General features: G+C 42.4%; 6 protein-coding genes across 12 annotated transcripts in view; 3 read left to right on the top strand and 3 right to left on the bottom strand.

Annotated features, from left to right (window-relative positions):
* The window catches only part of igsf8 (immunoglobulin superfamily, member 8), a 12,841-nt gene extending 12,577 nt beyond the window's left edge, over positions 1 to 264 (bottom strand). Inside the window, exon 1 of one of the 2 annotated variants that reach the window (XM_083771550.1) lies at positions 124 to 264. The gene's annotated coding sequence lies outside the window, so the exon portion shown is untranslated. The remainder of the gene's footprint in view (positions 1 to 123) is intronic. The other variant, XM_083771549.1, reaches the window with a different exon arrangement.
* A 28,012-nt stretch (positions 265 to 28,276) lies between these two features.
* sp7 (Sp7 transcription factor) lies at positions 28,277 to 32,932 on the top strand. 3 transcript variants are annotated; one of them, XM_083771559.1, is made up of 2 exons: positions 28,277 to 28,435; positions 30,219 to 32,932. In XM_083771559.1, the coding sequence occupies exons 1-2, from the start codon at positions 28,400 to 28,402 to the stop codon at positions 31,554 to 31,556; spliced, it is 1,374 nt and encodes a 457-aa protein (XP_083627685.1). In that variant the 5' UTR covers positions 28,277 to 28,399; the 3' UTR covers positions 31,557 to 32,932. The 3 variants fall into 3 exon arrangements, with proteins under 3 accessions (XP_083627685.1, XP_083627686.1, XP_083627687.1); XM_083771560.1 differs by having other exon boundaries at positions 28,327 to 28,435; positions 30,223 to 32,932; XM_083771561.1 differs by having other exon boundaries at positions 28,341 to 28,420.
* An 11,813-nt stretch (positions 32,933 to 44,745) lies between these two features.
* On the top strand, positions 44,746 to 52,488 carry tarbp2 (TAR (HIV) RNA binding protein 2). Its single transcript, XM_083771827.1, has 7 exons — positions 44,746 to 44,936; positions 45,601 to 45,915; positions 47,224 to 47,290; positions 47,527 to 47,644; positions 47,801 to 47,928; positions 49,029 to 49,224; positions 50,332 to 52,488. The coding sequence occupies exons 1-7, from the start codon at positions 44,887 to 44,889 to the stop codon at positions 50,487 to 50,489; spliced, it is 1,032 nt and encodes a 343-aa protein (XP_083627953.1). The 5' UTR covers positions 44,746 to 44,886; the 3' UTR covers positions 50,490 to 52,488.
* A 131-nt stretch (positions 52,489 to 52,619) lies between these two features.
* On the bottom strand, positions 52,620 to 66,881 carry tespa1 (thymocyte expressed, positive selection associated 1). The gene is made up of 12 exons (XM_083771826.1): positions 66,637 to 66,881; positions 64,800 to 64,962; positions 63,983 to 64,025; positions 60,868 to 60,908; positions 60,460 to 60,501; positions 59,838 to 59,877; positions 59,077 to 59,139; positions 57,295 to 57,384; positions 56,671 to 56,879; positions 53,962 to 55,193; positions 53,558 to 53,630; positions 52,620 to 52,803 (listed from the first exon to the last, which is right to left on the bottom strand). The coding sequence occupies exons 2-12, from the start codon at positions 64,933 to 64,935 to the stop codon at positions 52,712 to 52,714; spliced, it is 2,061 nt and encodes a 686-aa protein (XP_083627952.1). The 5' UTR covers positions 64,936 to 64,962; positions 66,637 to 66,881; the 3' UTR covers positions 52,620 to 52,711.
* A 2,678-nt stretch (positions 66,882 to 69,559) lies between these two features.
* sp1 (sp1 transcription factor) lies at positions 69,560 to 85,320 on the top strand. 4 transcript variants are annotated; one of them, XM_083771489.1, is made up of 6 exons: positions 69,560 to 69,638; positions 70,263 to 70,339; positions 71,269 to 72,619; positions 73,514 to 73,655; positions 74,934 to 75,124; positions 83,001 to 85,320. In XM_083771489.1, exons 1-6 carry the CDS (start codon positions 69,629 to 69,631, stop codon positions 83,285 to 83,287), a joined length of 2,058 nt encoding a protein of 685 aa, XP_083627615.1. In that variant the 5' UTR covers positions 69,560 to 69,628; the 3' UTR covers positions 83,288 to 85,320. The 4 variants fall into 4 exon arrangements, with proteins under 4 accessions (XP_083627615.1, XP_083627617.1, XP_083627616.1 ...); XM_083771491.1 differs by having other exon boundaries at positions 69,627 to 69,765; XM_083771490.1 differs by lacking the exon at positions 69,560 to 69,638 and adding an exon at positions 69,643 to 69,768.
* A 147-nt stretch (positions 85,321 to 85,467) lies between these two features.
* On the bottom strand, positions 85,468 to 90,479 carry LOC310862982 (cell division cycle-associated protein 7-like; the record flags this gene model as incomplete). The annotated part of the gene is made up of 8 exons (XM_083771104.1): positions 85,468 to 85,510; positions 85,706 to 85,842; positions 86,827 to 86,976; positions 87,488 to 87,631; positions 88,047 to 88,187; positions 88,654 to 88,746; positions 88,980 to 89,508; positions 90,370 to 90,479. 8 exons carry the CDS (start codon positions 90,477 to 90,479, stop codon positions 85,468 to 85,470), a joined length of 1,347 nt encoding a protein of 448 aa, XP_083627230.1.
* Between the last annotated feature and the right edge of the window lie 27,845 nt (positions 90,480 to 118,324).

The following is a 118,324-nucleotide window of genomic DNA, read 5'->3' as shown; positions in this document are numbered from 1 at the left end:
TAAGATTTGTGTCCTATAAATGGCGCGAGCTCTAGCGCCATAGGCTAACGTGAAATAATGTAGCGTATAATTATTATTATTAAGAGCGCTAACCTTACATATGTTACATGTTAGGATCCTTACCCTCGTCGTGCATCGCTGCGTCCGTGTCAAGTAGAACTAATACATAATTTAATGAGGATCGTGCAAACTAATGTCAGGACTATATATCCACCTTAAAAGACAGTGCATGCTGTCTGTGTAGTGTGTATGTCCAGCATCACACACAGAGGGGGGTGTGGGTGTGGTGGGGGGGGGGTAACACAGGGAGGAGTCTGTATGTAAAACAGATACGTGAGAAAAGAAAACAAATGATAGCCATTGGTCAAGGAAACGTGGATATTGGTCAAGGAAACGTGGATGACATTTTGAACCAATAACAATGGCGTGCGATGAGAAAGGAGTTTTCCATCATCAAACACGGAGCGGCGCCAGAATGTAGGCCATCATCTGTCTGCTCTGAAACAACATTAGTGCACTCACTGCCCTGTCTGTCCCACTCTGGATTTACATAATAGAAAAACGCGTTTGTATGGAGTGTGAGAATCTGTGGGGCTTTTTGTCACTTGTCTAAAAAGGTCTGTTACATTTTGGATGTTTTCAGAATAAGAGTATTAATTAAACTTGCCCAAACTGAACTTATTTTTTATTTATCATTATCATTCATAACCTTTATTAAAATGTACAACAGAGTAAAAAGTACTTGCACAGTGCAAATGCACATTGTAGAAATTAGTGTTGAGCACTAATTTGTGCTCAAGGCATGCACCGGTGCAGTTGGCAGCAGTAATTCGCAGACCGCGCCTAAAGGGATATCCTCCGTCATCCCCGGCCCAGCCAACGCTCTCAACGAGTACAGTACAGTACCGTTGCTGATGATGTCACTGTTGAGAGACAGAAACTGGTGAGTCATATAAATATGGCCTGACATATCGTTTCACTTAATTATTCAACTGAATCGCCACAACATGTTTTTATTCGCGTGGCTAGCGATTCAGGGCTGCAGCCAGGCTAGCATACTGCACCGTCCTCAAGCCCCTTTGGGAGGCTCCCTGGACTCAATGCAAAATCAGAGTCGAGGTTAATTGTCAGATCACAGGCATGAGGTTTGCAGATGTAGAAGTGGTGAAAGTGAAGTGTGAAGTTTGTGAACCATGTTGATGCAGTAGAGTGAGTATAGGCTATAGCCTACGGATACAGGCTGTGTGTATGTTTGTCTGCTGTTGCTAGTGAGTTGACAGGGTACAGTGTATCTGTGTATTGTACAATGTACAGTATGTGGCCCTTGGTCAGCTCACTTTCTACCTTACTTACTAACTTATACTCAAACTTATGGTATCTCTCTCACCTGCTCACAGGTACACAAGCAGGGTGATGACCCCCAGACCCAGCTTGCCCTAAATCCCTGACCACTGCACTACACCAAAATTCTGTGTGCAGTAGCCTTCTAAACATCAAGGCTGAGTGAGAAGATGGCAGCCAGGAGAATGAGGCTGGTCGGTTGCCATTGATACTGGGAGGAGAGCAGATGTACAGTATGGAGGATGGAGATCATCATCATGAACTAGAGAGAGAGCCGGAGGCTCAAGGTAGCAACTTAGTTTTCTTGCTTCTTTGCTGCTGATGCTGCTTGTGTTGTATGCTATGTGTATGATTCAAGCTGGTGTACTAGTACTGTCATTTTGGGACCCAATGACTGGGTTTCAGTGAAACATTTCTGCCGTTTCTGCCACTGGAATTGAATGCTGAATCTGATGTGAATCTACAGTTTGTATATTGTGTTGTATCTGCTGTTGAAGGTATGTGAGTTGTAACAGGGAACAGTATGTGTATGTGGCTCTTGATCGCTTCAAGAATCCTATGAGTGAATTTGCTATTTCCTTTTGTTTCGAGCTAGAGGTTTTGGGCTTTGACATAGATGGCCACAGCCATCAATTCCAAATGTTAATTTGTGTGTTGTGTTGTGTTGTGGTTGCTGAGGTTCGTTGTGAGTCATTGTGAGAGGGTGGCTGACTGGCTGTATTGTGGCATGTTGGCAAAGAATCTCTCTCTCTCTCTCTCTCTTCTCTCTCTCTCTCTCTCTCTCTATCTCTCTCTCTTCTCTCCTCTCTCTCTCTCTCTCTCTCTCTCTCTCCCCCAACAGTGAATATCAGTGAATAATTGTGACTTGTCATTGATCTTTGACTGGCCTAGTTTCTGTTGCCCCAGTGATTGATTTGCAACTGTTGTTCTGGCCTCTCATTTAATTCACAGGCAGATGTGTTGATGTATGGAGTCCCCTCAGTGTGGGGGAGACCTTAGACCCCAGCACTGCACAGAACATGTTCTTCTAAGTTTACAAACTTAGAACACGTCATTGACATTCCAACTGACCCAGTGAGATGGAAAATGCAGCTTACGTGAGTGAAGTTAGTTGAATAGAGTTACAAGCTTTGTGTGACTGATGCAGTGAAAAGAATAATAACAAATTACAACAATAAAACAAAGCCGTCCATCTCATCTTTAAGCTGAGATGAAAAGAAAACTTAACTAGTATAAATCAATACGATGTAAATCGTTTGCCAGCCAAGTCAATGGACTTTAATGTTATTTAGCTCACTAAATGACGACGTAAGACGTCATGTGGCCGATATAAATACAGTGGGCACCCCTCACTTCACACAAGTGGGATTTTTAGAGGATTTAGATAGAGGACTTGGGGTGTTTGGTCAATTAAATAGTTTGATGCATTCAAATGTGGCTGTATCCAACAAACATGTTGTGCCTTTGAAAACTATAGATATGTTTTTTGTCCAGAGCTCTCATGTATATGTGTGATAGTGTGATTAGTGAGTAACAAGGATGGGGGGAAAAAGGAAAACTAATCTCAACCCATGTTATGGTGCATGAATCCCCACCACTATTATGCCATGTGAGTCTATGATGGACCCACCAACACAATAATGGTGGGTCCCCAGGTTGCTCTTAGTCAGGATGGTGGTCCCTGGGGTCAAAATCAGTGAAAACCCCTGTTCATTGAAACTGAAGATCGGATGTGATAAAATAAAATATACTGATCCCTATTCTCTGTACATTAACTGTACAATCCTGTGTTTCTCACTTGCTGTTGATGAAATTCCACACATGGATCAAGTTATGTCTTATCCTATCCTATCCTATCCTATCTTATCTTATCTTATCTTATCTTATCTTTGAGAAATATTCGCCCTGAAGAGTCATGTAGTATCATGAGAACATTAAGCAGGTTATATACTGTAAGAACCACAAGATGGCGACATAAACCTGTTCTAAATCTCAAGAGCCTCACCCTGATCATCTGAAGAACTAAAATTACAGCAGCAGCTCAGCTATACAAACTAATAAACATTGAGTCTAAAATTCTGAATGACATTTGTATTCTGTTATCGCCAATTATCCTAAAAATATACACAACATTTGACGAGATGTAAAACATGAACTTAGCTGTATTGTACAAAACAATCCTTGGCTATGCCTCCATAATCCCTTTATTCTTGAATCCTAATTCAACCATATCAGAGACTGCCACAAAACCATGATAATGTTTATGAGCTGACAGTGATATAACACAGTGATAAAACCTCAGCCAGTGGCCTGCAAAAAAATATTATGCTACTCTCTCTCTCTCTCTCTCTCTCTCTCTCTCTCTCTGCCCTTATCTCTATCCGTCTACCGTATAAATTATGTCCATCCGTCCGTGCATCTGTCTGTCTATCTATCTGCCTCTCTGTCTCCCTCGCACACTCTTCCCTCTATATATTTATATCAACTTTTTATTATTATTATTTATGATTTATTTTTCACTTTTTTAAGGTAATTAGTTATTGTGGTGGCAGTCCACCTCAGTACCCTCCCCTCCTCTCCTCTCCTCTCCTCTCCTCTCCTCTCCTCTCCTCTCCTCTCCTCTCCTCTCCTCTCCTCTCCTCTCCTCTCCTCTCCTCTCCTCTCCTCTCTCACCTCTCCTCTCCTCTCCTCTCCTCTCCTCTCCTCTCCTCTCCTCCCTGATGATGACTTCACAATGTGTCTCGTCGGGGAGAGAGAGAGGAGAAGGGGAAGTCATTAGAGTATTCTGGGGCTAACAAGGCGACTAGCAGGATATGCCGACATCAGCAGCAGCAGCAACACTGAGGGATGGAAGGCACACATGCAGAGCAAACTTCCTCAGCCCTTTGGCTACCTACTGTGTATTGCAATATTTACAGTAAGAGACTGGGACAGATATGTCATTCTGTGTCTGGCTGGGCCAGTGGAGCTGTTGGTCGAGCTGTATGTCAATTTCGTCACTCTTGAGAGCCGAGTATACAGTATTTAACCAAATGGACCCGTATTTATTTATTATTTCAATTTTAACTCTGAAAGTATACTATGTAAACAAATGGACCCTCCACATTTGTCTTCGTATACTCTCAGAGCTGCAGTAAATTAACGCTCAGGACTTTAATATGTATTTATGTGAATTTCAAATAAAATATATAACTTTTATGGCAGCATCTCAAGGATTCAGCAGCAACATGGCTGTACTTTTTCTTTTCTATTACAGTCAAGTACCCCCGTCCCCGTCCATTCATATCATCTCATCTCCTTCTTTGTCCAATCACTCCCACTCTGTCTCTCACTAAACTGCTACAGACTAAACTGTAACCTGCTACTCAAAGACAGACTGTCTCTAATTACTTTAGTCACTACGGTAGCATACGCCCCCTCAACGCAGGGGCCGACACAGCTGTGTGCACTGTGTGTGGTAATGGCTATACTGTGCATACAGAACACACGCATGCTGCATGCTTAAACACAGCCAAATATATATATATTACGTTTGTTTACTAAGTTAAAGTGCGTTGTTCCGATTGTAATAATTGTGTTATAACATGGGTCTCTCCATCTCCCCAGCTGTTTAGTAAACAGAAAATGAACGTTCAGCCTATAGGATACAAGTTGATCCACTGAGGAGGAGAGACTCACAAAGTCCACAAGATCAGTTTCAATATTTATTTTCAAAACTTCCGATTGCACTTGTTAATCATGTATCTTGCATAAGTTATCTCTCCTGTTTGGATAAAAGTGCCAAAGTGGTATACCATCCTGAAAAATGTGTATTGACTATTTTCCATTTACTAAATGGCTCTTATACTGAACAAACACTCAACTTAAAACGGTAACTGCAGGATAACTCACCCCTTTTCCAACGTTGATCAAAATAACAATTCTTCTACATTCTCTAATTGTGTAGACTTCTTGTACATTAAGTATTGCAGATTGAGAGTGTAAAATGAAACCAAATGGACCCATTTGGTTTCATTTTAGGGTCTATAAGGGTCCATTTGGTTACCAACTCTGCAACATTTAGCTGCATGGGACCACCTGGAACCCCCTCAAGGACCACTGGCGGTCCTAGGTCCACTGGTTGAGAACCACTGCCTTAAACAGATCGTTTTCAAGTTTTTAATATATCAACATGGCAGTAGACAAATGCTTGCTTTTATGCAAATGCTGTTTATTATTATTGGAACAATGACAAATACTGTCCAGTGGTAACTAAAATTCTCATCCACAGTAGATTACTTTTGTCCTGTCGAGATCCATACAGAATGTATCCATTGTTTGAATATAGCTACATCTATTCTTATACATGGAAAAAGGGGTGAGTTATCGAGTATTCCTTAAAACAGTTAAAAGTATCCACCCCATTTAAATCGGAAAGTGTTAAACATGCAAGTTTTACACTTTCAGATTAATGTCAACACTCCTGGTGTTGCTGTGCAGTACTGGCGTGAGTATGTGAGTATGTATTTCCAAGGCCATAATATACAGACAAACCTCCTCGTTCTTTTCTGGTTCTGTCTGTATGTCCCTCTTGCTCTCATTTTCTGCTCACCGCATTTCCCATCCCAACCCCTCATATCTGCATATAGAGAACCACTCTGACTCTGGGCAAACTGCTTCTTTGGTTCCGCTCTCATGTAGAGACACACACGCGTGAGCAACACGCACGCACGCACACTAATGCCTGTTCATACACTGTACCAAACTTGCACACACTCACACATGGATTCACACACATAATCATGCATGTACTCCCTGTCTCTCTCTCGCTCTCTCTCTCTCACACACACACACACACACACACACACACACGCACGCACACACACACACGCACACACGCACACGCACACACAAATACACACACATTTGGGCGCCATTCCTGGGTACTTCTGCGCTCTCAGCCGCGGATGGGTTTTATTTTTTATCACCACAGTATGGCGTCTTGGTCTGGGTGCCACAGGGGACACATTGAACCATAAATGATGGAGGGATCACTGCTAGACAAAACACAGAGAAGGAACAGGGATTTCAACACGTACAACTAATGACTACTGCTGACAGGATATTAATATTCAGAGGGCTTTTGGTTTTATAGATTTCCTCTTTCTATTACCGTATGCATCAACAATGTGTAGCTAAAGCATCTGACCGCATCGTTAGGCTTTTATTGGTCACTGTCTTGGACGGCATTGTGTGTGAGGCAAATCAGTACAACAATTTTGGGACAAAATAGCTGTTTCTTATAGAAAGGTATTATAAACTGTAGAACACTTTGGGACAGCTTTGAGCGCATATACTGTATAGAAGAAGATACTCTGTGTGTGCGTGCGGGCGTGCGTGCGTGCGTGCAAGCGAGCGAGAAAACAGAAGTCATGGCATGGACATGTAAAGTCATGGCTTGAATGGACACATTTATACATAGAACAGAATTATTCATATTCCACAAACTAATTATTTGGTTTCTTGGTTACAATACGATATGATATTACATATTACAATGTATAAGGATCCGTGCCATGAGGGACCCCCAGAAGAGAAGGTTTCTGCGTGTGCGCACACATTTGTGTGTGTGTGTGTGTGTGTGTGTGTGTGTGTGTGTGTGTGTGTGTGTGTGTGTGTGTGTGTGTGTGTGTGTGTGTGTGTGTGCGTGCGTGGTCCTGCATGGTAGCCATGCAAGTGGGAGGTGTTAGAAGTGGTGGTCTCCCATGGTGGTAATTGGTCTGGACTGGTGGATAGTTTTAGCTGGCTGCCACAGACGGATAGACAAATAGACAACCAGAGGAGCAATTACGTGGACATGGACACTGGAGGAATAAATGAGAGGAGAGCAAGAGCAGTGGTGGAAAAAGTACTCACATGTTTTACTTAAAGTAAAAGTATCAATAGGCCTACTGCAATGTAAGGTATCAAAAGTACAAAAGTAAAAGTAGGCTACTGAAGTATGTCACGGCCATTTCACAAGGTTTCAAATGTATAAAATGTCAAAAGATCTTTGGAAAATAGCAGATCTACAAGCTGTGTTACATTGCTATTTTCAAATGGCCGAAATGTATATAGAGCTCAAGTGGTTAATGTATGTTTTGTAATAAAATCTACAAGGTAACTAGTAGCAGTAACTAAAGTTTTCAAATAGTTGTAGTGGAGAAAAGTATAACATTTTGTCTCTGAGATGTAGTGGAGTACAGTAGAAGTAAAAGTACTGAAAGTTTGAAGTACGCCAAGTAAAGAATACCTCAAAATTGTACTTAAGCACAGTACGTGAGTAAATGTACTTTACACCAGCGGATAGGAGAGGAGAGGAGAGGTCTGTAGGGTTGTGCAGAGAGGGGAATTGGAAACACATGGAGTGGTCTGACTGCTGGTCTTCCCCGTGCACTGAGGGCTTCACCCTATGATTCCACAAGGCAGCATCCAGACAACCACACACAACAAAGGCCCCGAGATGGATCAGATATGGTGTGAGGCTGAGTGTTGTTAACTATAAGGTGATGATACTTGAGCAGTGACTTGCGGCAATTTGGCTATACTGTCTGTAGCTGGGCTGCCGACTGGTAAAAGATGGTCAAAACCAATGTGGACGAAACGTTGGAGAGTAAAAGGGACATAGAGTACGATTTAATAATAGCAGGCGGAATTACCCGCTGAAGTAACTTCAAAAACGGTGTCCTGTGTTTCATAGTGGGTCCATTTAGGTCACAAGAGTGAGAAAGAGAAAGAGATTTTGATCATTTATCCATTTGTAACTCAGAGTGTGCAAATAAGGGGTCCATTTGGTTACATGTATGTGTACACTATCATAAAAATGAACAGGATTTCACAGTGTGGATTGAGTGTGAGTGCTCCAACTGCTCCAACTGCTTCCTACATTTGAAATCCAGTGCAGTTTGAGTTGTAGTTTGAGATCCAAAATTCCAAATGTATAGGAGTGTTTGCATCTTCATGCAAACAGTTGAAGGTTCAGGCCAGTGCCAGTAAGAAAAGAAGAAATAATAATAATAATAATAATATTATATATATATTTGTTAATATCTAAATAACCATGGTTACAGGAGAAAATAAGTTATTCGCCACCCTGGTCAACACAGTTCACAGAGCACGACCTGTTTGAACAATCAGATTATCTGGATCCTGCAGACAGTCTGACACCAAATTGTATAATCCCACATAATACAGTGGCTCCGAAAATAAAGTATTTTTCGCTGTGTTCATATAGATAGACAGAGGATGTTAGTGTCTCTCATCACCATAAGTAAACAGAACAGAGGGCCACACTTGTCAAAACGTATTCTTCACTTCATACATTTTTATGAGCAGTGAAATGTTTGTGTGCATTTGAATTCAGACATATGCGTACTAGTTGCCACACAAGCAACATGCGTGCAACACACAAACACTTCACGGCGCATGACACACATCTAGTTTTTCCTGACAGAGACGTACGCATGCACGTATGTTATAATTAGTGCACGTAAACAACAAACATACAGGAAATTTGATATGCGTGCATATTGCATGCATGTGTCTCGCGACGGCTCGTGCATTATGTGGTCTTTAGTTGTAACTTGTGTGTGTGTGTGTGTGTGTGTGTGTGTGTGTGTGTGTGTGTGTGTGTGTGCGTGCGTGCGTGTGTGTGCGTGTGCACGAGTGTGTGGCCAGTGTGTGCCTGCATGCATGCGTGCAGAGAGAGAGAGAGCGAGAGAGAGAGAGAGAGAGAGAGAGAGAGAGGGGTCCACAGCGGAGGGAGTCTATGTATCATCAGTGCGGTGGTGCTGGCGGGGTTGGGGGTGGAGGAGGACTGACACAGAGAGACAGACGCCAGCTTGGGTTTGGAAGCAAGCCTGTGTGGAGGGACTGTGGCTGACGGAGTGCGGAGGGAGAGGAGTAGGAGGAGGAGTAGGAGGAGGAGGAGGGGGGGGGGGGGGGGCTGAGGAGAGGGAGGCAAGGGAAGGGAAGGACGGACAGATGGAGAGATGGGGAGGGAGGGAGAGAGAGATGGGGGGGGGGGGTTGAGCAGGGGGAGAAAAAGGGGAAGTCAGTGTACCGGAGCACTGTTTCCAGTGGGTCGGGACCCGTTTGTGGGTCACGGACCAATTTCTATGGGTCACGACACAAGTAAGAAAATCACAGTTTCTTGTCAAAAATATAATAAATATATATTTAAAAATAACCCTTTTAATAAAAAAATATAATATAATTGTATACAGCTTAAACAGTAAGTAAGTATACTGAAAATAGCAGATCTACAAGTTCGCAATGCGGTGCGAATTGAGCGATGTGTTGTGCGCTTGTTCTGCTATTTTCAATAGTTTGGGTCCCGGGCAAACGTCTAATCTCTCTTTTGAGTCTCGACCTCAAAAGTTTGGGAACCACTATAGTGGCCTACTGGAGTGTGTATGAGAGGGAGCGAGGGAGAGAGAAGATGTGGAAGAATACATGAAGGGAATGAGAGAGATGGCCGGCCGGGGGACGGGGGGACGGATGCATAAACAGTCAGAGCGATAGCCTGTGGGTCTGTGGAAGGAGGACAGATAAGGGCACTTTATAGAGTGCATGGTGAAGGAGAAGGCCCAAGAGGAAGAGAGAGGTAGGCCGTGTGTGTATGTGTGTAACCCTGTCGTATAGAGCTTATTGCTGGAGGGATGCCGGAGTTGGAGCCGAGTTTGGGGTTGGTGGGGTGGAAGAGAGGGGTGGGGGCTCATTGGTGGGGGCTCATTAAGCAGTGCGAGATTGGAGCCCCAGTGGCTTTGCCTGCACTCAACCACACACGTCCCTTTGATGAGGGCTGGATCCTCCAGCTCAATCAGTCCCACATGAGGGAGGAGAGGAGAGGAGAGGAGAGGAGAGGAGAGGAGAGGAGAGGAGAGGAGAGGAGAGGAGAGGAGAGGAGAGGAGAGGAGAGGAGAGGAGAGGAGAGGAGAGGAGAGGAGAGGAGAGGAGAGGAGAGGAGAGGAGAGGAGAGGAGAGGAGAGGAGAGGAGAGGAGAGGAGAGAGAGACACATTGGACATGGGGAGGAATAAAGAAAATAAGTGAAAGTCGAGGACAGGAGGATAAAAACACAAATTTACGTTTTGTTGTGTGAGTCAGTGACAGTGTGGGTGATAAAGCAAACATATAAAATTGTATAAAAAAGTATAATTTGGGATAACATTAAGGGAGGAGGACAGTCCAGAAGGAGGGACAGGCCAGAGAGTAGGAAGAAAAGCAATAAAGGAAGTAAATGTCAAAGCATGGCTAAGCTCCGCTGGCTCACATGCACAAAGAGCCAACTGAGATCTGTTTGGGGACTTTTCCTCCTTAAAAAACAAACTGCACTGGCGTGGAATAGTTTTCATAATAAATAATGCAGGAAAAAATAACACCATTGAACTGGATAGAGGACAGGAGTCAGTGTGTGAGAGTGCAGGTATTCACATGAAGAACACACTGATGTTTGTGACTATGCATATATTTGCATCTCCATCAGCACCAGTATATAAATGTGGAATAAATTGTGCATCTCTCTGTGGGTGAGAGCTTGAGTCTGTCTGTCTGTCTGTCTGTCTGTCTGTCTGTCTGTCTGTCTGTCTGTCTGTCTGTCTGTCTGTCTGTCTGTCTGTGCATGCTTGCACGTGTTTCTCTGTGTGTGTGTGTGTGTGTGTGTGTGTGTGTGTGTGTGTGTGTGTGTGTGTGTGTGTGTGTGCGCGTGCATGCGTGTGTGTGTGTGTGTGTGTGTGTGTCTGATGTGCATATTCATAATGTGTTCATGTTATGAATCATAAGTTGTGTTAAGTGTTTGGGTCCATGTCTTGTGTAGAGTGGATTGTCTGTTTGTTTGTGGGGGTTCTGCTGTGCCTGCACATGTGTGTCTTTCTGTGCCTGTAAATGTACATGCACGCACACACGTGTGTGTGTGTGTGTGTGTGTGTGTGTGTGTGTGTGTGTGTGTGTGTTGGGGGGGGGGGGGGGGGCGTGCGTGTGTGTGTGTATGTGTGTGGCATATCGTGTGACTGGCGTGTGGCATGGCGTCATGGTGCTGGGTGAATGTGGCAGCGTTTAGTGGTTCTCCTGAAGCTCAGCTCAGGGCTCTCCCCCCCCCCCCCCCCCACCTCCCTCTCTCCGCATCTCTGCCCCCCCCCCCCCCACCTCCTTCTCTCCGCATCTCACTCTTTCTCTCTCTCTGTCTGCATCTCTCCTTTCTCTCTCCCTCCATAGTGTCTCTCTCTCAACACCACATCAGCACCAGTGGGCCTAACATCATTACTGCATTACTTTGACTGTACCCGGGCATGGATTAAGCTTGCCATCCCATCTGAAGGGAGGGGAGGTGAGAGGAGGGGGGGAGGGGGTCTTAATTCCCTTCCCTTTCTTAAATGTTAGTGTTCTGCAGGAACCAATTAATTGCTGCTCCCGTCATAATTCAGCGCCATAATTAGTAAGCATTTAAGTACAATCAAAACAGCTCCGTCTCACTGCTCCACTGTTGGGTATTAGCTGTGCTTCCAGAGGAAGTAAACATTGACTCTACCAAATGAAAGGTTATTAACACTGGCACAATGTGAACGCCTCACCCCAGGAACACAGCTAATGTCTGAACGCCTCACTCCAGGAACACAGCTAATGTCTGAACGCCTCACCCCAGGAACACAGCTAATGTCTGAATGCCTCACTCCAGGAACACAGCTAATGTCTGAACGCCTCACCCCAGGAACACAGCTAATGTCTGAACGCCTCACCCCAGGAACACAGCTAATGTCTGAACGCCTCACCCCAGGAACACAGCTAATGTCTGAACGCCTCACCCCAGGAACACAGCTAATGTCTGAACGCCTCACTCCAGGAACACAGCTAATGTCTGAATGCCTCACCCCAGGAACACAGCTAATGTCTGAACGCCTCACCCCAGGAACACAGCTAATGTCTGAACGCCTCACTCCAGGAACACAGCTAATGTCTGAACGCCTCACCCTAGGAACACAGCTAATGTCAGAGATAAACAGCGCATTTAGCACCAGAGTGAAGCCAAAGGACATTCGTTCACTCGCACAGATGACATGAAATAATTATGTGCAACATTGACAGAAAAGATTCACCCGAAATGATTAAAGATATACCATAATATAGTAAAGTGAATCAGACACACTGTCCTCAGTCTGCGGAGGCAGAAGTTGTGTATATGTAGGCTATAGCCAAAAAAGGGTGATTTATATACCTATTTTATTTGCACGCCAGTGTTGCACACTGAAAATAGCCGATCTACAAGCACACAAGTGACACATACTGAAAATAGCACCATATAGCGCTTACAACTTGTTGCACTGCAGTGCTTTGTGAGCTTGTAGATCTACTACTGTGCGACACACAGCGCATAACTTAAGTATTTAATCAGGCATAACCGTGTCTATGGACCGTTTATTGCTTAATTTATAACCTACTCTGTCATGGGGTGGCGGCGTCGTGTGCCAAAAAGATGGCAGATCTACAAGCTCACACTGTATAGCAGGACGACGTATAAATCAGGCTTAAAGAGTAAGATGTTATCTGTATGATAAGCCAGAGACTTGCCTGTAACCCTATATACCTCCCCGTCCAATCCCCTCTACCACTTGGCAGACGCGCAGCTCTGAGGTCGCTTTATTGGTTTCTCTAATTGGTGCCAGTTTCCATTTTCATTTCCAAAAATTACAGCGGTGTACCGTTCTGCTCGCTCTGCGCGCATCCGCACTCTCCATGAGGGGGATGGGAAGAGAGAGAGAGAGAGAGAGAGATGGGGGGGGGGGTGATATGGAGGGAGATGAGAGATGCTTTGCTTTGGAGACTCGTGCAGCTGCATGTCGCCTCTGTCTGTACAAAGCCAAAACTGTTACTTTTCAGGAGACGGAGAAAATGATAATGTCCCAAATGGATCCAACTGTATAGTATTTAGTCACAAGCTCTTGTTAATACGTTGTTTACTACTAATACTTTAATACTTGTTTTTACGTTGCCTCAATATTAATAAGACACGCTTGACCACTTATTTACAGATTTTAAAACAAATAGGTTGTGGATCGGCTATTCTTGGCACCATTGTATGACACTACTGTAGTATGACAATGTATATGGCATTCATTTAAAACACTAAAAATCACACTTGCGTGCAGTGAAGGGTGTCTGGTAAATGTATAAGTGCTCGAAAACAAACATTAAAAAGTCCATATGGCTGTCCTCGGTTTAAAGTGCTCTAAACAAACATTACAAAGTCCATAGACTTTGACTGCCCTCTGTTTGTTTAAAGTGCTCCAAACAAACATTAAAAAGTCCATAGACTTGGCTGCCATATGGCGTGACTTCAAAAGCCAGACGTTGGAACGACAACAACACATATTTTGAGATGTGGAGATGCAAGGTTTCTCCCCCCGACAGCGACGAAGTGTAAAAAGGTTGCAGCAGCATCCCCAAGATGGCCGTGTTTGTGCTCCGTCCTGTTTATGTGTGTATAATGACTCAGCGGTGATTGGCCAAGTTGATGTGGTCGGCAGGGGAGGCAGAGGGAACACTTTACTGTAAGTGCATCAATGGAAAAGAACCTCTCTCTCTCTGAGGGAGGGGGAGAGGCTGGGGGTGGTGCGGGGGGGCTGTGCAGAGAAGAAGAGAAGAGCGCAGCGTTCCTCCAATTGTAGGAGTAAATTGCAGAAAAATACACAAAAACTCACCACAGAGGAGCACAAAAGCCACCGTGACGCTGGAGCAGGAGCTGGGGGAAAAAAATGAATACTTCAACTTTGGATAAACACACGTGCACGGGCTGCAGAGGAGAGTAAACAGAGAAAATAATATTTTGGCTGGGGCAATCGCAACAAGCAAAGGGACAGGGAGAGCATTGCACAATTGAGTGCGTGTGTGCGTGCGTGGCATGTGTCTGTGTGACTGTGTGTGTGTGTGTATGTGTGAGTGTGAGTCCAATGTGAACTGCGATGAACCACTGTTTTACAGTAACTTGTTCCTCTCCATTTATGTCTATTATCCTACTGTATTATGTATACAGTAGGCCTTCATCAGAGGGCAGACTTGTGTAAAGCCAGTGAGTGTCCTTTTGTGTGTGTGTGCGTGTGTGTGTGTGTGTGTGTGTGTGTGTGTGTTCGTGCGTGCATGTGTGCATGTGTGCGTGCGTGCGTGCGTGCGCACTTTTATCTTTTCCAACCATGTTGTACTTCTGTAATTTACTTTAGTAACGCCCTTTGTAACCATCTTTCAGCGAGCACTATACAGATAAAGTTATTGTTATTATTATTACTGCAGTCTCTGTGCGGGGATACCTCACTCATAATTTCATCATGTTTCACATTGATTACATTAAACAACAGATTAGTACAGAAACGGAGCGGCCTGTGGCGGCTGCTTTGTTACCAACCATCAATCACATAATTATTCATCATTCAGCCACTCCCAGTAATCCATCTCTCTTTTTCTGTCTGTCTGTCTGACACACACACACACACACACACACACACACACACACACACACACACAAAACCACTGGGAGGGGCAGAGTGAGGAACGATACGTTGCCCCTGCTACACCCTTTTTTTTACTCTCCCGAACCATTATTCAGTGGCTCTTCCTTGTAAATGTGATAATTACATGCTTGGCCATTCACAGAACAGCAGCATTATACAAACAGAGCTGCCGCTGTTTATTCTCCCCTAATTCCCACCGAAGTCGTTATGTCCTCATAACACATTGTTATTCCATTAAACCAATGTTTTTGTACCATTACGTGATTTCCTGCTAAAGTTTGTGTGACCATTATGTATATCCCCCTGGATGCATAGGAGTGACATTACATGAATGTGGCCTTAAAAACTAAAAGTGCACATACGCCACCACAGTATGTGATCGTACATCGGTAAGCAAGCAAGCGTGTAAATGTATGTTTTTGTGTGTCTACACAAATCCTGTGTGTAAGCACGTTTGTATGTTTGTTGTGTGTATAAATGTGATGTAATCTTTACATACACTTTACATACACACACACACCTAACATTGTAAAGTTGGTGTGTGTGTGTGTGTGTGTGTGTGTGTGTGTGTGTGTGTGTGTGTGTGTGTGTGCGTGTGTACGTGCGTGCGTGCGGCCGTGTGCACGTGCTCGTGTGCATGTATGTGCACACGTTTGCGTGTGTCACTGTCAATGCCTGTGTATTGGCAGGCCCAAGCGCCATTGTGCAGCGTGCGACCACAACCCCCACCCTGCCCCCAACCCCCCCCCCCCCCTATACCCGCCACAACAAAGAGCAATTAAACGCCGCTGCCTTTGCCAGCTGAGGAGACGACCGCCAGCCACACTTCCACAAACAGGCAGATCTGTTTAAAACCAAAGGGGAGAAGCAATAAAAGCCAACCTACTGAGCGTCCCCCCTAACGCCGCCCCACCTCAGCCCACACCCCATACACCCCTTTCCACTTGATTCAAAACAGGAGGTGACTGACTGGCTTCACCCTATCAGTCACTATCAACACTCAGTCCACATTACCGTCAGTCTTTCCGCAACCCCACCGGCAGGCTTTGTCAAGCTTTGCCGCGATGATGTATTAAGCTGATTTAAGCCTGACTTTTGCTCAAATGATATGCTCCATTGTACGATGCCTATTGAGCGCTGAAAATAACCGATCTATACAAGGTTATTTGTATGAGTCTATTTGTATGTAGCTTGTCACAGCAGAACATAACTGATCTACAAGCTCCCAACACGCCAGGGATGTGACACGTTGTGATCTTGTAGGTCTGCTACTGATGGCATGCGACACCCTCGTACGATGGAGCATAACTTTGCATTACTTTGGTATACGATGGTATTGCATGTCGAGCATAATAGCCAATATACAAGCGCAGATATATCTGCTCACTACTACGATCAAGGTTTTATATCTGCTGGTTTCAGCATGCGACACCATGTCGGCGAATAAAGCAGGCATTACATACACACACAAGTTGTAAAGGAACAGAGAGTGCACTTAAACATCAAAGTGATGAGCAACCTGCTAATTAGCTGATCAAAGCTCAATATCTTTCTACTTGATTGAAGATGGTGAGACGCTATGTGCCAGGGTGGAATGCACTCATGTACAATACATCATCGTGTCATATCTTCACTCAACTGTTTTGGTATTACAGGGATATCGCAAACGTGAAAGAGATACGGGCACAGATGGACAGAGTTGAACGTCCCTCAGGGTTTTGTTATGCGATCCGCCAATGACAGGCTAGGCCTCTACAGGATGTTTGGGATGTATACGTACAAGGAAGTGCCCTAGCTGTGTTTGTTTGACCTGTCAAGGAGCCTTTCAAGGATTAAAGCCTTGCCTTCGCCACATTCAAACACTGGAAACGAACGGTGGCATAGCTCTGTGCACCCAGTTCTTTTGCTTTCTTTCATTCGTTGGCATCAGCTATACAATGTGCATATTGTATGTTTTCATGCAGAAAGCTATCCTGTTTTATCTTTCTTTATTTAAGTAATTAACATCTACATATTTCCCCAATGCGTATAAAGTTTCATGACTCCAATACTAAGCCAAAACCAGTATAAATTCTGTGTTCTTTAAAACTTTGGATTTCAAGACAGCATTTTAGTAGTACCATTTTCAACCAGTGGTCCGGGGACCTTGAGGAGGTTCCAGGTGGTCCCCAGATAAATGATGGAGAGTTGGTAACCAAATGGACCCTGGATTTCTAACTCTTGGGAGTGTAACATGAAACCAAATGGACCCGTACGGGTCCATTTGGTTTCATTTTACACTCTCAAGAGTTATATTATTGTTAAACATCTGCATTACTTAATTTACAAGAAGTCTACATAATTACTAGAGAATGTAGAAGAATTGTTATTTTGATCGTTTGCCAACAGCATGGAATTGTGTGTCAACGTCCATGATAACAAAATATTCTTTAGTTTTGGGTGTGAGAGTCTTAATTAATCTCATCAAACGATGGTCCGTGGCTCAAACGCCCAATAAATGATGTTTGAAAAATCACTGCACTAAAGTACACTGCTCGTTCAGTTCTTTGATGTCTCATTCCTCTGTGGCCCCAGCAGGGGGCGGAGAGTTTAGGAACCTGCCATGGAGCCTGAAATGCAGCCTGAATCCTGGTCGCGGCCTATACAAGGCCAGCCCTCCCTTAGCCCGGCTCGGCCTGGGTTCAGCGTGGGCCGCATCGCGGTGTCTCTGGTCAGGCAGCCTGGAGCCCTTGGGCGCTGGCAAGGGGCGCGGGCGTCCGGGAGGGGCCCCCTCAAAAGCCATCTACGAGGGGCCACACCCACATGGCCATTACGGTGGAGGCTGTTCTGGGCTCCTCTCGAGGCCGCCCGCCTGCCATTTTTAGAGCAGCAACAGAGTAGACCACATGCTGTGGCTTCAAGCAAGTGGGGGGAAGGAAGGGTTTTCTTCTTTATTTTCAGTCAAAGCGCCATGAGCTTTGGGAGAATTTCTACACTTGCATTCCGATATACGAAGTCAGTCTAGAAAAATGGTATACGGCATATTACCGGTAGTTGGAATTCTTAAAAGTAATAGGTGAACATATTTTCTTTTCTCACTATACGTGATTAAATTGTTTTGCCACCACTTTGTTCGAAGGCAGGTGACTGCAGCAACTGTAAAGAATTCACTGACAAGAAATAAAATTCCTATCAGTCAATAAGTGGAATCCATCTGTTTAAAAAAATATATATATATCAGTCTTATATCTTGCAGCTTAGATTCAACATTTCTAGTTTCTAGTTAATTCAGTTCTACACATTCACAGTGTTTTTCAGCAGAGCGTGTGGGTGAAGCGTTGGGTGGTCCGAAAGAGAGAGAACCTGAGTTTCCTCTAGCACACATATGGTGCGGCTTGGCCTTTTTTGTTTTGTTTTAGGGGTTTTAGGTTATAAGTAATAAAGTTGCCTTTAGGTAGAACATGCTTATTTTATCTACCTATAATGTCATTCTATTTCTGAATTGTATAACCTTCCCACCACTCTCTGTCTCAAGGTTTTCACTGGCTGCTCAAAGTCTTTTTCCAGCTTCACCCCTCATGCAAACTCAAGCTCAGCTTCTATTATCCAGTATTTCAGCAGCTTGTTCTAGTCTTAACCACTTAAACCCTATATACTTATAGTTGACCTTGGTCTCCCAGGGGTCAATACTTGGCCCCCTCCTTTTTTCCCTCTGCACCAAATCTCTTTAACACGTCACATTGCGTCATGTCGTGAGCTTGTAGCCTTTTACATCTGCAATTTTTGGCTAATGTTCGCCTATTTTGGCTAAATGTTCACCTAATTATGACATGCTGAGAGTATGGATGCTAGGGTTCATATGGGTAAACCTGGTCTGGTCTTAATCTCTCTCTCGCTCTTCATCCTTCTCTCTCTCTCTCTCTCTCTCCTTGTCCTTCTTCATCTCTCTTTCTTCTCGATCACTATCTCCAGGAAGTCTCCACATCAGTCTCTTCCTCCAAGAGAGGAAATACAAGTCAGGAACCACTCACTCCTCCTGTTCAACACAATCACTCAGACATCTGATACCGCCGGTCACCCTCCACCAACATAGAGATGAACGCACACTTCTGACCTGCTTGAAGATATTATCCCTCCTGCGGAGCAATAAGTCTCTCATAAATAAACGACAGTTCCAATCCCCCAAAACCACATCGTTATGGCAGCAGGACATCAGATGTAAAACTTTGAACAATCCCCTGTTAGGGAGCTGGAAAGATGGAGACTTTGTCCTGTGAATTGGAGACCACAGAGCTGAGCGGTGCTGTGCTGGAGCTCATGAAAGGGGCGAAAAGTTCTATACAGACAGAAACCAACCACAGCTATATATGATGCGAAGTGTTACAGGCCCTAGCGTCGTGACATGTTCTCTTTCTCGAATACATTAAGTAAAGGTTTGAGTAAGACATGAAAAAATAAACAGTATTATTCTAATAAGTAATCAAGACTGCTGTGGTTTCAATGAAGGCCCAAACTACTTATCCTACTCAAGAGTCTCCCCATCTTCGTACGGACACACTTGGCAACGGGAGCACATTGGCAGAGAAAGCCCCAAGCTGTACGGATCCATTGACTATAACAACTTTTAACAAGGCACTCGGGGCAATTTCATGCTCTGAGGGTTTCATATGCTGTGGAAACCTGTATCAGACATGATTTCTAAATTTCATTCCTCAAAATGACAAAGTCACTTTTTATGGAGGATATGCATGGCAACCAAACTCAAAATGCTGATTGCTTCAGTGAAATGCGCAAATCCGGAGGGAGGGGGGGTGACCAAACCAAGCAGAACGGAAGTTATTTCCAGGGGCGAGGGGACCCAAGATGGCTGCCATGGTGGCACACAGAACACATGGAACAGATCACACAACGCATGGAGTCGGATTTGACCGTACCAAATAAAGTAACCAAAAAAAGAAAACCTCAATTAACTCCCCTAAAAACCCCTCCCCTCCTTTTGGCAGGGCTCCGCCAGGTTGTAATGAGCTCCTGCCCAAACCTCAGAACCAGCTGTGGGGGTCTGGGGGGCATCAGCTAAATATGTATGATCCACGGGGGGAGAGGAGAAGGTGGGCTGTCCCCCCGTCCCCCCCATCTGACATGGGGGCCTTCTTAGAATCCAATAATAGGGTCAACATGAAAGATCAAGTGGCAGCTAATTGCTCAAAGGGATTAAAGTGATAATGACTCAGATGAAAGAATCCAATGCTTCCTCACTAAGCATGTGTGAGCAAACACACACACACACACACACACACACACACACACACACGAGCACACAGCAACATATGTGCACACACACTGACAGTTACGCAGCTGCATATGCATATGCATACTCACACACGCACATGCACACACTGTTTGGCACACATTGGCACTGAGTCAATGCCGACCCCCTTGACTCAACCACTCTTGGCTCAATCAAATGAAACAGGTCTTTTTATTGTGGTATTTCACTGTGCGTTCTATATGGCTGCACATGTGGCCTACAATGTTGAATATTCTTTACAAAGTGACAAGCTAGGAGGAGTGCCATGTGTTTTAGACATCATCATACAATGTAGCCCAATTTGGTAACATTTGGCCCTGGCTTGTGAAATTCTATTATTTTCAATGGTTGTGAAATAATTCACATTTGAACCAACATCACGATATTTTATCACCAGAAGTAAAGAAAGAAGAAGAAGAAGAAGAAGAAGGAGGCAAAGGAAAATAAAGTAACAGCCAGAACATTCTCATATTAGTCATTTTGTAAACACTAGAGTGACCCTCACATCTAGAGTTCGGGTGTCTGCCTGTACCTACGTATTTTGGACACATTGTCAAACACTTTCAAACTTTCACATTTTGTCAATTTTAATCTTCAAAAGTATCACAAATAACAGATTGACAAGCTCACAGTACATGGCTAAGTGGTTGAAATCATAGATACCTGTGTTGTTCTTATATTGAGGACCAATTAATTAAGCATGCAATATTGCTGTACTGAAAATATTTGTAATTCTCAGAGAACCTGCCATGTCCCAACAAAACGCTTGTCATTTATCTCACAGATCATACATAAAAAGATATTGAAATAAAACCATCATTGCACCATCCTGGGCAATTATATGCATGACGCCTGTATGGGCCATTAGGCAGCCACAGGTCTCCTAGCCAGACAGGCAGATTACAGGCCGGCTCTCAGCTTGTATACACCGAGAAGGCGTTGGACGAAGTTTTGTTTGGGGGTGGACGGACTTCTGAGTTTCTAGAACTGATACTTGCATGTAATAAACGGCATAATAAACAACCGATTAAGCATGTTGCGCAACATACGGTAGTTTGCTAGCTAGTATAATACATATGAGAAAAATAAAATAAATAAATATTCTTGATTCTCATCAGTTCCATAGTTAAGTATTTCCCTGTGTGTCTGGTCCCTGATTATGTCACAGAAAGATTAAACTGGACCATCTTAGACCTTTGGAGGTCGGAGGTCGGCTAAGGCCTCCTTCATGTACAATATTGTATCACGGTTGAACATGAAAGTATAATTAGGCTTAACTAAAAGTGTCCCATGCTTATAGACAGACATAACATATCCCATACATATCCAAATGTATGAATGAATGGACCATTGTAAAGCGCTTTGAGTAAGCATGTAGTGTATAGAAAAGCGTTATCCATTATTATAGAATTAAATAAACACAATTTTCGTCATGTTTATATTAGCATTTACACTACAAAATCGAACCATTCGGTTCTCAGGATCCATATTGTAATGATGTGGCTCCACTGTGGATCTCAGATTTCATGTGACCAGCCTATGATGTCATCTATGATACACAACTCCAAATTTTGGGCAAGGTTTCAGCCCGATCAGAGCCCCACTGACTACCATTATGAAATTAAAGTTAAATATTTCAGTATATAAAACACAAAATGAGGCACTAAAGTTAGCCTACTGACAATGTGTATAATTAAGTTTGCCGCTGATCGGTCCAACGGTTTGCGAGATTTTAGTTCCAGACAATCACACAAAGACACAAAGACTTCCAGGTTTACCTCTTATAGACAACTAGCCTAGTTATGACATAAAAACGTGGCAGACCAGTCTTGTCATGCAGTATGTGAATTGGAAAAAGAAATGTCATCACAGCAGAGTTCATTTAACACAAATGGAACAAAATGGACCCGTTAAGAGTCCATTTGCTTCCATCTGTACACTCTGAGAGCATAGGGTGAGTATTAATCCTATTGCTATTCTCTGACTACCAACATGTCTGCTAGATGACGATGTTCTGTCCTGTCCACTGGTTGAAATGCTGCATGTTGGTGGTTGAATTACTCAAAGCCACCGACATGCCCCAAACTAGAGACAGACCCTCTGACTGTAGCCAGTCAGGTCATTTTATTACCCGCATGTTGTCACTTCTCATGCCAAAGTTAAAATGAACCAAATGAGTCACGAACGATGTGTTGCCATAATCACCAGCATCAACAGAAATACAGATTAACATGGGCATATTATATTATATGATCCATATCTCTATCTCTCTGTTTCTCTCTCTATTCTACTCTCGCTCTCTCTCTACTCCCCCACTCTTCTTGCTCGCTCATTTTCCGTTGACAAGCGCTCTGAATCTTTGACCACACAGCCTGGAAAAATAGCACGGAGTCATGCTGCAAGGCAAGTCTATCCCTGACCCTGATTCCCTCTCACCACATTTCCATCACCAGTGAAGTAAAACACATCTAATCATTTCAATTTTCCCCCTCCGTCGCAGTATTATTAACATTGTTAATTTTCTGAGGGTTGTAGCCCAGAGAGGAATGTGAAGGGAAATGCATTATGGGGAGATATTCCATTGATCCTTCATTATACACACTCACTCTGACTTGGCTGCTGCAACGTCTTAATGATACTGAAAGACCAATTTAAAACCAATGCAGAAAACAGAAAGCCATTTCATTCACCCCCGAATGAAAGATGCATTTAAAACCAATAAGCATGCAGCGTATGTGCAAGAATTGTAACCATCTAAGGATTAGCAATTTCCACATATTTGCTACACTGCCTCTGTGTTCAATTCACCACTGAGAGGAACTGTTTGCAAAATACAACAATAGACATAATGATGGGCAAACTGGCGGCCTCCTTACTGAATACAGTACCACTAGGGAAGTCTGCCCCACACCAAGCAACCCACCAGACAATGGGATATGATCATTCCTTATTTTCCATGGCAATATTAACTCAGGCCCCCCATGATTCATCACCACATTTGCCCAAAATGCTACGCCAAGTGGTCAAAGCTTTACGAGGTAAACCAAAGAGGCTCTAACAATATAAACTCTGTCCACAGCAAAGAAACGTCTTGCACGACTTTGATTTTATAGCAATCTGAGACTAATGTAACAACAGCTCTTGACAATTGTGAGTCTGGAAAATATTGTTGATGAATAAAGCATGTCACCTGCACCTTAAATATTGGCCAATGGCCATGGTACTCTAGAATAATAAATACCATTTCTTCTTACGCCTTGGATGGCAATTGGATGATTTGAGGCATTTTGTTCCAAAAATGTGTTTTGCAAAAATCCACCTGTTGGTGGCGCTATAACAGGCCAATGTGAAAAGGGTGGGATATATTCCTCAGCCTAGTAGGAAAGTCTGTGAAAGATTTCACGTAAATTGCACGCTGCGTTCATGATTTGAGGCTTTTTGTTCAAAACGAGCCAATCCTGCAAACTTTGAAAGCCAATGTTAGCCAATTAGGATGGAATATGAAATATCAGACAGATCCGGCTTGAACACATGACTATAGAGCGTCACGATTTGCGGGATTTTTGGACAGAATCTGGAGGAGTAATATCAACAAATGTGTTTTTCAAAAGTCGGCCTCCTGGTGGCGCTATAACAGGCCGTTCTGGAAAATTTGGGGCAGAGGTTCATCGTTGGCATCCAGGGAGTGTGTGTGCAAAATTTGGCATCGGCTGTAAACAGACGGACGGACGGGGACACACACACACACGGACGGACGGAGTGCAAAACATACTCTCTCCCCATGCCTTCGGCCTGTTGGAGACAATAAAAGTTTAAAAAAAATAAGAAAATAAATGTTTATTTACTAATGTAAGATTACAATTAGTATATGGGAGTACTTTCAGGGGCCCTTGGAGTTGTAGGGGGCATCCAGAGAGTGTGATACTGTAGAATTCAATAAGACTGGATCAGTATCACAACTCATCAAATGCTTCAAGAATGTTTTGCAGCACCCATGAGCCCAACAGACCCCAAGATAAAGACATTAGATGAAATTGATTATGATGTAGCAATCAGAGTGCTCCAAAGTAAGTAGGCGTTTTGTTTTAAATACACCATCTTGAAGTAAACAAACACTGGTACTGTGCTGTTTGGGTGTGTTCTTCTATAAAAGAAAACTCCTAATAGTTACATTCAACTCTTTTCTAGATTTTGCTAACACATGTTCAGTTTAGTAAGATATTGTGATGACAGTACATGCCAATAATCTCCACATACATTTTATGTACTTAAAATAATAATAATAAAATAAAATAAACATCTACCAAACCATCATCTTCATACTGTACATGTTACTGCCTGTCTTCCATTTAAATGACAATTTGGAAGAATACCGATTTCACAACCCAATCAGCTTGGGAAAAGGAATGGGTATGGATGTGCAAGCATCCGGTGTCAGACCCCACTCAACAGGTCACTGGCACTGGCACCACTGCCACCAAAATGTGGAATGCCCTACCAACAGTCATTAAGACATGTGAATCCCTTGACTCCTTCAAAACCGCTCTCAAAGGGCACCTACGGATGGCTGCAATTCGAAACTGGCCTCTGTAAAATCTGAATCCCCCCCCACCCCCCCACCCCATTTTCCCTCACTGTATATTGTATCTTTTCCCTTTTTTGCTTCCCATATGATGAATTTAGCTACATAGAAATGTCTATTTGTATGTCTCTAAATGTTTGTATGTCTTTAAATGTTTTGATGAATTGAACAATGTGGACCCTGTTGTAAACAAGTGTAATGCTTAATTGGGTCGTCCACTCACAGTTGACAGTCTTTGTATTGAGTTTGTGCTTAAAATGTACTGTAAATTCTACAAACTGTTAATAAATATTTCAATCAATCAATCAAAAACCAACCTCCCAAGGAGACAGTGGTCAACCCTCAACAGATTTAGGACCGCTCACGGCTCACGCCACTGCAGCCCCTTCTTGGCCAGACTTCCTAACTGGGTCAGCAGCCCAATTAAAGCCCACTGTGTGCTTTTGAAGAGGAGCAAACAATGGCACACATCATTCAGGTTTACACTCTGAAAAACTAAGGACGAATGGTCATCCCCCATACATACAGCAGACCAGGAGGCAACTGCTCAGCTCAAGGACTTTTCACTCGCTAAATAAATTGATGATTTATACTTTGACATACAAATTAAGCATTAACTCCATTCATTCATCCAATCCATCACAATCTGACATATGGGAGGTAAAGGTCCATATGAACTGGCACATACAGTAATCTGCTCTGTAGAGCTTAATTATGCCCACCCACCGCCCCAATCAGTCTTATTTCTACCATACCTACCCAAAACTCCCAAACCCCAAAGGACAGAAAATAGCAAATAGAGGAGAGAAAGCTTTTTGAAGGGGCTGTTAAGCGCTTAACACAATCTCTAATTATAGATCTCACCCGCGTTCTTTTGAAGACAACTGTAAATGGGAACATGCCAAGGATTTAGATTACTAAAACTCATATAAAACTAGGAGAACCAGCCCATGTGGACCATTTAGTGTCACTTACACTAGTACAGGAGCTTTTACTTCCCCTATCATTTTACTTTAATGTAAAACATGGAGCATTAATAAACGCTGAGAAGAAAAGGAAATCTTAACTTAAAGGCGTCCACCACTAAGAGAGCCTGTGCCAAATGAGAGGGGAAGGAAATGCCTCAGAATGTGTCAAGAACTTGCCACGTATGACAGATATACCGTATACTCGTGTGGATGAGAATGAGGACTCTGGCACTTCATGTTCAACAAGATATATTATTGTATAGCTCTGGTTAAGAGATATTTTATGTGTTTCAAGTGTTCATAAATACCTCTACAGGTATAAATACTGTATATTATATATTTTAATAAAGCTGCTTCAATTATATATTATTTACACAGTACATGTGTTCATTTAACTGTGTAAAAGAGAGTGTTACGTAAAAATCCACCCGCTCTAAAAATGTAACCTACAAATGAACTAAGGGCCTATTTGGGTCAATCTTTACACTCAGAGTTATGGAGGATTTTACTGTGTGAGGAAATAAGCATGTAATGTATATCTGTAAATCTTAACATCAGGTATATCAATACATTGACTGATTAACTGAGCTGTCAATTTCTTGCAGTGAGTCATCTCATCGGTGACACATTGCCCTCGGTCTGAGGTGAAGCTTATACAGCTGTGACTGTGAGTACAGTGCAGTCCCGTAGGAGTGTGCGAGAGTGTCAACTATGTGCATGTAGCAGTCTTTGTTCTTCCACTCACACCCCTTTGGAATAAGAAAATAAAGCGATGAAGGTCAGGCGGAGAGCAGACTGCCAAATATAGTCTCTGTGTTCATGTGAGGGCCAGACTCCATGCCGAACGACAAGCCTGACTCTGACCATGCCCTGTAATTGAGGAGAAAATAAGGACAGAAATTATATGTTTATTTTTGACAACAATTTTAATCTTCTCTGCTCTCCTACTGAAAAAGAGACGCCCACAAAAGGCTGAGAATCAATCTCACAGAAGAATGTAGGCTGAAGGGGGTTCTGTTCTCCCTGATTCAATAAATAAAATGTATCAGATATGCCTAATAAATCAGATTCAAACTTCAAAGTCTAAATTAATAGCAAACATTGAGAGATGATACAGCTTAATTTCAGATAAAAAACAACCAGTTGCCCTATGGGCAGTAATTTGACTGTTATGAAGAAACTGCATTGCAGAAAATATACAGCAGACACAGCAATATTGAGAGTTATTGCAAGTCTGTTTTGGATCTTGAGTTAAAGGTTCATCTATAGTGCATTATCAACACATATGTGATTATTCCAGCTATCTATGGTAGTCTACATTATCGACAGACGACAGATATATACTGTATGTTTATTTAGTGTTTCACATAAGAAATAAAATGATTTTGTGAGCCCCACTTCATGCATGGAGAAATGTAAGTCTGGTCCACGTCTGCAAATTTCGAGTCGTATATCAAAGGCTGTATAATTGCAGGAGTTCAATTAACAGTGTCATATAGTGGAAGTATCAACAATATTATTGATGAAAAAGACCAAGATTAATTCCAAACAGCTCATAAAACTGACCTATTTACAGACATTTGACATGAGAGAAAAGAAGAAAAAACAGGAACATTCCAATTACAACTTTAATTTTAGTTTGACCCCACATTCATGAGCGCACTAAGATGTGTTGGTAGTTGTATTTGATATGTTGTTAGTTATACTTATATTTAACATTTTTGAGGTAGGCTATTTTCAAAAACTATTAGTTTTCATTGTTCATTTGCCATTTCCTTCATGGAGGAAACAATCTTGCAACTTCCCCCTGTATATAACCCATTTTAATTCATTTTATTTGATGTGATAATCTTTTCTTTATTTTATTTAATGACTTGGTCCTTTCATTCTTCGCTTGTCTCTGTAGTTCAGTCTTTTTAACCATCAGTTAATGTCTGAAAAGGCAGTTAACTGCATTTAAGAATATTGAAAACAGAGAGCGGGTTGAAACCAGAACAATAAAATCTCAAATGAAAACCACAGACTCAGGCAGCTTAATTTCCTGATTTATGTGGCGTACTTGCTTTTTTAGTTTTTTCCGTCTTTTGGAGGAAAACGCAGAGCTCTCCGTTTTATCACTAGCAATTTTATTTAGGCAGTAAGCCTATAACTTCAAGGGCATTTGAGGGGATACTGCAGGTTTGAGGACTAAGTTATAGGTAGTCTAGGCCTCACACCCAGGCAGATTTAATGAGAAGCGGAAACACTAACATAATCCGATATCCCCTTATACATCATCATCAAAACGACGATAAATGTCGAGCTCTTAATCACACCAGTGGAATGGTGCCAAACTGGCATTCGTGAATTCACTGGGCACTGCCAGTGAAGCTGAAATGATGGCCAAAATGGTGATTGATGAGGAATCCATTCATACAACATAATCTTGAGCAAACGATCCGACTCCTTCAACTCGGGGGAGGTGGTGGGATGTCCTCTTTCTTTCACCCACCAATCTCCATCCATTCGCCTCCCTCTCTCAATTTTTATTGCCTCTTAGGGAATCTTCAAAGAGCCCCTACCCTATAATTAGGGGGCGGGATCCCCGTCTCTCAAAACACTTCCCCGCGCTCCTACCCAAGTAAGTTCTTCCAAAGTGTCTCGGGACTGAGTGCTGCGCTGCGTCTCCACTTCCCTCAGTTTCATTTAGGATTTTGTTTCTCAGGGATGGCTGCATCTATTCTGGAGGTAGGGAATATATTTGTAAGTATCTATTTTTTTTACATCTCAAACATTCTTCTGTGACACGATTGTGTTGTTGTTATTGAATTAACTAAAGTTTGTTTCGCTGTTGTAATGCGGCGTTATATTAGCCTATGCGTTTTGGAATGTGCATTTTAATGTGCCACTGCCTGCTGCGTAGCCTATGGAATGATTTAAAATCATTATCTATAGGCATGATTATGAGAAATGCTTTATGGTTCGCGTGATGCGTAGCCTATTTAAATCTACCGACATGTAGGCTAAACAGTTTAGAATACTCGGAGTCTGTTCAGTTTACAATACATGAATTGAACTTACCACTGTTTCGCACAGACATCTCGGGTGCAGCTGAGCTAACAGGTTGCCTCCCTCCAAAGCCTAATGTCCACAGGTTAGAGGTTAGCCTACACTTTGGAGTGCACTATTAGCCATCCATTCGATTCCGTAGGAGTCCACACTACAGCACGCATTGCCACTGTGGTCGCGACTCGCTATACATCGTTAGCTATCTCTCAGACTTTGATTAAACGTAATTAACCAGCTTATAGGAGTTACAACAACAGGAGACAGGCCGAGTTGACCTCGGGCGCTTACTACCTTTGCTTTATTGTAAATTCCACGCGCCTCCGGCCAGCCGGCTGCAGGTAATTGAGGCTGTTCAGCACAGCGCAGGTCATCTGCCCATGTGACCTGCATGGGAACTTTATGGTTCTGTGCCTTTGTCTCAACCTGAAGCCATCTTCGCACAAGAGGCTGCCTGTGTATACTTTTAGAACATAAATGTCACAGTGTCAGAGATTGATAGGCCAAATATAATGGCCTATTGCCTCAAAGGTAAAGCGTTAAAATAGATATGCCTAATACATAGCATTTATCTTCCTGGTCAAACTTAGGCCTACGTTTTTCATATAAAGAAACACATTTCTATATTTACTCAAAAGCATCCATCTGCATACAACTGAACTCCTGAACAGGCTACCAATTAGAGGAGACCGTCAGTTGTGTGGATGTTTACAAGATATAAAACATCCCGTAATTTGACCAACATGGTGACTGACAGAAATACTTTAACATCAAGATCGTTGTGAGGGGGAAAAAGAATAAGACAATGGCTAGACAGTTATAACACAGTGTGCCATTGTGGCAGGGCATAAACTTAGCATGCCGAACTATCTGCAATGCCATGGTGACCACCAGCAACAAAACATGTCTGGCAAGCTGTAGCCTAGTATATCTGACACAATTGCTGATGCTGTGAGCAGCTTGTGTGTTACAATACACAATCCTTTGACGCTGGATGGATGCAGTCACATGTTGTCCCAAACATGCAGGCTGTATGGGATAGTTTAAAATATATATTTTTAAGCGAAAAAAGCAGATCTACAACATGTAGCTCTTTAACAAAATGTAAAATTAGCTATTTTTGCTATTCGTCCCATTGAGCTTAAGTGGTTAAGCAAACACTGGAATCTCGATCTGCAAAAAGTGAGTACAAACAATAGACGGCGGTTTCAATGAAATAGAATCCCATGCAGATTCCTCCTCTGCTGAGCGGAGCAGAACTTCTCACAAGCGTAAACACACACAGCTCTAAATTGCCCTGACCACTTAGAAAATGGAGAGAGCAGGAGAAAAAAGCCGGCGGTGGCAGTGAGACATACGTTTTTTATTAGAGTTGACACTGACAGCAGCGGCGGCGGCGGCAACCAGGAGCCATTTCCTGCAGACGGTCTAATGTTCTCTCTCTCCTCCTCCCCCCCCCCCCACCCCCCCACCCCCCCAGGAAGAAGCGCGCTATGGCTCCAGTCCTCTGGCTATGTTGACGGCTACCTGTAACAAGTTTGGCAGCACTAGCCCCGTCAGGGATTCAGCCACACCTGGAAAAACCGGCAGCACCACTCCAGCCAAGAAGCCTTCTTACGCCATGACCTCTGAACTTCAGTCCGCCAAGAACGGGCGGACCGCCGACGGCCTGACAGACTCCTACAGCGGCTCCTTCACCACAGCAGGAGGAGGAGGCGGCGGAGGGGGGCTCCTCACCCCCACCGGAACCCCCCCTCCTTCCTCCGGATGCTACACCTCCGAGTACAACCCTTTCTCTCACTCCTTCCAGACCTCCGTCTCCCAGGACCCTTCTCTGCTGGTGTCCAAGGCCCACGCCACGGCTGACTGCCTTACTAGCGTCTACACTTCCCTGGACATGACACACCCGTATGGCTCCTGGTACAAGGCTGGTATCCACCCTGGTATCACCGCTGCCCCCGTCAACTCCACATCATCATGGTGGGACGTGCACCCCAACTCCAACTGGCTGTCGGCAACACAGTCCCAGGCAGACGGGGGTCTTCAGGCCTCCCTTCAGCCTGTCGTCTCCCAGGCCTCACTCAGCCCCCAGCTGTCCAGCTACGGCACCGACTTCACCCCCCTAAACCCGGCCCCTTACCCCTCCGTGGGCCTGGGCTCCTCCTCCCATCTCCTCCAGCCCTCACAGCACATGCTGCCTCAGGATATGTACAAGCCCAAGCCTGTGACCGGCGGCGGGCTGATAGAGAGCCCTATGGGCTTGAAACCTGCAAGGGGATCCGGGGGTTACGGCGGGACCCCTACCAGGTCTTCCTGTGACTGCCCCAACTGCCAGGAGCTGGAGCGCCTGGGGGCTTCGGCCGCGTCCCTGAGGAAGAAGCCGGTGCACAGCTGCCACATCCCCGGGTGCGGGAAGGTTTACGGCAAGGCCTCCCACCTCAAAGCCCACCTGCGCTGGCATACCGGCGAGCGGCCCTTCGTCTGCAACTGGCTGTTCTGCGGGAAGCGCTTCACCCGGTCGGACGAGCTGGAGCGGCACGTGCGCACGCACACGCGGGAGAAGAAGTTCACCTGCCTGCTGTGCAACAAGCGTTTCACGCGCAGCGACCACCTCTCCAAGCATCAGAAGACCCACTCGGAGGCCGCGCTGCAGGCGAAGGGTGTGGCTGTAGAGGGCGAGGGGGACCCCAGGAACGAGGAGACCGCAGACCTTAACAACGCCGCCGTGCCCTCTAATTCTGACCCGATCACCAACGGAGACGAGAAGACTGGCACAACTAACGGCGTGGAGAACAACAGTGGACTGTTGGAGATCTGACTGCAGGCATTGACCTGATGTGTTGCCATATAGGGTTTGCTGTGGGGATACGTTCACCCTGTAAAATGAAGTACAAGAGACAATATTTGGTTTTGACTTCCAGAGGGAGCAAAAAGGACAACATTTGAGATAACCTTTATAATTACTAACTGAGCATGTTGCAGGTAGCAATCAGTTTACAATCTGTGGGCCACACATGCACACGAGTGTTAACTTTTCAAACTTGCAAGCATACACAAGTGCATGCTCGTATACATGCATGCATGCATGCATGCATTCAAGCAAGCACAGACAGACAGACAGACACGTGCGTGTGTGCACACACACACACACACACACATACAAACATGCTGAAAAGTAAACACTCTTGCATACATACAGTATAGCACACATATAGCAGGCTACACACATTTTTCTGCATTTCAAATGAGACAAACCACTGGGGAAATTTAATCTGCAGAGGCAGGAGGAAAGAGCTCTGAAGCCGCAAGAGGAAAGTAGGTTTAAAAGCAAAGAGTTATGGTTAGTATGATGGAGTAGACGGAGCATTGCATGATTTGAGAAAATTCTGATTTACAACTGTACTTTTTACCATTATTCTTGTCAATGAACAGTCTTGAAAACTGTTTCTTTTTGCAAAGAATTTTAAGTTACGTGTTTTTGCTTTACCCTTTTGTGCCTGTTTGCTTCTTCCTATGTCTAATTTAATTTCATATTTACATAAAATAATTAATTTATGTCTTAAATTATACACATGAAGATTATCTTACTTCACACAGGAAATATTACCTGAAAAAACTGCAAGATAGTCGAAGCTGGCCATAAATAATTCATTAAATTAAGACTTTGTTTAATCTATTTATTGATTATACGTTGAAGTTGGTGCTATAGTTTTTGGAGATTTATTTATAGAGCTTGAAGTTAGATGTGTCTGTAAACTATTTCTATATAACCTTTTAATTGTGAATTTTCCACACCTGGCAAAGTAATGGTTAATAAGGGCTTCTCTTATTTTGTACATACTAAACATTTCCAAAGATTGAGATGTTGTTAGGTGTGTTATTTTTCTACTTTCTTTGGTGTGTATTCTATTTTTAGAAGCCTGTATAATGCTCAACAATGAAGGGAAGATAGCAATAATTGCAGCAAATAAGTGTTGTTTCGTTTTATAAGAGAGATCACAGATAATTAAAACGTGGTATGTTGCTGTTCTTGTTTAATCTCAACTGTTTTGCTGGATGTGAAATGCGTGTACAACAAACTGTAAATAGTGATAAAGCATGAACTTGGTAAAGATGGATTTGATGTTTGAGTGTCATCAGTGGAATCAACCATTTGTGGTCTTTTTAGAACATTATATCCACAGTCAGGTGTTATTTTATCCTCTTATTGTACACACAGATCTGCCAAGGCCTTTTTCCATTATACGCCTGCTTGTAGGTGAAGTACCTTGGCCGGATGTTAGCGCCAGCATAGGCAGGCTAGGGTTAATTTGGTTAATATCTGAGGCCCGAGAGATAATCTTTTACACAAGAGAGCAGTTCCACTCGAAGACGCCACAGAAAATCTAAAGCAGTTGTTTCACCACTCCCAACCACTCGACACTCACTCACTCACTCCCTCACTCACTCACTCACTCACTCACTCACTCTTCTTCATATCTCACTGCATTTCCACCTCATATGGCCAGCCAAATACCTTCATTATCTTTTGCGGCACAAACAAAGCCATCCGCTGAGGTGAACTCTTGGTTCCACACAATGACCCCTTTCAGAGAGCCACTGTAGTTACACTCCAGACAATTACTCCGCTCTCCAGCTTGAGAGGGGTAATTATTGCGACCGATGCTCCAGCAGAGTCAGTGGAGGAGAGAAGAGGGGATTAGGTGAGGGGAGAAGCGCTTGTATTGTTTATTGAGGGAGGCGGTCAAACAAAGGGTCCCAATTAAGGCAAGATACTGGACAAAAGACCTGGTGTACTAATAAGCAGAGGAGACGCTGAGCTGTGGCCAGGAGGCAGACTTTACATTCTGACAGAAGGGCTCTTCTTTGAAGTTAACTTAGCTTTTGCATGTAGTATACATTATGTTTATGAGTTTGAATCCAAACAGGTGCAACACTGTTTAGTTTACTGTTTAGAATATAGTACAAATTACCATAATATTTATACTGTCGAGTCGGTTTCTATGGGTGTGTGTGTGGGGAGGATGCATATTGTAATGGAGATGTTGTACTATAAGAGGACCAGACTAAGAACAATATTAAATTACTGAGGAATCTAAAAGACTGTTCACTTTAGTATGGTAACCTTACTTCAATAATTAAGAGGCATACCCACCCAGGATGTTATTTGGTGAAACATCCTATACATGGTGTAGTGTGACTAATAATTTGTATCATTATATTTCTAATACCAATTCTACCTATATTTAACCACTTAAACTTATATATTTAGTGAAAAATGTAAAGGTTTCCAAAAATGTAGACATTTCTTTTTAAATGCACCTACCATGTAATGCCCAAGATAGGCATGCCAGGTTGAAAGTGATAAAAAAAATATATCTACAGTATAAAGAGTGAGGGAGAGAGAAAGAGAGATTCCCCTTAGAAGCACTGACATCACGGTAGACCTGTACTTCATGGAACCCCCCTAGAGCTACTGCCTCTCCTGTCGTAACATTTACACTTCCCAGGCTGCATGGTTCCAATTTAGGGCTTCTAATGAGCTGTAGTTGAGGTCAATTTATATAAAACGTCCCGGGGCCGACTCTGTCATCATGGACTGACATGTTTACGGTAGTCTGAAGTGGGCGCGCGGTCGAGTCCACAACATAAAAGGCAAACGGGGGGAATGGGGTATGGCTAGGGCGTGTCAGGCTTGTGAGTGAGGGTGGGGGGTAAAGGGACGGTCAGTGGCTTTTAAAACCTCTCCTGCTACTGGTATTTTGCTGCCCATTTTATGCCTGCCTCAGTCGTGGTGTAACCTTAACTTTATTTTTACTTTTTTATTTAGAAAGCCAGGAAACATTAAGTGTTGCTTCAAATAAGGTCATATAAAGATAAATATACATACTGTGACACATAGGAGCAAAACCAGAATCTGGACAATCGGTTCCATATGGTTTGACCACTCGCGTCCAACATTTAGAGACTGGGAAAATGGGACGTGTGCTTGACTTGAAGAAGACGATAGTCTAAACATCACTGTCGTGTCAGCCCTACAATAAATGTGCAGACTGACTGTAATGAGTGTCTTACTTTAGGTATATACAGTATTTTGTAATTACCCAGGTGAAAATATGTTTTGCCTTGTTGCTTGATTAGAAATTACAGAAATGTTTGCGCATGCCCTGCATGTACAGTACAACGCAGAGCTGTTGAAGGCCCGGATAAGGAAGGTAATTCCAAAAGCAAGCTGTTAAATCCATCACACAGCCCATTTCCACACCAACAAACACAGGCTATATTACAAAACGTTCAATCAAGAACTGTTTGGTTTAAGCCCCGCTAACACTTGATGAGAAACACAAACTTATGCTTTTCGTTAACAAATGACCTCAGAGGTTATGAACTTGCTGAGACACTCAGATCTGGCTCCACATCGGCCCGGCGCTCTCAAAGGCCACAAAATGAGAGAGAGAGAGAGAGAGAGAGATCTAGATGAGAGAGAGGCACACATCGGGATGTGTTAGAACAAACACTAATGAATATCCTTTTTCCTACCATTATCTGCTCCTAAACGAACCACCACAATGGAGCGGTCTGTCACGGCCACAGGCATGGGTGCCTTCTTCCCCACAACCCTGAGGTGAAATAGGACTGAAGGGAAGGCTTTAAAGGCAGGACAAAGGCACAGGTGTCCGCAGGTGTGACTGGGGCTCTGTGGCCGGGTGGGGGAAGAAGGAAAGAGAATGTTCAGTGTGCCTGGAGGCTCTGCGGCAAAACAAAAATCAAGATAAGGTGGGGTGGGGGAGAAGCTGGACCTAAGTGAACCTCAATGTAACCTGGAGGTCAGTAGAGGTCAAACGAGATAAAGAACAGGGGATATAAAGGAAGACATTCAGGAGAAGTGGGGTGAAAAGGTTAAGCTCTCCTGTAGCTAGCAGGTTTGTGTCGCAGTAGATATCCTTTATATTTGCCGTCACTTAGCCGGAACGGTTCAACTGTACATTATTGTTAAGTATAATGGGGTGTGCCTCAGCAATTAGGTGCGGGTTTGAATCTGGTGCAGGCTATAATCCCACATGTCATCAAGTCAAATTCTTTGGCCAATAAAAGTTACCGACTCTCTTCTTCCTATGTCTTCATTGTGCTATCTCAAAAATAAAACTATGCCTATACAGAAGATGCCTAGCTGTTGTCCTTTCTGCTTGTATGTTCTGATTCTCTCTGCCAATGTTTAACATTGCTGTACCCTGTATTGCCATTCATGTTCAACAGTGCTTCAGTGCTATTTGTAGTTATGGTCACTTATACTGCTAGCACTATTTTTAATGGCACTCCTCTTACTGCAAGATGCACCAAATGCACCACTAAATGAGACCATTTTGTTTATAGGAACTGTGGGAGGGTTGTGGGTGCCTCTGTGCCCCTTTAAAAAGATAATATGCTTCCCATTTAATGGCGTCCGGATGACAAATTGCTTCCAGGGAAAAATGAAGTTAAGAAAATTGGATGTGTGAGTGTGACAGATATTCACCCAGACCCAAGTTCTTTGACATCTATCTTTCATGTACGCACAACCTAGGTCATAGGTGCAATGAGAAAGAATTCCACTTTGCTCCCGAGGCAATCATTTAAAGAATTCCTGGTATAACTTCCATGACAATGTCAGAGGGCACAATGCTTTCTTGCATTCAATGCAATGCATTAAATAGATTATCATGTCAATGCAATGACAACACACATTTCCCGACTGAAGATAACCACTTTAAGTCCTATAATAATTAGTCATATATCGAATAGAGAGCCTCCTATTATTGCCATTTTTGATATAAAAATAAATAAAAGATAAACAGTTTTGTTAAATGTTAACATCTTTCACCTACGGTATAATGAGATGCCCAAAATAGGGATACCAGGTTGACAGTGGTTAAACCCAGAGGATGGAATATGCAAGGTTACATGAGGGGATCTATAGTAGGAGCACAGGACGCTGGTATGGTTTATTTAATTTCAACCTCAATGGAAAATCTTATTCATTGACAAGAGACATAGGTTTATACACTGTGACGGCACAGAGCAAATAGCTCTTGGAAAAACACTTAGAAGATTGGTGCCCATTACAACCTAATACCCTTACAAATATATAGAGCACCCATAAACTGTTCTTTCCTTTTGAAAATGCTTACTATCCTGATGGTATTCTGATTGACATAAAGCCCAAACCATCCTTGTTTTTCTTTTTTCAGCTCAAGCCACTAAATACTTCCTTGGAACATTTAAAGGGAAGGGATTTAAGAGAGACAGAACAGTGAGGGGAGTGAAGAAAGAAACACAAACCTCTCAGCTAAATAAAAAATAAATGGTAGAGAAAACACAACGCTATACACTTAAGAGCACAGTGGCGAATGAGACACAGACAAATCTGGAGTATCGATTTTACTGCACTTTCCGGGTCTAATGAAAACTCAGAATTTTACTGTACACCGCCAACAAAACAAGGGATTAGGATTTGTGTAAATTGAACAAGGAAATAGAGGAAGTTACAGAGAGAGAGAGAGAGAGAGAGAGAGAGAGAGAGAGAGAGATGTAAACACAGAGAGAGACACACACAGATGTATAGATAGACAGAGAGAGAGGGCGATAGAGAGAGGGAGAGAGAAACAGAGAGAGCAATAGGGAAATAGACTTTAAAAGAGCAATAGAGAGAGCAATAGAGAGAGAGAGAGAGAGAGAGAGAGAGAGAGAGAGAGAGTTAAAATTAAGTTAGAGGAGTGAGTGATTTGGGTTGGAAGCGGGAGCACAGAGTCGGGGTTGGCAGGGTTCTCGGTGGAGGAGTGTGGTGGTTCAGAAGTCCTCCAGCGCGAGGCGCCAGTGTGTCCGGCGGGGGCCCTGACCATGAGCTGCCTCACCCCCCCGGAGCCACGGCCACAAACCCCTCCCCCCCCCCCCCCCCCCCCACCTCACCGCCAGCATCACCACCCATCCAACCCCAAACCCACTGGCAGGCAGCGCTTCACTGCTGCTGCTGCTGCTGCTGCCGTTGCATGTTTATTTAATATTCAGAAGAAATTGAAATATCTTTGTGGGTTAACGCACATATATACACAGTTACGTGTATGTGTGTGCACGCGTGTGTGTGACACACACACACGCGCGCGCACACACACACACACACACACACACACACACACACACACACACACACACACACACACACACACACACGCTGCCATTTCTGCCACCACCAAATATAAATAAATAAAGTAGAATACTAATATTCTCTTGATCGGCAGCCAAGAATAGTCGAGAAAATCATTCTCTTTTCTGTGTTTTCAGAGGCCTGGTAGGAGAGAGTGAATTAAGGGCTGAGGCCGCATGGAGCCTAAACAGGCAGCAATACGTCTCACACAAAGCACGCAGCAAACAACAAACACCTCCCATGTGACAGCAAGCAAACAGTGTCAATGTGGAAAAATTAAGACTACATATTATTTCAGTGCCGAGGTTGTCTTGAATATTTACATAATGCGTTATGTATGGTAAACAGAGGAATGGATTTATATTTCCCATGCCATGTGAAAGATAAAGCATTTCGTCATGTTTAGCAGCCTGGAAATTATGAAGATCGATCTTTTACAATGAACCCATGGAGATTACACTAGAGCAGTTGTTTTCAATTATGTCAAAAATCTTCAACATTTTTCAAATATTTTCAAAAATGTAAAAAAAAAAAAACTACATAGCAGGGTCTATATAGCACACATTATGTTACGTTGCAAGCTATCTTCGCAAATGTCGGCCACCAGCCTACTTGTATGCAATACCCATTGTCATAGCACCCGTGTTAACCGTCTGTCTGTGTCCCTTTTGTGCCCATATATGGAGATCTCTGTATGTGTCTGTCTGTCTGTGTCTGAAGAGTGCAAACTGACTGGTTAAGTAATTAAATGGCAGGTGTGGGGTTGCCATGGCAATCCATTGGCTAAGGCAGAGGCTGGGAATTGTTCAGGTGAGGGGACTTAGGCTCATTAGGTCCACTGGCAGAGCCTGAGCTTTTTGGGGTGGTTCTGGACAACAGTGTATCCGACCCACTCAAGGCTGGGCACTGCACTCCCTAGTGGTGGTGTGGAACATGTGTGTCAAATTTGAAGTCAAATTTGAACGGTTCTCGAGTTACGTGGATTACAGACGTACACACGTACGTACACACACTTACAGAGACTGGTGCATTTATTGTAAAGATATATATTCTAAGCCATTCCGCAATAGGGTATGGGTATGCATAATGTGAGTGGCAAATCGAGTGGCGAAGTGAGTTTAATGTCGTTTAACGTAGTTTACTGCAATCAGATAGGACTTTTGGTATGATGATGATGATATCACACGCAGGGGGATGTAGTTGTGGGTCCTTGGCATGTCAACGTTTGGGAACCCCTGCTATTGCTAGTACTGACTGAGATTGGGAAGCCAGTGGGTGTGAAGGAAGGAGGTGTTTGTAGGGTGTTTGTAGAAAATGTGCTTGCAAGCCGCATTCGGTAGGCTAGACATATGTGTATAGTGTTTGCGTGTGGTATACGTGCATGCATGGATGTCCCTATATGTACGCATGCATGCTTTATGTGTGCGCATGCGGGCCCATAATGACTCTCTGATCATTACAGAGCAATTCTTTCAGACAGAAATCCCTTAAACAGCCTTGGTTTTGGACTGCATGCTACCCCCCCTTCTGTCTCCTCTCTCCTCAACAGCCACCAACCACTGCTGCCGCCAAAAATAACACAGGAGCGCCACTCGAACCCGCGCCTCACCACAGCGCAGCCTGGCCGCAAGAGACGGATCAAAACACACACAAAAAAGGAAACACATCATATTGGGGGAGGGAGGGAAAAGAGCATTCATATAGCTCCATGCTTGAAGATATCTACTGATGATTTTGGCAACGAAGGAACCACACATACTCACACTGAGCCAAGATGGGGAGAAATGGAATGAGTGTGTGTGTGGGTGTGTGGGTGTGTGTGTGTGCGCGTGCGTGTGTGGCGCACACGCATGAATGAATCTTCTGCACACACGCATGTGTTCAACATGACTGCACATGCACATTTTGGTAGTAATTTAACACTAGCACAGGGGGGGGAAAAACACAAATGTACATGATCACATTAAAGGTCAATAAATTAGGGCCTTCAGTCTGCACATGTTACTCTGGCAGACAAAGCAAATTAGTACTGAAGGTTTGAATAATGAGTAGCAGGGGTATGCCCTTGTCACAAATAAATCATGCCCTGGTGATGGGAGGTTTGGGAGTTTGACTTGGGAAATGTAACATTACTCATTGTCAAGGCCTTTTTACTTTGTGTCAGTGGAAGAAGTACTCTGATGTTATTTATTTACCTTATAAGTAAAAGTACCAATACTCGAGTAAAAGGCCTACATTCACAATTTCACCTCAGTAAAAGTTCTTAAGTACTATCAAAATACAGTAGGCCTACAGTATAAGAGTAAAAGTACTCATTATGCAGAATGTGCCAATGAAATTGACATGTTTTAGTCAAAATCTTTTAAAAATAGCAGATATAACCACACAATACATTGCATTGTGAGCTGGTAGACATTTTTAAATCTAAAAATCCAAAGTTACTTGTAACTAAAATAAACAATATTTGCCTCTGATGTGTAGTTGAGCAGAAGTACAAAGTATTGAGAGATGGAACCCACACTTTTATGTAAGTACACAGTAGGCCTACTTGCGTAAATGTACTTTGCAGTTTCCACCACTGCTTTGTGTTACGTTTGGCCAAAGATGTTAATCCGCACTGACACAGTTTCCAGTGAATGCATGTGTGGCATTTGTTCTAGCTCTGTTTCAACAGTAGCGGTTCATGAACATGAGCAAACAGTCATGAGATTAATTTATCAACCACAGGAGCAAAAAATAATAATTATGGAAAGTTATTTTGTACAATTACTGCCACGTTGATTTAAATGAGTACATTAAAAAGGGTATAGAGCAGGGGTTCTCAACCTTTTCAGGTCGTGACACCCCAAAATAATAATACTTGAACTGGGGTGCAGTAATGGTGTAATGTCTGTGTACTTGAACGTGAGACACAGTGTACTTGATATGTATTGTGTACTGCCTGAACTGTAGCATACTTTATAGTTAGGCTATGAGAGACATCTCGGTGACAGCAAGGTCAGCCTTGCTGCAGTATAGGCACGTTATGTCTGATATCTTGTTGTAACGTCATTATGATCCAGCACTATATATGTTCCAGTTTGTGTAATAAACTTTGTGAACCTTTAGCGTGATACTGTCTCGTGTCGCGTTATTGTTCTCCAGGGCCCGCCGCCGCAGTCGCCGTACCGAAGGAATCCTTTAACCGGATTATCACACACCACCCAGCCTGCACACACTGACTAGCCTACCTGTCTGTCAAACCAAACGAGGGTCCAGTAGGCCTACTTAGAGTTTACAACAGGTAGGTTATTAAAAATGCCTTAAAAGTCCTTAAATCGTCACTTCGTCGGGGACACCCCCCAAATCATGTGGGCACAACCCTGGAGGGTCCTGACCCACAGGTTGAGAACCATTGGTCTAGATCAGACAATTATCTTGAGGGAAAGAGTAGCTCCTTTAAAAATATAAGGATTAAGGAATATCATATTAAATAAAAGCCCTTTCAGACTGAATCCGTTTTTTGGTGTGTGTGTGCCTTTCATTCATGTTTTTTGCATGGATTACGTTTTTTGGACCGGATTCCCAAGGGCTAGTTAGGGCTTAGTTGATTCCAAAGGTCACTAAATATCTTGGCAGAAATCAAAAATCTACAAGCTCATAATGCATCGCAGGGAGCAGAGAGATCGGCTAACTCAGGACTCATAAGATCCACCTTCCTAAGGTTTTCACGGGGACGACGACGACACAAACTCTCTATGTACAATTTATAATTTTATAATTTTAACAGACATTCCTGCAGGGCCGTGCAGAGAGCACTGTGGGGGCATCGGGTGCCCAAACCCAAGAAAAGGGCACATGTGTTTGTGCACAGCTTGCCGATTTTTGGGCTGCTCTTTTTGTGGGGGTCCCTCGTGCCATTTCACATCAGAAATGTCTTCTGCTAATGGAGCAAGATATTCCACAAAACTTGGCCCATGTCATTGGACTGAAAAATAAGCAATACATTTTCATTAGCATATAAACATTAAAATATAATAATATTTTTTGGGGGGCATAGCCCCCCCCCCCCCTGCACATGCCTGCAATCTTGTCCTGAGCAACTTACAATGGCATGAACCATGTAGTCACCAAACATGGTAAATGGTACTGGTTCTTGTAGTGCCAAGAAAACTATTAATTGCTACAAAGTAACAAGGATACCAGGTCAACAACAGACCCAGTATCTGTGTACTATGTATAATAATAAAATAGGCGACAAGATGTTGACAGGTGCTTTAGGGCTGAAATAGCATAACCTAATTAAATTAAGTAGCCTAGGCCTGTACATTTGATGTGTTTTCATCGCTTTCACTTTTATGAAAGTACTGATTTAGAGCCTATAATACCTATAATACAATACCTTGGTGACTGGTCATAATTTAATCTCTTCATAATGAACCTATCTCAAATGATGCCCCACCAAAGCATAAAAACACAAGTCTGTCCAAATATTAACCTTTATAACTATAATGGGCAGCTAACAAAATTATTAAGACCATCCTGTTCCTGTGTAACCATTTCAGTTCCGGCGTAAATCACAAATACCAGGAACCCTTGAGGCCCAAGAGGAACTGAGGCCCCAAAAGAATAAAAGGCCCCTAGAGTAAGTCAATGACTGACTGTCGCCCTCTGGAGGGTCAAATCGATCATAGCATCTGAGCTATAGCATTTGGCTTAAAGGAAGAAGAAAATGTAAAAAATAAAAAATCAAGTACCCAAATTTGTGTGTGAATAATAATAATAAAATCAAACATGAATACAAAATAAAACAATAGGCCTATTATTATAGGGCTGGTAACAAGACAACTCACCCTTTTTCCACCTCCAAGTGAGTTGTCCGCACATCTCACCCCGAATGTCCGGACAACTCACCAGACATCTCACCCCGGTGAGATGGCTTCATTTTCTGGGGTGAGCTGTCTTCACTTTCGGGGTGAGTTGACTCGGGGTGAGAGTTGAGTGTTTGGCTGTTTGCGCAAAGAGAATGTCTATCAGAATGTCTCTATATCAGAATGTCTCTAATATCATAACTCTCTATCAGAATGTCTCTATCATAACTCTATCAGAATAAAGGGATTTACTGCAGCATTAACAACACCCCTACTCTGGAAACATTTGCAGAAATGGCTATCTACAAGCTCCCAATGCGTTGCATGCTGTAAACTTGTAAATCTGCTATTTATGGCAAAGAGATTCAGTGTAGAAGTAAAAAGAGCCGATCTGGTACAGCTGAAACCCGGGTCGTTTCACTAAGAATATAGTTTAAAAACCATTTTGGGCCGGACCGGAACCCCTTATGTTATTCTTTAGCTATTTTTGAAAAATCGTAAAAAATGTGGCGCAAATCTTTGAATATATAATCTTTGAATGTTTTTAACTCAGGTCTAAATGGATTAAGTGGTTAAAGCTGATACCAGCCTAACAACCAGGTCACACTTCTATTGAACGGTCACCCTGTAGCCTAGGCAAAGCATGACGACATGTGCTATATTCCTCTGATTTCCATTTTGTCTGTTAATAGACCAAGGCCCTGTCATTGCAAAAGCCCTGGGCATTGATTGTACAAGCAAATATGTTTCACTCTCTACAATGGACAGATGTAAGTAAACCTCTGATGATAAATCAAATAAAAATATGTCGGACAAATTACACATTTTCTAATTCTTATTACACAGTTAAAGAGTTTGATCTGACGACTGCCGGCTGCTACATCTGGGTGTCTCGTGATAAGACCATGGCCAGGAATTCATACCCCATACTCCAACCAGGTGAACCACACCCAGACAGGTTAAGTAGTTTTCATGTGAGGGCTTCGCAATCCTTCACAGGAACGCACTTCTGGACTCTGGAGGGTGCGTTTTCCCACCTACCCGGCTCATTTTGGGATGCAAAGTGACAACATGAGTTGGTGTGTTGAGATAGAGGATAAAAGTATTTTGGTAGGCCCTACTATAGGCAAGAAGTAACCCTCTAGTCTATACCATGTTTGGAATATATCTAGACTATGAGTCTGGAATCCTGTCTCTGTATGGTTTATATTCAAATTTTGCAAACCTCCTGTAGGCCTACTCATTCACCACCAGTTTCAGTAAACTGGTTTTGTTCAGTGTTTAAAGTTAAAAACACACATGTCCTATTGTCATAGAGATATTTCAACTTCAGTTGCTTGCCATTTAGTAGACTGAAGGCTGAATGCTTCAGTCTGCAGATAAGTAAGCCTGGGACCGAGGCTATTCAGTCTGACGTTTTAGGTGTGCAACATGATGCACAACTACTGTAAGTAAAACTTAAATTAGAGACCTGTCGCCACCTTTATCACAATATTACAGTCTCTCTTCTTCTTTACCACTAGGGTGCACTGTCTACTTTGTAAATGGCCAGCTATCTAGGCTACAGAAATATTTTTCAAGTCACATTTGGTTTGCAACATAATATCCTCACATTATTTTGTGTTTTACTGTTTTGCATACAACAGAGGCTTTGTTGATTGTGAGTATATTTTTGAGGGGCTTTATTGGCAATTGCACACACACTGATTCTGATTAATTGAAAAAGGTGGACCCTGTTGTAAACAAGTGTAATGCTTTCTGTGTCGTCCACAGTAACAGTCTTTGTATTGAGTTGTGCATTCATGTGAAATGCAAACTGTTCTTCAATCAAATCAAAAACACGCACACACGCGCACACGCCCACACGGGACTCCCCGCGCTACAAAACTAAGTGACCCAAAGCCCCTGGCGGACCAATGAGCAGCCGAGTTGATAAAGGTTCCGCATTCGTCACATTTCTCCGGTGGGGACGGCGAGAGGAGGGTCTTCTTGTCGCTGTCTCATCATCTTCATCCGTCTTCTGAAAACAAACCTAATGAAAACAAGTGTCTGTTTCTTTTGTCTGGGGGGATTTGCCATCCGAAACAGACTGGCTCTATACCTGTGTGAAATAGGGAATGAACGACGAGACAGCACCGGACTGCAACACAAACTCTGGGTGCTCCAGGTACAGCTGGAATGATGCTGCACAGCACAGCACACACTGCTAGCATTAGCATGTTTGCTAACTCAGTAGTGAATCTCACACCGTTTTTCAATCATGCCCCGGGCCATAACTGTGTGTAAAATGGAACAAAACATGGACCCCATTGGTTCTATTTTGTACACAGAGGTACAGACCTCACATGTAAGTGTCCACTTGGAAGTTACTTGGTTGGAAGTGGAACCCCCTCAAGGAATCCAGAGGGTCCCCTGCAGGACCCCACTTGTGAGATGAGAACCTCTGTGGTCTGTGCTAGATAAGTTAGCTAACATTTCAGGCAAATCGTCCATCAATGAATGATTGAATGTGCATTGAGTGACTTTTGTGATCATGGCGGGTGCTTATCCACTGGCTTTACTGCTGAGATGAGAACCACTTAAACTCAGACACTTCTCTAAAGCCTTCCCAAAATCACATGATAGTAAGACGTCACCTCATACATAGTTAATTGATAAGATATGCGTTGTCCTGTCCTGTGGGGACTCTGGAGCCAATTGTCAGTCATGCAAAGCTTGGCCCTTTTCAATGATGTGTGTGTGTGTGTGTGTGTGTGTAATGGCACTTAAGTCGTTTTAAGGGCCTTCCAGCTAGGCTAGAGCAACTGTTGTTTTCTTGTCTCTTCGTCTAGTATTGAGCAAATGCTGGCTGTGAATCCCGGCAAGACGCCCATCAGTCTGTTGCAGGAGTATGGAACGCGGATAGGCAAAACCCCAGTGTACGACCTGCTGAAGGCCGAAGGACAGGCCCACCAGCCCAACTTCACGTTCCGTGTCTCCGTCGGAGAGATCAGCTGCACCGGACAAGGGCCCAGCAAGAAGGCCGCCAAGCACAAGGCAGCAGAGGCTGCTCTGAAGATGCTCAAGGGAGTCCTTGGGGGTCCTGTTGGAGTTTGCATTGGAGTAGAGGGTTTCATTGCGGTTGACGTTCCTGTTGATGGAGACGGGTCAGTAGAATGATTCGTGGTATTCTTTTTTTCTCTTTTTGTCCCAACATCTCGTTTCGGTTGCACAAAATGACAGGAACGCATTTCCTTTTGACACAGGCCACTATACTTACATGATTGCATTTCCTCTGTACTGTCCTAACCTCGCGTAACCAGGCTTTCCACCTCGGAAAGTGTCTGTGTTCCAAAATCGCCGTGTGAACCGGTCTGGAGCGGATGGTAATTTACGTCATGTTGTAGTCTTGTTTTGTAGTCAACAGGTCAGGCAGGAAACCACAAGGCGGAATAAGAAGTACCCATTCATAATACTGATTCCGGCTTGTGCTCTCCTGCCACATGACTACAAATCATTGACTACAACATGACGAAAGTTACCATCCGCATTCCGCTCCCGACCGGATCATAAACCCGAAATGTGATGCTGCCCAGGCTAGTCCTGTCCTGTTATGTTTGGTTGTATACACTAGTACACTATAGTGTCTTCGTATGGTTTGAACTTTAAGGTTCCATCCATATTTAGCAAATCAGCTAATATCTAATGAAGTAACTATGGCGCACTGGCATACATTGTTACAACCTGTTCTAATTGGTATATTGCAGATTTTATTAACAACGAATGACCCCCCTAGCTTTCACAGAATAACATTTTCAACTCTTATGGTTACAACATGAAACACCTGGGATAAGGCCTGCAGTCCCTGCACACACCAGCATCTCTTGTGATGCAACACGTTGGTTGATTCAGATTGACCAATGATTTTACCATAATAATAATACTAATTACAATTTATTAGTGCCTTTCTGAATACTCAAATCGCTTTATAAAACAGCAAAAGGTTATAGAAGTATAGGTACTTTGTTGACAGTCGCAAACACAAACATGGAGAAGACAAGAGTGATTACAATATTCTTCCTCACATTACTATCTTCCAAAAATGGAGGCTGAATAAGAGAAAGTGTGCTCGAATGTAAATGACATAGATGTGCACCTCTATTGATACTCTTTCTTCCAAAAATTGTACATTAATGTGTTAAATACTAAGCTATATTTATGTGGACAGTGGACACGCTCATTAAGAATTCCAGCTTGGGCCCTTAGGATTGCCACCCACTTGTAGTCTCACCGAAGCACTCTCACAAGTCACTACCCATCTGTTTGCCAAATTAAAATTGCGATATTGCATTCTAGGATGTTTCAGGGTTGTACCCATCTCTACATGGAAATGTATATTTTAACGCTGACTAGTAGTTACATATTTCTCTGTCTATACTGATCAGTTGACTGTGATGTATTATTTGATTATACAGCCCCCAACCAGAGATGAAGTCCACCACCTCTCAGCAGTCCGAATGTAACCCTGTGGGAGCATTGCAGGTGGGAGCGTAAAAGATGATTGACCATATCTTTTTCATTATTTTATTATGTCTGTAATCAGTGTAATGTGACTAATTGAAAGGGAAAGCCATTCCCTCGATGCCATTGTGTGTTTTTGCATATCCTATGTGTGTTTGCAGCCGTGCCTGTGTTTGTTCATTTGTGTGTGCACACGTGCGTTTGTGTTGGGCACTTGCGTCAATGAATGTGTGTGCCTGTGTATTCCTTCAATCCAGGAGCTGGTGGTGCAGAAAGGCTGGCGTTTGCCAGAATACACGGTCACGCAGGAGTCTGGACCGGCACACCGCAAAGAGTTCACCATGACGTGCAGAGTGGAGAGATTTGTGGAAATTGGTAAAGGGCACACTCTTCTGTTTATGGAACTTTTTCTTCTGACATTGAACAAACAGAGATCTCCTTTATGTTGAGGTCTTGAATGTTATTCATTTATATTCATCTTCTATATTGTATGTCGAGTCGACTATTGTCCTTATATATTGTCCTCTCCAGGAAGTGGTACGTCCAAGAAGCTTGCCAAGAGGAACGCAGCAGCTAAGATGTTATCCCGCATCCATGATGTCCCGGTAGACCTGAGGAATAACAATGAAGCCGAGGTGGAAGACGATACCTTCAACATGGTGAGAACAGAAGGAGCTTGAGAAAGTTCTTCTACTGGTCTTAATACAGTGCATCCTGAAAGTATTCACACCCCTTCACTTTTACCACATTTTGTTTTGTTACAGCCTCCTTTCAAAATTGATTAAATTCGTTTTTTTCCTCATCAATCTACACACAATACACCATAATGATGACGTGAAAAAAGTTTTTTCAAATATTTTGTTAATTTATAAAAAAGACAAATTGTACCGCTGCAATCCTAATTTCTCCAAATAATCTTAAAATCATGAATTCTTGTCATATATCCCCTACAATTATATGGAACATTGCATAATGCTTATATACTAGCGGTCACAAACGCAATCAATGAAATAGGAACACCAGACATTTGTTACAACTGTTACAACATTTCATTCCTTCTCTGTGAATTATGAAAGGCATAAATATTATCGTATGGGAGTTGAGATCCACATGGAAATGGCCAATCAGGCTTTATGTGGATCTCGGGTCATGCGGTCAGCCGTATCTATGACGTATGTCCAATCAGTGCTCCTTTACTTTGACCATAAATTTGTATTTAAAATAATATATAAAACGCTTCTTAAAAAACAGAGAGACAATTTGATAAGGTTTCCCCTTGTCCGTTATTTGAGTAGAAGCACCTAATGGACAGGATACCACTGATATGGTTGACTGACTGTCTATCATCATTGCTGATGTTGTTTTCCATGACACTATCTCTCATCATCTTACTACTTTTTTCTATGTGATGTCACAGAGCAGTATGGGTGGGAGGGATTGAGGGTTTTCTTTTTTCCGTTTTTTCTTTCCAAAAAGAATGTATACTGTACCAATTGTATAATAATGTATTACTTCTTCTTACAAAATATTTAAAGAGGAAAAAAAAGAATATATTCTTTTTTCTTCTTCTTTTATTCCTCTTTAAATATTAAATATATATTTAAAAAAATTATATATATATATATATATATATATATATATATATATATATATATATATATATATATAACGTGAAAACAGAAAAGGCATGGTTAAGATCCTGCAAAAATAATCACATGTTGTCAAGTCTTGTTATGAACCTGCCCTCCTTGTCACACAGAATATGGGAAACAGAGCGGAGACAGGCAAGTGTAAAGGCTTCGGCTGCACATGGGACTCTTTGCGTAACTCTGCAGGGGAGAAGATTTTACAGCTCCGCAGCCACCCTCTGGGCATGCCTTCCGATTCCAACTTCTGCTCCCTGCTCTGCGACCTGTCTGAGGAGCAGCGCTTTGATGTCAGCTACCTGGATCTAGGTGGGTTCATGCACACTATCGCAGAAATGGAATGAAGTCCCCCTCCCATTCTCTGCTGGAGGTGAAGTGAATGACACGCCTTGTGTGTATTTTTAACAGAAGTAGTGAATACGGATAGGTCCGATTAATCGATTATCGTTGATAGGACCCGAAATTGATTATAAAAATTAATAATCGATAATCGTTTTTCTTTTTTTTTTCTGTTAAAAAAAAAAAATGAAAATCTGTTGGAAAGGCAATATTGTCATCCAAACAGGACAGGGTTATAGGCCTACCAAAGTGTGCCTGGGATGTGTCTGTGTAGCTGCATGACTGAGTGGAAATTGATTCCAATCAAGATACAGGTTTGGAGGATTTAGCAGGTGTTGGGAATTTACCTAATCAGGCCTAGGCTGGGGTTGCTATGGTGATCAATTGGATCAACAGTGGTCCAGGGACCACCAGTGGTCCTCATTTAAAAGATGGAGTTAGTAACCAAATGAACCCTTATTAACTCAAGAGTTACAATTATTGTTAATCAACTACATCAGGGGTTCCCAAACGTTTTTGACTTAGGTACCCCTTGGGGGGGGGAATTTATTTATTTGTAGGGTTCATAAAAATAAAATAAAAAATGAAAAAAAGCCCCCCCCCCCCAAAAAAAACGATTAATCGATTAATAGTTAATATTGAATTATACAAATCGATTTTCATTTTGGACACATTTACACATCCCTAGTAGTGAAACAATGAGACAGTGGTAGGACGAAGTGTAAACATTGGGCTTGTGGTTATTATAGCCATTTCACATTCTGTAAGCTATGCAACTGCTATGTTAAGAAGTATGATTTTAAGTGAATGGGGAGAGGAAAAAAGTATTTGAGAAACAAAATGATAGACAGACAGTATTGCGGTTGTAATGGCGGCGGACGAGGGGAATCATTTCATTGACGGACCAAAGCAGAGCAGTGTTGCCTAGTGACGGGGGCGCTGCTAGACGGTGGATATCAGCTAAACCCCCCAAAAGACGTCAAAGAAGTCATCGACAGTGAGCGCCATTAGGAAAAAGGACGTCAATGACATGACGGCAGGATATAAGTTAATGTGGTTGCTCTGTTTCCATTCCAGATGAGCGTAGCCTGAGTGGTTTGTGCCAGTGTCTAGTGGAGCTGTCCACACAGCCAATCACCGTGTGCCATGGCTTTGCTCAGAGCACGGATGCCGCCCGTGCCAACGCAGCCCACAATGCCCTGCAGTACCTCAAAATCATGGCCGGAGGGAAGTGATCTACCCCCACCCCCTTGTCGTCACTCTGCCAGGCAGAAACCCACTGCCTTCACCATGCCACGGCAGATACTCCACTTCAGAGGAAGGAAGCACTTCATATGGTCATCACCGAAATGGCTCTTCTTACACTTGTGATTTTCTTTTTTTTGTACACTTGGAATAGCGCTGAATTATTCCAGGTGAGGATGTTAAGACTTCTTTGCATCACAAAATGAGCCCAAGGGTCCCTTTTTTAAGTAGCTCCCACTGATTTTCTTATTTTATTATTGTAGCTGACATGATTGTAGGTGCTCAAGTACGACCCTGCCCCCGTTTTTGGTAAAGGTTCACTGAGTTGCATCGAGTCCCCCAATAAAAGCATTGTGAACAAATGTAGTAGCATAACAGAAAAGACAGAAGGTGTAGCAGGGTGATGCTATTGAGTGACTTGTATCCATGACCCTGGATTCTTCCCCCGAGCTTCGTTCACTTGGACGTCAACAAAGATCAGCATGTGCCATGCTGCCCAAAATGTGTGGAGAGACAAAAGACTCTGCAGAAGATAAATTTGAAAGACTGCCCCTTTTATAGTTGACCCATGTGTTGGTCTAAAGAGGACGACCTCGATTGCGGCTCTAATGGTTGTCAACCCTAAAAACAGCCCATATTCCTTATTGTCATTTTCCTGATGTTGGCCACAAAATAATGGATTTCGGACTCTTTTTGGCTTCTTAAATGTGTTGTCTCTTTTAGGAGCTGAGCGCCTTACATATTTCCCCTTAGGAAATTAAATGAACCTTCTATCGCTGTTCCTTTGTTTAATAGATTTCATGTCATGATCGGATTGAATTTGTCCCTTGGCCCATAAATGTTCTAGCTCAGAGCAAGACATGTTGGCAAGAAGAACTGTAACTAAAGTTGACACTTTAGAATTCCAGGAATTCATAACTAGATCATGCAGACTGGTTTGAAAATACTTTAGGCATATAGCTGATTATATATATATATTGGCAATGCATAAGCTTAAAAGACCAAAGAATAGACTGCATTTTCAAAATTCAAAAACACATTTTTGCTCACTTTTGAGCATATCAGGTTGAACTGATGAACAAAAAGGCAATCGAAAAGTTAAGATTCCATCCAAGGGCTCAAAATGTAGATAATTTTACAGTATTTCTCAGCAATACATGGAACCATTCTTTATTCATTCACCTTCATTTCACCTGTCTTTGATTGAAGAGCCCACTAATAATACAATATTGTAATATTTGAATAGGAAGAGGATATTTGTGTATCTCTAATGGGATAGAAATCTGACTTCTAATGCACTTTTGTTTCTGATCAGTGCTTGATATCAAGTCAATATTAATCATAGTTTCATCTTCATAATCTGTTTGATTGCTGTTGTCATGCTTGGCACATTTTTCAATGAGGTTATTGAATTTCAAACATTTTCACTTGCAAGTCCCTGTTTAGAGGTTTTAGAACGAATGTGCGTATTAACACCACTTCTGCTATTGCACTTGTTGGTCAAATCAAAATCGAAGTGAATCAAGTCGTGAAAGTGTTGAAACCTAGAGTTTGCCCTACCTTAGATGTTGACTACCCTTTAGGCTACACAGTGCTGGCTGAACAAGTTTCTTTAGATCTACCTCTACTGGTATACACTTACAGTACATGTTTTGTGTAACCGTGACCTGTATTTCCGATGTGATCATCCCATATGAGATTGAACCGAACGTTCGTTAAGCATGCTGTTTTAGATTATTTTAAATCCGATGATAAGGAAATAACTTGTCTGTTGATGCTGTCCATTGTGTTTAGGGCCCTATTGTGGCTTTACTGCCTGGCAACAGTGGAATCAGGAGCTCGGATAACAAAGAACTGAGTTGGTCTTGTTCATGTGAAAATGTCACCTAATATTTTAAAAGGAAAAAAACTGAAATATGTGGACTACTCTACCTCTAATGTAAAATTAAATATTGACTTTTCCAATAAAAGTATTTTTTTTGTTTTTGACATTTCAGTGGAAACTACTGTGTAAATGAATTGACATTGCGACAATTCCTTTTTGATTGATTTAAATATTTATTTAAATAAATAGGTTAACATTAATGTTTAATGTACGATATCACAGCATCAAGTATTTATATGCACAATGCAAAAGTTGAAAATTGACATTTTCATGGATCCTTATTATCCACATCTTAACCTTTCAGTCAAATCTTTGATCTGTTCTCTGTCAACTCCCAAGACTGTCTGGGGGACGACTGACTTCTTCGTCTGCATAGCCGCTGCTGTCCGACTGCACACTGTTGCCCCGTACCACTGTACCTACACAAGACAAATAACACATTCAGTCAGCACCAGCCTACAATGCAGTGTTGATATTGTTAAAACTATGACGATAAATGTTTGTCGACTGCCTTTTTTCACTGAGGAAAACTAAATGAAAACTAAGCAATGATGATTAAAACTAAATTATGACTAGTAAATATACTGAGAATTTAGTCAAATAACTAGACTACAATGTTAGGGAGGGACTCGTGGAAAAGAGTAGAACTAAAGGACAAGTCAGTTTATGTTTGGTTGCTCTCGGGTGTTGTGCTCTGAAAGTTGCAGATCTACAAGCTCAACAATTTCCAGCATGCAACCAACTGTAAAATCAGGCATTACGATGCTTTTACTAGTCGACTAAATCAACTGTAGATTTAGTAGACTAAAATAGTATGATATTAAGTCAACTAAATCTAGACTAAAAGTAAAACATTTTAGGTGACTAAAACATAACTTAGAAATTTAAAATTTGCCGTCAAAATCAACCTGTCTCAGGCTGTCTTGAGTGTAAAGTCTGAGTTCTAGTTAGTTGCGTGCAGATGTTGCCTATCGAAAATAGTCCATCAGCAAGCTCTGTGAGCTTGTAGATCTGCCATAATGTTCAGCGTAGGACACCTACATGGCAACGAAGTGTAGATAAGCTAATGCAAGCTGACCTGAATGTTCACAATTCAACCAATTGCTACTGAGCAGCTGTTAAAGAAAAACAAAGGCGATGGGAACATATTCTCATAATATACGCTCTCTTCACCTTTGCATTCTCGTCTCGTGGCCAACAGTAAGGTCTCTGATTGTCCCAAGTCGTCTTCTCCTGCACTGTACACCTATTGAGAAACGTGAATTTAGATGATTAGAGCACTCCTCCATGCAGTAAATATGGGGAACATGGGTGGGAATTGTGTTAGCATTATGGATATTAGAGGAATACATTCCATTATGCAGGGGGAAAAGAATACTCTTCCTCTGAAATCATACCTCGTACAGTATGTGAAATAATTAAACAAGAATAGCCAGTCTACAAGCTCACAATGACGTGCTGTGAGCTTGTAGATCTTCTATTCTTGCTGTACTGTACATTCACCTATTTTTGCATATTTTTGCTTATTATGACATGCGCAGAATAGGGACACTAGAATACATGTGATTCTTCCTTACCTCTTCCAGCTCAAAGGAATGTGCGTGTCTGAGGTTGCTGGAAATATGATCCAGGGTTTGATGTTTAAGTGGACTGAGGTACTGTCTTTTGCCCATGGCAGGTGACTGCTCACTGATCTGCTCATGTGGATTTGCTCTAGGGGTGGAGCAACTGTGAATGGAATCGAGTGTGTTTGAGGAACAGGAAGTGACATTATCACTCTCCCAGCCAGTCACCGTGATGTGACACAGGCATTGTCTGCTTTTAGGGTTCAGATGAGGAAGCGATGTGGCAGAGTCCAAATGTCCAGCTTCCCTTGCTAAACTTGAGCAAGAGTCCTCTTCCGCTTTAAATGTGCTAGTTAGGACTTCAGGAGTCTCGCTCCCTAACTGGTCCCCAGAATATGTTCCATCAACACTAATGTCTATTTGGGAGGAGATAGGAGGCTCAGCACTATGCATCTTCTCTTGACAGGAGTAGGCTCTCTGTTGTACACTCTCAGCAATCTGTGGGCTTAATATATCATAGGCAACCTTGGTGACAGTGACAGAGTCATCTGACCTTGTGCTTTCATCACAAACCAATGTCGACATCAGGCCGAGATCCAGCTCTGTCTGACTCAAAGCACACCACTGATCTGTTCTTGTCACTGTTTGCCCTGACAAAGATGATGATTGAGATGTCATTAGGCTGGCACTCCTACCACTTTCAAGGCATGTTGGTTCAGCCTCACTGATATCTGGTTGTTTTCGAAACGCTGTCCCCTTGTGACCCACTGCATCACTATTCTGGAATGTGCTTATGTTCGCTTCAGCCAGCTGCCTTTGCATCTCCTGCGCTATGCTGCAGGTTTTTTCACTGTCCACCACTTTACCAATATCGACAGGTGCGTTAATCCCATTACTTTCTCTCAAATCCAGTTTCTTGGAGGTCCCTTGGCCTGTTGTCTTGGCAGTTTCCTGAACTATCCCCACAACATCTGGGATGCAGAGTGAGGGCTGTGGAGAGGTTGAATCTGATCCACGAGGAGAGCCCGTGTAGAGACACATCTTGGAGACTGTGTCCTTCAGCCTCTCCACGGGAGAACGCGGCTCACTGCGAACGCTGCTCCTAAAGTCCCCAATCTTCTCAGTGGGAGAGAAGCTGAACACTGGCGCGGACAGTTTCCGAAGAGGGGTCTTGGACACGTGCGAGTAGAGGGAGTAGAATGCATTGGCCATGGCAGTCAGCACTTCCACCTGTCTGAAACGACCTGTGAAGGACCAAAAAGTAGTACAGCTGAAAAGGTTCAGTTGGCACAGCACAGGAAAGGGGGTCAAGGGAGTATTTAATGGGGGGAGGGGTAATTACTTTTCTGTATTTGCCCAGTAGATGGCTACTCAGATGGCTCAAATAAGCGCAAAGAGGGGAACAACTAGGGGGCCTTGTTCTGTGACACTTCAACATCTAGATTGGGGTCAGTCGAGGGTTGATTTGACAACCTTCCTATTGCCATCCCAGACGGCCTCTCAACACACTCAGCTACGCTAAGAGTTAACAATTTGGTTCTCAAAATTTCATTTGTCATTTTTAATCACATTCCACATCTAACAATGTGAGTACTCAAAGAACAGTTCTTCACTTGACGAGAACCTCATTATCATAGACATACATGTATCTCTTTTTTCTTTTTTATCCCACGATTTTGCAACCCATTTTTTCACCCAGTGTCAATTATCACTACACTTCCTCTACCACACTGGGGGTGCAGTGGACTGACCTCATGCTTCCCTCTATGCATGAGGAATCCAAGCTGCTTCTTTTCACCTGACAGGGGGGAGTTTCCCTGGCCAGACGTAACGCGTGGAAGGAACACCGACCAGTTATTCCGACCAGTTCCTTTCCCCTCCATCAGGCGCCCCGGCTGGCCAGGGGGAGGTAGGTTAGACTTTAGAGACCAGGATTACTGCATGTTTTTGTGAGGGTACCTACCCTAGGGGACACGGAGAGAACATGCAAACTCCACACAGAAAGGCGACATACATGTATCTCAACAGAACAAATGGACACACAGGACAGCCATGCAGGCTACCGTCGCCGAGCTGCAGATAAAGGTCTTAACACTCAATTCGAAATTGGTTGAATTAGAGGGCCGTAGCAGGAAAAATAATTTGAGATTAATAAATTTACCAGAGGGGGCAGAGGCCGCGGACCCCTGCTCATTTCTAGAGCAATGGTTGCCCGAGGCCTTGGATATGGCCTGAATGTAATGCACAATCTCTGTAAAGCGCCTTGGATAAAGGCACTATATAAATGCACCATTTACCATTTATTTACCATTATTGCTAGCATTTAATTTTAATTACTTTAATGCATGAATCTCATGCACAGTAACTTATTCTGTTTCCCCCGGGGCATGGGAGGGCGAGGGCGGGTGGATAGTTAAGAGGGTCTGTTTTGTTTTGTTTCCCTTTGTTCTGTTTACTGTTTTGTTTTGTCTCTTGTTTTATCCCCTATGTTTCGTTTGTGGTCATATGTCTTGTATTTTAAAATGGAAAACCCCCCCCAAAAAAAAAAAAAGTGGCTGGTCCTTGAGCGGGTTCCAAATATCACCCAGTGATATGTGGAAGAGTTTAAAACCTTATGTTCCCTGGCACAAAACCTTTTCAAATGGGGGTCTGTGGTCTAATACATGTATGCATCAATTTGGGGGTTCTGGACCTTCAAATGTTGGATAACCACTTTCTTACTGGCAAGACAGAGGTTTGGGTCCTCGTCCCGTATACGCTGTAGCTGGGACTCCAGGAACAGGCGGAAGTTGATGCCCCGCAGCTGGGAATCGCAGGTAAAGAAGCGGGTGGGGATACGAGAGGTGACCCGCGGCTCATCACAGCCGAAACCCAGCTGGTACAGTGTCTCCTCAGGATCCTCCGACCACATCTGCAGGACCTCTTCCACACTGACGTGGGACAAAGGGAGACTGTTCAGTTGAAAGCAATCGAGAGGATGTGATGGGAATATTTAGCCGTACCAATAAGTGTTCATAGCAGAGGAAGGGGCGGCCACATGTCATAGATCAATCTGTGTCTTTTATTAGGAACTCAGGGGTCACACATCATCCTGCATGCCAGCCAAAGAATCCCCCTGGCTCAACACACATCATCAATGGAGATTGGAGCTGACTATCATCACCTGGATCTCCATATATGAAGATCACGACACTGACCTCATCAAACCCTGGATATACATGGTTTGACATACTAGCTCTGAATATATGGAGCCGGCCAGCAACTCAGAAAGGGCGAGGTCGTTTCTCGCCCTCGGGGCAGCAACACAGAAACATTATCCTACACTTTCTTATGTTGAGGCCTTACTTTGTGGCTGAGGAGGCTGAGGAGAGGTAACTGGAAGCCATGCTGTGGCCCAGGTTCAGTGACGGCAGGCTGGGTTTCTGGTGAGGGGTCCTGCAAAAGACACTTAAAAGTTCTTATACCATGGTATAGAAAAATAGGGCAAATAACCATTCTGATAGGCTTAGAGTAGACATATCACGTGGGGTTGCATTAATTTTACAACACTGCTAACAGACGTGACACGAAAAATCATTATGTACAATGTACTTCTTCTCAATGGAAGTCTATGGAGTATAGAGTTCAATTCATAATTAGTGACACCTGGTGACAAAAACAAGCTACCTTAAATAAAAGGTAAAAACGTAACATTTGATATTTCTCAATCAATCAAGTAGGGGTGCATGATTATGAAATGATGACCGATCTCTGATTATTTGCAGGGTCATATCTGCTGATACAGATTCTGACCGATTCCCTATAGGGCCTGTTATTCAAGTATTCAATCAATCAATAAATATACTATTTTTCCTGAATGAGATGAGTACACAAATTAAACGTAGAATGTAGCCAGTGATGGTCACATTGTTATTGCGTCATAACTCATAAATATCAGTGAAAATAATTGCATTATTTTGAGACCGACCGATACCGATATGGTGGTATTATGGCCGATTCCACTACCGAGTATATCGTGCATCTCTACAATCAAGCCTTATTTATACAGCACAATTCATACATGTGCAATTCAATGTGCTTCACAGAAGACATTTTAAAGACATTTAAAAAACATGACGAAGGGAAAATGATGCATACAAATTATACATGAAAATATTTCTGTTTATTATAGACGCACTAGCCATGGTCATGGATAATGTACTGTACGGTGAGCAATTCCGCACTTCTAGGGAGGTACAGTAAATAGCTTTGTTCTGTTCTGATAACTGACTTGCTCATGGTGTACATTATCCCTGGCTTGTAAAGCATGTCACATTACCGGCTGTCCAGAGGAGCTGTGGCCCCAAACAAAACAATTGGCTTATTAAATGCCACATTGTAGCTTCCTGAGCTGTGTCTTGAGACCACTGGTTCTTAATGTGGGATGCAGGCACCCCCATGGCTCCTTGATGGGGTTCCAGGGGATCCCCAGTTAAATGACGGATACCAGTGGCGAACAAAGTATTTCAATGTACTTGCTTTTAAACACACTCCACTGTAAAATGCAACGTGTTGGGACAGGGTTCAGCAAACATCACTGGGATTTATAGTCAAAGAGACAGTGCCCTCATACCTGTCAAACTACTGACAGCCACAACACTAGAGGGAGCTACCATGATCTGGTAACACCCAAATTTAAACGAACATGGGAAAACTCTTTCTACTACTCTGCCACCAAAATGTTGAATGCCCCTCTGACACCATCCAAGGATGTTTAACACCGATTTCTTTCCAAACTTGACCTGGAAACACAAGGGGGAGGCACTGTAAATGTAATTTTTCAATCTCTTTTGTATGTATTTGTGACGACAACTCAAGTCCCCATGACATTTTTGTGCTATCCTTTTAGCCTTAATGTCTTACTTACTTACTGACTGTACCATGTGCTGTTTACATTTCTGACTAATGAAGTATTCAATCAATAAATCAAAAAGCTTGTAGATCAGCTATTTTTGCAATTTTTTAAATAGGGGGTTGATTCATTTCCAGAACCTGTGTGACCGTGGCGTGTAGAGCGGAGATTTGTTTCTCAGTGGATGTGTCATCAAATCAGGGGGTTTGTTTGTTTTTTGGCGGTTTCTCACTGACCTGGTCTGGAGCCCGCTGCAGCCATTTCGTAACTTGGCCGGAGGAGGCAGCAGCAGTGGGAGTCTTCATGGTCAAATGCCATAGGCAGAGGGAAGAAACAAAAACACAGTGGATCTCAATAATGCATTTAGACCAGTGGTCCCCAAACATTTTTATGGGTCACGAGAACTTGTTTTCTTCCTGTGTTTAAACAATCACAATTTATTTTTAATAAAAAAGGTCAACCATTTTTTTTTAAAGAAAATAGCAGATCTACATGTTGGGAGGTTGTAGATCTGCTATTCTCACTAGTTTGGCTCATGGAGAGACATACAATTTGACTTTTGGGTCTTGAGCTAAAGAGTGTAGTGTGGGAACTGTGGTAGATAGCCTTTAGTTGTATTTACACAATTCAGGAAGTCAGGTTTCTTCAGAGTCTAGAGCTAGAAACATGTCATTATGATGAAGTATTTCATCAACATCACAGTGAGATGAGTTTTCTTTTCTGGGTGTTAGTAACCATGATGGTTACTATAGTTTGTTAACAGGGGTCTCCCAGATACTCCTGTTTGTTTTTCCAGTACTCCAATTTTTACTTCCAATTTCTTTTTATTTTATTGTATTCTGTATCCTGTATGAGTTCTGTCTCCTGATATACTCCAGTATATTAGTCAACATTCTAGCAATGATTACCATTACAATTTAATATTTATATTAACATAATACGTATTTGTATTCCATTTCTATTATTGGTGACGTGTAGCAAAATGATCACAACTTACCTCTCCTCTGGCATAAACTCTTCCACATTGAGTACAGAAGCTGTAAAAACATACATCAGTGTGAGTCTGTTACTAGTTTTATGAATCCGTTTTTTCACCCTTTCATATTACGTACATGCGTGCATGTGTATGTGCGCGCGCACAGTCCTTAAGTTGCAGGTTCGTGGGTGTTTTGCATGGCTGTGTGCACAGCACGTGCATGTTGATTTAGTGTGCTAAAAATAGCATATTGGGCACTGAGAATAGCCAATCGGATATTTTGGGCTGGAATTGCCCTTACTTTAACGTTGACTTCCCTACTTCTTCAATAATAGTTGTTCTAGAAACTCACAAAGGGGATGGACAAGGTTTTAAAAAAATAATCATTTAAAGAAACTGGAGCACATTTCTGAAAACCTTTGAGTGGTTAACATCTACGTGCTTGCGTGCGTATGTGCGTGCGTGCTCGCACACGCATGCACTTAGTTGTACATAGAGCAGGGATTCCAAAACCTATCCATGCAAAGGACCCCAACTTCAATTTAATTGAAATTCAATTCAAATGAGCTTTGTCACAGAAGCTTGCCTCCTCTCGAGATACAGATGCCCCAGGCCGAATGATGTCTAAGTTCTTAATACTCACCATCAGCACCAAGACTCAGGTCATCTTCAAAGCTGTTGCTGGCTGTCAGCATAGAAGAAAACATCATATATCATACAACATACTCTGGATATAGTACCACTGTGTTTTATTTATTACATATAGCACATACAGATTAGGCTATTTGTTAGTTCATGACCAGGCAAGCATGTTTCACCCATTCATTTTCAGAAATTGCTTGCCTTGTTGCAATGCTCTCTCGAATTTTTTAATTATTCCTTTCTTCAAGTATTTTTTTTCCACTTCCAAATGAAAAGTTGTCCGTATTAGAAAGTTCACTTCCTTCCCATTCTTAATTATTCTTAAGTCTTACTTGTAGAAATGTACAGTATAATGATCCTAAGATGGTATGTTAAATAATTTTCTGAAATAATTTTAGTTCAGGCTTACCAGCAGTCAGGTGACTATAGTTCTCTGAGCATCCCTCCAACCTATGAGAGATATGTCAAAATATAAGCTATGTACTATAAGTATTCACACAGTTATTCAAAACAACAAACAACACAGTGCGATTCAACAGTAACAAAACGTTTTTGACAATCTCACTCTATAGTCACTCTATACTCTATTTCCTAATCAGCAACTTCCTCTTGTGGAAATGGTCATGGGCATGTATGAGAGCAACTGTCAGCTTTGTCACATATGATATATCTATTCTAGAGAACAATACTTGTACTACAAAACATAGAGAAGGTTGTAAATGATTATCCATAAATGTGCTTCTCTATTTTTTATCTATTTTTCGTTTTTGTACAGTCAGTGGCAGAAAAGAACATTGATGTTGTTGAAGAAAATTCCTTAAGTACCATCTAGACCAGGGGTTTTCAACTGATTATGAACCAGGGACCACCACCCTGACTAAGAATCAACCACTGTTGAGTTGGGTGAGGGGATATTAAAATTAATATCAAATTAAATTAAGCCCTTAACAGTAATTTAACTGGCATATGCTAGTCGTCCGGAGCTATTCCTTTCCGATGGTTGCCCTTACTCTGTTCTCTTAACCTTCCATATTAAACTCATAGATGGCAGACACATGCGATTGCATGATTATATGGGCACATTTGATATATCCTAATAGACTCAACCAGTCAATCCGGTTCACTTTCCATTGAAATTCAAACTCACTTTCTGTGGAAGTTCTTGACATCCGACTTCCCAGTAACTGACATTGATGTCATCATACATCACCAGGTCACTTAATGAACTAGTTTGTTTCCCAACTAGTGGTCGATAAAAAACATACTAAATGCATGGCCAGGGACCACATGCAATACCTTCACGGACCACCAGTGGTCCACGGACCACCTGTTGAAAACCCATGATCTAGACCAGTGTTCCCAACCTGTGTGTCGCGGAGCTTTGGTGTGCCGTTTGATGTGTCCAGGTGTGCCGCCTGATTTGACCGAAATTAACACTATCCCTCCCCCGAAAGCAATAGCTACTGAGCTGGGGCACAGACAGCTTGGCACTCATTGTAGGCCTACAGCTACTACAAGATGGGACCAGTAGCCAAAAAGAGATGCATCCAGAAGACGCTTCATTTCGCTCCCTCCAGAAAGACACCACCAGAACCCGACAGCAGCACACACAGCGCCACCGAGTCACCTCCACCTGACGACGGCACAGCAACAGCAGCAACAACGGCGGCTAGGCCTACTACTAACGCAACGCCTACAAAGAAAGCCACTGCCAGACTTTACCATGATGACTACATGAAGTTTGGCTTCACCTTTACTGGGGATACAACTAACCCGATTCCGCTGTGCATCGTTTGTGGATTCAAGCTTGCAAACAGCGCCATGGTTCCCAATAAGCTGAAGCGTCACCTTGATACCACTCATGTTGAACGCTTTGTGGTACGCAGTACCACAAAGACTTCTGAAAAAGGACTGGAATTAAGCTACCAAATCGCAGAGATGTTGGAAAAGTTGCCACATACATTGGCAGAAACAGTAATAGCCAGTTCATTCAAATTTGCGGGGGGTGTGGGCTTGGTGCCACCAGATCTTGCAAAGGAATTAGCAAATGTGCCACTCTCAAATAACACAATTGGCCAACACATTGAAGACATGTCTGCAGACATCGAGAGTTTTGTCATAAACAAAATTATGTCGAGTGGGAAATTTGCACTGCAAGTGGATGAATCAACAGATATAAGTGGATTCTGTGGGCCCATTTCTGAGCATCTGGAAACTCTCGAGGACAAATTTGCAATTTATTTCCCCCCAGTTAACGCGGAAGACTGAACAGAACAGCCCAATACACTACTGCGAGAGCAGTTATTGGGGGACTATGAATGGAAAAAGAAATTCAAGGAGCTAAGCCTGGACAGGTTTTGGTTGGCTATTGGCAAATAATATCCAGCCATCACAGACAGCGCAATGGCAGTGCTGCTCCCCTTTTCCACAACCTACCTGTGTGAGCTTAGTTTTTCAAGCCTGACTTGCATTAAAAAACAAACGCAGAGAGAGACTGAGAGCAGTTGATGAGGAGCTCCGTGTCAGTTTGTCCAGCGTCTCAGCCAGGATAAAAACTCTTTGTTCAGGAAAACAAGCTCAAGGTTCACACTAAGACAGAACTTGCCAAACATATTTTCTTTTCTTTATCAATTTTTTTACGATTTATTTTTTGTACAAAAGTGCTCAAGTTTCTGTCCTTTTCTTTCTCTTTAAAGTTATTTGATGAGTGCTGTCATGTGTGTTTTTAAAAGTATATTGGGTTCAAAGAAGTTTTACTCTGTCAAAAGTATATATATATATATATATATATATATATATATATATATACATACACACCCCCCCCCCCCCTCCCCCCCCCCCCCCCCCCCCCGTATATCTAGGTGTTCCCCGAGATTTTTAGGCTATATGAAAAGTGTGCCCTGGGACAAAAAAGGTTGGGAAACACTGATCTAGACAGCCATTATAACCTTGGTGGGTTCCAGAAAATAGTTATTTGGCTTCAACAGCAGTAAACCATTATTGTTCATGTAAAAATTAGAGACAAATATTTGACTGCATATATTTGCATACTTTGTTACTTACGTTTACTTTGTTACCTCAGTTGAACTTTAGCTTCCCTATAGTACGGGAAGAGTTTGGTGTAAAATCAGAGGGATAAAATGAGTGGGCTTAAAATAGAGAGTAGAGACCTGGGGGACCCAGGTCAATTAAGTATATAGGGTTTAAATGGTTAATAAGCTGTCTAAATTTAAATCTAATTTGTTTCCTGTAAATTGCCTAAACTTGTTTGTTTTTCCTTCCTGGAGTACACCTGACTTCAGAGTTTCCGTTCTCTAGTCTAGAAGGGGTTGTTTGTCAGGCAACATTCCACCCACTGACACTGACCTTAACCCTGTAGTGTAGAATGTCACAGAGTCACCCCTATGAAATCCTCAGGACTGAAATCAGTCCCCAGGACTGAGAACTTTAAGCCCTGTAACAGTACAGAGTAATTTCTCGAAAATCGTCATCTTAACAAACCAAAAGTGTACACATAGACTCACCCGCAGTGCAAGAGCCAGTTCTCAATCTTTCCTGAACAGCATCCTGTGGAAACCGTATAAAACAGACAGTGAGAAACATGCACAAAATAAGCACACCCACGCCCAAACGATATCTATAGAATATAAAGTACCGTTATCTAAATATATTGTAGTATATACAGTATATATAAAAATTTACCATTCTTAGTTTAATACTCTTGTTGCAGTGCATCATCTCCGTTCAATCCACTGAATTTGTCTGTATCTACCTCGGCAACAAGTGTAATCGGGGTATGCTGAATCTATGGAAGACCGAAGAAGGGAACTTATTTTCTATATATTCTATGGGCCATAAGTATTTAAATCATCCTTGATGAAGGCTTAACCGCCGAAACGTTGGATTCATGATGTCTTAAACGGCTGCGTCCTAAATAAAGTATTGGCACTCTGGCTATTGGCGTGTGCGGCCACTTTCTTGTCTTTTCAAGATTCCCTCTCCCACAAGAATTTAAACCCTGCAAGACTTTTCAAAGGAGGATCATTTGATAATTATTATTAGACACACAGCATTGTATGCAGACATTTAGCAGTAGACATGCTACAATGACTTCAATCACCAGTAGCCCAGGTGTTTAGGCATGTTGTTCAAAATGGTCCAAATCGTGCAAACTTTGAAAAGCAATCTTAGCCAATCGGGATGAATCGGACAGATCCGTGTTGATCACATGACTATAGAGACTGCCTGATGGAGACAATAAACAATTCCCTGCACCTAGAGTACCAGGCATTAGACAGTTACTGATCCAAGATCTCTACAAAATTCTTTGTTTGAACTGACCATCTGCAAAAACATCATCATCAGCAATGAAGGCCTGGGAGGTAGAAGGGAGGTCAGATGGTTCCTCCAGGGTAAGCCGTTGTCTGCTGCTCTGTATCCAGGCTGTACGCCTCACTGTGGAAGAGGGGCTCTCCATCTGCTTGCCTCACAGATAGTTTGCCTACTGACAAGCCGAAGAGAATCGTTTAGTTGAACATAGTCTGGTTAAGCAAACATCACTGGGATTGGATTGGTATTTAAAGGACAACTTTAGTTTTTTTCAACCAAAGTTCATGTTTTAGGTTGTTATTAGAGAAAGTAAAAGAGGAGTGTTAATTTTCTTTAATTTGCTGCTTTCTTTCGTTTTAGGGATTTGAGCTGTTTTTGACAGAGGGGCGGGGGCATTCGAGCATGGGGCTAAATATGTATTTCTTTACTAAATGTTATAGCGATTTTATTTTATTTTATTTACTATAGTCCTAATAGACCCCAATAAATTACATCTGGCCACAGAAGATCACAGGATCTACTGAATGTGAAGGTAGCCTACTGGGGGGAAGCCACATGTGTGTTATAGGCTCAATATGTCAGTTTGACACATTCAGTAGATCCCGTGATATTTTGTGGCCAAATGTAATTTCTTGGGGTCTAGTAGGACTATAGTAAAGAATACAAAAATAAATCGCTATAAAATTTTGTAAAGAAATACAAATTTAGCCCTGTGCTCGAATGCCCCCGCCCCCCTGTCAAAAACAGCTAAAATCCCTAAAACGAAAGAAAGCAGCAAATTAAAAAAAAAATTACACTCACCTTTTACTTTCTCTAATAACAACCTAAAACATGAACCGTGGTTGAAAAAAACTAAAGTTGTCCTTTAAGGTCAAAGAGACAGTGCCCTCAATACCCTCATACCTGTCAAATTACTTCTCCAAAGTGAGTGACAAAGAGACTGTCAAAGAGAAAGTGCCCTCAATGCCCTCATACCTGTCAAATTACTTCTCCAAAGTGAGTGACAAAGACACTGTCAAAGAGAAAGTGCCCTCAATGCCCTCATACCTGTCAAACTACTTATCCAAAGTGAGTGACACACACCCACCACCCACAGCTACAACACTAGAGGGAGTGACCATGATCTCGTATATCACCCAAATTTAGAACAAATAATGAGAAAGTTCTCATTCTGCTGCTCTGCCACGGACATGTGGAATGCCCTGACATGCTGACACCATCCATGAAAGGATGACTTGTGTAACACTGGTTTCTTTCAAAATTGGCCTGAAAAACATCTATCAGGAGACGAAAAAAGGAGGTAAATGTGCACAAGGTAATTGCACATTTGCTAGTTGACACCTAACTGACACACTCTTTCATGTCCCACGTGGTATTTGAACCTGACATTTTTACCACTAAGTCAGTTGACAGCCTGCCTGCCTGCTCAGGGGAGAAATTTAATTTGAATTGAACTTGTCAACCAGTAGTGGTTAAACCAGACCACAGGATACAGCAGGGAGACCAAATTTAACAATGTACCCCAATTGTGTAAGCCTATACAGACTGGACAAAATAAAAAAATCTTCGCTGAAAGGTGACAGTGTAATCCCCCACAGAAAAAAATAATATATATATGAATTCCACCACATGCAGTCATGCACCATCTGATGAGAATGTGATAGAAGTAAAACAATAAAATAAAAAGGAGGGGTGAAAGTTGGTGTCAGCTTTGCACTTCCAGCAATATAAATATAATATAAAAATAAACAGATTGTACTACTCAACACTGCAGGCCAAGTGGCCAACCGTTTAATGAAAACTATATGAAAGATTTGAACAGTAGAGAGAAATGTCAGACGACCCTTACCGTAGCCTGCCTACAGGTTTCGATCTGTGGTGTTCTTGTCGTTTCCTGTTCTCAGATATAGGCTCAGTAAGTTAAGCAACTCATGTTTGTTCCGAAAATAATGTTCACTGATGAATTAATAAACATAAAGAACACGCATCCATCCATTATCCATTCATTCCACAGTCCCATCGCACTGACCGCAGCCCGTTTGGCGTCTGGGATGAAATAGCGCGCAGACGAGTGATGCTGCGTCGGTTGGTAGAAAGGGTGCCTTGGTTTCCGTTGCGACACATCGTGTGAGTGAGATAACAGAAGCTGACAGGCCTGATGAACCACCTCCCACCTGTTGTGTTCACATTCACACTCACAGTTCATCCTCCGGCACAATGTGTGTGTGTGAGTGTGTGTGTGTGTGTGTGTGTGTGTGTGTGTGCGCGCGCGCGTGCGTGTATGCGCGTGCGTGTGTGAGAGAGAGTGGTAGTGTGCGTGTGTGTGCGCGCGTGCGTGCGACACACGGCTCCATATCTGGTGTACACGTAGACATATTATATTCATACATACCACACCACAGTATGTCATAATTTTGTTCCCGAAAATATTTCTGGGCGTTCATCTGTCACCATCACCATTGCTAAATGCAATGGAGATAGCCGCTATAGTTTATAACCTAATTAATAATAGGCTTTTGACAGAGCATGAGGCCTATTGTTTGTATTTGTGTCAATATGCAATATGTTTCAATTCAATTGAGCTTTATTGGCATGAGAAAAAAATACGTTAAATTTACATTGCCATACATTGGCAAATTTACATTGCCAAAGCAAAAGTGGAACAAAACAATCAAGATAAAACAATAAAATAAACATGTTACATTAACACTTTGAGTAATAGCCTAGGCCTACTATCTTATCTTGTGAAAATACAGATTGTGCATTTTCTGTCAGAGATACTTATGAGATGTTTTATATGCCTACTTTGTTGACAGCAGTATTTCAATGTTTTTGCATTCATTTGGATCAGTGGCGTCAACTCCGGGGGTGCACAGGAGCAGAAGAACCCACTGGCAAAATAATAACACAACACAACGGCTCTTTTAAGAGCTAATAGCAGCCAGCCGCAGCGCAAATATGCGTGGCTGCACCCACTGCCATTATAGGAACCTTCCGCCACTGATTTGGATATATAAACATTTGCGTGATTTTCAAACTCTCCTCTCCAGTCTCTATGGTCTCCACCCTAGCCTGCAGTCTGCAGGGGTAGTTGGGGTGACATTATAACCTCGCGTCACGGGCGTAGTGTGACATCTTCTTGTTTACATGACACATGTGCGTTCCATTGACACCCCCTCCACATCTCCATGACAAAACAAAAAACCTCCCTCCCACCCACAAATAATCATCTCGTTACTGTCGGTCAGAAACCTAGTATCTCCACATTCCAACTTTTTAATGCTTTCATTTAATAAGTAAATAAATAGGCCTAAATAAACTAGTGGAAGTGAATAAGTCTGTTGTTTTATAAAAAATAATACAATGAAACCAATGACCTGCCTTTTCTTTTCTTGGCTGAAACAGTTTTGGAGATAAGAGGTTTTTCAACGCGACACTCATCTCCACCCTCATTCCTCCCCCCAGGGCGTTCCCCACTTCCCCCCAGCCCACAAAATGCCACCAAGGGAGTGGCCATGCATGGAGTCGCCGCAAGTTTTGAGAATGAATGCCGCTTGCAAAAAAAAAGAACAGATATAAGTTAACACGTATCGTCGCGTTGTTAGCTTGTTATATTTGATCTATGTTATATTTTATTAAGGAATGTAAACTCCCTGACTTTTCTCCCACTGTCCACAACATACTAGGTTTAAATATATATATTTATACTTTATGGGACAGCGGTCTGTTGATAATTATTATGAGACACACGTGAGTGGGAACAATCGAATGTATTACAAGTTTAATTTATACACACTTTCAAGGCGCTTTTCGGGAGAAAAAGTACAACTTGTCAACGTCATGTCAATCAGACTAAAGAGGGAGGACAACCTAGTTTGCATTCGCTCAATCCAAAGACCCGCCCCACGCTCAAACGACATTGGTTGTCCCGTGTGCTTTGACAACAATAACAATTCCCATTGGACCAAAGTAACGTTCGTTTATTGATAGCGTGTCAAAGGGTGCGCGTGTTTTGTACTCCGCAGTCATGTCACACGGAACTCGCCACAGATAAAGACGCTCACATCCCGGCTTCCGGCTAGCGCAAGTTTGAAGTGATATAATTCTAACGCAACTCGAAACTCACGAGTTTCAACTTGTTTGAGCCCGGAGTGGGTTCGTTTTGATTGGATTGGAATGTAATGTTTTTTATGTGGGACTTTGAAGCTCATTTTGAGCATACTACTACTAATAATAAGTGAGGAAAAGGAGAAAAAAGTGAGGAAAAACTTATATACTAAAATACATAATGAAAATATATCATCACCATCCGCATTTGTCAGTAGCTAGCTGCCACACAGCCTTGTGGGTATTCGTTTCACTTCCACTTGCTTAATAAAATAAAAATGGAAAATAAAACAGAAACTAGCCGATCAAAATGAGCTTGTAGATCGGGTGTTCTTGTAGAACTAAGTACAAAGTAGAAGGCTACTGAAGGCCTATTCATAGTCTGGATTTTCGGTGATGAGGTGACCACCACTCCGGTGGTGAGCTGACCACCGGAGCTGAAATAACATTAAGCGGTGGTGAGTAAAAACAGAGAAGGGCTGGAGCGGTGGCGGTGGTTTGCTCTTCACCGTGGCTTGTGACGTCATGTTGTAGTTCGGCGGTCACCTCACCACCGAAAATCCAGACTATGTATGAGCCTTAACACTTTCTTCGTCCACAAACTAGGTCGTGTCACGGATTACAAAACGAGCGCTCCCGGTTTTGGCCTCCTTCATTAGCAAGTTTGTGTGACGCGTTGGTGGAAAAGTTGTCAAGCAGAAAAGGCTTCTGAGAGAAACTCCTCCCGTCTTGAAATGATGAGCAGTAAGTCAACTTTTTACAACTGTAGTTCTGTTCGCGCACTGAGTGAAGATAACACGTTTGAAAACATTGTTAAACTGAATACGAAGCATAACGTTTTGGGGATCTTATAGGATGTATTGAATATGAGGTTGTAAGTTTTTACGTTCAGTTTTTTCCCATCCATATTTAAAACTAACACCACTTCTTGGTAGCTAACATATCGCTAGCCAACTACGCTAACTGGAACGTAAACTTTTTTTGCTAGGTGGTGTATATTAGGTTTGTATTAATGGCATTTGCTCATAATGTTAATTTGATTGACCTGTGTCTGTGATGTTTTAGACAGTCAGCTACAGTTCGTGGTTCATGTTTGAGTCAGTTCTAATGTTAACAATGTAATCATGTTTACTTGTTGCACTTTAGTGTTAACGTTAGCTTAGCCAAACGGCTAGCTGGCCCGCAGGAGAAGACTTGCGGCTCGATTGCTGAAGTTTACTAGCCCACCAACTGCTCACATGCTGACTAGAACTGTACATTTGTGTCAGCTCGACTCTGCTGTGTATTTTTTGTTCCGATAAAATGGGACGATCCTTTGCATTAGTGTTGAGATCAGTGGTATGAATAAAGTCCCCTTCCTTCCTGCAGACCAGCAGCAAGATGAAATGGCCGCTTTGGAGAGCGACGGAGACTACAACCAAAAGCGAAACGCAAACACACAACAAGTATGTTTGATCCGTGATCGATTTGTACTGGATTGTCAGTCAGTGATTTGATCCCCACTCGCGCAGCGAGACCCGTTTAATGCACAATAATCACGTGTTCATGAATCGCAGGGTCTGTGTGATGATGATAATCCGTGACTTTGAAAAGGAAGGCGTTAGTCTTGTGGATGTATGTTGTTGTATTTTTGTCAGGAGCACATGTCACCGGCGGCGGGGTGGGGGAATGGGCAGGTAAAATTCGCCCACATGGGGTGTTCCCATCAAGCCCCGCACTTCATGTGCATCTCGCTCAGCCCATTTGGCTGCCCTTGGAGGGGGTGGCCTCCACACACTGAGTCAGTTTATAGGGCAAAATAAAGTGTGGGAGGGAGATGGGTGGGTTGGGGGAGGGGAAGCCAAGCCCGCCGCTGCTCTCGAAAAAATGTGGTCCCACCCATTCTCCCACTATGTTCTGTCACCCCCCAGCCAGAACAGTCAGTGTAGTAATCCAAAATCAAGAAGGTGCAGTGATTTGGGTAATATATTTTGTTTAAATTCAGAATGTGTTTACTTTTTTATATACAACTCCTGGCATATGCTGTTTGTTGTGACTTCTCTATTATGGTCTATCTATGTAAAAGCCACAGATTGACCCAACCTGGCTTCCCTATTTTGAGCATGTCAAAATAGTTATTGTCAAAAATGTTCTAAAAGAATACAAAAGTGGCAGATTTACAAGCTCACAATGTGTTCTGATCTGTGAGCTTGTAGATTGGGTATTTCAATTTGTCGCACAACAAAGTAAATGTTGGTTAATTTACAACTGTTAAAGGCCTTTTCAACATGGCAACATCATTTCTTTGACATCTAACCTGCTTCTGTATTGTCTCCAATTTCCTTCCCCCGTTTCTTTTTAAAATGTGTGTTTGTTTCGCCCCTGCCTTCCCCAGGACTCCCAACAACCATCTCCACTTGCTTTGTTGGCGGCCACCTGTAGTCGGATAGACACCCCGGGAGAGAGCGATTCACCTAACGACCACCATCAACCAAACCAGCATCAACAGTTGGAGCTGACCCAAGGCGTTTTGACTTCCACCGCCAACGGCTGGCAAGTCATCCCCGTCGGCATCCAGACTTCCTCAGGCACCAGCACGGTCACTACTGACTCAGCGGTGATGGCAGGAGGCGACTCAGGCAAAAACAGACAGGTGCTGTCACCAACAACATCTATTTCAGCTCAGGGACAGCAGCAGCAGTTTGTGGTGACCCAAGCTCCAACCCTGCAAGGACAGCAGGTGCAAACCATCTTATCGAGCATGATGCCCAACATTCAGTATCAGGTGATTCCCCAGTTCCAAACAGTGGATGGACATCAGCTGCAGTTCGCCCAGGCTCAACAGGACCCCTCTGCTTCCGGTGCAGGGCAGCAATTCCAGATCGTGTCTTCTCCCAATGGCCAGCAGATCATAACAACCACTAACCGAGCAGGCGGTGCGGGAAACATCATAACTATGCCCAGTCTCTTACAGGGAGCCATCCCCATACAGAGTCTAGGCTTAGGTAACGGTGTGTTGCAAAACCAGCACCAGTTTCTGGCTAACATGCCCATGTCCCTGAACGGGAATATCACTTTGTTACCAGTGAGTGCTGGGCAGGGCGGTACAGTGGGAGATGGAAGTGGCGGAGGGGATGCAGGTGTTGGTCAGCTTATACAACATCAGCCAGTGTCTTCCAGCGGGACATGTTACCTCACTGGTGCGACAACAATCACCACTCAGACCCCTACTTCTTATGGAATGAGCCAGACGCAGAACAGCAATGGACTAGTAATGTCAGGGACATTCCAGCAGAACACGGCATCTAATGTGGGTGTTCCCATACAGCCAGACAACAGAGATGGTCAGCAGCCACAGCAGATCCTCATCCAGCCCCAGCAGTTACTCCATGGCGGGACCCACCTGCAAACCATCCAGGCCACAGCAGCTGGAGGTCAGGTATTTGCCACACCGACGCTCACCCAGGAAGGGCTCCAAAACCTCCAGATCATGCCAAACACGGGCCCCATCCTCCTCCGCACGGTGGGCCCCAATGGCCAGGTGAGCTGGCAGACCATCCAGCTTCAGAGCCCGGGTGGAGCTCAGATCACCTTGGCCCCTATGCAGTCTCTACCCCAGCTGGGCCAGGGTCAGGGGACAGTGCAGATCCCAGGCCTGCAGACCATCAACATCAACACACTTGCCAACTCAGGACTGCAGATGCACCAGCTGCAAGGGGTCCCCATCACCATCGCCAACACCACAGGTCAGTCAGTATCTCAGTGTTGGAAGAGTCCACAGTATAATTATATGCTACTTTTTGGCTCAGGGGTGTAAACAATTATTTTATTGCGTCAGTCTTAAAGTGGCAATTTAACTTTATTTTTGAATGTTTTAATTGATTCCAGGCATTGTTTGGCCGTATAAAATTACTATTTTCCATGGTCAATTTGTCCCTTTTATTTAATCAAATTGAGGTGTAACAGATTTTTTAATTTACCAAAGAATTGTAATCAAATTATTTAACATTTAGTAGGCTGCTACTACTAGAGATTTACTTATTGAATACAATATCCATATTGTGCTGCATTTGTGTCAAGGACATATGTGGCATGGGTCATATTCTGCTTGCAAGGTGTGTACAATTGAATTGCAATGAATTCTGCATCCATTATTTGCTGTTAAATGCAAAGCACTTATCTATGCAACTGATCTCCTATCCACTTGGTGTCTCCACTACAGCTACACTATACTGGTTTAACCAGTTACGCCATTACAATAGCACCAAGTATACAAAAATCATCCTGTCAAGTAGCGTTGTTGAAGTAGTTGTGTGTGACATCAAATTTATTCCTATTGATTTTCATTAGTATTCGGGAGTTGGCTACAGTATTCCTGTCTTAAGGGGTGTAACCTGACCCTGCCCATCGTTTGACTTATCAAGCCTGAAGCCTTCACCAGTGTAGTCACAGGCATGGTTCCACTACCTGTCTAGTCTGTATAATAACCCAACAATGACCATAGATTAATCAGTAGTATTGTATTACTATTTGTGATTACATATTCGCATTCAAGTCATCTTAAAAAAACAAGGTGCAAAGCCAAAAGTTTTTACTTCTTCAACTCTATTTGAATATCACTCACTCCTTCATCACTGTAGGTGATCAGGGGTTGCATACAGCTGGAGAAAGTTTGGACGACAGCACAGCCATTGATGACGAGAACATCAGCCCACAGCCTCAAGGACGACGCAACCGGAGAGAAGCCTGTACGTGTCCATTCTGCAAGGATGGAGAAGCACGGTACGTTATTTGAATGACTACAGTAGTGGCCATTTTTGTAAGGTCAGTCATATGCATCCGTCCGTCAGTGATGACGATGGGTTGTGCCTGGGTAAGGTATAATTGCCTAAAACTATGACCTTGTTCAAGTCGGATTTTAGGAACCCCCAGGCAGTCACACAAGGGCAGTCTGTATTACCTAGCCTCAGTCTAGTGCAAGACAACCAACAGCTAGAAGTGATTTTACTGACATTTAGGGCAGGGTCATACATAAGCTTCAGAAGCATCACTTTCATTCTATGGAATCATGGGGGTGCAACATTTTGTGGCATTTTGACAGCGCTTCTCAAGCATGGAATTCAACATTGGTGAACTGTGACCAGGCGTCAATATAATAGGAAAGAAAGTGTAAATGGGGCAGTTATGTAGCGACTTTATCCAAAGCAAGTTTACAATGTGCATTGCATTCACCCTTTCACACGTCACATACCGACAGCAAAGGAAACCATGCTAGGCACCAATCTGCTCATTGGGGAAAGTTAAAGGAATATTTCACTTTCAAACATGTTTGCTGTCATTTTTACTCAGGCTTTTGTGAACACCCCAGATAGTTTTTAAGTTGCTTAATTCAGTATTTAGATATTTGATACAGTATGCATTTTAGTTGCGCAAACCCTTTCCTATACAAACCCATTAACTTCAAACTCCATTTGAATCATGATAGATTTATTGTAAACACCTGTCATTCTGGTGACTGATATTGTCCTAATGTGTGAGGGGTTTATGGGGAAATTAAAATAATGTAAAAGCAGCTGCTAAAATGAATATCAAATATCTAAATACTGAAAGAATCAAGCAACTTCAACAGAGTAGATGTTAAAATGACACAAACGTGTTTGAAAGTGAAATAGCTTTGTTGTATTTTTTATTTAACTGTATCCTATTATTCTATTGTGGAAAGGATATGAAAATTGGAAATAATACTTCCAAAAGAAGCTCTGTTTTTAGATCATTCTCTATGTAATGGAAAATCTTCACCAGCCTATGTAAAGGTTTTGCGCAGAAAACGATCTATTGAGACCTAGAATGCATTGTGAAGCGTGTGTGGTTGGATTTTCACACGTCCTCTTCACAACAGCACAATAGGATTTAGGTCACCCTGTAAGACTTAAAACTATGCTTACAAACCTCTCGTAGTAAAACGATGCTCACAAACATCTCTCCTTAGCAGTAAAACTATGCTCACAAACATCTCTCTTTAGCAGTAAAACTATGCTCACAAACCTCTCTCCTTTGCAGTGATCCAAGTAAGAAGAAGCAGCACATTTGTCACATCCCTGGCTGTGGGAAGATCTACGGCAAGACGTCCCACCTCAGGGCCCACCTCCGTTGGCACACAGGAGAGAGACCCTTCGTCTGCGGTTGGTCGTTCTGCGGAAAACGCTTCACTCGCTCGGATGAACTGCAGCGTCATAAGAGGACACACACAGGTGATGTTTCCTTGCCGGGTTTTATGGGGGTTATTAAAGTCTTTAATACAATTAAAGCAATTTTGTGTAGTGGAGGACCATTTACCCACCTTATTTCAGTTATAACATGTACCTCTGCTGGAGCATCTAAGCATGGTGTAACCTCATTCCCTCTTGCACCATATGTTTTGGTAACTCTGGGGTTGTCCTCTTAGTTAAGGACAGGACTGTTTATGGACTGCATTGTGAATATCCTCCAACCCACCACCCACTTTTGATAGGCTTGGAGAAAACAAGTGTTCTCTCCTGTGTTGCTGCTTTCACAAGCCCAAATGCGGTGCTAGTGTTGGCAATCTTAATCCATTTCACTTGTTAAAATAATCAGAAGGAACAACAGTTTCAAACCAGCTTGCACATTTAGCGAAGTCTAAATACATCACAGGAAAACAAGATAATTGTTAATCCTCTGGTAAAATGCACTTTAGTACAATAGTAATATAGAACGAACGAAAATACATCACATGGATGCTGGGACGTATCCTCAGTGATGTATCCCAAGGTCATCAGGGTTTCGGGTCTCGCAAACATCACACCCCTCACTCGGGTGACCCAGCCGGGGTGATCAAGTCCCGATTTACGTCCCAGTAGCTACCCTCGATCAGACCCACTAGGGAAAGACCAGGGCCACACAAGCTAGTACAAATTGTAATACTGTATACTGTGTTGTTGACCATACTGTGAAAGAGTGGTTGATTATTAAAGTTCTAGAGGGCAGAGGAAGAGATGAGGAGAAAGGAGAGACTGATGGAGACGGTACACAAAGGGCAGCTTATTCAAGATCTACGGAAATGAGGATTAATGGATTCAGAAGCAGAATAGGAGTCGAGTGATGCAGATTGTGAGACAGCCAAGCCAAAATAATGAAAAAAGCAGCAAGGATGCAGACGGACAAGGAAAGGAAGGGTACATAACAGTCCATTTAGATCACACCAAGATGGACACAAACTTGTGTGACACATAAGTAATATCCAGTAATGTTAAATGATAAACATTTTGGACTTGCTATGCATAAAAAATGTATGACCTGGTCAACAAACGTTTACATATATGCAGTATTTGTGCAGCCGTAGTCTCCTCCAGCCAATACTTGACTGTTGGCAACCTTGCATTGGCATTGCTGTGAGCCTGTGACTGATGCGGATTGCCAATGACATTTAACAAGGACTCGTTTTTTTTTTTTTTTTCACTTAATTTTTATTGAAGGAAAAAACATACACAACTGACAAGACAATACGGAAAGAAAAAAGACAAAAAGTAAACAAAAAAAAGGCTGCATTTCTCATATTACAAAAAAACTTTCAATGAAATCCAATTGCAATATCGCTAGGCTGAGAGAAGAAATTCCACTTTTCCCACTTTTTATAGAATTTATCCTCTTGTAGTCTAAGTATGAATGTTAGTTTTTCCATAGAATACAGTTCCTCAATAATGTCCATCCATTGATCTTTCGTTGGTGGGTCCTGCTGGCACCAGCGTCGTGTGATTGCTTTTTTACTTGCTGCTAAGAGGATCTTGATTAAATATTTATCATGTGTTAGAAACTCTTCAGGGATATTTCCCAACAGTAGAAAAGAAACAGACAGAGGTATCTCAAAACACAGAATGGTCTCCAAGGTGGAATGGATGTCCTGCCAGTATTTCTGAATTTTAGGACAAGACCAGAAAATATGAGCGTGGCCCGCTCCCTTGTGGCCACATTGTCTCCAGCAAGGCTGATCTGTTTTCAGTTGTCTCGATTTAATTTTGGGGGTAATAAAAAATCTCATTAGGTTCTTCCAACAGAATTCTCTCCACATTCTTGAATTGGTGGATGTAATTTGTGTATTGCACATGTTTGCCCATTCTTCTGATGTGATGGTAATCTCCAACTCTTTTTCCCAATTAGTTTTAATGTACTCTGTGGAGTTGACCCTAGCTGAAACCAGGGCATTATAAATACTGGATACTACTCTTTTGGACTCATGCTTATATGCCTGAATAAAAACCTGTATGAGATCGTTTGAGGCCACCGGCTCGGATGCTTTCACCTCCCCCATGAAGTACTCTCGTATTTGGAGGTATCTAAAAAAGTCCTTGTTATCTATGCACATACACATATCTTTCAATTGTTCAAAGTTCAATAACACATTGCCTTTCATGGCAGTACTGTAAGAGGAAAAACCATACCGAGCCCATCGCCTGAAAGTTTGATCATACACACCAGGCTTAAAATCTGGATCGTAAGCGGGCCACCTCAACACCCTGATTGTCCTCTCCATTTTGAACTGTTTCACGACTTTGAACCAAGTATTTAAAGTAAATATTGTGAATGGGTCTAAAATGTCATAGTATGACTTAGCCTGGTCTTTGTTCCCAATTAAAGACTGAATAGGGATGTTGATTGATTTAATTTCCAAAGCTTTCCATTTTGCCTCGCATTTATCATCACACCAACATATTAAAGGTCTTAATTGTGACGCATAATAGTAATCCCTCAAATTTGGAAGGGATAGTCCCCCTCTTTCTTTAGGGAGTTGTAAAGTTTGGAATCTGATTCTCGGTTTTTTTCCGTTCCAGATAAATCTAGATATCATTTTGTCCCATTCACAAAACTGTTTGGCAGGCACCTCCACTGGTAGAGACTGAAAGAAATATAATATCCTAGGTATAACATTCATCTTGACTGCTTCTATTCTAGAACTTAAGTCCAAGGGAGACAGAGACCATCTCTCAATATCTTTTTTAATTTGTGTGATTATGGGTTGATAATTTGCTTCATAGAGTTTAGATAGGTCCTTAGTCAACCTTATTCCCAGATATTTAATTGATTTAGAGTTCCAATTGAAAGGGTAAAGCTCTTTTGTTTCCTTTGAGGGCTTGTAATTATAAGAGAGTATCTGAGTTTTATCCACATTGAGTTCATAGCCTGAGAACCGACCATACATTTCCAAGGAGCTCATTAATTTGGGGAGACATCTATCCGGATTTTTTAAATAAATTAACAAATCATCTGCATATAAAGCCAGCTTCTGCTCCTCATCATTTATAGGGATTCCTTGTATTTGAGGGTCTTCTCTGATTGCCTGGGCCAGGGGTTCTATAAAAATGGCGAACAGTCCTGGACTGCAGACGCAGCCTTGACGGACGCCACGTGACAGAGTGAATTGGTTCGATAGATGTCCATTTATTTTAACTCTTGCTGTGGGTTTTGTGTACAAAGTTTTGAAGCACTTAATTGATTCTTCAGTAAAGCCAAATTTTTTAAGTATCAGGAACAGGAAGTCCCACGAAACAGTGTCGTATGCTTTAAAAGCATCGAGGCTTACTAAAATAGAGCTTATTTTATGTTGTTTTATGTGGTTCATGACATGTAAAGTCCGCCTTATATTGTCTTGTGTTTGGCGGCCACGTATGAAGCCAGTCTGGCAAGTTTCGATGATCTCGGACAGAAAGGTGTTCATGCGTTGGGCCATGATTGAGGCATATAATTTATAATCAACATTCAGAATAGATATTGGCCTATATGAGCCACATAGGGCCTTATCTTTGCCCTCCTTAGGAATCACTGTTATAATTGCTTCGCTCCATGAGGGAGGGATTACTCCCTCCTTAAGAGTAAAATTAAAAGATGTCAGGAGTAAAGGCAAGATCTCAATACGAAAGGTTTTAAACCATTCTGCTGGTAGGCCATCACTGCCTGGAGATTTATTTGTTTTGAGATTAGAAATTGCCTTATCTATTTCCTCTATTGTTATTTTGGCAGTCATGATTTTGTTTTCGCCTTCTCCAATACAGGGGAGGTCTAAGGAATCCAGGAAAGATGTTGCTGCTTCCTTATTCACTTGAAATGGTTGCGTATACAGATTTTTATAATATGTCTCAAAGGCTCCCTCGATATCATCCAGATTACTATAAGTTTCTCCTGTTTGAGGATCTTTAATTTTATGGATTGCGTTATGAGTCTGTTGTTTACGTAGCCGCCTGGCCAATATTTTCGTAGCCTTTGGGCCTGATTCATAAAAAGTTTGTTTAATAAATCTGCATTTTTTCTCATAGTCATTCTTATAGACATCGTCAATTTCCTTTCTAATACCCTTAATCTGATGTAGTAACTGATTATCTTGCTTGTCCTTATGTTGTTGTTCCAATTGTTTTAATTTTGTGGTTAATTGTTGATGTTTGTAATCCTTTGCCTTCTTTAAAGTTGAAGCAATGGCAATCATCTTTCCTCTAAGTACTGCTTTAGCAGCATCCCATAGCATCACTGGGTTCACCTCACCATTATCATTGTCCTGTATATAAGTTTTAATATCGGATTTGATGCTCTCCGTGAGTAATTTGTTATTTAGAATACCTGTATTGAGTCTCCATAGCGTATTTCTTGGTCTACTGTCCAGATGTAAAGTCAAATAAACAGCAGCATGGTCAGATATATCAGTTGAACCCAATGAGCAATCTCTTATTCTATGTCTGTCACCCTTGAACATGAAAATATAGTCAATTCTCCTGTGTACAGAATGAGGCACTGAAAAGTGTGTGTAGTCTCTCTCGGACGGATGGAATTCTCGCCACACATCAAACATACCTGATTCCTCCAGTAGAGCATTTATTGTTCTTGTTTGTGGAGATGTAGTTACCGTTTTATTTGTTGTGTCCAATTTACTAAGTATATTATTTGCATCTGTTGCACAAATCAATATTCCTTCCGACTCTGTTATTATCAAATCGAAAATATGTTTAAAAAAAAGCTTATTACTCCCTGGAGGGGCATAGATATTCAGTAAAGTTACTACACAGCCCTCAAGTTTACATTTCACCATGACATATCGACCTTCTTTGTCATTATATTCTTTAATAATTTCTACATTTAAAGAGTTTGGGATTAATACAGCCACACCACGCCTATTTTCCGATTTAAAAGAGCTGTAGAAAGTATTTCTAAACCCAAACTTTTTCAGTTTCTCATGTTCCGTCCGAGAGAGATGTGTTTCCTGTAAAAATATTATTTGTGCCTTTTCACGTTTCATCTTACTGATGACTTTGCTCCGTTTAACTGGATTATTCAGCCCGTTTACATTGAGGGATATCACCTTAAAATTTCTATTAGCCATTGTACATTGTTTTCACAGTAATAATGATGTATACAGCCCACAAAAAACACATAAAAGCAACAAAAAAACCATATAGAAAAACACATAAAACACGACGCGCCAGGTGGCTTCCAAGAAAGGAAAAAAGCTCTTGCCACCTCATGTTGTATCCCGATGGGAGGGTGGGGGGGAAAAAACTACACTCAAAGTGAAGGCCCCCGCTGTATGTGGAAAAAAAAGAACTAAGCTAAAATCCACACAAGCTGTGTCCACTATGACATGCCTGCTCAAAACTCCTTCGGTATATATATGATCTACAGGAGTCCGTTTAAATCTGACGAGAAAAATAATGATTATACGGGAAAAAAGGCCACGGAAAAAATTATAAAAAATACAATGACCAAATCCAATGATCCAGATATGAGACGATATACTATGCCTAGAGAATCCTTTGCATTCCAGCACTTAACTCCAATTATTGGTCACTCATTTCACGAGTGGACAGAAACAGAATATATAGGCTAAAAGAAAAAAAGTTCTGACCGAGTTCAGACAAGACTGTTCCGTAAATGTCTCTATGCTCCCAACAGCTTATTCAACGGTGCATTAATCAAATGGTTTATCATCCGCCGCGCGTGCAAGCCACGCGTAATTGAAAACAATTAGGTGTGGTAAGAAAAAAAGGGAGAAAACCGTAAAGAAAAGAAAAAAGCCTATATACATACACAGTACTCGTATATATACACATGCAATACACCCGCATGATTGCATATACATAACCAGGCCATACATACGAATATATATAGCCCATATATACATACACACTAAATAAAATGCCAAATCTTACGTCTACCTCTGTCAGCAATGGAAAATATAACCAATAAACTAAACCACTCAGTAAAACCTCTATAAAAATATTAAAGAAAAGAGACTCAGCCCAAGGTCCCTCCTAGAAAGTAAGGAAAAATAAAAAAACAAAAGACTCAGCAACCACATGGGAAATCTATGCTAAAATACCCTAAGTGCGCTCTGGATTCATTCGGTACTTATCTTTCTTCTCTTATTTAGTTTGGCCGGATTGGCCCCACTGGAAAGCTTTAAGTTTTTCTTTTGCTCGTTGAACTGCTTCGTTGCGGCCCGGCTTCCCCCCAGTGCGTTGCCACGGCATTCTCCGCTGTAGGCGAGCTGTCATCTCCTCTGCGGGGGAGCTGGCCACTGGTTGTCTCGGTTCCTCCACGGCGATTCCTCTCTTCACGAGCTCCTCCGTGGCTTCTTTTGCGCTGCCGTATGTGCGTTTGCCTTCGACCCATTTGATGCAAATCATGGCGCCCGGTGATTGGAACTTTATTCCCTTTTTCAGCAAAGCCGCTTTGATTCCGCGATATTCACGTCTCTTCTGCATCACCGCATTCGGGTAGTCATGGTCAAAATTAAGGCGTTTATCTGCGACTTCAATCTTCGTTTGCCATGCTTTCCTGAGGATCATCTCCTTGGTATTGAACTGAAGAAAGTTTATCACGATGGATCTCGGTGGGAACTCTGGACCTCGCTTTTGGGCTAGGGATCTGTGAGCCCTCTGAATCTGTAGGTCGGTGTCTGGTGGGAGGGAGAGTTCTGAAATCAGCAACTTGCCAATAAACTCCTGGACAGTACTGTCTTTTTCACTGTCCTCTACTACGTTATAGACACGCATGTTGTTCCTCCTTGATCTTCCTTCTAATTCAACCAGGGATTCTTGCAGAACTCGCTGTTGTTCCAGAGACCAGAGCAGAGCTTCTTTTACTTCGCCGTTCCACCTTTCCGACTCTTCGATGCGGGCCTCTGCCTCGGCGACTCTTGCGTCTTGCTTCTGGGCTTCTTTCGCGGTGTCCTCAAATCTCTTCGTTACATCTTGTCTGAGGTCTTTAAGGTCTGCCATCAGTTCTTTTTTTAAATCTTCTTTAAAAGAGGTTAGCTCACTGGTCAAGTCCTTTTTAAAGTCTCTTATTTCTTTGGTGATGTTTTCGAGGGCCTTCTGGAGTAAGTCACCTGTTGCTCCCTCGTTGCCAGCAGCGTGTCTTGCTTCGTCCATTTCGTTGAATTCGGTGGTTTTTTCCCGTATATTTTTCACTGTATGACTCCTTGTTTGTCTCCTCTCGTTCATTCCAAAAAAAAATTTGTAATTAAAACATTTAAATTCGATTTAGAGAGATTTATGCATTTTACCGGAGAGAGCTGAAAAGTCAAGCGGCCATGTGTTTAGCCACTCCTACCGGAAGAACAAGGACTCGTTTTGATGTCAAATTAGTCTTAAATTTCCACTCTGATATTAAAGAGGTCTGCTGATACTTGCAGATACCCTGACTTCCTGGAGAAGTGTGCATGCATAATAGAATCCATTCTTTTCAAATCAGTGTTGATCTTTGCTAGAACATTTTGGCTGCAGTCTTCATCTCACTGACCCGTATTGGAGTTGCCTCTTTTCAAGCCTCACTCCACACTGGTATGGCTGTTGAACAGTTTTGGCATTGTAGTTATAGTTCCTCATATGCATGGACATGGGTCCGACTCAGCATGTTTTAGCCAAGCATGTGTGTCATGGTCTAGTAAAGAAAGCCTGAATTATACTTGGTTGCACTGAAAATAGCAGATCTAAAATGGAACGTCTATTTTTGCTGTGCGACACGGCACACAACCTACTATAAAGCAGGCATAGCATTGTATTAAACTATGTTACTCCTTGCCACACCGTTCTAACATTGCTTTTCTTTAAACAAATTTATGTGCAGGTGAGAAGAAGTTCATCTGTCCGGAGTGTCCAAAGCGCTTCATGCGCAGCGACCACCTCTCCAAGCATATCAAGACCCACGTGAACAAAAAGGCAGTGGCTAGCGCCACAGTTTCAGTCGGTGCCACGTCCCCTCCTATGACAGAGGCTGGAACCGGGTTGAACAACGAGCAGCCCACCCTTGTCACCATGGAAACCCTGACCGCAGACAGCATAGCACGGTTAGCTAACAGCGGCATCAACGTGATGCAGGTGGACCTTACCCAAATGAACGGCAGCAGCTACTGAAGGCCCACACATACTCCAGTTTTTAGTGATAAGGTGACCACCGTTCCGGTGGTCACCTTATCTCAGTAAAAACGCCATCTCTGTAAAAACTGAGATGCGTTCGGTTAAACAGTGAGTCTCTTATCACGACGGTGTGGTGTCATGTATTTTCGGTGGTCACCTTATCACCTAAAACTGGAGTATGACTAGGCCTTGAGAGTTGCAGAGGACATTGGCACACTGCATATATGAACATTTAAGGGTTTAAGAAGGGCACGTCTGACTTCAGACTCACAACCCCAAGGGCTACAGACGTGCAGATGTGTTGACGAATTAAAACAGAGTAGGTTTAATTGCTTTCAAGAGCTGAGTCAGGGAGACAGATCTGTCCTGTATTTTTGCCAACTTTGGCATCACCGATCATGGAATCAAACATTCAAATCAACACAAATATCAATTAAAGCATGGCTATTATGAAGGGAAGTGGCACTACCTTGATAATTGTTAACAATACGATGGGACTGCAGGAAAACAGACAGTAAAGACCTGATACTACCTGCACACCCTCGCTCCTCTTGAGCATCCTTGAGTTTGAGAGCTTCCCTTCTGTTTTCCCTACATCTCAGGTGTTTTCTACCCTCTTAGACTGGTCTGATGTTATATCCGATGGGCCTTAACCAAATGAACCCTACCTATGTCCTAATAGGCTAAATTTGCCGGAAAAAAACCGGAGGGAGCCCAAGTATAGACTTGTGGGGAACTCAAAGTGTAGAGGGTTTAAGTACTTAAATCCCATATGGGTAACCGGAGTCCCTCAGGGCTCAATAGTCAATACCAGTGTCTCTTCAGTTTTCTGTTGTGGGGAAAGCTTTCGCTGAAAATAGCCGTTTGACAAGCTTACAATGTGAATCTATTTCCCCGCAATAACGATTCTGGGGTTTAAGTGGTTAAATGCCAAATTCCACACAAAAAAAATAATGTGCTTGATCTTGGGCAGCTGTCATAATTTGGTCTCCCCCACCCTGTTCCCATGTTCAACGGTAGATGAACTGTTGCAGGATTGATGAGTATTAAGTGAATTCAAGGGCGATTTTTCACTTTATAAAGGCCAGGTTGGAAAGGAAGAGGGTTGAATTATATTAGGTCATACCAGTCTGAATCATTCTGGGGAAGTAAATTATATAGGGACACGGAAATGCGAATGTTTCTTCATAGGTACATACATTCAGGCCATGCTGTGATAAGTATCATAGTAAAAACATTGATTAATTTCTTTTATATATGTATATATTTTCTAATGTGTAAAGGCTAAAACAAATCTTACTATAGGAAGGAGCAACTTGCATGGTGTCAAGAGATTGCAGTTGTGTGAGCCTTGCATACAATCAATCTTAACTATTGTTATTGCTGATATAAATGTAGGTTATGTTTATAAACTGAGTCTTCTGTTATAGATTTTGTATTCTATGCAGTCAAGTTCTTCCAAGTACTCTGTTCCTCTTGTGGAATACTGATCAATACTTTGTCTAGCGGTCTTTTGAGTTGAAATTTTCTTCCTCCTGGTTACTTTGCATTTTTAGTTCGGTCAAAGTGAAAACTTGTTTAGTCTTTACGTCCAGACAGCAAAAAAAAAATATGTAAGTGCAAACCAAAGGTTCAAATTCCATTTAATTTTGTCCGTATAAATAAGTGTTGGCTTTTGTAATGCTGGCATGTGTACTAACTGGAAAGCAAATTGACAAAGCTCAGATGTCCAAATGTAAGTTGCACATTTTTGCAACATTCAGGGGTTTTCTGAAATGTATTAATACATACCATTTATACTTCTGGCTATGTATGAATTTAATATAACTGCTTTAAGTTCATAATCTTTATTTGGGGAAGGGCGTATGTCAACATTGCATTGTTTAAATGTATCTTTCAACCCGTTATCCTTAGTTCATTGGACTACAAGTGCCCTTAAGCATTGTGGGGTTTTTATTTTAAATAAGGGAGTTTGTTTTTATATGTATACAACCACAAATGCCAACCGCTGGATTAAAGTTATACAATGACATGGTCTCATCTCATGTTCAGAAAAACAATTTGACAAATTTTATTCAGATATTAGGAACTTGCATAAAGATTCAGACATTAAAAATTGAACTTGCATAAAGAACTTAAAAGCAACATGAACAATTGCACCATCTAGTGGCTTGCATTCATGAATCCTCAGCTTCCTCTCCATTCAGTTTGTTGCGGAGGCTAGACAAGGAAGAAAACGAATGAGTTTAGTTGTAAAATGAACAAGACAAACCCCTAAGTGCATTTTGAATCTACTCCAACCCAACCTGCATGTGAACTGATCAAAGATTTCATGGAAGAAACAGAAGAACCTATAGGTTACAACTTCGGTTACAGTACGTACATATGACAGTGGACCAGTCAGTGTGAACTCACCTGGTGAGGTAGGAGTGGACATCAGAAAAACCGTGGTACTGTGCCAGAGGAAGCAGAATGCCAGTAGGACAGCGTCCCTCACGTGCCCGGCAGAAACTGCAGTTGCAAATACCACGACAAGGAGGGCACTGCCACTCCTGAAAGAGAAATAATGATCAAAGACAATACATTTGTTTTTACACTTCATATCACAGCTAGTAGCTATGGCTATTTGGGGGTGCTTGGTACGGAAAAGTTTGGGTACCTGTTTTTTTGACAGATTGATTTTGAGACAGGCCAGGTTCAGCTGCTGAACAGAACACTGGAGTAGCATTTACATCTTTCATTCTTACCACAGAATGTAGTCTTATCCCATTGACGCCTGGTGCAACGTATACGTTGTTCTACCCTTGATGCCGGCACGCTCTCTGTGTCTCATCAGCTATTGCTATACATGTAGCAACATAACTATTTAAAAAAAAAATCATCAGAATTTGAAGGTTTTCAGAAACCTTAGGTCAGGCCCTAGAAGGCGTTCCCAGATTCGGCCTCGGGCATCAATGGGTTAAAGCAGTGTTTCCCAAGCTCGAGACCCCAAAAATACATAATCACATTTACTTAAGAATTTAACAGTGAAAACACTGGTTTCTTTATATATAAAACTTCAATAAGAATTATTTCCGAAGAAGTTGGATTTTAAATTTTAGAAAGAAAATGGGGACATTAAAAAAATAAATATATATATAGGAAACAAAAATAAGGATTGAGTCATGACCCTTAAAAATGTGTCCTGGCCCAATGTTTGGGAAACAGTGGTGCACATCGTACCTCTGGGCATACAGACCGATAACGAGGCTATAATGGTGCAGAATGAGGTTGAGACAAAGATAAGCAACTGTATCAAGAAGAAATGCGGTCTTGGCATCCTCTACAGAGAATGCACAGCTGCAGTGACCATGAACGCAGTACATGATTAGAGTTTTTCATTAGTTTTTATTTTAACAAGTTTTCAATTTCTGTTTGAATTGGTTTTTAATGTGGGGCTGGCTGGTTTAGTTTTGTAAGGCTTAGTTTTAGATCTACAAGCTCACAACCCGTCGCTGTGAGTACTTTGTTACGGTCCACCACAGAAGCTAACCAACCGGATCGAGAAGTGCGGTCTTGACATCCTCTCCGTATCTGTTCCTCAGGCACGGTCCACAGAACTGGCCTTGAATCCCACGACAATCCTCACTGCGGCAGCACGTCTTTGTGTCAATGGTCTTCTGTCTGCACTGGTGGCAAGTAGAGCCCTTTGAAGAAGAAAACATATATTGTTGGAAAATGTATAAAATAAGTCATCATCAGGAAAAGCCATGTCATGATATCCACAATCCCAGATATTTAGTTTCATATCAAGATATGCACATAATATCAATACACTGCCGACAGTGCCGAGCCCAAGTGTGGGGTTGACTCGTTTCATTCTAATTAGGCAAGTTTTTCTCCAACCTTTAGTCTGAAATAAACAGATGCATTTCATGAAATGATTTGTTGTCCATAGGGTGTTCCGTCCTACACATACTGTACGGTATATTCCTAAAATTGCTGGCTAGTGATAATGGCTTTATCTTATGTTACAAGATATTTATTTCCACATGTTTTCAATATTTCTTCCCCCCCCCCCCCAATAGCTACCCTACAAACCCCCTATTCTGATCTCAGGTCAGAATGGGTTAAGTAAGACCCCCTCAAATGCCCCACTTTTGAGAACTACTGGTCCAATGAACTGTTCTGTGAACCAAACTGGAGTTAGGAACGAACCGTGGCACTGCTGTAGACCTTCACAGTGGTCACGTCTGCCACCTGCTGCAGCTCATGCTCCGTTATATCGCTCACTGGACGGATGACGTGAGGTTTGCCCTGATTGGGCCGCGGAGCGCCACGACTCCGTGGGGCGCGGCGTACCTGGAACACAACTCTAGACTGTGAACATTCCATGTAATATTTAATCGATTCACAAGGATGCAACAGTTCTGTTTAAAGAATTATTGTTTAAAATCAGTTATTAAAAAAAAAAAAGACTTGGATAATATTTTCAAAAATAGTGGAAATAGCACCTCTAGGCTCTACCAGCAGAGAGCTATAAGCTCAGCTTGTAGATCTCTTATTTGTGCACAACAACGTTGTATGTATGGTGAAGTATAAAAAAGGGTGGTTAATCAGATTTAGTTGTTTATAACTCTCTTCAATTGATAAGAGTAGTAACTGATAGAATAATCAGTTTGAGTTTTCCCTTTTCCTGGAAATGCTCCCACATGGGCTAGCCATCGGCCAGCTGTGGCCAAGCAGCTTATGAGAAATCAATAGAAAAACGGCTAACCTCACAGAGCTCCTCCTCCAAGCTGAGCTCCAGCTCTGTCTCCTGGGGAGCGTCGGAGTCACACGACCCCATGGAGCGCGTCTGACGCCGAGCCACACGCTCTGGGTTCTTCCTGGACTCTCCTGCACCGCGCGGGGGACACTGCAAACAAGAGAAACCTCCATCTGACTGGCTTCATCAGCTTTACAACAAAAGTCATGTTTTCTTTTCTGTCATTTATTCAAGACACTGTGGGTGATTTGACCGTATATACACTATACATTATTGAACCCTAGCTTCCCTATATTCTGCAAAAATGGCTGATCTACAAGCTCGTAGATCTGGGGGTACCGGCGCGGTAGACGATTATGGTGCGTAGTACCACATAGCATCGGCTCTGATGCTTCACACAGAGTCCCAGGTTTGATTCCCGAGCCCAGCGGCAGATGTTATGCATGTCACTCCCAGACTCTCCACCAGTTTCCTATGCTGTACTATCAAATAATGGCAGAAACGCCCTAAAAAAAAGAAGTGTGTGCATTGGCTTTTTTGCCCAAGAGATTTGGGCTCTATTTTCAACCAACTGAACCAAGTAGTGTGTGTTTGTTGCGGTGCACAAAACACTCACCACGCTTTTCTGTTTTGGCTGTTTGGCTGCCCGTTTCTTCAGTAACCCTGCACCCCCTGGCATCTTCTGCAGGTCTGCCATCAGCTGAGCCAACTGTTGCAGATGATTCAAAATTGTTAAAGAATCTCAGGCTTGATTTGTACTCGGTGCCATGACAATACTGTATGTTGGAGGCGGTGTAGATGGGCAACAACAGTACAGTATTTCTGCATTGCAAGTTCTCATACCACATTTTCCTAACTCCATCCTTGCTGAAGGCAATATTACAAAATGTACCGAAAACAGAATGAATGATGCTTTCACAAAAAGCTCCTGGCCAGGCTTACCATTGCTTTATTTGCCTTGATGTTCTGAGCCCTCTTGGCAAGAAAAGATTCATCTTCTGGGTTAGAGTCTGAGTCTTTGGATGGAGATGGACGGGCAGCTGCTCTCTCCTCTTCAAATTTAACATGCTTTCCCCTTTTAGCCTTCTTTGACTTTCTTAATTCATCTTGTAGATTAGATTTGGAGTCTTTGAATGGAGATGGTTGGGCCACTGCAGTCTCCTCCTCTTCAAATTTAACAGGTTTTCCCCTTTTTGACTTTCTTAATTCAGCTTGTAGATTAGATTTGGAGTCTTTGGATGGAGATGGTTGGGCCACTGCAGTCTCCTCCTCTTCAAATTTAACAGGTTTTCCCCTTTTTGCCTTCTTTGACTTTCTTGATTCATCATGTAGATTAGATCCAGAGTCTTTGAATGGAGATGGCTGGGCCACTGCCGTCTCCTCCTCAAATTGGACATGCTTCCTCTTCTTTGACTTTCTCTCATCCTCCACTTCCCTCTCGTCACCACTGTCCTCTTCAGTAGGGCTGAGGCTGTCATGATCATGACATTTTTGTTGACATACAAAAATTAACATTTACATTTTTTATACATTGTCATACAAATAATTGTGATTAATTATTTAATTAATGTATTGAATATTGTATATAGTATTTAAGTATAGTAGGCCTACTATTTTGATAAATATGTAATGTTTGTGACAGGCATATACTCTTCAGTAGAAGTTTGTGAACGAAGTACGATCCTCAGCTTGAACGTTTGAGTATCTTGTCGTTTAGATGAAGGCCTTTTCTTTTGAAGTTTGGGCTCTGACTTGGTTTCAAATCCATTTTCAGAATCTGTATTCTGAAAGACAAACACAGCAAACATACGCGAACATTTTGCAAAAATAGCGAACAAAATGCTCAACAACAAGAGAGCTTGTAGATTGGCTATTTTGGGAAACAATGGTTGGTGTACAGGGAATAAAGGACCTAACACTGAATCATGTGAATTGTGAACCATGGCTAGAGCAGGCCAAGTAGATAGAAATGAAAACGTTTGAACTTAATACGAATAATTTTACAAATAAACTACAACTTGATGATGAGTCATAGGCCTATCATATGGCTCATCAGTCATCACCTCAGGATCCTCAATTTACAGTTAGCCTATGTCTCTATGTCCCGATATAAGAGATCGAAAATGATTTTTTTCCCGGTGATTTGATTTTGTCACACACTAGTTGAGAGAGTGAGTGAGTGAATGACAGCCAAGTTTCACACAATGGCTTCGGGGCGAACAGCGGCAGCCTACTGTTAGAAATAGAATTCAAGCACTCAAGCACTCAAAATGGAGCAAAAACAGCTATAATTTCAGTCGAACTTGAGTCAAAGACACATTTCTACACAAACAGCATACGCACGTTCAAGTCGACCTTTTCATGGTCAGAAAACCCGTAAAATGCTCCATCGGTTTCAGACTCCTCTGCAAAGACATCAGCCAGCTCTTTGGTGAGGTGCATTCCTAAAACACTCTCCTGAAGGGACATCATTTGAATCAATCAAAGATATTTCACTCAAACGTCTACAAAAAAATACAACATAAATTTGAATTCATTCAAAAAGAAGTAGGACAAGTTAGATTACCATAATTGATGTTGGTAGCTTCACGAGCTCTTGCCCAAACTGCAGCAAGTTGAGCTGATGTCACGTGATGTATTTAGACCTAGACCCGCCTTCTACCTAGATCATTATTGGATAGGTATAATTATCTAATTTGAAAACTAATGCACCACTGAACTAAACTGCACCCATATTGGAGTCATACGGAACTGTTGCCATTACCAGAACGTTTGTAAACAAACGTGTGTAGGTAGGTATTTCTGGTTAGAATGTCCTAACTGCCAGTGCCCACAAAGCTATGTCTAGTAAGTAAACAATTTAATAAGTTCACAAGTTACCAAGATTTTGAAAACGTTTGAAAAGAGCAATACAAAAATGTGTAAATAGGCCTAATATCTTATGGGGTTGTCCCATGGCACAAAACCTTTTCAGATGGGGGTCCACAGACAAATCAGTTTGACATGAAAATGTTTTAGAACCAATTGGTTCTAAGATCTTCTAATCTTAAAATTGTAATGCCAACTTTATATTTGCTTTGAAAGTATGACGAAATAGGGTAGGCCTAGCTCTACAATGGGTGTTGTATAGGGCAAGGTCGCTTCTCGCCCTCAGGGCGTCTTACTGGTGTTTAGGATCTTTATCTGGTATTCCTAAACACCAGTAAGATGCCCTGAGGGCGAGAAGCGACCTTGCCCTATACGACAGACTGCTGGGAGAGCGCTGGCGCTTTGACATGGGGGGTCAGATCATATGCAACTAGAAAAAGTGCCCTTCTGGGCACAGGTCTCCACCAGGATGAGCAGATGTGAAACATTCCAGGCAAAGGTTTTTCCTTGGCCTCTAGGGAGTTGGCATACAAAGTTTGATCCGTGCAGTTAGAGGTAAAAACACTTTTCGGCCAGTTATAGCGCCACCTTGAGGCTGAGTTGAAATTGTTCATGTGGCATTTCGTCCTCGGCCTAGTGGGAATGTGGGTGCACAATTTCACGGAAATCACGCGATGTGTTCATGATTTGCAGCATTTTGTTTGAAACTGAGCACTCCTGTGAACTTTGGAAGCCAATCTTAACCAATCAGGATGGAGTCTGAGAAATGTGAAAGACCGGTTTCGTTGAATGGCTCTAGAGAGACTGTGTACCAATTTGCGTGATGTTTGGACAAAATCTGTAGGTGTACTGTGCAAAAACTTGTTTTGCACAAAGTGGCCTCCTGGTGGCGCTATAACAGGCCGTTCTGGAAAGTTTGGGGCAGAGGTTCATCGTTGGCATCCAGGGAGTGTGTGTGCAAAAGTTGGCATTGACCGGGTTAACGGTGGCCGAGATTAGCTGCTCACGGACGGACGGACGGACACACACACGGACGGACGGACGGACACACGGACGGACGGAGTGCAAAACATACTCTCCCCCCATGCCTTCGGCCTGGTGGAGACAATGAATTATGTACTGGCCATAATATGGAGTGTGTCTTGAGTGTACAGGGTTTGATGAGGTCAGATCAACATAATCAGAACATGTCAGCTCCATATATGGAGATCTAAGGGTGGTGGCGGGGGCAGTGTCTTGAGTATACAGGGTTTGATGAGGGCCTAGCAAATTTTCGGGCCTGTTGAGAACTATGATTTTCACGCGGCTTGACTAATAACTTTAGGGCGGGCCCGTCTAGAGTTTGAATGGACAGGTATCAGTCAAAAGGGAGACATCGAAGAGGAAGGACGGGTGGGGTAGGCTCAACATATGGAATGTCAGAATAGTCTCTATATATGCAGTTCTAGGTGATGATCCAGTCTTCTCCATGTATGGTTAAGGTTTGATCAGGTCAGTGTTGTGATCTTCATATATGGAGATGGTCAGAGAGTGGAGAGGCGGACAGACGATCATATGGCTTGACGTGTCACGACTCAAGAGGCGTGACGGACTGATGGCCATGGTGGCGTGATAGAGTCACTGACAGGTCTTTCAGGTTTTCATAGTAATCTGTCACAATAACCTCAGTAAACGTATTCCTAATCTTATCCTCAGTAAAACATGCAGTGGGCGGAAAAAATGGGGGCAAGTGTTTTGGGGTGATTTCCGGTTACTGTGTTTATTGTGGAATAGAGAGTATGCACATGCATGATTTTCCCATCAGGACACGCCCCCCCTCATCTAGACTGAGTGGCAAAACATTGAGCAGCATGGAGTGTTGGAGTTTGGAAGCGCTCGTTGGAAATAATTACTCAACCGTCCAGCGTACCACCAGATTAAACATATGTCACATAATGCAGGAGGCAGCAATATATTGTGTTATTGAAAACAAGCACTTCCAAACTCTGACACTTCAGAAAGTAGCTCATAACGTTTCTATGGTGGATTTTTATGAAACAAAAACTTTGCAGATAGAAAGAGGATAATTCAAGCTTTTTGTAGAGCTGCAATGTTGGTGAGTTTAACATTGTTTAATGCAATCAGACAGGACTTTTCTGTTTGAATGAATGGGCTGTCAAGGCCAGAAAGTAGTTTTTTGCCACTCTGTGGGCGTTCCCACATAACTTCCAGGTACGATGATGTCACGTGCATACCCTCTATTCACATACTGATAACAATAGAGCCCAAAAGAAAAAAGTGAATAACATTATATATGTGGGGTGAGAGTGACAGGCTTTAATAGGGGGATAAAAAGGAGGATAGAAATAACTGGTTGAAATAAATTATAGGAATTGACTGCACAGAAGAATCTTTTCACGCCATTTGAAAGTACATTTCCATTTTCTTAAACATACACACATTGACTGTGTGTGCTGGTCAATAAGGCTAACATTGAGCCCGGCCTCATGCAGTCCGGTCAGGAGGTGAGAGTGAGACCCACACTTGACTACTCAAAATGTGGTCTTGAGCAGTGGTTCTAATTAAAACATGTTTTATTTCAAGTACCCCAAGTTTGGTATACATTAGGCCACAGACCCCCATAACTGTTCCATTTGTTCTGTAATGTGTTTGTGTATCATGAAAACACATGCCATGATTTTGCATGTGTAACTCTAATGCACCTATAATATTTTTGTTCTTGTATGCATATCCTTTGTGTCATACATAAATGGTTAAAATGTGTGTGTGTGTGTGTGTGTGTGTGTGTGTGTGTGTGTGTGTGTGTGTGTGTGTGTGTGTGTGTGTGTGTGTGTGTGTGTGTGTGTGTGTGTGTGTGTGTGTGTGTGTGCGCGTGTGTGTCATAGTGGGAGTGACGTGAGAAAAGTTTGACTCCCCTCTTTCCCATGGCTGATATGGACACTCCCTGGCCAGTGTGCGTTCAGATTGACCATGAACCTGCATCGATGGACGCTGTTCGCAGCCGTCGGTAAGTACAGTAGACTATGTATTTCTCTGTGCCGTTAGACATGACCATAGTTTCAAATTGCACATGCTGTGTGGTCTTATTGTTAGTTTTGTAATCAGGATCAACTTTATTGTCCCATCACAGGTTTACTGGTGTAAAGAAGTGGGTGAAATAGTTTTTTTGTGCAAGCTCTATCATCTTTGTGGTTTTCAGAAAGAGAAATGAAAGGAAGAACAATCTAACTTTAAAGAAAAACATGTCAAGGAGCGGAAACAGTCTAATATCTACATCTATACACATAGCAAACACCAGCAGGTACAGCTATTTAAATGAGGTTAGACATAAGGTGCAAAAGTGTATCAATGCATTGTCGGGTTCACATTGAATACTGTAGGCCTATATTATGACTGGAAAACACATGCTATTTAAATGGAAGCTGGGTTAGAGTGAATACTTGGCGTTTGGATTTGTGTGTTTTCTTACAGTAGTCTCCCAAAATTATGTGTTTTTGGCCGTGTTTGACAATATGTTCTCCCACGAGAGAAAATTATTTAGTACAGACTTATACAACTGTCTGTACTGTAGATGGATAGATAACAATGGAGAGAGTTGATTATAATTTAGTAGTGAAATTATCAATCATTTTGACTCCCCTGGAAACCCCTCAAGGACGCTTGGGTGCCCCCGGACCCCACTTTTAGAACTGTGTTTCAATGGATCCAATGTAGTTATGATTTGGTCACAAGATCTTATTACTATTATGTTCTTGATACTTTTTCTTGGTTCAATAATTCTAAACACACACACACACACACACACACACACATGCTTAACACTTTTAAATAGCTAAAATAGCCGATATTTTCAATGTCGGCTATTTTCGCTATTTTCGCTATTTAAACTCTTCTTCTCTGGATGGAAATTTCCATCCATTTAACTCTCAGAGTTACAGTATACAGGAAAAGTAGCCTACACTATGGGCACCTCAGTGTTAAATTGGCTATTGTTTCCGTAAAATAATTAGTTTTGGTCTGAAGTAATGTGAAGATTTTTGTAGATGCATGGTAGGCTACATCATTATCAGGCTGGCTAGCCAGTAGCCACAGGCTTTGTAGCAATTTGTAACTATTTTAGAAGATATTTGGCCTTGAATTTCAAACGGTCAGACCATTTTCCAAATTCTTTATATATATATATTTATTAGCACGCGTCATGCTAATAAATAAGTTGATAATGCAGTAAGTTGGTCTCTATTCCCTGTAGTGTGCAGTCCTTTGGAAGGTTTACTTCTCTTTTTGGAAAATAAATAAATAAATAAATATATAATTGTGTGTGTGTGTGTGTGTGTGTGTGTGTGTGTGTGTGTGTGTGTGTGTGTGTGTGTGTGTGTGTGTGTGTGTGTGTGTGTGTGTGTGTGTGTGTGTGTGTGTGTGTGTGTGTGTGTGTGTGTGTGTGTGTGTGTGCTTTCTGTACCCGTGATCTGTATCTGAAGCACTTGTTGTAGAGTTTTCTCAAGTTTTCGCATCCACTATTGTTTGTGTTCAAGACATTTCTTGTAAAATGTGAATACAAATAAAGATGTTAAATGTGTGTGTGTGTGTGTGTGTGTGTGTGTGTGTGTGTATATATATATATATATATATATATATATATATATATATATATATATATGTATATGTTTATTTTTTACTTTTTGGGGGGAAAATTGCCAATTTAACATTGAGGTGCCCACATAGCTGGCATGGCCAGACTAAATATGTTTTAGCTCTGGCAGTTTTGTCTGGTTATGTTTGGCTACAGAGTTAAATTAAATGAACTCTGAGAATTTGACTGTGCAGGATGCATTTTTGTTGTTGTATGGTTGTCTTATGGTTGACCCGGTTGACCCGACTCTCATAGTTAAATATCATCATATAATATAGTCTTATGATGGATCAAATCTCAGAGTTAGTTAATCTCTCTCAGAGTTAAGTTAACACTGAGTAATTTGATTGTGCAGGCTGCATCTTTTGGTGTATGGTAGAGCGTGCTCAGGGGAGACGCTGTGCATTTAAGATGAACAGGACGAAGCCGCACATGGCATCCATCCAGGCTGGCAATGTGAGCGGCGCAGAGCAGACCTGCACACACACAGACTGCTGTGCGGCCTACTACATTCTGGTTGATGACCAGCCTGTACTCGACCTGATGGGTAAGCTGTGGTGGACAAAGTATACTCAACCCTGGCACCAGTGTTGATTTTTACAGCAATATTTGATTTAAGTTTAAAGTTTAGCCATAGTCGTTTGAATACAATTTAATTTAGTTTTAGTCATTTTATTATGTTAGTAAAAAAATAATATATATATATATATATATATATATGCATGTTGAAATTACCAGATCTACAGATGCGTTGTGAGCTAGTAGATCTGCTATTTTTTAGAGCGCAACAACCGAGTGCAACCAAATATAAAAATGGACGTTACTGGAGCATTTTTGCACTCTCAAATTATATGGAAAAGTCCTTCTGCACACCTACAATAGACAGGTGCGTCGGATAACTGGAGCTGATAAGTAGAGAAAAAGAATCCCGCACACTGTCTTCACTTGAGTTTAGATTTTATTGAGCAACGTTTCGGTCGTCAGACCTTCATCAGGCACTACATTTCAGGTCCAAAATTTGTACTTTTACTCCACTACAATTATTTGAAAACTTACCTTGTAGATTTTGATTATTACAAAACACACATTAACAACTTCAGCCGAATACACATTTTGGCCATTTGAAAATAGTCAATCTACAAGCTCACAATGCGTCGCAGATCTGCTATTTTCAAAAGATTTTGATACATTTGAAAACTTGAAATGAGACCTTCTGCGTGCATATAGTGAGTACGTTCTACTTTTTGTACTTTAAGTATATTTTGATACCAATACTTTATTGTAAATTTTGAATTATGAACTTTTACTTGTAACAAAGTAGTTCTATATTGATAGATACTTTTACTAAGTAAAACATTTGATTACTTTGTCCACCACTGATTATATGGGGCTTAATGAGTAGCTTTCCTTTGTCTGTTACAGCTTGTTCTATGGTTCAGAAGTCTTGTCCAACTGCAACCTGCCAGGGCTCCATTCGCCGTGGTATGGTTGCGTGTGAGTGCAACTCAGACCTCTGTAATGCACAGCTGACATGGAGCCGAGATGACGAAGAGCCTGACAAACAGCTTGATTCATATTCTAAAGGTATTATTAATGTATCCAATTGCTCGTTCCAGTTTTTCATTTTTAAATAGACGTAACACATAGATAGATCATTGTAATTGTGTATTATCATTCTGTCAAATGTTTTATTTTGGCCTATTAAGAATGTGAGCCACATATATTGTTTTTTTGTTGTTCTTTGATATTTTTGTATGCTGATTTATTTATGTCTCCTCCATATGAGACATTCAATGTGTCTCTAGCCATTCAGATAAGCGTATGTCCTGCCTTATTAGATTTATCAAACTAAAATGGCAGTACCTATGTCGTGTAGGTACCTACACACTCTTGGAACAGCAGTCCGTTGACTCTGTTCCCATTAAGATTTATACTTCGTCATAGCATGTGTTCAACACTGAAAATAGAAGATCTGCAAGCTCAGTGTGATCAGGCTTTATTTGTTTATTTAGTGTTGTCTGTCTTTTTTTTCCTCCTCTCTTTTTCTTTGACAGTTGCTTTCATTGTTATTCCTGTTGGAACCTTTCTGGTCCTGTGCATGGTGGCTGTCAAGTGGAGACATCATTGTAGTTTTAAGGGTAACGGTAGGATCCTTTATGGTTTAAACACATTCTGGTATATTATCTTTGCAGTAAATGTTTGTGTATGCCCTTCATAATAACAGTACGTGTCTTGAAGCTGCCCAGCACCAACATTGCTACTGTTTTGACCACAACTGTTTTGACCATTTCATATGATTTGTTCTTTTTACTGTTCTGGAGAGACATTGGTGAGCCCTGTTACACTATTTACACTATTTTAGCAATACTAGCAGTACTATGAGAATATAGAAACGTATTTTAACCAAAAGAAATGCGTACAATTGATTGGTTGATATCTTTAATGATCATGAAATAAAACATGTCAAATGATGTGACATGATGTAATATACATCTGACCCACCATATTCAAAAGGATAAAGAAAAAAAGCTTAGCTTGTTTCCATTGCGGTCCAAATGAGGTTCCATTTGTACACTGAGCTGTAGACCCATAAGTGTCCATTTGGTCAGTCCTTTAGCTGGAGACTTCCTGGCACTCCTAAAGGACTCCTGGGGGTCCCTGGACCACATGTAGAGAACCAGTGTCCAAGGCTACCAGTGTGAGATTGCAGCTGATGATTACAAGTGTGGGATGGACTTACACACAGAAGAGTCTGTTGTCTTGATTCTTCAGATTTTGATAGCAACCCACTATACTGTCACTCCCATTCTTTTCTCAATCATCTTCTACAGATCAGTGGTGTAAAGCAACTAAGTACATTTTCTCAAGTGTTGTACTTAAGTACACTTTTGAGGTATTTTCTTTTACTTTAAGTGAGTATTTCCAATTTCCAGTACTTTTACTTTACTCCACTACATCTCAGAGGCAAATATTGTACTTTATGAAAACTTTAGTTACATTGTAGACTTTTACTTAAGTACAAAATATTTTCCACCACTGCTACAGACAAAGCAATTAACGTACCGAATGACTATCTCAACGCAGAATGACTTGGACATACGTTCTTATCAGAAGGGCTGTATAAAATGAATTAGTGAGGAAAGGGGGGATGTTTGCTCAAACACCTTTAAGACATATTATTTTCCCCCCATCTTTAACCTTGGCACATCTTCACTCGTTTCTCCTGTGAGCTGACCTTGGTACACAATACTCCCTTTATATCCACTTATTTGTTACTTTGAAGTATCACTCTAGTCCGGCAGGCTTCTTTTGTTTAAAATGGGAAATTGGTATATAGTCTTTTTTATTGGCCTAAAATATTGTCTATATACTATACATTCATGAATCCACTTGCTGACCGGTTGTCAGTATTGAGCAATTTTTATAGTGGTTTCTTGTGACCCTACCATTAACATCCTATGGCAGGCAAAATTGTCAAAAATGTCAAACTTTTAAAAGCATCCACCTCGGCTGCCGGACTACTCCAGCACCTTTCTAGTTTCCAACCAGGATTTGCTTAAAATATTATATTTTCTCTAGCAATTAATTTGCTCACAATCACTTTTATGATCTCAGATCTTCAACATGATCCTATTATATCACTGGAATCGTCAAAGATTGACTGCGTCGACATAGAGCTGCAACAGGTAGGAAAAAGGCTGATTTGAATTCCACGTTCAATAGTCTTCAAGTATAATGTTATAGCAGGATTTTGATGATTCCATATTTTACAGTAAGACAGTGCTTAGGTTGAACTTTTGCTCTGAAGTATCGGGTATTTCATGTGTTATCTATAAACCTGTTCGGTTCTATTCATATCCTTTTTTAGATTGTGGGTCGTGGCTGTTTTGCAACAGTATGGCAGGGGAAGTATCAGGGAGCTTTGGTGGCAGTGAAGGTGTTCCCTGCAGCTAGAAAACGCGAGTTCACCTCGGAGAAGCTGGTTTATGAACTGCCACTGCTGAATCACACTGGGATTGTCCACTTCCTGGGTGCTGGGAGCCGACTGCAGGGTGGAGAGTGGATGATTGTTCTGGAACTGGCTGCCAAGGTTATTATAAATTCGTTTTGCATTTATTTATTAATTTGATTGTATTTGTATTTTGTTTAAACTTTTTAGTTTCCCATTTCGGTTTCAATTTCACTTTTTGAAAGTGAAGTGGGTTTGCCTTTTTTTTTTTCTTTTTTTTTTAAGATTTTAGTTTTGGTTTAGTTTTTATTAGTTTTAGTGTTAGTTAGTTAGTGTTAGTTTATTGAAATATGCAGCAGTCAGGGCCATGGGGCGAGATTCAAAAAGCTCAGAAGAATAGTGAAGATAGGCGATCTACAAGCTCACAACACATTGAAATTTGAACTTTTGTATTTTGTTGTAAACTTTTATATTGTCTATTTTCCCTATTTACTAAGAAGAATATCGGATAGGCCTACTGACAAAGACTAAAACCATTGCCATTTTCTCTATTATTCTTTGTTTGTTTTAGTTATAGTTTTGTAAACACACAAATTACAATAGTTATAGATTGTTTTGTAATATAAAGACTCATTTTTATTTTTATTTAGGTTTTTATTAACTTTTTCCCCCAATTACAGTTTTAGTCATTCGTTTTAGTTAGCTATACTGTAATTATCCTGCTGGCTGCATGTGTGGTGAGCGTTCACATTATCTGTTGGTGTCTTGTTCATGATAGGGTTCCCTCCATTCCTTTCTTTCTAAGACGACAAGTGACTGGGTGTCATCACTGAAGTTGTCCCTGTCTCTGTCACAGGGACTGGCCTACCTTCATTCTGACCTTCACCGACAGGGTAATAGACCAGAGAACAACCGTGTTGTGCGTGCGTGCGTGTGGTGGTAGTAAAAACTCTTAATGACTTTACTGCGGATAGAAAAAATTGCAGATCTAAGCTCACATTGGATTGCAGTGACACTTTATTAACTTGTAACATTTTGAGAATGTGGGAAAAATATGTGCCAATAATGACGTGCCCAAAATAGGTACGATCATCAGTATATGCATGCATGTGTGTCTGTGTGTGGATATACAGTATATAATTGTATTGTTGTACTCACACACACACACACACACACACACACACACACACACACACACACACACACACACACACACACACACACACACACACACACACACACACACACACACACACACACACCATACTCTGCAGGTGTGCACAAACCTGCAGTGGCCCACAGAGACCTCAGCAGTGTCAATGTGCTTGTGAGAGCAGATGGCTCCTGTGCACTGTGTGACTTTGGCTTTTCCACCGTCATTTGCCCATGCACCGGACATCACAGAGGCCAGTGCCACTTAGACACCACAGAGGTAAGCTCCACATCCACATGCAGCCATTGTTATGTTCTTTTCTGTACTGATGGTATGAGGCAACAATACATCATGGAATGATAAGGGGTTTACCCAGGGGAAATTAATTCTATTCAATTCTATTAAATCTAGTTTTTTTTTAACCTTTATTTAACCAGTAAAATATACATTGAGACTGAATTCTCAAGTGTGAACTGGCCAAGATAAATAATGTAACACAGCTATGCCAGTAACAATAAATACAAAACAATAACAGGGACAGACATATAAAAAATCATAAATACAGTACCCACATCCTAAGAAAAACAGGAAAGTCTAATATATAAAAACTAAGCAATGAGGTTTGCTAATACACAAAAAAACTAGAGAAACACTGTTTGCTATACGTCAAAGCAGGAGCAATGATTGGTTAAAACTCACTAGGGGGATTACAAATGGCAGTTAAATTTTGGTCTGTAGATCATTCTATGACTATAGGGTCCAAAACACTCAAGGCTTTTTTCCCCCCAGCCTCAGATTTACTTGGGGGCACGACATAGCATTTGATCTGATCATACCAAAATCGCAACAGTTGAAATTTGTAGTTTCATTGGATTGTTGACAATGATGTGTTTCCTTTAGTTGTTCACTTAATAGTTTCTTAGCTTGTACAGAGTACAGAGACTGTTGCTCCAACCAAGAACATGTATTTTTTAATAATATCATAATAATAATAATGTAGACTTTATTTATTGTACATTGTATCTAATACAGAGCTACTATTGTCAATTCTCTATCGATCTCCAGCTTCATCGAGTTGGTACATTGCGTTACATGGCGCCGGAGATGCTGGAGGGCTCTGTGCACCTTGGCCGTGGATGTACACATAGGTACTGTTTCCTGGAGGCGGATATGTATGCTCTGGGTCTGCTGCTCTGGGAGATCTGGATGCGCTGCTCAGACATGTTTGATGGTAAAACATTTTGGACATATAAACTCTGGTTATAGGCATTAAACTAATCTAATGCCATATTAACATATTTAGCCGGGGAAAGTCCCTAAAAGGACGACCCCACTATACTAAAAGACGTCACTATAGATGAAGGTTTGCAGTTATACCATTATTGTCTCCACCAGGCCAAAGGCATGGGGAAAGGGTATGTTTTGTGTGTGTGTGTGTGTGTGCGCGCGCGCGTGTGTGTGTGTGTGTGTGTGTGTGTGAATGCCCCAGATTTTCCAGAACGGCCTGTCATAGCGCCACCAGGAGGCCGACTTTTGAAAAACAAAATTCCAGATTCTGTCCAAACATCCCGCAAATCGTTACACAATAACTCTATAGTCATGTGTTCAAGGCGGATCTGTCCGATATTTCATATTGCTATAACATTGGCTTTCAAAGTTTGCAGGATTGGCCCGTTTTGAACAAAAAGCCTCAAACGCAGCGTGCAATTTACGTGAAATCTTTCACAGACTTTCCTACTAGGCAGGAATATATCCCACCGTTTTCACATTGGCCTGTTATAGCGCCACCAACAGATGGATTTTTGCAAAACACATTTTTGGAACAGAATGCCTCAAATCACCCAATTGCCATCCAAGTAGTAAGAAGAAATTACACCCTTTTTTCACATTGGCCTATTATAGCGCCACCAGGAGGCCACAATCTGATGCCCTGGTGGAGACCTGTGCCCAGAGGGGCACTTTATCTATCTAGTCTACACCTGATCTTGCTTGTGTAACTCAGATAGTAGCCTATCCCTTGCCTGCCCCAGGCAGCCATAACCACCCTCTCCAGTGATGGAGAAGTACTTGGGAAGAGCTTTGACTTAGAATTTAACACTGATTGAAATAAGAGTATTCTGACTTTGATACAATCAACAACTGTATATTACGTTTTTGTTTAATGTTTTGTTTTTTGTCTGTGTGGTCAATGCAGTTAACTGTCCATTCCTTTTTGATGAAATGTCTCCATCTGCAGGTAGCCCGGTGCCACAGCATTACATGCCTTATGAAGCTGAGCTTGGAGTTGGAACCAGTGGAATGCAATTCATCCAGTATGTGTCTGAGATGGGAAAGAGGCCCTCCATACCCCCACACTGGAAAGACAGTCACCAGGTATAATTCCACACTTGCAATATATATATATATATATATATATATATATATATATATATAGGCCTATATATATTCATGTTAATTTAGCTCAGAGAGTGTAAAAGTGTACCAAACACTCTCAGAGTTAAATTTACATAACCTTGATAACATAAACAAAATATATAGCCTATGTGTAAATGTAGTGGATGTTGAATAAATAAAACCATGTATAGACCTATGTGTTAACTAGAACTAATGTCCAACTGAATGTTATTTTCAGGGATTTGCACTGCAGGAAATAATGACAGACTGTTGGGATCACGAACCACAAGCCCGGCTGCAAGCTCAATGTGTGCTGAACAGATTACTCTCTCTTAATCCTCTGGAGTCGGAGATGTCAGTCCTGAAGAAAAAGGATGGTCATTTGGTATTTTAAAACAAAATACCAGACCCCAGAGATTTAATAAAAGAGTAATAAATTGCACATGGACAGACCTGTGACTCTCTGATTCTCAGATCCAGGCCTCTTTACCTATACCACCCCTTCAGTTCAACTATAGTTACTATTGTATGATATTGTTTTCAAATAGCCACTTTGTAATCTAGGCATGTACTGTAATCAACAAGGTTGAGTTATTCATTGAAGTAAGTTTTGGATAAGAGTTTGCCTTTATATTAAGCTTTCTCACGTACAAATGCTTTTCAAATGCTTAATTGTAAATATTGATCACTGAAAGACAATTGTGTTGCTGACTAGTTTTGTTACTTTGGTATACTTGAAATGACTTGAAATGATCATTCCACTTTGTTAAATCTACAGTTCAGGTGAACACTTTTCAGGAATTAACTCAGGAGTTGCAGCAGGATCCCAATTAGTAGGTTTCTATTGTGAGTTACTTTTTGGTTTTACAAGATACATTTTATCTATTAAAATATATCTTATAATTAATTGTAGCCTATCTTAGTTTAAAATGTGTTATATTGTTGTGGCACAGTATTTTCTGAGGACTTCATATACTTGCATTTTAATTTACTGCTTCTACTTGTATAGTTACTTCAATTTGTTTTCATTGTTTGCCTTTGTTTCTATTGTACAATAAAACAAAAATCCAATCAATCAATCAATCAATCACACTGAAATTTGTATTCAGTTTAGTAGAATAGGTATAGGCTACATTTCAAGTGGAAGGTACAGGTCAATGCAAAACTATGTCCGTAATCTCCGTATGTGGCAAGACTTGTCCATGCATGATGTCCGTCGCAATTTTTGGATTTTGAGAAAGAAATTATGAAAAATACATGTAGCCTATTTCATTAAATGTATTATGTAGGCTATATAAAAATATTCTCAATCTAATATTTCATGAATGTGTAGGCTATGAATTAATAAGTATAGGGATGACACATTACATTCTAGTAATTAAAATTACCCTCACCAACATCAAAGCACCTGTTTGTGTTTGTTTGCCCCATACCGTGTGTGTGACTGTGTGCTCACTGGAGGAAATGGAGAGAATGAAGTGACGTCTGTCTTAATCAGCGGAGATATTTTACATTATTTCACATTTTAAATGCACGTTTTCTGCTATTATGTCAAGTGGATTTGAAACTAGATCAATTAGCTGATCCCAAGTTAATTATTGGGTACAAGCAAGCTACAGCTACAACTTTTAATGCAGTGACAAAGTCGCAATGACGCCCCTCCGCAGGAGAGCATGGGATTGATTGATTGATTGAAATCTTTATTAACAGTTTGTAGAATTTACAGTACATTTTAAGCACAAACTCAATACAAAGACTGTCAACTGTGAGTGGACGACCCAATTAAGCATTACACTTGTTTACAACAGGGTCCACATTGTTCAATTCATCAAAACATTTAAAGACATACAAACATTTAGAGACATACAAATAGACATGACATGGGTGTTCATTAATTGCCTGCTGTACATAAATCATAAATGTAGCTTAATAATAGTAATACGCCTATTGACAATAGGCTTATTACTATTATTTGCGACGCGCCCCGTGCGTAATAGTCAGCGGCAGTACTAGTACTATTGTAGCCTACTAGCCTACTGCCGCTGACTATTACGCACGGGGCGCGTCGAAAATTGCGCACTGAGCGCACTGTGCAATGCAGACTGATAGGCGAGGCCAGTCCAATACCGTACTAGTTATTATATTGGCGCACGATTGGCGCGCGGTCTGAGGAGTCCGAGCCTTAGTTAATATATGAATACTCTAATACAGATCATAAAATGAATATAGTAGGCAGTAGCCTATAGCCTATAAAATAGATACCCTATTAATTAATATTGTATGCCCTCCCCGAGTCCCCTATATAACCATTCAGCATTCATTGTCATGGACATGGTGGACATGGTTTTTTCCCCACGGCTATCCGGCTCCTTAACGCTGCTGGTGTCTCCCCTGACCCCCCTTTATCCTCCCTCGAGTAGGTACCTCAACCCCCACTCAGAGTGGAATGGACTGACTTGTGCTCTGAACTGATCACTTGAACTCTCTGCACTTATTTTATTCACTATTCTTTGCACTGTCTTGTCCTGTTTTGCACTTGTCCTAATGTTGTTGTAACTGCACTCTGCTGTCCCACCAAACCAAATTCCTAACATGTTTACATGTCATGGCAATAAAGTATTCTGATTCTGATTCTGACACGTCACATCCTAGTCCTACGATTCCATTATTAACTTTGAAAATATAGCAAAGAAATTAATTTGTGGACGGGCGGGGCTTCGTTGTTACTCATTTCCATAACCTGCTTCCTACTCACGCAGTCCTATCTCGTCGTACGAGGGTGTCACGCTGAATTTATCCGATCTACAAGCTCACAACGCGTCACATCGCGACACGTTGTGAGCTTGTAGAGCGATATTCAGCGCCGCGCGACACCATCGTACGACGAAACACATCGAATCAGCGTCCAAAGCCGGAAGACAAACACACTGAGGAGCAGGGAGGGCTCCGTCTTTTGAGCTAATTTAGAACTTCCTGTCTGAGAGCTAGCTAATTTAAGACATCCGGTTGCCTTCAGAATAAAATAAGGTTATTTAATTAATAATTATTACATTACATTATTAGTATTATTATTACATTACAGTTATTGTAAAGACACACATTATGTTTCTGTGTAAAAATAAGTAATTAAATAACATCAAAAAGTTATCTAAATGGATAAATGCTATTCACTGGAGTGAATATTCTATTATATTCTAAAAACGACTTATAAATCCTAAAGCCTTGTTTATACTTCACTGTGCAACGGTCCTATGCTGGACAATAGCAGATATGCAAACTCACAGCACATCTCATTCAAGACACTGAACTTGCAGATCTGCCATTTTTGAACACACTATAAAGTTAACCATTTATCATGCTGCTCTACGTGGCACTGCATTCTGTGACATTAAACCAAATGGCATTTTCCACTCTATGACACTACTGTTCTACATTTTTGTCTAATAAAATAGGCTATTAATTTAATCAATCAAACTGCATTAACTAAGGGACTGATCGTTATTTATCCACCAGGGGGGGGTGGTGCAGATGTGATTTATTTTTTTTATTTTTCCTCATCCCCCCCCCAGCCTCCAAATATTTTTTCGGGACCCCCCCTCAGGGACTGGAAGAATATATATGACCCCCCCCCCCCCCAAACACCATAGACTATATTCATTTTATATTCACACCAACAGTATAGCAGCATAAAGTAAACGCTGATCGTTTATTAGGCGGCGGCCGTCTGGGGTTCATTTGGTTCCATATCTGTCATTACATTATGGTCAACACTCAACACTGATATACCATTGCATTCTTCCAACTAAATATTTAAATATGCTCCAAAATAGCATATGCAGACCTATAAGCTCACAACAACACGCTGATGACGCGACGCAAATTTGTGATCTTAGATTGGCTATTTTTGAGGTGAGCCTCGTGCGTAAAGTAATTCTAGCTAAGCTGCCAAGGCAGTGGGCACCCCTCGCCTCTGTGCCCAAGCCCAGGATGATGAAAATGAATGAATGCTAAATAAATACATGTATGTCACGCAGTCGCATACCATAATACTACAGCGTCATACTCCACAGAGAAAAGCACAATTTGCGCAACACCATGCGTGGCATCAACTGCCTGCTCGGCTCATTTAGCCAGCCAGGCACCACCGAATAGTTTAACTCTTTATAGTCTATATAACCAGTACGCAGACAAGAGTAGGCTACATCATTGGCACCGGCCAAGTACTATTCTCTGACTCACACCAACATTGCAAGGGGCACAGTGCGCAAAGATGCACATCACGACCAGCCAGCCCTACCTTTTAAATCAATGAGCGTCTGTCTCGTCTGTGCTTTTCTCCGCCACCATGTCGACGATGCGTTGTCCAAAGACGGTTGCGTCTCTTCCATCAAAATATTCCATACCATCAACATAAAGGCAAGGTGTTTCTGTGATGTTTTTCTACTTTCTATTTGGATGAACTTGACGTTCACAAGCAACTTGAGTCACCAACAGTAACTTGTAAGAAGCCTTCTAAGGTTATATCGTTACGTCATCCACGACCTCAGCCGCGACATTATTATTATTATCATCTCAGTCTGACATTCTCCTGACTCGGTGAAGCGGCGCTGGGTGAAACCTTAGAGTATAGATATATAACTCTATGGGTGAAACCGAAACACCAGCAGCAGCGCTGGTGCTGCCAGTCTGCTTTCCACATCTTCCTCCTCTCTGACACCGACAACACTCGCTCTTTTCAGTGCAAACACCGTGGTTCATAACTTCCATTTTTTTCCGCTTGCATTATTCTACTGGAAATGTCATGAGACATGAACGGCGCAGAATCAATCTATCTCGCGCCACCTTGTTTTGAACTGAAGTGGTTACGTCAGTTACTGAGTCAGACCTTTGCTGGTAGAACAGATCTACAAGCTAACAACGCGCCACCAAGCAACGCGTTGTTAGCTTGTAGATCTGTTCTATTTGCATGTGCAGTTGCGCACACATGGAAGATACCAAGTACACTCGCCACACAGGGTAAACTTTATATAGATAGGAGTAAAACACTATGAAAAACAAAATAATCTAAACATTTTTTTAAATACAAAATTCAGCAAAATAAAGTTGTACAACCTCCCCCAAGCCAAAATAAAAGAAAACATATCCCCCCCTCAGGCTCAAAAAATAGTTTAATGACCCCCCCCTTTTTTGCACCATACCAACCTTTGATAAATAACGATCAGTCCCTAACAGAGATACTACTAACCAAGCTATCCATGTCAACATGCTCTATAGGAGTCTCAATAACAGGTATAAGTAACGTTTAATGTTTAGTAATGTTTAATGTAGCAGAAGAGGCCATTCATTGAACAGAGTTTTGCACAATTTTAACATCCCAGATCGATTGAAATATGAATCTACTGTGCTGTGCTACACCATGATATATTAAGAGTACAATAACATTCCATTGTGAATAAAAAACTATTAACCACAGTGTAATGCTAAAGGTTTCATCACAGGGCTGTCTGCTTCATGTAATATCATTAAAAGTGTTGTTGGTGACAGTTATATGAGTTGGAAGCATTAAAACCCATTTTAACCCTCAATGGCTTCCTTTCTGACAAATAACGTTATTGTAAAAAAAAAAAAAAGATTCACGCGCAAGGGACCCGGATGTAACGTAAGAGGACTACAATAGATTCGCGGTTAAATCTCGCGGGCGTGGCCTCACACCGGAAGGAAGTGCCGCCGCCCTCAAATACGGAAGAGACGCGTGGAGGTAGGTTTGGTCAGTGTTTGTTTGGAACGTGCCACGTCACCATCGCGGGTCCGTCTTCGGAGCAAGTAAGTGATTAAATGTTATTTAATACTTAACGCTGTTGTTTGTGTGTACAAACGTCTATCACTTGAAGTTACTTGTTATGATGTTTATATATGATGTTTGTACGAAACTGTAAAACAGTGTTTCAGTAGCCGAATGGTTAGTGTCGAAGGTTTATAAACAACTATGCCCGGCCTCAATGTTTACTAACCGTCGACAGTACCCACTCGACTACCGAAACACGGCTTTAAAGAGTAGTATTTACATATCTAAACACAACAAGTAACTTCAAAAGTGATAACATGTTTGAGCCACGGACCACCATTTCACATTAATAGACTCTCACAATGGTGGTCAGTGGCTCAAATGGGTCTGAGAGACTAGATGGCCTCAAATGGTGGTCCGTGGCTCAAACGCTGAATAAATAATCGACTAGAGGTGAAAATAGTATTGTTTGGTAGGTAAAAGGACAAACATTCTGTGAAAATTGGCACGAAGCAACAAACATTCTTTGAAATTGGTGGGAAACGATCCCGGGCACTCATGTTAACAAAGCTCAGTCACTAACCACTATGCTACAATCAGCATTATATAATCAAAGGATCAAAAGTAGCAATCTTCTACATTCTCTAATTGTGTAGTTTTTTTGGAAATTAAGCAGATGCTTAACAACAATTGAACTATTGAGAGTGTAAAGATCTACTATTGGGGTCAATTTGGTTACCTAAATTAAATTGCTCTGTATTGTGACAGTAATCATTGCTATAGTGTGTGTTCAGTAACAGTGTTAAATAGCTCTATAGTGTGACAGTAATCATTGCTATAGTGTGTGTTCAGTAACAGTGTTAAATAGCTCTATATTGTGACAGTAATCATTGCTATAGTGTGTGTGTTCAGTAACAGTGTTAAATAGCTCTATATTGTGACAGTAATCATTGCTATAGTGTGTGTGTTCAGTAACAGTGTTAAATAGCTCTATATTGTGACAGTAATCATTGCTATAGTGTGTGTTCAGTAACAGTGTTAAATAGCTCTATAGTGTGACAGTAATCATTGCTATAGTGTGTGTTCAGTAACTTGCAACACAGCAGCCAAGTATATGCAGAACACATATACACGCATTTGACATAACACAAACAAGACAATTTACATACATAAAGACATGAAGAAAAGAGCAATATCCACCGCTTAGATTATCCTGTGGCTACTACAACTCCTGATTAAACCCTTTTCTATTTATTAAAGAGCTGGAGAGACAGGAATATTCCTGTTACTGAACACACACTATAGCAATTATTACTGTCACAATAACTTTGTACTTTTGCTACTGATGTTTGTGTGCAACATTTGAGCTGGTGTCAAGTCACCTTAATTCAAGTGATAGATTATATACAGGGGCATGCCATATGGTCTACCTGCACAGCCTTTGTGATTACTGGTAGATCACGATGTACCTTTTGGGCACCCCTGCAATACAGGATTCCTGTCCAGAATTGTTTTTTATTAAATATAGAGGGTTTAAGTGTAGGGTTTGTCATGTTGGTGTTCTCTATAACTTTTCGTCCTGGGCATGACGTTAAACTGTCCAGTGTAACTCCAAGTTACATGGGGTGGGTATGGTTTGAGAGTTTGTGATGCTCAGTTCTTTTTTTGCGTCTCGGTTCCTCAGGTGGAAGCTGCATAGTTGGGTTTTTGATGGGTTGGGTTTCAAGTGGCTGGTCGTTTGTTTAGATATTGAAAAGGAGGGGGGCGAGCGCGCTACCTTGTGGGAGGCCGTTCTTTTCGGCTTTCCATTTACTCCTCTGGTCATTTAACTGAACATAGAAGCGCCTGTTGTTGAGGAGGCTTTTCCTGACCATTGTGCGGTGTTGGACAGTGTCGTAGGCAGCAGAGAGATCTCTGAATGCTGCTCCAGTTATTTGTTTCCCCTCAAACCCATCCTCAATGTGTTGGGTGAGGTTGAGCTCTGTCCAGCACAGGAGCGGCTGGGACGGAAACCAGCTTGGTCTTTAGTCAGCTTGGTATCTATGAGTGGCAACAAGGCGTTGGAGTAGCAGCTTCTCATATAGCCTTGTAGGTGATGCAGAGGGAAATGGGTCGGTAGCTCTTTGTGGATAATGGGTCTTTGCCAGGTTTAGGGATTGCAACCACTTTGGCCTTTTCCCAGACAGAAGGGATGGTTTTCTGTGCTATGCATGTGTTCAGCATCCCCACAAGCCAGGTCTTTGCGTTGGGTCCCAGGTGCTGTAACATTTCTGCCAGTAGGTCATCAATCCCTGCTGCTTTTCCGGGTTTCAACTTTCCCATTGCAGTTTCAAGTTCTTCTAGGTCGAAGGGTTTGGTTTGAGGGCTGGCTGATTGTGGTTGGTCTGATACCACTGTGCGATGGTATTCTCCTGTGGGTCGGTGGCGGTCTTGGTCACAACTGGTGGCCAACAGTTGTAACCAACACCGCCACCGGCCCACATAGAATACCATCGCACAGTGGTATCAGACCAACCACAATCAGCCAGCCCTCAAACCAAACCCTTCGACTTAGAAGAACGTGAAACTGCAATGGGAAAGTTGAAACCCGGAAAAGCAGCAGGGATTGATGGCATACTGGCAGAAATGATACAGCACCTGGGACCTATCGCAAGGACCTGGCTTGTGGGGATGCTGAACACATGCATAGCACAGAAAACCATCCCTTCTGTTTGGAAAAAGGCTGGAGTAGTTGCAATCCCTAAACCTGGCAAAGACCCATTATCCCGAAGAGCTACCGACCCATTTCCCTCCTCTGCATCACCTACAAGCTCTATGAGAGGCACTACAATTTCTGAACAGACTATATTTACATCAATATGTCTGGGTCCCCACCTACTCACTCAGGGTTGACGTGTCACACCTGCAGTGATGGGAGGGGCACCAAAATGTGGTATTTTGATTGTTTAATGGGGGCACTCCCTTAGTATAAAAGTGTATGTTTTGTGTACACATGACCTGATGAAGATCAAATGGATCGAAACGCTGTCAGTATTTCAACAAAGAACGTCTTTCTTATACCTGTGGTGTGCGGGCTCCATCCAATACCTACACCAGTTGTGATGCAACAGAGTTTGCTGTGACCGTTGTGAATTATGGGTGGTGTGGTTTTTGCCAAGACGGTGGATTGTGGCCCATGCCTTCCTGCTGTTATTTGACATGTTGGTGTTCTCTATATCTTTTCGTCCTGGGCATGACGTTAAACTGTTCCGTTCGAGAGGACCAGCGACCCTCGAATGTAAACGGCCACGAAAGGAAATTATGTGTGTGTGAGGTGTTCTCTATAGGTTGGGTTTCAGGTGGTTGTATTGTAGTAGCTTGACATTTCTTGGAGGGCACTTTCAAGGACAGACTCAATCTTCTGGAAGTCTGCTTGTTGGGTCGTAATGCAGAGGTTGTCGGCGTAGATGAAACGCTGGCATTAGGCATTGGGTAGTGGCTGGTCGTTTGTGTAGATATTGAAAAGGAGGGGGGCGAGCACGCTACCTTGTTGGAGGCCGTAATTTTGGGCTTTCCATTTACTCCTCTGGTCATTTAACTGGACATAGAAGCGCCTGTTGTTGAGGAGGCTTTTCCTGACCATTGTGCGGTGTTGGACAGTGTCGTAGGCAGCAGAGAGATCTCTGAATGCTGCTCCAGTTATTTGTTTCCCCTCAAACCCATCCTCAATGTGTTGGGTGAGGTTGAGCTCTGTCCAGCACAGGAGCGGCTGGGACGGAAACCAGCTTGGTCTTTAGTCAGCTTGGTATCTATGAGTGGCAACAAGGCGTTGGAGTAGCAGCTTCTCATATAGCCTTGTAGGTGATGCAGAGGGAAATGGGTCGGTAGCTCTTTGTGGATAATGGGTCTTTGCCAGGTTTAGGGATTGCAACCACTTTGGCCTTTTCCCAGACAGAAGGGATGGTTTTCTGTGCTATGCATGTGTTCAGCATCCCCACAAGCCAGGTCTTTGCGTTGGGTCCCAGGTGCTGTAACATTTCTGCCAGTAGGTCATCAATCCCTGCTGCTTTTCCGGGTTTCAACTTTCCCATTGCAGTTTCAAGTTCTTCTAGGTCGAAGGGTTTGGTTTGAGGGCTGGCTGATTGTGGTTGGTCTGATACCACTGTGCGATGGTATTCTCCTGTGGGTCGGTGGCGGTCTTGGTCACAACTGGTGGCCAACAGTTGTAACCAACACCGCCACCGACCCACATAGAATACCATCGCACAGTGGTATCAGACCAACCACAATCAGCCAGCCCTCAAACCAAACCCTTCGACTTAGAAGAACGTGAAACTGCAATGGGAAAGTTGAAACCCGGAAAAGCAGCAGGGATTGATGGCATACTTGCAGAAATGATACAGCACCTGGGACCTATCGCAAGGACCTGGCTTGTGGGGATGCTGAACACATGCATAGCACAGAAAACCATCCCTTCTGTTTGGAAAAAGGCTGGAGTAGTTGCAATCCCTAAACCTGGCAAAGACCCATTATCCCCGAAGAGCTACCGACCCATTTCCCTCCTCTGCATCACGTCTTTCTTATACCTGTGGTGTGCGGGCTCCATCCAATACCTACACCAGTTGTGATGCAACAGAGTTTGCTGTGACCGTTGTGAATTATGGGTGGTGTGGTCTTTGCCAAGACGGTGGATTGTGGCCCATGCCTTCCTGCTGTTATTTGTCATTATGGTGTTCTCTATATCTTTTCGTCCTGGGCATGACGTTAAACTGTTCCGTTCGAGAGGACCGGCGACCCTCGAATGTAAACGGCCACGAAAGGAAACTGTGTGTGTGAGGTGTTCTCTATCATTTCATTCCAGACTTCACTGTCTATCTCCTGTGTTTTCCATTCATCTTGAGCGTTACACAGTCGTCTGATGTGCGGGGGGAGGTGCCGGCTAGCGCATAAAGGCACGGACGGGACAGGTGTCGTCTTGACCCATCCTGTGATGATGCGACAGGTGTCATTTAGGGCTGTGTCGACCAATTTGGTGTGACGTGATCGGCTCCAGCTTGAGCAGGCATACTCTGCTGTAGAGAAAGACAGGGCCATGGCAGTTGCACGGATTGTTTGTGGGTCTGCGCCCCACTTGGGAGTTCACTAGTTTTCACAGGATGTTATTGTGGGTGTTGACCGTGGCTTTTGTGTTCTCCAGGTGTTTTTTTGAAGAAGAGTGTCCTGTCCAGTGTAACTCCAAGATACATGGGGTGGGTATGGTTGGAGAGTTTGTGACCATCCCAAGTGACGCTCAGTTCTTTTCTCGCGTCTCGGTTCCTCAGGTGGAAGCTGCATAGTTGGGTTTGTGTGTCTTTCTTTTTCTGTCTTTCTTTCTTAGGACGGAGATCAAGGTAGACGCCATAGGAAGGCTCAACACTAGCCGATGCCCCTAGAGATCCATCCCAAAGCTTCCCTCAGGGAGCACAGCAAGCCAGCTAGCCAGCAAGCCTGCCCAGTCAGCCAACGCAGCCAGTCAGCTCCGCCAGTCAGCCAGTGTAGAAAGTCAGGCTGCCAAGCCAGAGCATATCAGCCCTTGCAGTCAGCCATTGCAGCCATACCAGCCTTGCTCAGTCAGCTCAGCCAGGCCTCTCTTGAGGCCTGGCTCTCTGTCTGCCTGGCCCGGTCTGCCCTGCCCTGCCTTGCAGCAACAGAACCAGCCTTTCTGGAAAGCCAGCCAGCTCAGAATGCGAGCTGAGCAAGCCAGTGCAGCAGCAAGCCCAGACTAGGTTACCGCAGCCTTACTGTGCAGCCACAGCCACTCAGTCTAGACCAGCAGGAGCTGGCCAGGCTCCAACCCTTGCAGCGCAGCCTTAGGCCGGACAGTCCCCCTGCCTGCACTTTGTTGCCTTCCTGGCCTGTCTGCCTGCCTAGGCGCCTCGGTCTTCCTGTCTGTCTGCCTTGGCCTGCCAGTCTGAAACTGGTTTAGACTAACTGCGTGCTTGCCAGCTGCGCTGGCTTGCTGAGCTCGTATTCTGAGCTGGCTGGCTTGCCAGCAAGGCTGGTTCTGTTGCTGCAAGGCAGGGTGGGGCAGACCGGGCCAGGCAGACAGAGAGCCAGGCCTCGAGAGAGGCCTGGCTGAGCTGACTGAGCAAGGCTGGTATGGCTACAATGGTTGACTGCAAGGGCTGATGTGCGCTGGCTTGGCAGCCTGACTTTCTACACTGGCTGACTGGCGGAGCTGGCTGGCTGCGTTGGCTGACTGGGCGGGCTTGCTGGCTAGCTGGCTTGCTGGACTCCCTGAGGGAAGCTTTGGGATGGATCTCTAGGGGCATCGGCTTGTGTTGAGCCTTCCAACGGCGTCTACCTTGATCTTCGTCCTAAGAAAGAAAGACAGAAAAAGAAACACACACACAAACTCAACTATGCAGCTTCCACATGAGGAAGGCAGGCAGGCACGCAGGCAGGCACAAGCTGCCTGCGTGCTTGCTTCGCCCTCCAGTTGCTGCTCCAGTTATTTGTTTTCCCTCAAACCCATCCTCAATGTGTTGGGTGAGGTTGAGCTCTGTCCAGCACAGGACGGGACGGAAACCAGCTTGGTCTTTAGTCAGCTTGGTGTCTATGAGTGGTATGAGGCGTTGGAGTAGCAGCCTCTCTTGTAGGTGATGCAGAGGAGGGAAATGGGTCGGTAGCTCTTTGAGGATGATGGGTCTTTGCCAGGTTTGGGGATTGCAACCACTTTGGCTTTTCTCCAGACAGAAGGGATGGTTTTCTGTGCCATGCATGTGTTCAGCATCCCCACGAGCCAGGTCTTTGCGTTAGGTTCCAGGTGCTGTATAATTTCTGCCAGTATGTCATCAATCCCTGCTGCTTTTCCGGGTTTCAACTTTCCCATTGCAGTTTTGAGTTCTTCTAGGTCGAAGGGTTTGGTTTGAGGGCTGGCTGATTGTGGTTGGTCTGATACCACTGTGCGATGGTATTCTCCTGTGGGTCGTGGCGGTGTTGGTTACGACTGTTGGCCACCAGTTGTGATGCAACAGAGTTCGCTGTGACCGTTGTGAATTATGGGTGGCTCCCTGAGGTCCTTGATCGCCATTGGGTCCAACAGTGGTCATTGAAGCGTGCACACACATGCACACATGCACCTACACACACAGGGGCACATGCGTATGCACACCTGGACCTTTAAATGAACAACAACACAAAAACTAAGGCACTGGTGTCGGACTTCTGGTTTACCGGAACGGGGTTCAACTCCCTGCAGTGCCCTGCTCAATGTGTTGTATTTCATTCATTGGTCCATGGTCTCAGGTCATTGAGCGGCGCGCTATAGTGTGCGATTCTTCATCATTGTTGAGGATTTTTTAAAGGTGAAAATCAAGGAAAAGCAAAAGGCTATAGTCCATGGTCACGGACCGCATACTGGTCAAGGTCATTTATACTGGTGAAGATCATTTACTAGTCTTCTAAAGGTCATTTATACTGGTGAAGATCATTTACTAGTCTTCTAAAGGTCATTTATACTGGTCAAGGTCAATTACTAGTCTCATGAAGGTAATTTATACTGGTCACAGTCATATACTGGTCACGGTCATTTCTACTGGTGAAGGTCATTTATACTGGTCAAGGTCATTTGTACTTGTCAAGGTCATTTATACTGGTCAAGGTCATTTACTAGTCTTATTGAAGGTAATTTATACTGCTCAAGGTCATTGATATTGGTCAAGGTCATTAAGTGGCACGCTATAGTGCGCGATTCTTCATCATTGTTGAGGATTTGAAAAAAGGTTAAATTGCAGAAAAGCGAAAGGCTAAAGTCCATGGTCACGGAGGGCATACTATAGTATGTTGTTTTTCTTTTTTTTGGTGGTGTGCGGGCTCCATCCAATAACTACACCAGTTGTGATGCAATAGAGTTTGCTGTGACCGTTGTGAATTATGGGTGGTGTGGTCTTTGCCAAGACGGTGGATTGTGGCCCATGCCTTCCTGCTGTTATTTGTCATGTTGGTGTTCTCTATATCTTTTCGTCCTGGGCATGACGTTAAACTGTTCCGTTCGAGAGGACCGGCGACCCTCGAATGTAAACAGGTGTTGGGACAGGGTCAGGTGTTGTCTTGATGCATCCTATGATGATGCCACAGGTGTCATTTAGGGCTGTGTCGACCAATTTGGTGTGACGGGATAGGCTTGTAGGTGATGCAGAGGAGGGAAATGGGTCGGTAGCTCTTTGGGGATAATGGGTCTTTGCCAGGTTTAGGGATTGCAACCACTTTGGCCTTTTTCCAGACAGAAGGGATGGTTTTCTGTGCTATGCATGTGTTCAGCATCCCCACAAGCCAGGTCTTTCCGTTAGGTCCCAGGTGCTGTATCATTTCTGCTAGTAGGTCATCAATCCCTGCTGCTTTTCCGGGTTTCAACTTTCCCATTGCAGTTTCACGTTCTTCTAGGTCGAAGGGTTTGGTTTGAAGGCTGGCTGATTGTGGTTGGTCTGATACCACTGTGCGATGGTATTCTCCTGTGGGTTGGTGGCGGTCTTGGTCACAACTGGTGGCCAACAGTTGTAACCAACACCGCCACTGACCCACATAGAATACCATCGCACAGTGGTATCAGACCAACCATAATCAGCCATCACTCAAACCAAACCCTTCGACCTAGAAGAACTTGAAACTGCAATGGGAAAGTTGAAACCCGGAAAAGCAGCAGGGATTGATGACCTACTGGCAGAAATGATACAGCACCTGGGACCTAACTCAAGGCCCTGGCTTGTGGGGATGCTGAACACATGCACAGCACAGAAAACCACCCCTTCTGTCTGGAAAAAGGCCAAAGTGGTTGCAATCCCTAAACCTGGCAAAGACCCATTATCCCCGAAGAGCTACCGACCCATTTCCCTCCTCTGCATCACGTCTTTCTTATACCTGTGGTGTGCGGGCTCCATCCAATACCTACACTAGTTGTGATGCAACAGAATTTGCTGTGACCGTTGTGAATTATGGGTGGTGTGGTCTTTGCCAAGACGGTGGATTGTGGCCCATGCCTTCCTGCTGTTATTTGTCATTTGTCATTATGGTGTTCTCTATATCTTTTCGTCCTGGGCATGACGTTAAACTGTTCCGTTTGAGAGGACCGGCGACCCTCGAATGTAAACAGCCACGAAAGGAAACTGTGTGTGTGAGGTGTTCTCTATCATTTCATTCCAGACTTCACTGTCTATCTCCTGTGTTTTCCATTCATCTTGAGCGTTACACAGTCGTCTGATGTGCGGGGGGAGGTGCCGGCTAGCGCATAAAGGCACGGACGGGACAGGTGTTTTCTTGACCCATCCCGTGATGATGCGACAGGTGTCATTTAGGGCTGTGTCGACCAATTTGGTGTGACGTGATCGGCTCCAGCTTGAGCAGGAATACTCTGCTGTAGAGAAAGACAGGGCCATGGCAGTTGCACGGATTGTTTGTGGGTCTGCGCCCCACTTGGGAGTTCACTAGTTTTCACAGGATGTTATTGTGGGTGTTGACCGTGGCTTTTGTGTTCTCCAGGTGTTTTTTTGAA

Source organism: Protomyctophum parallelum (assembly GCF_964188405.1).
Source record: "Protomyctophum parallelum genome assembly, chromosome: 8".
Classification (NCBI taxonomy): domain Eukaryota; kingdom Metazoa; phylum Chordata; class Actinopteri; order Myctophiformes; family Myctophidae; genus Protomyctophum; species Protomyctophum parallelum.
The sequence above is the reverse complement of the archived record's forward strand: the minus strand, read 5'-3'. Positions and strand labels throughout refer to the sequence as shown.

Excerpts from the sequence above, each read along its gene's own strand:
- sp7 (XM_083771559.1), top strand. The coding sequence starts at position 28,400 with ATGGCTGCATCTATTCTGGAGGTAGGGAATATATTT. Across the intron at positions 28,436-30,218 it reads TGGAGGTAGGGAATATATTT|GAAGAAGCGCGCTATGGCTC; the intron begins GTAAGTATCTAT and ends CCACCCCCCCAG.
- tarbp2 (XM_083771827.1), top strand. The coding sequence starts at position 44,887 with ATGAACGACGAGACAGCACCGGACTGCAACACAAACTCTGGGTGCTCC. Across the intron at positions 44,937-45,600 it reads ACAAACTCTGGGTGCTCCAG|TATTGAGCAAATGCTGGCTG; the intron begins GTACAGCTGGAA and ends CTCTTCGTCTAG. Across the intron at positions 47,929-49,028 it reads AAGACGATACCTTCAACATG|AATATGGGAAACAGAGCGGA; the intron begins GTGAGAACAGAA and ends CTTGTCACACAG.
- tespa1 (XM_083771826.1), bottom strand. The coding sequence starts at position 64,935 with ATGGAGAGCCCCTCTTCCACAGTGAGGCGTACAGCCTGGATACAGAGC. Across the intron at positions 59,878-60,459 it reads CCTGAGTCTTGGTGCTGATG|CTTCTGTACTCAATGTGGAA; the intron begins GTGAGTATTAAG and ends ATGTTTTTACAG. Across the intron at positions 53,631-53,961 it reads ATTCCTTTGAGCTGGAAGAG|GTGTACAGTGCAGGAGAAGA; the intron begins GTAAGGAAGAAT and ends GTTTCTCAATAG.
- sp1 (XM_083771489.1), top strand. Across the intron at positions 72,620-73,513 it reads CACCATCGCCAACACCACAG|GTGATCAGGGGTTGCATACA; the intron begins GTCAGTCAGTAT and ends TCATCACTGTAG. Across the intron at positions 75,125-83,000 it reads TCATAAGAGGACACACACAG|GTGAGAAGAAGTTCATCTGT; the intron begins GTGATGTTTCCT and ends ATTTATGTGCAG.